Genomic DNA, 144179 nt, shown 5'->3' with positions numbered 1-144179 from the left:
GTCTTGCCTCTCACTCTCTTCCATTCTTACTTACTTTTAAGGGACTAAGCTAAGACTTCCACTTTCTGAGGCAGTCTTTCTGACCTTGGACCCTCAGATTTGATGAGGTGCTACTTTCTTGCAGGCCACTAACACGCTGCCTATAGCTTTCATTTGGCATGATTCTGACAGCCTGCTTTCTTGGCTGAGTCCTGTCTACGCCTGACAGTCTTCTGGAAGACTTCTTAAATCTTCTTGAAGGCAAGCCATGATTTGTTCACAATGGAATCCCCAGTGTCTAGAGCTGTACTGGCCAATATGGTAGCTACTAGCCATAGGTGGCTACTGAGTACTTGAAATGTGGCTACTTCAATTGAGATGTGCTAGAAGTATAAAATACACATTGGATGTAAAGACTCAGTAAAAAAAAAAAAAATAGAAGAGGAAAAATGTGAAATAATTTTATACTCTCATTCATAATTTTTTATATAGATTACTTGTTGGACTGATAAGAGTTAGGATATACTGGGCTAAATAAAATGTATTATTAATATTAATTTCACCTATCTCTTTGTATTCTTTTGAATGTGGCTGCTAGAATATTGAAAATCACATATGAGGCTTGCATTTGTGGCTTGCATCATGTCTGTATTGGACTTTGCTGGTCCACAGTGTATTGCCTGGTGCATCTGTTGGGTGAATGAGTTGGTAGAGGGATCTCTAGAAAAGCACAGAACCTCAGCTCATGTTGATCGAAATGCTGGCTTTGCTCCAAGTGTGACCCCACTCCCCTCTCATACTCAGTCAATGCTCTGAGCCGGGTGGTCTGGCTCTAAGTGACCTATGGGCCTGTGTCCTCCAAGGATGGAGCAAACTGGGGTGAGATACCCTGCCTTAACCTATGACTCCTGCAGGTACATTGTGGACCTTCTGCATATCTCTGGAATAAAATATTAACTTGACATCCTGAATTGGGAATAGGACAGATGCTCATTTTGAACAACTGTAATACCCTTTGATAGTATCAGAGGTGTTCATTCTCAGCAGCAGAGGGTGAGAACATTCTCTTACTGGAAATTTCTTGTTGTGTAATATCTTGATGCTGTAATGAAGTAGGATGTATTGGTTATTTTGGGAACTTTCCAAGGCTCTGCAACCTTGAAGAACAAAGAACCTTTTATTAAAGTGCAACTGTAGATTTTCTTTGGGTCTATATTCTGACTTTTCTCTCATCCTGTACTTTGTGAGCTGATTGTAAAACTAGGTTGGAAAGGTGAGTTTAGTAGACCATGCTTATCACAGTCAGGAGTCTTCAAACTTTGATTTTTTTGAGGATTTAGTGGTTGCTTGAAACAGCACTAGGTGTAACGAAACACAGTCTTTTGAGGTGCCAAAGCTCACACTGGGCACAGAAATTCTTGAGTCTGGCTGACATTTCAAAAGCCATATTCTTACAACACAACGGGTTTGGGTTTTTCCATTCACAGCCAGCATTTACATAGTGCTTTTGTAATTTTCAAAATATGCTTGCACACACATTATCTCTTTTGGTCTTTGTATTTATTTGGTACCCTTGTAAACAAATGTCTTTGGTAGTATTGTCTGTACTTTACTGTCTTCCATTTCTTTCTCCTTACTCTCTATAAACGTCCTCAATCATGCTTTCAGGCTCACCCCTCTCTTGAAACTGTTCTCCCAAAGGGTCACCCTCACCCACACGTTGCTAAATCCAGTCGTCAATCCTCAGTCTCATTTTACTTGACTCATCTGAGTCATTTGACATAGTTGATCGCTCTTTCCACCCTTGAAATTCTTTCTTTTTGGCTTCAAGATGTCACACTTGCCTGGGTTTCTTCTGACCTTGAGGGCAGCTCCTTCTCCATCTCCTGGACTGTTACCTTCACAGTTTCCTGACTTTTCACTTTGAAAACCTTCCAGATCTCAGATCTCTGATGTCTTCTCTTTTTAAAAAAATCTATAGTCACTCTATTGGTGATTCACCGGGTCTTATGGTTTTAAGTATCATCGCTATGCTAATAATTTCTAGATATGTATCATGGACCCGAGCCTCTTCTCTTAATTCCAGACTCATAGATCCAGTTACTTACACAACATCGCAACTTGAATGTCTAAGAAATATCTCCACCTTGACATTCCCAAACAACCTGGAACTTCCCCCTCTAAATGTGCTCCTTCCAGTTAACACCAACGTCATCCTTCCATTTGCTAAGGCCAGAGACCTGAGGGTTAGCCTTGACTCCTCTCTTTCTCTTACATCCCACAGCAAATATTCTCCTCTCTCACACCATTTCCACTGCTGCCATTCTGGTCTGACCCATGTTGTCTTTTGCCTGGATTCTCTTGGAAGCCTCCACAACTTTCTCAGCATAGTCTGTTGAGTGATCCTGTTAAAGTGTACATTAGACCATGTTGCTCCTCAACTCAAATGGCTCCCACTTACCCAGAGTAAAAGCCAACATCCTTCTAATGCTCTTGAGGTCCAGTGTGGTGTGACATTCCTTCTGACACCACCAATCCTCTTCCACTTGATTCTGTGCCAGCCACACAGCCTCTTGGCTGTGTCGTTCAATTCCAGGTGATATGCCTGCCCTGGGGTTTTGCATTTGCTTTTCCCTGGAATGCTCTTTCCTCAGATAACCTCATGTCTTTGTCTTTTACCCCCTTTACACCTTTACGTAAATGTCTTCATCCCACAAAGGCCTTCCCTGACCAGCCGATTTAAATATGCAACCCCTGCCCCAAACTTCTCCTATGTCCCTTTCTTACATTATTTTTCCCCAGAGTACTTAGTACCATCTGACATACTACATACTTCACTTATTTATATTGTTCATTGTCTGTTTGGTATGAAACTGTTAGATCCCTGAGGGTAGGGATTTTTATTTTTGTTACTATATCACTCAATGCCTAGAACAGTGCCTCACACATAGGACACGCCTGCTAAAGATTTGTAAATAAATGAGTCCTATTAAGTAAACATTATGATTATTCTTTCCTCCATTCTATGAATGAAGGAATTGGGATCTCAACACCAAACATTCACATGCAAAACAAAACAAACCTTAACTAAGAACAGGTAGAGCATCATCAATGTGCTTGACCCAGGGAATGGTCTGGTTCAAGATATGCATAGACTGCTTATATTTGGTAATAGTTGGTCTAGTCACTAAAGGATTGTAATGAAGCAACACACCTAAAAATTCAGTTAATGTTTTATAAATGTTACTTATTTAAAAAATAATCTTGAAGAAGCAGTTGGGTGGCTCAGTTGGTTGAGCATCTGTCTTTGGCTCAGGTCATGATCCCACAGTTCGTGGGTTCGAGCCCTGCATCAGGCTCTGTGCTGACAGCTCAGAGCCTGGAGCCTGTTTTGGATTCTGTGTCTCCCTCTCTCTCTCCACACTACCCCCCATGCTCTCTCTCTCTCTCTTTCTCAAAAATAAACATTAAAAATTTAAAAAAAATTTAAATAATCTTGAAAACTTTTCATTAAATATTAATTTTCCCAAAGACATCAAAGTCTCCATTATTCATTCTAAGTATAGTAGCAAGCTGTCCTGTAAGGAAAGTGGAAACTGAAATGTCATCATGTAGCAATTGAAATGCAAAACTCTTAAAAGCAAGATGAAATCAGGGAAGGCTTTGTCCCCCTCATCACAATATTGCTGGATCTCTTGGGTTCTAGCAGTCAGTTGCCAGTTTCTACTTGATAGGCACAGGTGATAGCTTGAGGCTAACTTTTCCAACTCGCTGCTGCCACATCCATGATTAGAAGATAGAGACTAGAAAAGGAGGTTTCAGGCATTGTCTTGGGACTTACCTCCTGTAGGAAGACTTAACCCCCACCCAGAACTGATTAGATACCCTTTTCCACAGTCGCAGTCAGCTTCATGGGCATCAGACATCACAGGGACAACCTGTGCTGTCCCATAGGGCCCCACACTTAGGAGGGCTTCACACTTGCCTTGATGCTTCACTATGACTTAAAATTCTTAACCATTTTGGAACAGGAGACCCACATTTTCATTTTTCCCTGTGCCCCTCATGGGCCAACTCCCTGATAAGTCAAAGCTGGGTTAGGTAGTTAAGTGAAGCCCAGGATGGACAAGCCAGCAGTCAACTTCAATTATGTTAAAACGATCATAGATGAGGTTGAGTTATTTGATAGTTCTGTGATCATATTTGCATAAATTTCCTGCACATGTTTGGCTATTGCTTCCTTTTATGATTCATTAAATTTTGTTCTATTTAAATAGCAGGTTCAAAATCGGTTGCATTGTGTTCTAATTGTTTTCCAAAACTCATAAATCTAAGTTTAGTCATATGGCATGTAATCTGTGGTAATACCTTTTAACATTATGCTGTTCTGATGAAATTGAGGAAACGCAATATCCAAATTGCCACATTCTTGTTGTGATCTTTTCTTTTCTTTTTTTTTTTTTTTTTTTTTTTTTTTGGTGAGAAAATTTTCTTTGCCTCAGAAAAGCTAGCTTTTCAAATGTGAAATCTTTGGAATAGTAATTGCCTATCCAAAAGGCCCATAAAAGCTAGCTAGGTCACACACATAAAGGAAAGAGCCCGGTGAATGGTATGGACCACGGCCAGCTGGGGAGTAGGTGTGTGGTTTAAAGGGGCAGCTGCTGTCTTATCTACCTGCTCACTGAGAGGGGAGTGGAGGCCTGCCATTACTGTGTCTTTCTTTGGCCCCCAAAGGAACTCTGAACAGAAATTTATGTGAAATACCTTAGTTTTTAATCTCTTGAGCTCAAATAAAACCCACTTGACTGCTGTCGGAGAGGTAATTCTTAAACATGAATACTTCCCTTTGTCCCAAATAGCTCAGAAATATCTTTCCTTTCTCTCACGTGATAAACTTTTTAAGATAAGGAAAAAAATTACATATAATTTCATTTTGAGGCTCTTTAGAGAGAAATTTTGTAACATTTAACACTCATGAAAAAATGTTAAATTTGAAATCCAATGACAGTAACCCACCTGGTTAGCTAACCTCCTGTCAGTGGAAACAGCCATTTGGTACAACTTCCGATGTTTCAGTAACCTCCAAAACTTCTCCATCACAATTAATAATGCTGTATGCTCCATCATAGCACCAAGCAATAGAAATATAATATAGGTCACATATGTAATTAGAATTTTTCTAGAAGCCACATTAAAAAATAAAAAGAGGTGAAATTAATTTTAACAAAATGTTTTATTGAACTCAGTATGTCTAAAATATTACCATTTCAACATGTGATCAATATAAAAATTACTAATGAGATATTTTATGTTCTTTTCTTTCATACTAAGTCATTGAAATCCAGTCTGTATTTTTTTACTTATAACACACCTCGGCTCAGACTAGGCACATTTCAATGGCTTGATAGACACATGTGGCCAGTGGCCAGCATATTGTACCGCTCAGGTTTGACATGTTCTGCTGTGCTTACGTGTCCAAAGTCATTCAGCTAGGAAGTTGGCAGATCCAATAGTTTTGCTCAGTATTTTGGACTCTTTGTCCTTCTCACTACATTGATTTGCCCCTAAGTACAGAATTCTTCACTTGGATTTGGCATTTGCAGGATTTGAGAAGATTCGGGGTTGGGCAAGTGATGGAAACAACAACAAAAAATAAAAGACATGACTAAATCTGAAAATGCTGTCGTGGTTGCAGTGGTCACGTACAGAATTTCCAGGCGACAAACGTTCTTGGATGCAGAAAGAGTTTGACTCTTTCTCACGGTGAGAGATGTATGAAGCTAGACACATACAACTAACTATATGCTAGTGGAGAAGCCTGACTTCATAACTCAGGTGATATGGATATGAGGCAAGCTTCTGTGAAGGGGGAGATGAGCAAGAGGAGAAAGTACCTTCACTTCTGGCTGGGAAAACCAACTCACCTGGCCTTTGAGGGCTAACAGGTGACTTACAATGGCCAATAGCAAACTCAGATGTTGCTATAAGGATGCAGTGAGGGGATGCCTCAATGGAGTGGTCAGGAGAAGGCAAGAGGAATTTAGGGAGCAGTCCATGGTCTTAGGTCTCTGGGCAGAGACTCTCTTGTGGGCTCCAGAGATAAGCCTGAGGCTGTCCACCCTGGTGGTAGTGGGTGTTTCCTGACTCCACACCAGCATCCCTGAGGGAAATACTCTGAGCGTACTTACGGCTCATTAGTCCAAACTTCCTCCATAAAAAGTGTAAAGCTTTTCTCCTTCCTAAAAAGTTAGTACACTATATGTTACCTTCCAACGTGTTTTTGTTGGTGGTGTTTTTCAGCATCTGCAGAGAACTTTGCACTGCTTGTGTTAGTTACGCATTTAAATTTTTATTTTTATTTTTTACTGTTTATTTATTTTGAGAGAAAGAATCCCAAGCAGGCTCTGCGCTTGTCAGCACAAAGCCAGACGCAGGGCTCCATCTCGTGAACTGTGACATCATGACCTGAGCCAAAACCAAGAGTCAGTGGCTCAGCCAACTGAGCCGCCCAGGAGCCCCAAGTTATGCTTTTTTTACTAGCTTGGTTCTGCATTTTGTCAATGTTGATGATTTTCCTGCAGACTGAATACATAAATTTTTGGTTGAAAATTTGGTAATTTGAATCTTCTAAACCATTATGGGATAGCCAAAGCTAGGTAGTTCCTGAGATAGGATATGCTTATGGAATTGGAATGTTGATTTGGGGCTTTGGGTGAGGCTGAGGAACAGCCTTAGGAATTCTGATCTGAGGAGGAGTCACCAGGATTGGCAATTTGAGATTGCAGAGGCATGGGCATAATCATAACCCTGGAGAGAATTCAGGTTGCCTGAGTTCTTTCACTCATGTAATTTCCCTTTTCCCTACTAGTAATTGAAAAAATTCATATTTTTCTCTAATGGTAATTTAAGAATCTCCTTCACAATTATTATTAAATCACCCCATTCATTCATTCATTTATTAAATACATTTTTCCAGTGAGCAAATATTGAACACCAAGTGCCAAGCACTGGCTAGGTTTTCAGGCTCAAAACCAACAAGGACTTCCTCTTCATCCTAAGAAGCTCCACCATCTGGTGAGATTTTCCCCATCACCACCTGGATTGGATCACCATAGGCTATCCAGTCATTCCTCAGTGTTGATGCAATTCCTTTTGTGTTCAATTTGTTGTTATTATTTCTAGAATATTCTTTGAAGTGGCTCTGCCTCCCCAGAAGGATTAGACATTGTCATTAGCAAAAATTATGCTGTTCTCTTACTTGCTAAGTCTTCTTAGGGCCTGATACTTTGCACAGAGTGGGGCCTAATACACATTATTAGCCTTCTCTCCAGGGTGCATGAGTGGTGTCAGTTGATTATTATTTTTACACATGATGATGGGCATTGCTAATAGAGATTTGAGGGTTGCTGGGGACAGAGTCAACAGACATGAGAGTGGTCACCCCCAACGCAATCTCTGTAGTTAGTTTGTAGACTAAACATGACTTTTCTTGTCTTTTCATAGACAGGTATCCTAAAGACACTCTCTTCTGGAAGAACCACAGTTATGTTTGGCATTGGTTTTTAATGGCAAGGGAATTAAATTAACGCTATGTTTATATGGACATCTTTCCTGTGTGTTGCAACTGTCCAAGAAGTACACCTTTGGGGGTTTCCCCGATGAAGTGCCTACAGTAACTTTACCTCAAGCTGTCAGTGAGGAATGCTGTGTTACTCAAGTGAATTTCAGCAACCTCTTACTCTAGAGAAACCCAGTGTCAGAACACATTTTTATAAATAATACACTGTTTGCTTTGTGGTGCTGATAATTTTCTCCTGTCTTGGAAGCTGTCATATAACCAGGAGGCTTATTGTTTCTTAGGACAAGGATATTTGCAGAGGGCCTGATCAAACTATTATTATTAATAATCTCGTTATTGAGGCATCGCCAGTTCTTTTGTGCCTTTGAGGCTACCAAATAGATTCAAGTTTTATTCTGAAAACTAGAGGCACACAGGAACAGAGCAGCTCATGAGCACCGTGTGGGGGGTGGGGGTGGGGGTTCTGTTCTGGCGGGGCACAATTGTGTTTGGGAGAACTGCTGCCTCATTCCTGCAAGAACACAACCCCTCTGGAAAGGGGTCTCCTAAAGCATTGGTCGTAGAAGCCCCTGAAGGTAGTCATGACTACGGACTACTATCGTTAATGAGTTTTGTTTTGTTTTCTGTCCCCTGACAAGGGCACTGACATGCTCCTTGGTAAAAGGGACAAGGAAAACTCATTACAGCCACAGACAGAAGCTGGCAAATGAGAAGAGATTTTGCCCTTTGCTTTGGTGGGAATCTGGAGGAAGAGGGGAAATGTGATGGAAGGGAGAGGCAAGCTCTCCTCCTTATATCCATATTCATAGCGTTCAGTCTCAGGATAATGCATTCAGTGTACCAATTTTCCATTCTCACAGATGCCCTGTGCTTCTCCTGTTTTGGTTTGGGCTCTAATAGCTAGAAACTTCAGCCAAAGAGGCCAAGGCTGAATTGCTTCCCATAGGGAACAGTGAACTTTGCGGCTCACAGCCTGCCCCAGGAGGCTCTGTCCAGGTGGCGCAAGCAGACTTCAATGGTAGGATTCCAGAGAAAATACGGGGCATCCAGTTCAATTTGAATGTTAAATAAACAACGTACAATTATTTTAGTATAAGTGTGTCTCAAATATTGCGTGGGACATACTTGAATTAAAAAATGATTCATTATCTGAAATTCACATGGGACTGGGTGTCCTATATCTTAGTTAAATCTGACAACTCTACACAGGGTAGAATATGAGACGTGGGGCTTCAAAATACTCCTCTTACCCTGGCCATGGATTACCTGTCCCTGACCTCAGTCTCCACCACAGATTAGATAATGTAGGCAGAAGTTGTGTCCAGAAAGCTTCTGGAAAAATGCTCCTGCACTTTCTGGGTCTCCACTAACTGCCTCTGATCACCACATCCACACATCTACATCTTATATGGGTATAAACTTGGCTTGTGACGTCCTCCTGTATGGCTCAAGTGGTGTATTTCAATGGGGAGGCAGCAATGACAGCCTGGCTGGCTGGATTCTAAAGCTGAGAAGACTGATCTAGGTGGAGCATCCACTCAACCCCCCAAGTCAAGGGGCAATGTGGGGCACTGAGCCAGGGATGCAGCCGCATGGGCCTTGGGTGCACCACAGAGAGAGAGAGAGAGACTTCTTTTCCCTTTTCCTCCCTATCCTCCTTCCCTTATTCATTCATTCATAGTTTTTTTTTTGCTTGTCCCCTCCCATGAGAATCTGAATAGTGTACCAAGGGTTTGAGGCTCTGTTTTTCACATTAACATCTGAGACCTTATGCAGCACATGAGGTAAAGGAACCCTTCAGATCAGGCTTTCCAAAGCATTCCTATGGTAGGGTGGGTGATGGAGTTTCCCTGCTGTGAACCCAACAATCTTACATATTGGGCCAGGCTTTAGGAAATTAAAAATAAAACCAAAAAGCATAAAATCTGACATTTGTATAGTGCTTCAAAGCTTATAAGCAACTTCTCATATAATATTTCATTTAATTCTAACAATTTAGGAATTGTTACAACACTAGAGGGGCTAAGTGATTTGCCTAAGGCCACTAACTAATGAGTGAGAAAGCTGGTTTTTAATATTCAGGCTAACACATTTTTACTCTACAGGGAGGAAGGCAGATTTTCCAAATGGAGCCTGAAGATGCATCCCTATTTCTCAGTTTCGTGACAAATATGCCTTGACGAGTTCACAAGACGGTCTGGAACAGTGGAGATCGGACAGAACCTTCTGGAGAGGGAAACTGTTCAACATGGACCTCCCTGACTGGATCTGGGGCAGCCTCCTGTTTGGATTCTTTCTCCTTCATCAAGCTCATAGTGGCAAGTGCTCAGCAATGCAGAACCCCTCATGAGTATCCATGGTGAAAACACTGCTGATATCTCGCTCTGGCTGAGGTTGTTGGAGAACATTGTCCAGAAGCAGACTCCAAGAGAGAGGTCAGAGACAACCTGGGCAGTAGCAGCTGAAGACGGAATCCCTCTAGGGAGACTCGCAGTCTCTAAACCAAGTTCCCTAACTTTCCTCTGAAAAGCATCATTCAGTAAGATGGGAGGTGGGGGCAGGGGTGGGGTAGGGGGGAACCACTAGGTGTGGCTTCTGGGCAAAGGGCTGAGGCTTGTTCACTCCTGGGACCTCCAAGTTCTGTTTCAGCCATAAAGATTACCTTGAACCTATCTGTTTCAAGGAAGTATCAAGTTGGAAACCAGATATTGGGCTTGAAAATGTACATTTGAGTTAATATTTGGCAGGAGATATCTAGATCTAAGGGCAGCTGGCAGAGTGGGACTCAGCGACAAGGTGTGAAGGTGACTCAGGTTCCTGGGTGTCCTGACCCTCCTGGGGTGGTCACATGCTCCCTGGCAGCTTCCTCTTTTCCTACAAACTGGACGTGGGGAAATCCCCACTGGGCACTATAAGAAGCCCCTGGGCTCTGTGTAGAAACCAGTGGCTCCAGCTAAGAGCACAAAATGAGGACAGGCCTCCTCTGCCCCCTGGCCCTTCTGTTCCTCCTTGGCCAGACCACAGGGAATTTGGAGCCCCTGGTCCCTGGCCCCAGTTCCAGCTCTTTCCTTGATTCTGTGTTCGTCTCCAACTTCATCTCTGGCCTCAGCTCCAATGACAGCTTCACTCCCAGCCCTGGCTCCGAGTCTCAGGTGAGAAGGCCCCACGGCCTGAGAGCTGTGTTAATTCCCTTCCTCTCACTTTTTGGGGACCTGAATATAATTTCATGGATGGCTAGACCTGAGCACTCTAAAAGATTTACGACTCCCTTTGTTAACTGTAGGCGCCCTGGAAATGAATTAAAACCTGGGTAAAATAATTAAATTGTTAGCAAGAGAGACGACATCTTGGTTCTTCTGCCGGGAGCTTTAGGGAAAGAACTGAAGGTTTAAAGAGGTTCTCAAACCTGGCTACGCTTGGAATTGGGGGTGGGCAGGGGTGGGAGGGGTACACCAAAAATAGAGATGTCCGGATCCTGTTCCAGATGAGAACTCTTAGGGAAGGGGCCCTGCCAGGAGTAGCTCCAGAAAAGTCGGTCTGGTTTGCTGCTCATTGGGAACCCTGAAGATGATGAAGAATCGCCCTGATGGAGTGAGAGCCTCTTTGCTCCAGCTGGAGCCCTGAGGATTTCTTTGAGCCTAGTTTGTAAAGGAGATGGATGGCCGAAGCAGGGGAGGTCTTTAGGAAAGTGCTCTTACACACAGATATGTCCCCAGAAGACTATTAACTGTCTTCCATTTTCCTTATAGGGAATCATAAGAGCCATTTCCGAAAACAACAACAGCAGTAGCAATAAACAGGCCAAACAAAATCAGCAACAACAACAAAACCAAAGCCTGTGCTAGGAAGGGACTGTCCCAGCTAGGCTATATCCCTAGACCGTACCCCGAGCCTAGTTCTTTGGGAGATGAGTCCTCTTCGTATCTCCTTCGAGGAGAGGGGAAGAGGCACCAAGGGATGAGACATTAGGGGGCAGGAAGCATTTCCTTCTTCCAACTCTGCCTGCGTCTGCTCTGGGCCTTTCTGTAGGAGCCCTGCTCTGGAAAACCCAGGCTTGCCTTGGGGTGGAGGAGTCTTAACTCCCCCAAAGCCTGCCCCTCTGCACTCCTATGATCTTTATTCACAGGTCAGGTCGCTGCTCACGTGATCATGTCTGAATGGGAGGGCCATTGGGATAAGGAGAGGAAAAGGCTTTTTTATTGTTTCCATTTTGACATCAGAACCGTGTAGATGAAAATTTGTTGATCAACAAATGGTTCGGATGAAGGCTCACATAGAAACTGCTGCAACAATGTTTGTTGAGCACCTGATAAATGCCAGGACTTGGTTAAGTACATAATATATATTATCTTATTTAACTCTCAGAGACAGGTAAAATTAATGGTCCCATTTTAGAGATGTGGAAACCGACGCTTAGAGAGGTGCCGTCGTTGGCTTAAAGTCACTAAGCCAGCAAATGATAGAACTCAAACTTAGTCTGCCTATCCTCTTCAGCATCTCAGTCTAGGCAGCTTTCTCTGTTTGAGGGGAGTATAGATGCAAGTTGCTAATTTTTAGGAGAAGCGTGGTTTGGGAATCGTGAATATGCGTGAACATTCTTTGCAGCCAGAAATCAGATGCATCATTTTATTCCACGATACTAAATAATTTCTGGGGACAATTAGAACTGGTTAACACTAATGTCCTCACCAATCAGAAAGCAGCATTTGGGTAAGATGAGCTAAAATGACAGAAAACAAAATATAGGTCAAGAAACGGAGAACTCCAGTATGCCTGTTGTTTGGCAAAAAGACAAATATTTAAAAGTAGATAAGGAATGGTAGTTAAATTGTGCTTAGAGGTTTTAATTTCCTTCCCAGTTCGCTTATCTCCCTCTGGTGAGTCAGTATCACTACCCCAACTTCGTTTTTTATGGCAGACAAGGTGTCACTTCTACTATAAACCCAATTTTCTAGGGCTGCCTGTCAGCTTGATGAGCTCTTTGGAAAGTGGTGGAAAACCCCTTTATAACTGTCATTGAGCAAGTTCCAAACGTATCATTTTCTGTACTTTGAAAATGTTGAGTACCATTATTTTATGCCTTGAATCTTTACAGGCACTTAGGCTTGGCTGCTAATTAGAGCCAATTGCAACCTTAAGTCACAAATGTGAGTCACACCTTCAGCTCTCGCGCTCAGAGCACTTCACATGCCTCAGATGTCCCCCTCCAAAGAAGGGGCTGCTTGCAGGGTCCTCATTTCACAGACAAGAAAAGGCTCCATGCTTTGTTCACACGGTAACTGGCAGAGTCGGAACCAGGAGTCATGTTCTTCTGTCATCAGGCTAAGGGGTTTGGGCTTGTTAGAAAAAAGGACACTAAGGTTCCCTAATGACAATGGGGCTGATTCACTGGGCGGGAATTGGGTCTTATTTGTCTCCCTGACACCACAGCCTGGCAAGTTGTAGACACCAATAAATGTGAATTGAACACACGCTGAGTGAGAACCCATCAGTGCGGGGTGTCTTGTAAGGTACAGAGGGTCCTATTTGTCCTCCACAGGGGGACTGCATACCCTCTCAGAGGCCAGGGGACAAGCACACGCCTGGGTCTCCCATTCCTCATGCTACACTCACACCGAGTTTAAGCAGTCACTGCAGATGGAGTGAGACCCATCACCATTAGCTTCATTGTCTTTGAATGTGAGGAGCAGAAATATCTCTAATGGGAGACACTGATCAAACTTATGGACCATTTTGATGTCAGCTGAGCACGCGGGGCTGATGATAAGCAGGACGGCAGCTAGGGAGTCCACAGTGCTGGGACAGAGATGTTCAATAGAAGACAGTGGAATGGCTGTCAGCAGGGCTCATAATTATTTGCCTGCCTTTCAGGTGAACTTCAGGACTAAAAGTTGTTAGCGAGTTGATTGTCTAGAGACTGCTTGATGATCTCCACTATTTTCTGATTTGACAGAGCTTTCCAGAGGAGTCTAAGCCTGGTTCAACCCTGTCCTGTGCAGCTAATTAACCTCCCCTTTTCAAAATGCAGTGCGAGACATTTTGGGGGGTAGACAGTTGTAATAATAAGCTATTTTTTTTTTTTCAAAAGTCCATGATACATTGGTCCTCCTGCAAAAGCCTTGGCGTGCTTTAGCCAGATGCTTTCTATCTTCAGTGGGAGTGATAAAGCAGGTTCCATTCTGGTGTAGCTCGTCCAGTCCTTCTTCATCCCTGGCAAAGACCCTTACCTTAATCCCCTCCCAGCCCCAATGTTTAGCATAAACCTGCTTGTCTCTCCTCTTTACTCCCCAATTCCTGCAGGTGTGGGATGTGATTGGCAAAGAAAATTGAGGCCAGTGTCAAGAATTTACCTGATATGCATATATATATATATATATGTATATATGTATATGTATGTATATATGTGTGTGTGTATATATATATATATATATATATATACATGTGCATGCGTGCGTGTGTGTTTGTGTGTGTGTTTGCTTATCTTAAAGAAGATTAGGTTAAATTGACAAGCAATTTAGTTGCAAAAGCCTGAATTAATTGGTCCAGAGGTCACTGACAGAACACATCTTGACTGTAGAAGCATCTAGGTCCGGCTTGTTCAGGGATCATGGAGGCTGGTAGATACTAAATGCACAGAGCACATCACCTCAGCTGCAGCCAGCTGACCTCCTAAACGTTGAGAGGTGTGGCCTGCGTCTCTTCAAATTCTGCAAACCAGTGCTCTCTCCTCGGTCATTTCGGAGAGACACTTCGGTCTAATGTTCCACAGGTGAGCTTTGGGCTAGCCATCAGATGAGATCATTGTCAAGCACAGCCAGTCCACTGCCAAGAGTTACTCTGGAAGGCAATAGTTGTAATAAAAAAAAAAAAATGTTAATTGTGCTGGGATCCCCTTGGGGAAGTTCGAGAGGGACAAAAGAAAAACAGGATCTTTCAAACCTGTCATTTTAAAATATGCAGCGGCACCAAAGTGTGAGCCTGAATATCTTAAAGAAACATCAAATATTTTAAAATGACTTTTCTGCAAGTGGTAAGTCGGAAAACTTAAACATTTTTTTTGCACAAAACCTTCAGACTCCTACATTGTTCAGTCTTTTAAACATGGCTGTTTTTTCCCCACTCTAAAGAATGTTAATTATGCAATTTTGCAGGTGGAGAGAGGATGTAAATTTGCATTGTATATTTTCCTCGTAACTCCTATGCGTAAGGTTTTTCTCTTTCCGTTGGAAGGCATTGGGTTGCGATTGGAGGTAAAGGTGAGGAAGAGAAAATGAGTACATGGAAGGAAAGGGAAAGTGACATTTACTGATCGCCTACGGCGTGCCAGGGACTTGGTTTACATTACTTGGTGACTCATGGGGACAACCCTGTGAAGTGGGTTATCTCTGTTTGGCAGATGAGGAAATTGAGACTCATAGAGGGTTCACGTCCAGAAAGTGGGAGAATTGGAATTCAGGATGCTCATCACCTCCTTCTTTCCCTCACCTTACTTAGGAATAGTAACAATTACCCTGAAACCTACTCAAGAAAGGAGAATCTTCCTTTAGGTGTAGGTGCCTGACCCTGGTTTAGCCTGACTGGTGGAGATGTGGCTACACACGGAGTGTAATCACTGCCTGAGAAACATGAGCTCTTAGCTCCTGTCTTTGATGCTATTCATTTACGTATTGGACTCTACTTGCTTGCCTCTGAGCCCTCTTTTGACAGGCCAATTTCTGGCACTCCAGTTACCCAAAAGCTCACTTCCCAGCTTCGTACTGATGTTGAACTTATTTTTATTTACAGTCGCTTTCCAATTTCACTGGCTTCGAGGATGACCACGGGACCTGCCACTGCTCCGTGACCCTCCCAGACACCACCTTTCCCGTGCAGAGAGTGGAACGCTTGGAATTCACAGCTCACGTTCTCTCCCAGAAGTTCGAGAAAGAACTTTCTAAAGTAAGTATTGCTTTTCCTTCTCTTGCAACAACTTCTTGATAAGAGCAACCCAACCAACAAAACAGAACACTTTTTATCCAGGACTTTATCTGCAGGCTTCTTCAGTTGTGCCAAAGCCAGCATGTTTGCATCCTATGGAGGAGTTAGCCTTTATTTCACGGCACACCTATGGAGTTCTTTATAGCGGGAAAAATGAGGGCACGCGGAAGAAAATGGGCTGGAGATTATGCACGCCACGGATAAACTCACTTCAATATTGTATGCGTGCAGTTGGAAAGAAGCCTTGAGCTCTCCCTGCAAAACGCAACCTTGCAATTTGCATTTGGTTTTGGTTTTGTTGTTTCTTCCTGTTGATCCTCCTCGTCTTCCCTCCAGCTTTGCCTTCTCTGTCCTCTCCTCTGTTCTCTCTTCCTTCACTTTCACTTTTTCTTCCTATTTCTGCCCATTCTCCCTTCCCTTGTCCACCCTTCTAATCTTTCTCTCCCTTTCCTTCCTGATTTGTGTTTCTGTTTTTTGTTTTGTCTTCTCTTACTTTTGGAAAGTCCTGCCTCCTTATCTTCCTCCTCCTTCCCCTCCCCACTCCTCCACTCTTGGAAGCTTCTCCTCTTCTCCTCCTTCCTTTCTCCCTCCCTTCCTTGCTCTTCCTCTTGTTTTTTCTTTCCAATTTACGCTCTTCCCTCCCTCCCACTCTCTGTCTCTCCCTCTGGCTCTGTCTCTGCCTCTCTGTCTCTGTCTCTCTTATTCTCTCCCTCGTGTGTTATTCTCTGTTGTCTCAGCAGGAGCATTACATTAAGCCTGTCCCACATTAGACCAAACCTGAAGAATTTGAATCAATTCTGGTAGGTCACACAGCCTTGGCAAAAACCCTGACTCCAACCCCCTGATTAGGGCTTTTTTTCTAGCCAGAGGAAGTTATCCCACCGGGTGTGCCTTTCTCTGAGCCGGTGGGGCAATGTGACCTGGCATTCCAGTTTTGACCCCTTCTTCGTTTTTTGGCCAAGTTAAAAATCAATTAGAAAGGCTCCCATTTTCTGCACAGGTGAAGTCCAAGCTAGGCTATAATCACATTATGCATTATTTAATACAACGCCATTAATTTACAAGGAGCTCTGGCTTTACTGCAGGATTCAAAATAAGTTTTCCTGAGAAATTTAAACTTAGCTGCCTCACCACCCAGCACAGTTATCCTTTAAGACAAAAATGATGATGAGGCTGAGACCCTGCTTTCTTCCCGAACTGGTAGATAAATATTCTACGTTTCAGTGGATGTCCAGGAAAATGTGTTTGACTACTCTAGGAACCTAGCTTCTTAAGAAATAAAATGTCCTTGAATTAATCAGCAGAAAAGGCACGGCACTAAATTATAAATTCCAACCATTAATATTCATAGCCTTATTCCAGCATAATCAAGTACAGATAAGAAGTTATGCATAAAAACATAACAAGTGGAGGAAAATCCTAAGTAAAGATCTTTTCAGTTAGAGTCATTTGCTTTGAAATAGTGGAAGCTACTGATTTGCATGTCTTCTTTGCTGGCAGGAGTGTGAAGGGCAGTTTGAAACCCCACACTGATCCAGGGGAGGTGTGCAGCTCGCCAGGGCTGAGAGTATGGGACGTTTAATTCCGATCCTGTGAGGGGGAAGATGGCATCTGCCTTGCTAATAGTTGGCAGGGAGGAAGGGAGGAGTAGGTGGGAAAACTTTTAGTTCCCCAAACGTCAGTAGCTGGTCCTAAAGAAATCTGTGATTGAGGCCTGAGACAGGTATTGACCTGCCGGCTGAGATTTGCATCAGAAATTCTGTGCGACATCGATAATAACAACAATAATAACAGCTTCCTTTTCTGTTTCAATAAATTTTATTTATTTATTTAGAGAGAGACAGCATGCAAGTGAGCGAGGGGGTTGGGAGAGAGAGAGAGAGAGAAGTGGGGCTCGAACTCACGAACTGTGAGATCATGACCTGAGCCAAAGTCAGAGGCTTAATGACTAAGCCACACAGGTACCCTTGTTTCTGCTTTTTAAAATGCTTTCAGTCCTGTTCTCCTCTCAAGCAGCTCTTTAAGGCCAATAGGCCAGCGCTCTTCCCATGTTAGGGAGGGAAACATGGGGGTCCATAAAGGTCAAGAGCCGTAAATGTGGAGGTCATTCCTCTCTTGGCCGAGTGAGCCAAGTCAGGAATTTGGGTCTCCGACATCATCCCAGTCCCTTTTCTCTCTGCCATGCTGTTATCAACCTCAAAGAAGAGATGTAGAAGGACAGTAATGCCTTCAATCCAAAGCTATCTCTTCTGCTGAGGGCTTTTGAATTTTCAGGTGAATTATTATAGCCGTCCCTAAGTTGCCTTGGAAATCACCATTCATCTGGAGGCCTGGAGGGAACGCCCGATTGGACAGGCCTGCAGAAGAGGGTTTTGACTGCCTTACGTTGATTCATTATCTGTCAGTACACAGGAAAGACAAGGAGCTGCCTCTGCATGAGCTGCTGAAAGCATTTTATACTTTTCTGTTGTTTATGGTATGTCTTCTTGTGACTATACTCAGGAGCGGACGACAAAAAGACAGCTCAGGGTTTTCTTTGTCCAGGGGGCTGTGGCGTTTGGGGCGAGTTATTTCATACGACACACGTTTGCCAATGGATCCTCATGCATGAGAAGGTCAAGGTAGTCTGGGAGACATTTAGGCAACTTATAAACAAAGAACATTGACGGAACAACGTGTCATGCACTGAAAGAGAATAAATTAAAAAGTGAGATTGAAGAAAAAACCCCTGAAAGCACTGTTTCTCTAATAATTGCTGTAACTTGTAGACATCCAGTAAGTGAAGCACTTAGTATGCATTTTCCCAAGTCTTTGCAGAAACCTGGTAAGCTTGCTACCATTACCCCCAGTTTATAGGAGCAACCAAGGCTTAGAGAAATTAAGTGATTTGCCTACTAAGTACTGAAGTCAGCTTTGAGTTTAGGTGGACCTGGCTCCAAAGGATTTCCCATGTCTTCATGGTCAATTCAAGCTCAACTCCTCTTGTTGTTAAAGACATATTAAAATAACAGTATGTTGCAAAGTACATTTATCTGTTTCTGATAATCTGGCCGTAATTATGATCAGAGGTTTTGAGGCAGGAACATGAGCCAGACTGATTCCTTAGCTTAATAGCCAGCTGTGCTGCATCCGTATCTATTATGGGACCATGTCTACCATGCAGAACAACAATGAACACCCCAAAACAACCCCCCCAGACAAATGTTGATTCTTAGAGCCCATCCGTGATATAATATATATATAAGAAACAAAATGGAAGCTCTGTTAGATTGGTGATTTGAAGGCAAGCATAGATGAGTCTTTTAAAGCTCAAACTGCTAGTGATGAGGAGCTCGTAATAAAGATGTTGGCACAGGGGGGTGTCCTCTTAGGGCTAGACCCTTATTATTTTATTTTTATTTTTATTAGAGAGAGAGAGAGCTGGGGAGAGGGGCAGAGGGGGAGAGAGAGAGAGAGAGAGAGAGAGAGAGAGAGAGAGAGAGAGAGAGAGAAAGGGAAAGAAAGAAGGAGAGAGAGAGAGAGAGAGAGAGAGAGAGAGAGAGAGAGAGAGAGAGAATCCCAAGCAGGCTCCATACTCAGTGTGGAGCCCAACATGGGGCTCAAACTCAGGAACCGATAGATCACGACCTGAGCCAAAATCAAGAATGGGACACTCAACCAACTGAGCGACTCGGGTGCCCTGTGGCTAGACCCGTATTCTTGCTCTACATCTCTGGTGCAAGTTGCACTGTGGCTTCTGACCTTGCACTTCTAGGGAGAGCTAGATGTTCTGGGAATTGCCCACATCAGCTCAGCACTAGAGATCTGTGCATGTAAAGAGTTTACATGAGCAATCTACTTAAGTCAGTAGAGTCCTCAAATTCCCTCCTGCCTTCTAATAACTCTATGGACGATTCTAGTTTTCCTGAACATCATCGAGCTTTCCTTTAAATGTCAGCTGAAAAGAACCTCGAGTTTTTTCCCGAAACAGATCTTTAGGGACTCTTCATTTTGTGGCTGAACGAGGGCAGGCATGCCACACATCCTCATAGGTAGCAAACTCCAGGTTATGCCTTGGTTTTCAGTGAGAATCTGGGAGAGCCACATTTTATTTAGCAGCGATGACAGTTGGATCACTCATTTTTGTAGAACAACAGCTGCGATGTGCCACCAACATGTTCCAGGAAAACAGAGGGTGTTTCATTTGTTCCAAGAGCCGGCAAGACCAAATGCCAACAAGAATATTCATTCTGCAAACTTCCATTTCTGCGATGGATTGGCACTTTATTATTATTGTTATTATTATTATTATTATTATTATTATTATTATTTTTACAGGCAAGTTTTTATGCTTGATTTTTGCAGAAATTAAAACCTGGCTACCTTATATTTGTGTTTATACTTTTGAGGGAGACTCGTTAGGTTTTCTGTTTTTTTCCAACTTCCTTAACCACCAAAATGTCACCAGCCTTGTCAGCCTCTGACGATGGCGCATCTGATGGCAGTGAGCATCAGTTGCCCGAGGAGATACACCAGCAGTGCCGAGGGCTGCATTTTCAACTTTCATTAAAATCCTCTTTGCCTGGAGCCCTAGCCCTTTAGGTCTGTGGCCTATGAGTCTGCTCTAATTTGCACAGTGGGGTTAAGTGGAAGGATGAAAATGACAGAAGTTAAGACTGCCTTTGGTATTGGGAGGATTACAGGCCAACATCTGGCTCTGAATTCATCCAGGCACCGTGGATCAGCTCCTTGACATTAGCACAGTTTGGGGAAAAGTATCACTTATGTTCGAATTTTTAGAAAGAGTGTAAAGCCAGCAACTTTTAATGAGCAGGTCCTTAAAAAGGCCATGGCATTTCTTTCAGAGATCAGATACAAAAAGAACCACCAAATGTGTTTATTGAAATACCCATTTGGAGCTTCCAATTATACACTAAACCACCAAGGGAATTTTTGGAAGTATTTTAACTTAATGATCAGACATTCAAATATATGCAACAAATGCGTAAAGGTCTGATTGCAATAATCAGTTCTTGGAATAAATGTGGGTGCACTTAATGAAATGTGCACTTTATAGTCACATACACACTCACATATTGTGTAGTAAAGTTGGGTTTTTATGGCACTCTGTAAAATGTAGAGGGGCTCAAAACTCAATGCATATGGCCACCAGAGAAGGAATTCTACTCAGTGCACTTCTCTCTCTTCTAGAAAATACTTAGATTTAGAGCGGTGTTTCTAAATGGAGGGAGGGTGGTGGTGATGGTGATTTTGCCCCCAGGGAACATTAGCAATGGCTGGGACATTTTTTGTTGTCACAGCTGAATGGTCTGTGGCTGTTATTGGTGTTTAGAGGCCAGGAATCCTGGTACACATCCTATAATACACAAGAAAGCTCCCCCCCCCCCCCAACAAGAAAGAATGATCTAGCCTAAAATATCAATAGTGCTGAGGTTGGGAAACCCTGGTTTAGATCCAGTATGTGCATTGAGGGGAGGAGGGAGGGCAAGGGAGTCTGGTTCAAACCAGTTTAGTTTGGAGACCTAATATCTTCAAACATTAAAATGGAAATTAAAATATACTTGTGAATGATGACTCTGAAGCAAAATTATTTTTAGTCTAGGCAAGCGCAAAATCCACCCCACCAATTGTAATAATGTTTTTTTTTTTTCGTTTGCATTTAGATAGATTAAAGAAAAACTAGTTAAATTTTTAGTACGTGTGCTGCGGAAGCGAGCACTAGTTAAATATATTTTTGATCCTTTTTTTTTTTAATGTTTATTTATTTCTGAGACAGAGAGAGACAGAGCATGAGTAGGGGAGGGGCAGAAAGAGAGGGAGACACAGAATCAGAAGCAGGCTCCAGGCTCTGAGCTGTCAGCACAAAGCCTGACACGGGGTTTGAACTCACAGACCGCGAGATCATGACCCAGGCTGAAGTCGGACGCTTAACTGACTGAGCCACTCAGGCGCCCCTCTTTTCTTTCTTTTCTTTTTTTTTTTTTTTTTTTTAAGTAGGCTTCACACCCAGCATGGAGCCCAGCACGGGGCTTGAACTCAGGACAGTGAGATCAAGACCCGAGCTGAACTCAAGAGTGAGACGTTTAATCAACTGAGCCACCCAGGCACCCTGATATTTTTGATCCATTTCTTTACCAAAAAAGAAAGAAAGAAAGAAAGAAAGAAAGAAAGAAAGAAAGAAAGAAAGAAAGAAAGAAAGAAAGAAAAAGATTGACAGCAAACAAATAGTCCCCAAGGGCTTGGTAGTGGAGGAAGACTGTATAGTATTACTTTGGAAATTGACTTAAGCTTTTTGATTCCCTTTCAGGTAAGGGAGTATGTCCAATTAATCAGTGTGTATGAAAAGAAGCTTTCAAACCTAACTGTCCGAGTAGAGATCATGGAAAAGGACACCATTTCTTATACTGAACTGGACTTTGAGCTGATCAAGATAGAAGTGAAGGAGATGGAGAAACTGATCATACAGCTGAAGGATAATTTTGTTGGAAGCACGACAATTGTTAACCAGCTGGAAGTGGAGGTAAATCATGAGCTCACTTCTGAGAGGCTTAATAATAAATTAAGAAGTGGGCAGGTGTTGGGACCAGGCTATGGATCTCTCTTCTGACTTTTAATTCTGCACTCTCTCATGACCACCTGGCATGTCCTGTGTTCTGCTTTTGGGGGGTGTCTGAATAGTGAGTGGAACACAATGGGAACGTGTTCATTGAGGAGCAAGTGTCATCCAGTGGGCCTGCCCCAGACCCAGGTGGCCTTTCAATGTCTCTAGAAAGGTGATGATATAAATCTGAACAACTCCATGGCCAAGTTAGATGGAGTGCCTTCTCTGTTCTGGATTTATCCTTGTGGGACTAGAAAGCCACAATTTACCGGATTTTGGAATTGCTAGGTCTGTTTCTCCTTTTGAATGATCATGTGATCCTTGATTCCTCTTGGAACACTTCTCCACATACTGGCAACCCTCTTTAAAGGAATTTCATACGATTATGTTTTAGTGAAGACTTTTAAGCTCTATGGATAAAGACCATCACATTAATGTTATGGTTGGGTAATTTATCTCAACGAGAATTTCATTCTCAACGAGAATCATGGACATGATGTGGGCTGTAATGGAGAAGTCTAGTTACATATCTCAGATAAGTTTTCTCTGGCCCTCGCCATTCGTTAGAAACTTAATTATAATACAACATGAGTAAACATGAGTTTATAGGGGAAGGTTATTAGAAATGAACTTTAATGGACCTTTGTGGATGCTTAGACTGAGACTGTGCTCTATTATTAAATCTGTTAAAATCTTTGCCATTTTCTTCTTGTCACACACATCTGCCTGAGTTCTGACAGGCGTTCACGCTAAACCATAAAATGTATTCTTCCAAATGAAACCATTCCGAAGAATCTCGGGTGTACTCTCTAGCAATGTTTCACTAAGTGACAAATTCAGCCCTGGAATGTTTATGAAAGAAATTGCACAATAATATAAAGTCACTCTGCATTTTTATTTCCTTAGATAAGGAATATGAGTCTCCTGGTAGAGCAGCTCGAGACGCTAGACAAAAACAACGTCCTTGCCATTCGCCGGGAAATCCTGGCGCTGAAGAACAGGCTGAAGGAATGTGAAGCCTCTAAAGGTGAAAATGTTACTGTCTCCCCACCGCCTCCTGCCCCTGGTAAGCCTGCCATGTTGTCACCACCTGAGCCAGCCCGGTTAAGGGCTGAGAGTGGGGCAGGGAAGGGATTTGGGATTGCAGAGTTGAAGCGGGGATGGGATTTTTGCAGGGCTGAGGGGGAGGGTAATGGACGGGGGGGGGGGGGGGGGGGTGGGCTCTGGTGAAAGCCTCTGGAATCTGCAAGGCGTCGGTGCTGTCCCGCGGATGGCAAGGGCTGATTGGCTCATGTATCTGATGAGCTGGGTTATGCCTTGACTCTTCCTTTTCTCTTGCTTTCTTTCCGTCCCTGCTTCCACACCTGTATTTTTCCTTTACGCTTTCCTGAAATGCACCTGCTGTTTCTTCGAGTGTCCGAGGATTCAGGGAGGATTTAACGGTCCACCTGTACAGTACTTGTGGGTCTGGCCTGCCATCCTGCCTAGAGTGTGAGTTCCTGGAGGGCAGGGATAGCCTCATACTCTCTAAATAATCTTTGGGGCTAGGTATAGCATAGAGGTGGGTGCTCCATAATACCTCCATGAATGGAGGTAGTGGAGTGTAGAGGTCAGGAGTATGGCTTTGGGACGCCAAAGACCTGAGCTTCCCAGCTATGTGGCCACAGCAAAAGATCCTTAATCTCCCCCTCCATAAAACGGGAGAATACTACTTACCTGTGAGCAGGTTAATGAAACAAGTCTTGGGAAGCACTGTACTCTATGATTGACACTTATATGCTGGAATTTGTTATTATTATTAATGATGATAATTGAAGTGAAAACCTGGCTGTGAACGAAAGCGGTCCTTGTGTGCTTCAGCACGTCACTCCAGGTGAACTAAAGCCCTCCTCTGTCGCCCTGTGCAGCCCTGTCACAGGGAAGCCCCCCCTGCGGGTCATAAGCATCTCAGCCTGAAAAGGGCCTGTACCTTCTCATCAAATCATACAGCTCTTGTTACTTTCATTAATTTCTGTTTCCACAGACTGTTTCCTCTTAGGCTGTGTGTTTCTGGATCCTTGTCAATGTAACTGGCTTCTTTAAGGCTTTAATTAGATACTGCCATAGTTATAAGCCTCTTGGTGGTGTTCAGGAGACTCTCTTCCCTCCCTCTGCTGTTGGCAACCTGTCATAGTATGACATACAGAGGAAGTTCAGGACAAAGGCCATGCCTTGTCCTCTGGAACACACTGAGGTTAAATTTAGTCTGGGATCAGCAGTGTCAATGTGCATTGAAAATGTGAGCTCTTTCTGCTGGGCCACGCAGGGCTCCTTGAGGACAGGGTCAAAGCAATGACAAGCCCTGATAACACGTGAACAAGGTTTTCTTTCTTTCTTTCTTCCTCCCTCCTTTCTCTCTTCCTCCCTCTATTCCTTCCTTCCTTCCTTCCTTCCTTCCTTCCTTCCTTCCTTCCTTCCTTCCTTCTTTGGAGTGAGGACATTTTAGAACTGGAAGGGACATTTAGGGCCATCTAGCTCAGGTCCATCATGTCTCAGAGGAGGGAACTTAGGTGGTGAGGGTGCTGCTTTTCCTGAGGCCACACGGGTGGTTAGTGGCAGGGCTGAGGCCGAAATGCAAGGCCCCTCACTCCCTGGGTATCTCAGGACCTAGAGCGTCCGTGGCAATAACCCAAGAATGGCAGTGGGAGAGAAAGTACACTTCTTAGTATATCTAAAGAGGAAAACAAGCGAGCCTGTTGGATTATTTTTGTTAGAAGTTTTTTTCGAGAACTTTCCCCTAGGTCCTCACACTTAGACTTTTGTGAGTCATCCCAGCCCAGCTGTGTTGTTTAAGCAAATTGGACCCAGATTTCCTCTCACTTTCCCACAACCTTGGCTGTACCTGGATCCCGGCCAAGCCACTTGGCCCTCCTCCAGCCTTGTTCATATTATATTTATGATGTTTATATTAAACTGACTTTTTGTCATGTTTTTAAATCAATTTCTTTTACTTGCTCTCTTTCTGTTTGGATTGGTTGATAATGCAGAATTGGAAACTCCCCAGGCACCACAAAGTTGTCAGCCTGTGGAGACTTTAATTAAAGTTACTCACAATTATGGGACTTTAAAATCTGGCCTGTCTGCTTTTTTCACTGCAGAGTTGCACAGAACAAAAGACTGCATGCAAGTCTCAGCTATAAAGGAATTCCATGCTCTCGGGGCTCCTCTCTCCCAGTTGCAGGTTGCTGTCTGTGGTCAGCTTGATCTTAGAACCAGTACATGTAGTGAGGGTTCAATAAAATGCACTTTGTATTTGGTTTATGCCGCAAATGGTATCCTTTTCTGCTTCATTTCATAGAACCTTCTAATCTAAAATAATTGCCCTTCTGCTCATTAACTTTTTTTCCTGAGAACAACTGACTCTCTCTCTCTCTCTCTCTCTCTCTCTCTCTCTCTCTCTGATCTCCCCCTGAATCTAGATGACTGGAGATAGGCAAAATGTATGTACACGCCCAGGGGTCGATTGCGGTTGTGCTTGGAGATGATGTCAGGTTCTGTGCTGACACACAGTAGGTGCTCAGTAAATGGCTGATGAAAGATAGTGACCTGCCAAAATCCCAAGCCTTAGGAAAAGCAGAGTGTTGGGGAGAATGTATCCAATAATTTAGTCTTCATCATTTTGTGATTATGATCAGGTTAACTGCCTAATTCCCACAGGTGAATTGTATTCTCCTCTTTGCTCAAAGTGCAGTTGTCTAGGTAGGAGATTGCATTGATAGATCCAAGATTAAGTTTCCCCTGCAGATAGTCATTGACTTAAGAAAAATGCTACTAAGCATGAGACTTTAAAAAAGCCAACTTAGGGAGTGCCTGGGTGGCTCATTCGGTTAAGCGTCTGACTCTTGATTTTAGCTCAGGTCATGATCACATGGTTTATGAGATAAAGCCCAGAATCAGGCTCTGTGCTGATAGTGCAGAGCCTGCTTAGGATTCTCTCTCTCTCTCTCTCTCTCTCTCTCTCTCTCTGTCCCTGCCCCACTCATGCTCTTTCTCTTTCTCTCTCTCAAAATAAATAAAAAGCATTTAAAAATTCTTTAAAAGATAAAAAAGCCAAGTTAGGGTGTGTTAAAGTCTTATCATGTGGCTTCCCGGGGTATTTTCAGAACACCATGACAAGATCTAATGAATTGCATGATGAGATTGCCAACCAAGGCGACACTTGTGTGGAGGGTTCCCTTGCTTTATGTTCTGCTGAGTGAATACCAGGCTTTTTGTAAAACATATGTAGCAGGGTAGAGTGCTAGTTGTTTTATTAATAAGGTAATCTGGGTTTGGGGGCTTTGATCAGTCTTTCATTCTTTTATTCCACGAACATAATTTGGTGCCACTGCATGGCTGGTCCTGTTCTGGGAGCTAGGGTTCCCAGGATGGATACAGGAACCTCCAGAAACCACTATGTAGGAAGGGAGACAGTCGTGTGAACTTTCAGCTATATATAACGTGATGTGATTATAATGCTGATAGTTACCATTTGTTGAGTTGCATGTACATACCTTCTCTCTCTTCTTAACAGTTCTACAGAGTAGGTATTATTATTATTATTTTTTAATACAAGGAAACTGAAGCTCAGAAGCTTACACAGCCAGTAAGTACCGGAGTCAGGATTTGAACTGGAATCTGTCTGCCAATAGCTTCACCTGTACCAGGCTGCCTTCCATAGATGCTCTGATAGAGAGGTGCACCTGTGATTCCCGCAGTAACAAGAACGTTTCAACCACTCACCAGCCTGATTAACACCGATGTATCTTTACTTCCTTGCCTGTAGAATAGCTAAAAGTGTACTTTTACTTTTAGTTCTGCGGTGTGTTCTTGTCCACTAGGAAGACGTGAAGCGATGCATTGGTCTTTCACATTCTTGGATTATGGTTGGGCAATGGGTGGTTGTGCCAGGGGTGGAAGCTTGGGACGGCCGAGAAGGCTAAGACCTTGAAATGAAGGAAGGGGCGGGGAAGGGATATGAGATGAGGTAAGGGGGGGTTGGGGGAAGCTTGGCACAGATTGGGGGGAGGAGAAGGCTAAGACCCTGAAATGAAGGAAGGGGCGGGGAAGGGATATGAGATGAGGTAAGGGGGGGTTGGGGGAAGCTTGGCACAGATTGGGGGGAGGAGGGGTGGAGGCTCCAGCTGGGCAAAAAGGAGCAGCGGACACTAGGATGGCTGTCAGTTTCAGTATTGTTTCCAGGCCAGCTTGCTGCCGGGAGTCGAGGAAGCCCGCCATAGCCTTTTCTCTGGCCTGTCACTGCTGTAGCCACATCTGTAGTATTGGCAACAGTGCCCAGTTCTCCTCCCTGTTTCTGCTTCCTTTGACCACAGCCAGGGCCCCCCAGATGGCCCAAAGGACATTGAGGATGAGAGAGAGGTAACAAAAAAGGGTAGGAGAGTGTTTAGGAATGGCTGGGAAGTGAGAAAAAGAGATGTAGGCTTCATACAGTTCTGGTATTTACACCAGGTACAATGTTTAATTTCCTGGTCGACTTGTAAAATGATAAGCCATTATCATTAGTAGTCGTAGTAGAAGTAGTAATTTTGAAGAGCAGTTTATTTGGATTCCTTTATATCTAAGGATTTCCACATCCAAGACAGAACAGTTTATTACCTTTAACCCCGTGATAATGCTTGAATAAGACTATACATCGTAAGTTTTCCTTACGTATCTTGTTACTGTTGGTTCGGGATCTTTTCTTTCCAGGAAAGCAAGATTCGATTAAGCAAACAATTCCTAAGTCTTCCAACCTGCAAGAAAAACGTGACTTTCTTACATTTCCTTAGAGTGAAATGTAGTTAAATAAGTAAGTTCTCGGGAAGGTATTTTAACTAGTAAATCTGGTTTGTAGCATATGGAAATTCAAACAGTTTTTGTTATCATTAAACTGAACACACCATTAACTTTATTTTAATAATTCATGCATTGTTTCATAAACAAAAGCAAACAAGCATTCATCTGAGAGATCACTTTTAGGAGAAGAAATAATAATTTATAATTTTATTTATTATTTCTTTGGTGGAGAACAGTCTCTTGGCTGAACACACGTTGCTTTTTTATTTATGAAATGGTGCATGCATTATTAAAATAAACCAGCGCCTGTGTTCTGCTTAATGATATGCAAAATTATTTGAGGTTGGGTACAGAATGGTCTCATTTCTCTACCTGTTGTATGGTTGGCTGGCTTTCCCACCAACTGCGGATTTATGAGAGCATTTAAGGAGCACGTATTTAATTCTGGGACCAAAAAGCCCCAGCAGATTGGAAGAATAAAAGCAGGGTTTCTAGTAATGGTTTCACCTCTGAGCAGTCCTTGAGTGAGGAGGGGGAGAAGGGGGGGGACATTTAGCAAGGAAAGGAATAGGTCTTTCCATGTCAGTCAGAGGCACAGACTTACAGGCAAAGCTTTGCTCTCCCTTAACCAACGTCCTACCCCCACCCCCGCCCCGATAAATCAGGTAATTCTTTGGAGCTCTGCTTTTGGCTGTAGCTCACTTCATGTGCTCTCCATGGCTCCCTGATTCCCTCTAAACATTCAAAGCCAGAGCAAGTGATTCAGGTTCTGTTCCTTCTTCCCTCACCTGCTCAGCTCCAGGCAGTAGGATGAGGGAAGATGACCTCAAATGTACTTGAAGTGGAATTTTCTTTGTCATCCAATAAACAATGTTACCCATTTTTAAAGAGATATTTACTAAGATCCCTCAAAATGTGTGTTCAACTCTGGATAGTTATTATAAAGACCCTGGAGGAGTTTTATGTTATTTTTGTAGCTCATAAATGATTTGGGTTGGCAGGCATTTCAGAGTGTGACATGTAGGGCCAGTTGTCCAGCCTGGGTTGTTCACTGCTGGTACAGGGAAGGTAGAGTCAGTGGACTGGTGAGCCTGGTCCCACTTGATTGTACACATTGTGATGACAGTGTCAGAGTGAGAAAGGTGAAGGACTTGCTGTCATTCTATGACTCAGTAGAATATGTGGTATAAACAGCAAGATCTACTTTACAACTGCAGCAAGGTGGTCACCAAGTGATCTATGTAATAGGCTTATGCTTTGGGCACACATCAGATCCTATTGCCCTAAAATCACTTCCATGGCTTCTCAAGGCGGAAATCCCACCATTAGAGGACTATCTTTTTGTATCTTTAAAATACCATATTTAAAACTTCGTCTTCTGAGATTGGCTTGGGGCAGCAATGGTACCTGGCATGCATATGCACTTGGGGTTCCAGGGAGGGGCAGAAAGGTGAAGGGCATGGACACTTGTCCAGGACAGTCTTCTCCTTCGTCACAGTTGTCCCTGATCCTGGCAAATAGCACCTTGTGGCTTTATGGAAAAAGGGTAGGATCTAGGATGACCTTGCTCTTTTTGATTTCTCTAGAAGAAAAATGAAATAAAAAAAAAAAGATTGCAAAATGCTTTCTGGTAGAAGAAAATCTGTCAAATCCACCAAGTCCTCCTTTCCTCTTTCTAGGCCCTCAAACCTTTTTAATATGGCTCTTGGCAGTTCTAGCATCCCCATCTCCGGAATGAAAGCCCATTAAATAGGAGGTGGTTTTCTCTAGAGCTGACAGGAGGCTTGCATTGAGACTGACACCAAAAGAAGGTCTTGATCCTTCTCCATCAGAACCACGGTCGTCGCCGAACCTTGACAAGAAAAGTATTTATGGGTTCCTTGGTTCTTAGGACATTAAACCATTTGTATCTCATCATTCATTTTTCTCTAAGAATGCCCTTGTATGTTCTTGTTTGTACAGGGAGCTGTGGCCATGGTGGTGTGGTGAATATCAGCAAGCCGACCATCGTTCAGCTCAACTGGAGAGGGTTTTCCTTTAAGTATGGTGCCTGGGGTCGGGATTACTCTCCCCAGCAACCAAATGGAGGGCTGTATTGGGTGGCACCTCTGAATACAGATGGGAGACATCTGGAATATTACAGGCTCTACAATACCCTGGATGATTTGCTATTGTATATAAATGCCCGAGAATATCGGATTACCTATGGCCAAGGCAGTGGTACAGCGGTTTATAACAACTACATGTATGTCAACATGTACACCAGCCGGAATATTGCCAAAATTAACCTGAATGACAGCAGGGTTGAAGTGACTCAAACTCTCCCTGATGCCGCCTATAATAACCGCTTTTCGTATGCTAATGTCGATTGGCAAGATATTGACTTGGCTGTGGATGAGAATGGGTTGTGGGTGATTTATGCAACCGAAGCCAGCACTGGTAACATGGTGATTAGCAAACTCAATGACACCACACTCACGGTGCTAGACACTTGGTATACGAGACAGTATAAACCATCGGTTTCTAACACCTTCATGGTGTGCGGGGTTCTGTATGCCACCCGCACTCTGAACACCAGAGAGGAAGAGATTTTCTACTACTATGACACAAACACAGGGAGAGAGGGCAGTCTAAACGTTGTAATGCCTAAGATGCGGGAGAGAGTTCAGAGCATTAACTACCACCCTTTTGACCAGAAACTTTTCGTCTATAATGATGGTTACCTTCTCAATTATGATCTGATCTTTAACAAGGAACCCAAGTAAGTTGTGGAAGGATGAGAGAGAAATAAAAGTTTCCTTGAAAAAAATGGTCTTTTTCACTTATTTAGCTATCCGCGGGGGGGATTTGGAAGTGAATTTGCTTAGTAGTGATACTTGGGAGCATAGTTCTATCGCACTGAAGACTTAGGATATTTGCCCTGATTTGGTAAGTTCTTTTGGAAGCCATCTGCCTCCAGAGAATGCATTTCCCTAGTGAAAATAAGGTCCTTGCAGGGTAGATGGGATTGTGGGGGTCTAGGGACGTTATAGGTTCAAGGAAGGTGTCAGTGAGACAGCTCCGGAAATCAAGGAACTTAAAGAGAACCCTATGGCTTTTGGGGATTCTTTGTAAGGATGGGTGTCAATGACCAGCTCTCCTCCATGTAGCCAGGTTAATTCATCCATGCCTGAAAGAAACCTGATCTCAATTAGGCAGATTAATACTTGAAACTCCTTGAGGGATCAAGTCTCCATCTTTGGTTTTTCTTACTAGCATCTGGACAGTGTTTTATATGTAGCAGATTAGTAAACGTAGCATGCTTGTATTATATCTGTGAGATGCTCAGAGTTTTCTAGAGAGAGGCTCTTTTATGCACTAAATTGTACACTGTAAATCAGTCCCAGATGGACCTGCAGGTGGGGGATTTGATTTTTCTTTTATCCCTTTTGTCCACCTCTAGAAGAGTCAGTAGAACCCTCCTACCTCATAACTCCATTCCAAAGGCATGCAGAAGACTAGAACCAGATTTACCAACCAGTTCCCTCCTCCCATTTCCTACCTCCTGCTTTTTATGAGAATTAACCAGTTTTTTTATGGAATGGGTAGAAGAAAAACAAAATTACACTTTTTGTCTCATCATGAAATTACACTTACATGACTCTAGGACCGTAAGAACAGATGGCAGTGATAAAATAATAGTGTATCTGGTTACATGACAAAGCCCTTGGAGCATATGTGACATTTGTATTAAGTCATATCAATTGTTTCATGCAAGGGTTGTCTTTGTTTAAGCCTAAAAGTTGTAAGAAAATAAATTTTTTTTGAGGAAGACATATTTTTAAAAAACCATTGAAAATATCTAGTAAATCAGTGCAGTTTGAAAACCTAGCAGGTGTATGTGCTTCTGTGCTTTTGGATGGCTTTCTCTTCCGGTCTTGGTCTGTTTCCCCTTGATGTTCATGAGTCCCAGTCTATAGGACTGGCTCTTTAAATGCTATAACCGTCCCCTTTTAATAAATGATTAAAGTGTGTTTTGATATAAATGTTGTCTTTTGGGTTTTTTTTTTTAACTCTTTTATTTTTATTATAAAAAGCCTCTTAATAGGATGGTCTCCACCTTGCTGTGAGGTACAGTGTGGCTACCTCCCAAACACCGATGCCCAGGAAATCATACACCTAACAGCAGATAACATCAAGACTTTTATTTTTTTTATTTATTTATTTTTATTTATTTATTTTTTTAAATTTTTTTTTTCAATGTTTTTTATTTATTTTTGGGACAGAGAGACACAGAGCATGAACGGGGGAGGGGCAGAGAGAGAGGGAGACACAGAATTGGAAACAGGCTCCAGGCTCCGAGCTGTCAGCACAGAGCCCGACGCGGGGCTCGAACTCACAGACGCGAGATCGTGACCTGGCTGAAGTCGGCCGCTTAACCGACTGCGCCACCCAGGCGCCCCACATCAAGACTTTTAGAAAGAGTCCAAAGTCAGGCTGGCTCTTTAGTTTTCATTTCCCTTTAAAATCCATTCTTTCTGGCAGCTTTTGTTGTAGGAGACTGCACTCTTTTCTTTGGGGATATGACCTTATGTACTTATTAATTTGCATGACTGATCTGATTATTTCCAACGTTAGACTATATTTGTGTGGCTTATGTTCCTTTTCCAACCGAGCTGTTAAAATGGGTCAGAAGCCTCCAGATCTTCCCTAAACAGAAGGTCTTGGCCAGAAAGCAAAGATACTAAGTGGCCATATTGGAGAGAGAAATACCTTTACCAAAGACAATGTATAGGGGGACAGGTGACCTAGAGCTGGAAGGGAAGACAGACCTGGCTAGTGTAGTTAGTCCTACTGAAATGTTCATTTTTAATACATGCCATACTTTTTTTTTTTTTTTTTTAGGCAGGTGGTAGCTATGATATTTAGTATTTTTAGCAGTGTTATTCTGTATTTTTCAGGCTGAGCATAGAGACAGGTATGGCCTTCAAAATGCAACAAGATGTGAAGATAAAGACCAGTATGTCATGTGAGATATAAGTTAAAAAACAGTGATGCTACCTTAATCTGGCCAGCGGGCAATTTTCCAGATGAATGTTCTACCACATTCATAGTATGATCTCTGAAGATCTGGAAAAGAAGGCAGGAAGCCAAAGTAACCCTAGCAGTCAGCTTCTTATTTAAATGGCTACAGAAGCATTTGCCTGACATTTCCCTTCAGAACCTTCTTCCACTGGATGTGGTGTATCAGGGGTGTATGCAGGGGCTGCCTGCTGGAAATTTCCCTACTGGGAAGGCTGAACAACTAATTGAAGGATTGAGATGCTGGAGTTTATTGCAATGCAGTTGCACAGTGGAAACTTTAGCTCAGGATTCATCAGCTAATGCCCTTTGGGGGGGGGGGTGGTGGTGGGAATTGGATGTATATATTTTAAATCAGCTTTATTGAGATGTAATTTACATGAGGTAAAATATATCAATTTTTTTAAGTTTATTTATTTATTTTGAGAGAGAGAGAGAGCAGAAGTCGGGGCAGAACAGAGAGAGAGGGGGAGAGAGAGAGAATCCCAAGCAGATTCCACACTGTCAGCACAGAGCCCGACATGGGGCTCAAACTCACGAACCATGAAATCATGACCTGAGCTGGAATCAAGAGTCAGACACTTAACCGACTGAGCCACCCAGGTGTCCCAAATCTGCCAACTTTAAGTGTGCAGTTAAATGCCAGTTGTATAAAGGCTACCACAATTAGGATGCATAACATTTCCATCACCTCCCAAAAGTGTTCTTGTGCCCTTTCGGAGTCAGACCCCACCCTCATCTCCTGGTGCCTGCCAACCACTGATCTCTTTTCTCTCTCTGGAATCATATAATATGTAGCCTTTTGAGTCTGGCTTCTTTAGGCTGAAAAAGAGAAGTTGTGGACTGAAATTACCCCCAGGGGTTAACAGCATTGCTCTCAAGGTTCCCTACATTTTTATTATCTGGGGGAGATCTCTGGTGACCTCCTTCCTTGTACCTGTTCCCCCCTGGCCTGGAATTGCCGTGGGAAGGACCTAGCTCTGGGTGTCGATCAAACCTACCTACCTGGCAGCATGCCCCAAACCTGAAACTTCCTTTGTCCCCAGCCTTAGTCAACATTTGGTCCCCAATCTCTACCCCTGAGCCGCAAGCATGTCTACCCAGATGAGTTCTGATCTTAATTAAAGATGCCCGTAGCTAAGAGCACAGGATTTGGAGTCAAACAAAACCAGATGTGACTTTTGGTTCTGCTGCTCACAAGTGGTATGGCTTTGGGACAGTGTCCTTAATTTTTTGGAGACTCAGTATCATTCTCTATATAATGGAATAAAACCACCTGCCTCAGGGTCCTGTTGGGTGAATTAAATGATATCAGGTATGGAAAGTGTTTAGTACAGTTTTCAGCGCATGCTCTACCCTCAACAAAGAGTTATTACCTTCGTTTCTCATTCTGAATTTTAGGTTCAGTGTGGTTATTGGGTTGACAAGATACGCAGCTCCTTGGGGTCAGAATTTACATCTTCTCCTCTACAAGACTTGTTGTGAGTAGGAACTCTTCAAGCAGGTGCCATTTTGTTGTGAAAGAGTTCCAAAGGCACCTTCTCTTCGTCCTCAACTCCGAGACTTCCCCTCAGAGCCGATGTTTATTGTGTTCTGACGTCAAAACACAGATTGGCACCAGCAGCAGGAGCGGAGGCCCCTTTCCCTTTCTTTTGAGCCCCTGAAAGCCTAAATGAAGGCTCGTTTTTATCAGGAGTGGGACCAAAATAGATGCATGCATTCTGCTACTTGCTTTGCTGTAGTCAACAAGGACATCATCTTCTGAGAACAGGGATTAGTATTTATTTTGAACTCTACTTTTAGTCCAGTTTATTTCTCTTTTAGGGTGTGTTTTCATTGCCAGCCTGAAGAACATCCTTTCCATCTCTTCTTGATTCGTGAGCCACTGAGAAGGAAATGGCAGTGGATGGGCCGACGGTGACTATAGGGCTGCCTTCATGACGACATAGGGAGGTTCTGGGCCTGAGCCCTTGGTCATCTCAAACAGATGTCACACCATGAGGGATGATTAGCCTCCTGTGCTCCAGAACGTTCTGAAACAACGAAAAGAGTGAATTGTGACACATCAGAAAATAAAAGGCAGGCACGTTTGTAAGGCACGCTCCCAGCCAGTGGGACAGACCAGCTGGCCTGGCTCATCGATGAGAGATGCTATTTGAGTTGTCAGTTCAGTTGCCAGGCCTCACATCTGTAGCTTGGGATGCGCCCACTTGTCTCTGAGATCTGCATCTGCTCCTGGAGTTCATTCAAAGGGAATGGCTCTTGGAATCAAGGTCCGCTGTGGAAAAGGATGGCCTTTTCTGTCCAGCAGGGAGGCTTCTCCTTGGGGGCCATCTCTGGGCCTGGAACCTGGAAGGATGGTTTCCCCGGGCCTTGGCCCCTCTGGGGAATATTAAAGAAAGACCCGTGGTGTGCTTGGGGGCTTCTATGTGGTTTGTCCGGAGCTCAGTGTTTGTGGCAGGCAGAGGAGGATAAGGATGGAATGATACCGTGGGCCAGGGTTTATATAACATCAAAGGAACTTCATTCCTGAGGCTTCACTCAGGAAATTTAAACTGACTCCAAATCTCTCTTTTTAGGCAGATTCTTGCAGCTCACGTGTTCTTTTTGGTTATGGCCTATAATGTTTTTATGTATTGTTAGTGGTTTATTTTGACTTTCTTTCACCTTGGTAGCTGATATCAGTACGTTCAGGGCAGAAGCAGAAACAGAAATGTCTTTTAACTGGGGTGCCGCTAACTGCCATATTAAACCTCATAGCCTTAGAGACTTAGTTCCATAGCCGGTGTTGTTTTCTCCCTTATTCAGTGACCACTACTTTCACCATTTTGTTCTTGGTCATTGTGTCTATAACATCTTCGTCATCTCTAACACCTCCTTCCCCCCGCCACCCCCAAAGACTGGTTGTGGTTTTATCCGGTGCCATGATGACGGCCAAGAGCTTCTCTTCCAAACAGTGATGCACGGACCCAGGCTCATTCTCTTCCATCCTGCAGCTCCCCCGCCTTCACACGTAGCTTTCAAGGTCACTGTGCTTGTCTGCATCCCACAAGCAGAGGGGAGAGAAGCACGGAAGCTTTGAAGTATTGGCCGTTTAGCTCAGATCTGAAAGTGGTGTCCAACTGTGATGGATTGGGATGGGTCCCAGTCCATTAACATAGGGTCACACCTAATTCTTAAGGAAGGCTTGGAGACACACAGGTTAGTTGGGTGCACAGGAGAAAAGAAAATGGGTTGGTGAACACTCAGCCAGTCTGCCTCACCACTCTAGGTATTGCCAGAAGGATTTAACATAGAGAAACAAGTGCTTACAAATCCCTGGAAAGGCTGGAGGCAGGAGAACTAGAGGCTGCCATTTAACATTCGGCTTTGAGGTCACACTTTTTGCCAACTGCTACTACGTCTGGTGTCATCCTTGTACCCTCCAAAGTGGTACCAGCCATCAGCACGCGGAGCCCCTTTGCTGCCAACCCTCACCTCTGCTGGTACCCACTTAACCACTGGCACACTTGCAAAGCCTTCCACCTTCCAAAGCTGCTGTAAGTGGATCTTGTTCACTGAACCTGCACGGACCCAGAAATGTAGCCATACCGGAGACTGGGAGATGTGGTTTCAATCTTCCTTTGCTGGGATACAGGGAAGATGATACAAGTTGGAATTGATACCAGAGCCAATAGACTGTGGCACAGCAACCTTATTCGGTGACCACTGCTTTTCACCATTCCTGCTGTTCCCATTTTGTCTCTGGTCACTGCTTTTTTTTTTTTTTTTAGCTTGTCCTTCATCTCCTGGTCATTCATCACTGTTTTGTTTTTAATGCTCACTCCCAGTAGTGGCTTTGCCTGATGCTGCCATAATGGGAGAGTTTCTCCTCTGACAGTGGTCAATCTGAATGAACTTTCAAAGGGAAGCTGGCTTTTGCAACTGTATAGTTCCTCTGTCAGACTCCATCAGAGATATTGGAATGGTACCGACTTCAAAGGTAAATCCATCCTAGGGATCCAGTAGTGTCCTAGGAGGGGCTCCTATTTCTATTGGTGGAACCATCTAGGAAGTTCTAGAACTTGGGGTGTACCCTGTTTCACATTCTCCCCTTGGATGATATTTCCCTCCACTGACTTAGAGGGTCCTTGACTTACAGGCTGACTTTTGGAGGTGATGCTTTACCCAGAACTCCTGAGGTGACAGTGCAGATAGGGACACCCCTCCCCCACCCCGAGGGCCTTTCACCAGGCTCTGATCTGCTCCTGAAGAGAATCATGGTAAGGACAGTAGCATGGTGTTGCTTTCCAATGAAAACATAGCTTGTCACTTTTCTCAGAGCCATCCTGGGCGGGGCTGCACCACAAGGAGTTCCACAGCCCCCCTGAGACCATCTGCTGCTTGCTGGAGTCCGGGTGGCAGATTTTCTAGAAGAATCTCAGAAGTCAATGAGTGAAGGCAGAACTGCCCTGGAGAGGAAGAATTCTGGCAGCATAAGCTCAGGGAATTCGTTTGGGAAAGAAAGTTTATAATAACAGTGTTCTAGTTACTGCTGAATAAAACATTCACAGAGCTTTTGTTCTCCCAGCAGAAAAATAGAATACCCTGGTGGCAATAGAATGGTTGTTCTGTTTAAATGTTGTTTTTAATAAAAATCAGATGGTAGCAGTCATTTGACCTCTACACTGCTCCCCTCCGGGTCTTGTACGGGGCCTCCTCTGGGAGCACACCGGACACCATGTCCTGGGGCCGTATGGAGGCGCTCTCCTCGAAGCAGATGGGGAAACAGCCATTTGAACGAATGGGGCATGAGCCCAGAGAAGGTACAACCAGCTGCAGAAAGACCAGTAAATATGGTTGTTACACATCTGGTAGGTAGTTCAGCAGCGACACAGCTAATGGTGCTGGTATTTAAACGGCCATTAGTAGACTTTGGCTTCTGCGTGCCCAATTAAGAAATACCCCGGAAGCTCTCTCTTGGTGCTGCTCTGCTGTCGCCGGGCCGCAGAGCTCCGGTTTGCATGGCCGTCTTCATTGCCTGCAGGGAGAGAAACTTCATTTTTGTCAACAGCACAGAGCAGATTCTGGAGTGGCCCCCGCCAAGGGTGGGGCATCTCAGTATCCTAGGGAAAGATAGGATTCGGTGGGCAGAGGGGGAGAGGCTAGGGCCTGAAGGTCCCTGGGTGGAGGAAAACACAAATTTTAAAACATTTCTCCTGGGCGCGGCTGATCTCCAGCAAACTCCCTTGGGCATAAAGTTCCTCTTAAGCGTGTGACATCACCTACTCCCCCTCAGGTTTGCCTCAGGAATTTGACAAAAGACCTAACTAAAAATAAGTAGGCCATACAACATGCGAGGCACAAAGAACAGTACGGCCAGAGACCACCCCTCATGCAGTGGAAACGAGTCAATCAAAATAGAATGTCTAGTGGGTCTCGGTGGTTCAGTCGGTTAAGCTTCCAACTCTTGGTTTCAGCTCAGGCCATGATCTCTCGGTTCGTGGGTTCGAGCCTCACAATAGGCTCTGCGCTGACAGCATGGAGCTTGCTTGGGATTCTCGATCACTCTCTCTGTCCCTCCCCCGCTTGGGCACACTCTCTCTCTCTCTCAAAATAAATAGATAAACCTAAAAAAGAAAAAAGAAAGGGATGACTAGACACGTAGAGTTACCTACCCAATAAGGGTAGAACCTGTGAAGAAACAAGGGAGAAGGAAAGGGGGCCCCCCAAACCCTATAAAACAAGTCCCTTGCCTGTAGTCCATGGGCATTCACTTTCAGATGCCCCCTCTCTGTAAAGAGAGCTTTCCTGCGATTCTTACTTTCTGATCTTATACTCTAATAAACTTTTGTCTGTTGGCGCCTATTATTCTGTGTCCACCTGTTCATTCTTCGAGCGACAATGAACCCTGGGTATTGAGGTAAAAAATCCTGCAACCCTTGGGGCTATACCTCCGAGAGGTGCTGCTTGGTCCCCTCCTACGTGGGTGAGGGTGCCAGCCTGGCACATGAGGCAAGCTCAGCAGCTTGGCCCTCATTAACCCTGAATCGACAACACTTAGAGCCAGTTAATCTTAAGGATTCAGTATTCGCCAGTGCCAGGTTATTCCCTTTAAATCTCTGAAAAGAGAGGAAGGGGGAGGGGGCGTTTTCTCTTCTGAAAAACCTCACCGCAGGGGGCAGCGTGAGCAGGCTTCCTTCTACCTTTTGTAGGATTCCCAGGTCCCAGGCTGCTTGGAGCCACTCCTGTCCCTCAGGGGTTCCTTCACAGTTGCAATGCAAATATCTCTGGCCTGGAGAATTTATTCAGAATGGTGCCTGCAAAGAGCTTAAAGGCTTTGAGGAAGGTGGGGCCCAGTGTAGGGACATCTCTGACTGTTGACAGTTTGAGAGGAAAGATAATGGCAGGAAAGGCCACTTTACCTACTCTGCTGGCCCCATCCCACCCCCCACAAACCCCATTTCTTTTCTTATTCTCATTTCATAGGTTTATTACTGAAAACCACCACCACCTCCTAATATGCTACGTGCTGCCCAGGAAAGAGCCAATGACACGGACCCTGTTTGCAGAGACTTATTCCACAGAAACATCTTGTCTTGCACAGGCCGGTCCAGTTTGTGCTGACGGTCCTGATGTAGTTATTAATAGCCGGGGGCAGGGTGGGGGGGCTTCACTCCCAGAAGGTTCCAGTTCGAACTGCCCACGATATAGGCAGGCACCCTGTCTGTAGATACATCATAGGAAGACGCCACTTGTTTTCTTTTGTTTAATCTCTTCATTTTCTCTCTTGTTTTGGGGAAGCAGCAAGGAGACCCAGGCTTCTGCTTTTACGCAGCAAGGTGGTGACAACCAGAAACATGAGTTGATTGGAGGAAAACCAAGACAAGCCTAAAAGAAGTCAAGCTGCACAACAGTGCAGACTGAAGTGCAGCACGGGGTCCCCGGTTCCTCCTCAGCCCTCTGATGCTCGCTGTGATGGCTGCTTTTCACCAAAGCCTCCGCTCCCTGGCAGCCGGAGAGAAGCTTCGGGAAGCTGGTGTGGTAGGCTGGTCTACGGATGGCCCAGTGGCCTGCGTGGAACCTTGTCGGGTATAGTATGCTGAAGAGGTGGCCGCGTGGTGGGAGCAGCATGTGACACACAGGGGACGTAGGTCACACTCACCTCTACTTCCAGCCCTGGCAGTGATGGCTGGTAACTTGGCCTGGCTGCCTTCACAGGGGAGGATTCTCGGAATCAGGAAAGATGGCCAAGCAGAGGTTTGGGCGGTTTGCTCCACTGGACTGATCTGTGTTCAGATCCTGCAGTGTTTGGAGATCTCTGTACAAACACACACACACATATGATCTCTTCCTCTCTGTCCCACCCCCACACCCCCCACCCACCCCCAGACACTGCCATCCATTGTGTTTTCTATATAACAAGCTCTCGCCATATGGATGGGAGGTGACCATGTGGCATAATGGAACAAGGGCTGGTTTGGGAACAATCAAACTCCAGTTCCAGTCCCCCCAGCTGTGGGATTTACTAGCTGTGTTAGCTTGGTCAAGTTTCTTAAACTTTCTGAGTCTCGGTCTCCTTAACTATGACATGCGGTACTTGTGAGGATTGAAAATAACTCAGATGAAATAACTCTGGCCCATGGCACCAGGTCTGGTCCACAGCATTGGTCAAGAAATGGGAATCACCAGGAGCTCCTCATCCTTACTCCAGCTCTAGCATTAAGAACCTTTCAGTTGAGCTGAGAGGCTTGTGGAAGAGGAAATGTACTCTCCCCTGGCTGAGCGTCCGCGCCCACGGGCAATCTTTTATTCATTGTCTGTTTTCATATTCGCCCGCCTCAATTCACCCATCTCCACGTACTCCATGGGGCCTGCATGTGCCTGGACCCTGGCTGGCTAGATGTTACTGGTTTACCAGGGGCCGCGTGGCTCGGAGAGAGGTTTCTGGTCTTTGAGGTTCCTGCAGGTGGATCCTGTTGAGATTTAACACAGGTGTTTGTCCCTCAGACACCGCTGAGGGCCCTCTCCTCTTTCTGTTTCTCGCTGTCCCTGAACAGTAATAGGGTAACATTTTCTGGTCCCCGGAAAACAGCCTGCTCTTGGCGTGTTTCTGTTGTGCATCATCTATGTTTGGCCTTGACCCTCCTGTGTTCTGCACTGTGAGCAGAATATCAAGTGGGCTGGAGAAGCGAGCCAGGCACTGCCAGCCCAGTGTGTGCTTTGTCAGGGGGAATATCGTGCTACGTGCACAGAAAATAACTTCCTTTTCTCATTTTATAAATTAGCTCAGCGATCCCTGAGATTATGAGCCTTTATTCCCATAGACAGTGCTTTAAAGGGGAAAAAGAAACAATAACAGTGGAATCAGAATACAGTTCTCTGGGCAGTTCCAATCAGGAAGCGTGGGTAGGAATACGGTCTAGAGATTCTTACAGCACCCAAAAGCTCTCCATCATCCCCGATCCCACTTTCTCTCCTAGCCTCACCCCTACTTCGGCTGCTTTATCACAAAAAACTCTGATGAAAGGCTTGTGATCTCAGCTGGGGCTGCCGGGCTGGGGAGAAGAAAAGGGGTCCTCTTTCTAGAGGAGAAAAGTCGTGCAAAATGCTGGATTCCTGTGTCTGGGAGGCGGCCGACCAGCCTTTTCAGATACAGGTTTGTCCTCTGTCATAGAATTTGTCATAGAAGCAGTGACAATTTTGTCATAGAAGCAGTGATAATCAGAGCGAGGAATGTATAAATCATCTGGACCTACCCCTACAGATGAGGAAACTGAGACCCAGAGAAGGTAAGTGACTGGGCTGAGGTCCTCACTCAGCTGACAAGGGGCTGGCCTGGAACCCCCATGAGCCTGATTGCACTTCTCAAAGCAGAAGGGTTCCCAGGGGAGAAAAAGGCATCTCTTTCCCATCTCATTTTATTCCAAAGTACAAAACCCATTCCTATTTTTTCTTAATCTACTTGTAAACACTAATGACTAGTTCTAGTGTTAAATACTTCACATAATTTACTTAATTAGCTAATTGCTAACAATGTGAAGTCATTTTCTTTGACCTTTTATAATCCCCGTTCCTCCCACAGAAAACAAGGTCCTATCATCAGTGTTTTGGTGACATTGGCATAAAAAGTGAATGGCTTGACATAAAAGCAGAGTCCAGTTCTGGAATGTCTGGCTTTCCTCCACTAAACACCCGGTATTCCCTTATAAAATAGAGTGTGTGTGTATGGGGGGGGGGGGGTGGGGGCAGCGGGAGGACATTTTTGAAATTAGGAGCATTACCCCCACCTGTATATTTACTGATCTTAGAGGCGAGTTAACGAAGTAAGTTTGAAAGATTGGGACCACAGAGACCTAACGTCGAGTCTCACCTCTACCCTGTCCTCGCTGGATCACTTTGAACAAAGAACCTGGCTCCAAGACTCTTTTTGACTATAATATGGATTTAATAATGGGGCCTATTTGATAGAGTCATTATGAGGATTAAGTGACTTGATATGTGTATAAAGTTTCTAAGACTGGATGTGGCATGCACTAAGACTTCAACCAATGTTCATTATTATTATTGTTAATAAATACTTACAGGAGTATTTGAAGGTTCAGAAAAGTAAGAAGAAGGAAGGCTGCCTCGATTCCCTCCCTCTGAGTTTGCTACTTTTCCACCATGGAATCATCATGGTATCACAACGTATGTATAATTTATCAGGCTGCTTTTTCCATTTAGCATTCTTTTGTGAACATCTTCTCTTATTCTTCAGACACATGACTTTTAATGTCTACAAAGTATTTCATAAACAGACATACCGTCATCTATTTAACTCTGTCCCTATTGTTGCCGTTCAGTTTGTTTTCCCCATTTTTTTTCTCCTTTGTAAATATTTTGGCATATAAATCTTTGTACTTTTGATCATTTTCTGAGGCTAGATTCCTAGAAGTAAAATTATTGGGTCAAAACATAAACATATGTCAGAATCTCAATTCAAACTGTGAGTTGCTTTGTAAGAAGAAGCAGTGCTTTACTTTGTGAAGCTCATTTGCCAAAGCCGTGCATGTCAACATTTCCCACTGGGCTGTCAGTGGGAAAGGGGTAGTCGAATACTTAATGTCTGCAGTCATTCGAAAATTAATTTCCTCTTCCTTTTCTTCCTGGGTTGCCTAGAGGACTGTTGGAAATGGCCCTGACTGGGGAGTCCTTCGGGATCTCCTCCTCAGGAAGCCTCATGTACTCTGGTTCGGAGACGCTCAAGCCCGAGCCAACCTTGCAAGCCCAGTTGACCTAATTCAGTCTTCTGACCAGTGGAATGGCATCCAGCATCATGTCCAGCTTTAAAATCTTTCAGAAAAGGTGAGCCCCTGGCTTCTTTGCTTAGTCTATTGTTGTGTGGGTAATACCCCTTATTTGTTAGAAAGTTACTGCTTAAGCTCATCCCCTAAATCCTTGACCAATTTGGTCCTGTTAAGCAGAAGTCTTCCGGAACGTGCGGTCTCCATAGCATGTGGGGTGGTGACCACATCACAGAAGTGCTTTGCCAGTACCTTTCTAGGTCCAGCACAGGGATGCCTGCTACATGGCTTAGATATTGCTAAGCTTCTCCTCATGCTTCTCTTCCTTGAATATAGAATTTTCACCTTTTCCGGATTCACCCTTTCTATCCTTGCAGACGCTCCCCTCCAATCCAGGGCTCCCATTCTTCCAGCCTCAGATGCTTCTTACTTCCCTAAATGGTCTCTCTGCTGCTAAAGTCTTCCTCCTCCAGTCTGTCCTATGTAGAGCCACCAGGTTCGTCTCGCTTAGACATAGTTCTAAGCCTGCCACTCTTCGCTGAGGACCAGATTAATCACGCTCTCAAGGCCATCCATTGTGTAGACTCCGTTTCCTGGTTATCCCATAACACTTTCCAGCCAAATCATACTACTCTCTGTTCCCGAATGGGCCCAATCCTTGTCAGATTCGTTATTTTCCTTTTGCTTAATTGCCCTCCCTTTTCCCATGTTGCTCTTGAAATTTCAGGGGCACCTGGGTGGCTCTGTCGGTTGAGCGACGGACTTTGGCTCAGGTCACGATCTCACAGCTCACGAGTTCGAGCCCCGCGTCGGGCTCTGTGCTGACAGCTCAGAGCCTGGAGCCTGCTTCTGCTTCTGTGTCTCCCTCTCTCTCTGCCCCTAACCTGCTCGCATTCTGTCTCTGTCTCTCTCAAAAATAAGTAAACATTAAAAAAAGAATTAAAAAGCAATAAAAAAGAAATTTCATCTACTCATCCCAAATATCCATATATGAAGCCTGTCTTAACGCCCTGTTGCCAGAATGAAAGCTCAGCCACCGTGAACACCTGTGCACATCACTTCCCTTTTCTCAATTTTCCCCATAATACAATATTTCCTAATCCTCCCTTTGTCCCAATCTTGGTAGCTAATAACGATTATCTACCTTTATTATCTATCTCTTGTTATCTAATCCTCCCTTTGTGCTAGCCTCTGTAGAGAATAAACTCCTGGAAGGCCGAACAGTGCTTGCCTCTTCGTTGCACCCCTTACATCCCCCCAGAGAGTGCCTTGTACATGGTGGACACTCAGGTTCTGAGACAGAAGTTCTCTGACACAGCCCCCCTCTCACACCGCCACAGAGTGGGAGCAGCACAGCTGCCTGGATTTATTGCTTTTCCCAGGAGAGGCAATTATAGTGCTTTATCTTCCCCTTTGGCTTTCAGCCAGTGGCTCTGCACCTAGTTTTTAATTTTCTTTTGTTTGAAGGGATGTTCTGTCTCCTCAGTCAAAACAAAATGATGATGGTAATAAGAGTTGCTGCTATTTATTGAAAGACTACTATGCGCTGGATGTTGTGCTTTACATACGGGATCTCATTCGTTAGTCTCCATAAAAACCTTACAAGTTAGAGATATGGTTATTCTGCTTTATGGATGAAAAAATTGAAGCTCGGAGAAGTTAAAAATCTTGCCCCCATGTCACTAAGGTAGATTAGAGTTTGAGTCAAGAGTTGAACCCAGATCTGTGGGCCCCAGTCCCTTCCATTGTGTCCCACTGGAAAAGGATGGCTTGAGGGTGGGTAGGCGTGAAGCTCTGGCTCAGTTTTCCTGGGATCTGAGAGCCTTGGGCTTTGTAGTTGGGGGAAATGCATACTCCCACTGCAGCTCAATTATGCTAGTTATGCTAAGCCCCTGGTGCCCCTTCATCCTGTCGCGTTGCCTACAGGAGGGCAGGGAGATGGCGTGAGGCCACTGCTTGGATCTGAGTGCCCTTGGTGCCCCCAAGGTCTTTGGCTCTACACATACTCTGTGCTTCTTCCAGAGACCTCCAGAGCTCCCAGGCCTATCACTGCACAAGGTACCCTGGACATTAAATTATTGGAAATCCGACAGTTTAACACAGTCTCCGGGTCATCTGTTTGCTGGGGAGAAGGCAGTTGAATATGGGTGTGATGTATGCCGAGACTGAGACAAATGTCTTCCTTTAGGCATCAAAACTAGGTAAGTCGAGATAGTTCAATGCTAATTTTTAAAGAACTCTGGAAAATAGCATTCTAGCACAGTGCTTGAAATACACTAGTTATTTAATAGACATTAATTTCCCTTATTCCATCTAACATGTTAGCCTGTCACACTGGTTACCTACACACACAGTGAGCGGTGTTATATAGGAGAGTGACCCGGGCTTAGGGATCCTGAGTTTATAACAAGCAGTAAGTATGCCTGCCTTTTCCTCTGGTGGGTGATGCTATCTCTACCTTTCCAGGCCATTTGCTATACAGATGTCCTTGAGAAGACATTCTGGAATAAAGGGAACTATAGCTTTGCTTGTAAGACATGTATGTAGAAATGCATGGGATCCATGAAGAATCATCTCCTAACACCCACCTCATGGATCTTTTTTATGAGGATTAAATGAACTGACATATCAGTCAGGATAGTTCAGGTTATGCTGCAGTAACAGATGACTTCCCAAGTTTCAGTGTCTTAAACCTCCAAAGACATTCTTCTTGCTAACGCCACTCGCTCTTGGGAGTAAGCTGGGCACTCTGTTCCAGATTATCCTCACTCTGGGTCCTAACCTGAAGGAGGCTTCATCATGTGGCACATCATCATGGGAGAGGGAAAGTGAGTGTGCAAAATAGCATGCTGACTCTTAAAACTTTATCCCAGAAAGAATGTGTATCTCTTCTGCTCACATGTCCATCCCCAAAGCAAGTCATGGGCCTAAACCTGACTTTGAGGGAGAAGGCAAACGTGCTCAGAAGAAGATCTAAGATACTTAATTCGTGGGCAGCATGAAATACTACTAAAGAAATGCAAAGTCCTTGCACAAAGTTTGGCACCGGAGAAATTGTGGCTTCTCTCTTCCTTTCCATTCCTGGAGACATGAGTTTGGGAAGGGTCAAAAGTGTGGGTCACTGGTCTGGAGGAAGCTCATAGTGATAAGGGATTCAGATTATTCTCTGACTGTCTGTGGCTGTGGTCAAGAAAATGTGCAGGATTTCCAGAGTAAAGTTATGTGCCCAAGCTTGCAAATCAGATTAATCAATACTAATTGCTAACATGCATTCAAGTTCACAAGTTTGTTGGTCAACACTAACAAAGAAGGAACAAGAATTTCTCCCAATCCCCAATTATTGCACAGAGATAATAACTAGATTGAGAGAGAGAAAAAAAAATGTTGATTTATTTTTATTCATGAAGCAACGCAATCACAGATTCAATAGCTGAAATACTTCCTGACCTGAACTGGTCCCCCCATCTGACTAGAAATCATTGAATGCCATAGAATGAAATAAACATTAAGGATCATCACAGCCTCCATGCTCTAGAGTTAAACAATGCCAGATGGGTATTAATTCATTTCTTCAAAAGATATTCATAAAGCTTCCCCTGCTCCAACCTGTCAGGTTCTGTCTTCAGCGTCTGAGTACAAGGTGCAAAACAAAACAGACATAGTTCCTGACTCCATGGAACTTAGAGTCTAGAGGGAAAAAAAGATTGTAATAAAAGGAACCCTTATTCAAGGCTTGCTTACTAGGGCCTGGGCACCGGGCTGTGCAATATGTTTGCATTTCATCAAAGACTCAACAGCCTGCGGTGGTTTATTATTCACAATAACCATGTGGAGGTAGTGGGAAGCATAGTTTTGACCCAGTGTAGTCAAAGCTCAGAAAAGTTATTCTACATATTCTGTGGGTACCAGAGTTTTTAGGACAGAATTCAGGTCTCAGTAGCTCAGCGTACAGATGTATCCACACCCAGACATCGTCACTAACCTGTATCACAAGAACCACCCTTGTTCATGGGCTGTGGATCCCCCTTCTCCAGACTGTGCCTTGTCCTCATTTACATCCTCCATCAATGAATGAGTTAGTCAGAGAACTCAGTGCGCATCGATTAGGTGCCAGGCAACGCGCACCTACAGTTATCTTCCTACAATTACCTGCAAGGGTAGGAATGACTACGATCACTTTGCAGCTGACTAAATGGAGGATCAGAACATGAGAAGACACTTGCCTGTTATTCCAGGGCTCGAAATTGGTACAGGCAGCCAGGATCCCACCCACCCTGTCTGAGCCAGAACTCTTCCCAGGGCCACGATGTTGTTCTTCCTCCCTGCCGGCAGGCCTGACCACTGGATGTTCCCAGACCTATAACCATGGCTCCCACCTGACATCCCTAAGTCCCCCTGCAATAATGCCAGGTTATGAAATCCAGGCAGCTCTAGCAGAAGCAGACTCATTCTGGGAACACCTTCCTCTCCTTACGGCAACAGTATAGCTTCCAGCTCTTACTCACCTATTCTAATGAACCCAGCAAACATTGGTTAAGCAGTGGCAGGCCCCGAGGCTAATGCGGTGAGCCCAGCGCAGCTCTGGTCTCCAAGGCCTTAAAATCGAGAGTGTGAGCGAAACTTAGAGCCACAGCAAGTAGAAGGCAAGTAGACTTAACACAGGGTTATAACAAATAAAGCGTAACAGGAGAACAAAGAGAGAAACTCCTACTAGGCAGTCTGGGAAGACTTTGGGGGGAGGTGTGATTTTCAGGGCCTCGAAGGATGGGTAAGACTCAAGTGCTAGAAGGCAGGCAGTGAGGGGGATGGAGGGAAAGGGTGAATGTGAAGGAGCCAAGTCCTGCAGGCACAGGAAGGTGCTATTTCTCCCAGAAACTGGTAAGCCCAGGGAGAAGTTGTTTTTCCAGAACACTCCAAGGCTGACCCATTTTCACAGAGGCCCCAGGGAGGAGCAGCTTGTGGAGTGGGGGTGGGGGCAAGTGCGATCAGAGGGGGGTGCTTCAGGGGTGAGCTGAGAAGAAAGAACACTCTGGACACTTCGAAAGTCTTATCCGAAAAGGAGCCATCTGGTCTGGTGCGGAGTACCAAGCAAACTTCTTTTTATTTTCTGCAGGCATCTGGGCTTTGTGGAAGGATCTGCGGTGGCTCCCTGGGCTGGTGAAGGGCCGAATCTCTGGCGCCTGAAGTCTGACTGGTCCCAGCCTCCACACCTCTGCACAGAGCGGTCCTCACAGTAAGCTGCTGAGCTGACAGCTGTCTCTTTCGGAGCCCTTTGGGTCTGCCGCCCCATGCTGTCCCCTTGAGAGAGAAGCATGGTAGGTTTTTTTTTTTTTTTTAAATCCTGGCCAGTTACATCTGGGAAAAACAATCCAAGTGTTAATCCATCTGGAGAGAGAATGAATCCATCTTTTCTGCTGCTGCCTGTATCTTTTCATTCTCATTTCTGGATCTTTAAATCACATTATGAAGTCAGAACGAACGCCCTGCAAACCTGTCTCCTACCCTTCAGGCAGCCTTTTAGACGTTTCTTTGTGCCCTGTCTCCTATGCTCCTGCCTCACAGAGCTCCTTTCATCTGGGTGTGATGCAGCCCGTGAAACAGAGAAACAAAGCCTAGCAAAACCCCCAAGAGGAAAGAGGCAATCATAACTTGCCTTCCTCCTGCCAGGGAGGGGGGGACAAAACAAGGGCGGTGCAGTGATTTGGTCACAGTTCCAGCTCCTCCTGCCACCCTAACACAAGGATTTGGCCACAACACCCTGCTCTCGTGTGCTTTCGTAGGAGGGGACTCACATGTTCAAGAAGGAACTTGGTACATTTCTTCCTAAACTGGATCCTCCTCCTGCATGCATTGTTGGGGGAAAAGCAACAACCAATCACCCCAGCTGGGAACTTTCAACTCTCCCAGGCTTTAGAGACGTACTGGGGGTCCTAATGCTCATGCCTAGGCTGCTTCTCTCCAGTTCTCTGCAACTCCTTTCGGCGCCCTGCTTGCCTGCATTACTACCACAGCTTGCTCTCCACAGTCCTGGTTCTGCTGCGTTTCCCTCCAAATCCACCCTCCAGGCTGCTGTCAGAATAATCTTTCTGAAATACACTTAGATAGGTCATGCCTCTGCTCAAAACACTTGTCCTAAGATTTCAACCCCTTACCCTGGCCTAGAGGCTCCACGTTCCATGCCCCAGCGTACCTGCCCAACCTCCTTTTCCACCTGTGCCCCTCCACACTCTCCATAACTGGCCACTTAGAACCACTTCCTGTTCCCTGCGCGTGATGCATCATGCCTTTGCTGGTGTTCCCGTGCACGACTCTGATCCTCTGGCGCGGGAGTTCCTGTCTGTTATCAAAGCCCAGCTTCAGGAGTGGCCTCCACCCTGAGTACCAGATGAAACTGGCAGTTCGCTCCTTCGCGTCATGTTGTATCTTTACTGGGTTTCCGTTAGGGCTCATGGTAGGATATCAGACATTGTTTACGTACTGCCTCGTCTCTGGCCCCAAATCACCTGTGTGTTCTTTCTCGGCTAGTGTGGTGTCCTTCATCTTGGCATTGCCAGGACCCAGTGGAGTGCCTTGCAAATAGTCGATAGAGTTTGCTGAATCAGGAGGGTGATCACGTCTGTTCACGGAAAAGGCAGAACTAATAGACAGGGAAACAGAGGCCAAAGACTGTTGAGAGGTTTTCCCAGTCTTGTGCTGTGAATTTAAGTAGCAGTGCAATGACTAAACCCAAGGCCTCTGGTTTCCAGATTATCACACCTCTGTAGTCCCTAGAACCAACGCATCGAGCAAGCCTGTAGGGGAGAGTTTGTATTCCTCTATGTGTCACAGATAACCTTCATTCATATATTCAACGTGTACTTGTGTGTTTAACAAGTCAGGAAGGTCCCCTTTCCCATGAGAATCTTGCTACTGGAAACAGAGAAAAATAGATAACAAAGTACATAAATCAGATATAAGGTGAGTGGACAGGAGTCAGAACAGGTGGAAGCTTGGAGGCCATCTTAGGGGGCCCGGATTCTATTCTAACAGCAGTCATTGGCTTCTAAAAGCCAGGAGTTTGACAGCTGTGGGACAGGAGTTGGGAACAGAGTGACACAGGGAGAGGAGTTACTGCACTGCCTTTGAAGGATGCAACAGTGACTTGGACCAGGGTGGCGGAAATGCAGGTGGAACAAGGTGGACTGATTTGGGATTTATTTCAGATGAAACCTGCCCACACTTGCAATGGGTTGGTTGTGGCTAAAGTCTTTGGTTTGGAAGAAGGGTTATTAGGCATTGTTCTCATTTACCCCCAACAAATCGATGACCACAGAGGCAGTGTTAGAATTCTTGGGTCATCAAAAGATTCCAGCATTTGGTAGACACCCGTTATTTCTATGAACGACCCCACAATATTTTATTATGTGAATGATGTCATCAGAGCCTCCTTTGGGAGTCAAAGTTTGTCTTCTACCTCTTAAGGCCATGGAAAATGGCAACAGGACCCTGGTTGGGGCCATTCTGGGTTTATGTGTGGCCCCTGGCTGTACCTTGCATGATTTGACGTGAGGGCCAGCATGGTATAGGAAGAGATTAAGATTTGAAGCTGTACAGTGCCTGTTTCAAGCTGTGTGACCTTGGGAAGGGTTTCCCACCTCTTGAAGCCTCAGTTGTCTCATCTATAAAATGAACTTCAAGAATACATGACACAGAGTTTGTGTGAAAATTTAATGACCGAAGTAAAGTACTTAGAGGGCATTCTTGCCTTTGATTCTCCCCAGAACCAATATGTGGGGAAAGAGGAAAGTTTGGGAAAAGGAGGGAGCACTCTTCACATTCCCTCCCAATAGCTTGGGCCCCGATGTAACTACGCCCCCAGAACAAGAACCTTCATATTCCTAGTAGGTATTCATCTGGGTTTAGGGAAGAAAACAGTATGGGGCACTGTAAGGTATCCTTCTTACCAGCTAGTAGTTTGCTCTTTTCTCTGTGCCCATTGAGGGTAACTGTAGCTTGAATAATGACAACATGATAAAGATGTCCATCTCCAGCCAATACCGTGGCATCTGGTGTTTTGCGTCTGGGCTTGCGGGGTAGGTGGAAAGTATAAGAGGAGACTCCTGTGAGGACCTTTCTCTTATTGACCTTCATATGAATGTGCGGTTTTGAGTTGGTGAGCAACGAGGGGCATCTCTGTGGGCTGGCGTGAGCTCCTCTGATGTATGTCGTTCCCGGAAGATCACTCACCTGGAGACGAGGTAGTCTTTGGACAGGAGCCAGAACTTAGAAGGGGGTCTTAGTCAGCCATGATAGGGAGTTTTCTGACTTTCTTGGGACTCTGCTTTCTTTGATAAGGACTCTGGGGGATCTAAAGCAGGGATGACAAGTTGGTGTAACTTTGGCTGATTGGTAGTTGATACCTAGAGACTGTGTCCAAGTCTGCGCTCAATGAGGAAGAGTGCTGTGGTTGATTGGGGATGTCTGCCCTGAGCAGCCTACGGGGACATGTAGCAGGTAGGTTGTGAATTGGCCATTCTTGGTATGGAGATTTGTGGGATCCCTCCAGGATGGCAGGGACTAAACGTGACCTTCACCACATGGAGGCAGAAGGGCAGCCAGGCAGGGAGACCTCCCCATTGAGGCCAAATACTAAAGATGGATAAACTCCATTGTGTAAGCCAGATGATCTGAGTGCTTATTATTTTTGTTGATTTATCTTTTTGAGCCCCTTGCTCTTAGTGTAATCTTCCAAAACTTTTGTTGGCCGGGCCTCTGCCTTGTCACAAGGGACTGGTGGAGGGCACGTGCCTGGGCTGGAGGACAAAGGAGAGGGACAAGCCCCTGAAAACAGTGGGGCTGGCCGTGGATGGCACCCGAAGACCCCAGGGAGATGGCCAACATCAGGGCCCAAGCCTCCCTCCTCACATGTGGATTTCCTCTCCATTGCTAGCTGCAGGCCAGTGGAATTCTAGTGTTCTATAGGCAGCATTCCATCTTTTTTTCACTTCACCTTTTCCAGAATTTTGCCAAGGACTATTGTCAAGATAGTTATTCAACCATTTCACTTCTTAATTCCATTAGGAAAAGAAGGGAAAACTACATAAGAGGGGAAAGAAACCAAGAAGACTGAAATTGAACATTTACCAAATATTTTTATGTATGTTTTTCTTTATTTTTTTTATGTATGTTTTTCTTTATTTTTTAAAAACTACCTTATTGAAGTATGACTGATACTTAAGAGGCTGTATGTATTTAATGTACACAGCTCCGTAATTTTGGGAATAAATATACATCTGTGAAACTATCACCACTTTCAGGCCATAAAAATCTCCCAAAGTTTCTTTCTGCCCCATCATCATCATCATCACTATCATCATCATTATTTGTGGTGAGAACACTTTTATCTCACAATTACCCTATGAAGTAAGTACTATTGTCACTATCTAATTAATGATGCAACTGAGGTTCAGAGAGGGCTGGGCCCAGTCCCCAAGTCTCAAACCTGGTCGAAAGCAGAGCCACACCCCGGGCCCCAGGCATGACAATCCCCAGTGTGCATGCTCCTTGGCTCTGTCATGCCACGGAGCGTGGTGGGGTTTGCAGTCCTGACGGGGAGCCACGGAAAGAGTGTGGGCTCCCCCAGGCCGAGGAAAGAGCCAGAAAGCTTCATCTCCCGTGGCAACCTGGCATCTGGGAGGACGGGAGAGGGCTGAGGGCTGGGAAGCTCTTGTGTCCTTTGAAATGGGGAAGGGAGCGTCTTCCCTGCCCAGAGGGGCCACTATGAACCCAGGTGACCGCAACCTTCGCCCCACTGCTGAGCCCAGAATACCTAGAGCCTGAACGATGTTGTATTCAAGGGGCCCTTCCAGGAACTGCTGTCTGGTGCTCTGTGCTAAAAATGCTTGTAAACACAGGATTTGCTTTACGGATTTCTTTTTTTATTCATAAAAATTCAAAGAACTGAATGGTGTGTTACCTATGTGACTTTCCCCAGTTTGAATGGAAATTGTGTAGCTAAATCAGGGAGCGAGATGTCCTTGAGTTCTGTGTGTGTGTGCGTGTGTGTGTGTGTGTGTGTGTGTGTCAGGGATAGAGGTAGACATGATTTGACTTGATGTCACCATGAAATATTTTTAGAGACCTTTAGAATTCTCTGTAATTACACTATCTATACTCGGGCCTAGTGTTATTGTTCAGGTGACAAAATACTGGCTGCTAATTACAATAAACAAAGGATTTCATTTCTCTAAAAAAAGGAGTCCATAGCTTCTCTTTGCTTAAAGCAGCCCGAAATACCTACTGGGATTTTCTTCTTCTTTATTTTTTTAATGGCTAAGACTGGCACACCAAGACAATTTTTATCATGATTACATTAGTACGGTTTGCAAACAAGGCAGCGTGTCTTCACACCTTCTGTCTGATGTGGTGGCAGAGATATTAGAGGGGTTTTGTGTAAAAAGTTTAAGCTGAAGCCTGGATTTTGTATGGCTTAATAGAGATGCTTACTCCAGAACTGTTCCCCTCTGGTATTGGTGTGCTGTGTGGACAGAAGTCTTGGGATTTTTCTATGCATTCACGAGAAAGGAATTGAGATTTGCAGCCTCCCTTTCCACAGATGACAGAGGAAGAGGAGGAAGAAAGGACAGGCCGCCTTGCCAGGGTGCGTGGGTTCGAGGGCTGCATTTTTTAGACATAAGGGAAGAGGCAGAGTGGTCAAGAACAAAACTCTGGCTCTGGTGGGATTTTATCTTATTTTTATTAAGTTTAAAAATTTTAATTCCAGTGTAGTTAATATACAATGTTATATTAGTTTCAGGTATACAATATAGTGATTCAGCAATTCTATACATTAGTCAGGGCTCATGGTAAGTGTGCTCTTAACCCCCTTCATCTGTGAAATCACCTGTCCCACCACCCACCTCTGCTCTGGTAACCATCAGTGTGTTCTCTGTAGTTAAGAGTCTGTTTCCTGGGTTCGTCTCTTTTTTTTTCCCCCCGTTGCTTATTTGCTTTGTTTCTTAAATTCCACATAGGAATGAAATTACATGGTATTTGTCTTTCTCTGACAGACTTATTTGGCTTAGTTAGCATCATGCTCTGTAGCTCTATCCATATTGTTGCAAATGGCAAGACTTTATTCTTTTTTATGGCTGAGTAATATCCCATTATATATATATGATATTTTTATAGATAACTATATATATTTATATTAGTAACTATTCACTTCTTTATCCACTCATTAGTCAATGGACACTTGGGCTCTTCCCATAATTTGGCTATTGAAAATAATATTCTGCAGTAAACATAGGGGTGCACGCATTCCTTTGAACTAGTGTTTTTGTATCTTTGGAGTAAACAGCCAGGAGTGCTATTCCTAGATTGTAGGGTTCTATTTTTAACTTTTTGAGGAAGCTCCACACTGTTTTCCAGAATGACTGCACCAGTTTGCATTCCCATACAGCGCATGAGTGTTTCTTTTTCTCCACTTCCTCACCAACACCTGTTATGTCCAGCGTTTTTGATTTTAGCCATTCTGAGAGGTGTGAGGTGATAGGTCATTGTAGTTTTGATTTGCATTTCTCTGATGGAATCTTAATTCCGCCATATGCCGTGTGACCGGTGGCAAGTTACCTTACCTCTCTGAGCCTCATATACAAAATGGAAAGAATAATAGTACCTCCCTTATAGCATCACTATGAGTGGATAGAAAGCACTTAACACAGCATTTATACAGGGAGTGTCCATATGTAGCTGGCTATTATTTTAAAGATGCGCTCAGTAAATGTGTGGTGAATGAATGAAGAATGTTTGTTCTGATCGCAGGATGCTTCAGGCAGCGTTTTCAATTTTAAGTTGCGCTATGAAGAAAGCCTAACGAAGTGCCAGCCTCCCCCAGGAACCTTGTAACTTGTTTGTCTCCAACAAAGACGGCTGCTAATCTTCCTGTTGAACTGTGGCCATCTGCACTCTGCAGAAAAGCAGCCCTGGACTCTTACTGGGGCTGGAGTGGGAGTGGAATTAGGACTGGGCTGACCTAGCATGGGCCAAGGGTGCTGCCAGGCGCTTCGGTAGCTACATATAGCTAATGCTTATTCAACTCTTGCCACGTGCCAGGCGCTGTTATAAGCACTTTATGCTTAGAGCAAATAATCCTACCAACAGGCGCTATTGTTAGTCCCATTTTGCAGAGGATAAACCTGGGAGACAAGAGACTGTTTCAAGAGACCATTAGGAAGTCTCTTGAAATCCCACAGTTTGTAAGTGACAGAACTGGGACCCAACATGGACATTCCGACTCCAGCATTCCCCCCACCGCTGTGCTCTGGGGCCTCCCTGGTGCCTGTAAATCTGAGGGTGCCCTGAATAAAATTTATGTTATGGGTTGGCAACAGGACGTTGGTTCCCTGATCTACAGATGGCCCGGTGAGAGATATACCCAGGGTAGATCACCCAACTGGTGCCTGAAGCTGACCTGGCTTAAATCTCCTACGTGTGTGCGTGCGTGTGTGTGTGTGTGTGTGTGCGCACATGTGTGCGTATGTGTGCATATACATCTGTTTGTGCGTCTTCTTAAGCATCACATGGGGCATAGACAGGCAAGTGAGAAATACACTTGTGAGGACCACAGGAGGACACTGTGTAACTGAATTAAGGAATTTTGAAGGCGAGGGAAGAAATGGATTTCCAAATACTTTGTGCTTGCTGCAGGGCTCTTAGAGATTCATCTTATTTCCATTTGCCCTTAAACATTTTTTTAAGCTTGCCTTTCTGGGCTGGAGATAAAGTCACCGTCTTCTCTAATTGTCCGCCTCCCCTAGGAACGCTCTTCCTGCTTGAGGCGAGGACATCTGACAGTCACCGAGATTTTCCTGGCAGACAGACTGCAGCATGTGCCCTGGTCTCCACGCTCCTGCCTTCCCTCTCCAGGGAGTACAGGGCTGTGTAAATCAGCCATGAGGAGGGCTTAGCAATTAAGGAACCTGACACCTAGGTGATTGCTCCATCCCCTGGGGTTTCCAAACCTTTTTGAACCATGAATCTCTATGTTCAGTGTAAATCCCAGACCCCCCTGTGTGTGTGAGGCGGCTGAAAGTGGAGCTGCCCTGGCAGATGCTGGGGGTCCCGGGAGCCTGCCTCGTCTCCCGCGATGACACCCTGGGGTAGAGAAAAGCAGTTTGAAAGCCCAGTGAGCAGCTCTCAGTTCCCTTCTATAACTCTGAAGACCAGCTTGTTTCTCTTCTGCCCTCCGTTCTTCTCATCTTCTGGGTGCCTGTGATCCACTGTGACAAACAGGTGTAGCTAGCATGCCGGAAGGATCAAAAGGCAGTGCTAAGGGGCCAGATTTAACACTCATTCTGCTCCAATCTTACTTAAAAAATGAGAGGTGATGGTGGCGAAAAGTGTTTGGAAAGCGGAACAGTTTAGAGGTTGGGAACACGGCTTGTGGAGTCAGACTGCCTGGGTTCAAAGCCCAGCTCTTCTACTTACTAGCTGTGTGAGTCGACACAAGTTTCTTAGCCTCTCTGTGCCTTAATTTTCTCATCTGTAAAATGAAGATTAAATAGTAACAAACTATCTCATTGGGTGGTTGTGAGACTTAACTGAATTAATATATATGATGTACCTAGAACAGTTCCTAGCATGCGGTAAGTGCTCAGTAAGTGTTACCCATTATTATTTAGATAATCATTCCTCTCTTCCCCAAAGTGAGTCCAGTATATCCTAAGGTATACATGACAGACTTTCTGACAAGTAAGATTTTTTTTTTTTTTTGAGGGGAGGAGGAGCAGAGAGCAGTATCAGAAGAAAGAGAAAAGAGTTTCATGGAGAGCAATAAAACCGTAGAAAGGGAAGCCCACAGTCTGTGGAAGACATGAGCACCTGACTACCACTATACCAGACCAGTCACTATGGGGTCTTGAGCAATTTAAGAAAGGGGATTATTGGGGCTCCTGGCTGGCTCAGTCAGTAGACCATGATACTCTGATCTTGGGGTCATGAATTCTGGCCCCACATTGGGAGTAGAGATTACTAAAAACAAAAACAAAAACAAAGAATGGGGCTATACCTTAGAAGAACCTACAGGAACAAAAAAGCTCATTGGAATTTTATATAACAGTTCTGTTTTATGAACCAGCACTGCCTCACCCAACCATTTTATGGTAAGCCATTTTCATTTCTTTCTTTTTCTTTTGGAGTTGGATTCTCTGTTACTACTATATGAGATGCCAAGATATTTTAAGCTACTTCAGGCCTGTAGCTCTGCTCCAGGTGCTGGGCCGGGAGACCATCACATATTCTGGCCAGAAGACTTCCTGAGGGATTGGAGGAGGCTGCAGGGCAGAAATGCCAGGTTTCTCTGGAAATCACTAGCCTGCTAAATATAGCGGTGATTATGCAGTTACTCCGTTGATTTTTTTCTAATCACAGTTTACTGGAGGCCTTAACCTTTAGAATTCTTAACAGCAGGAGGGCTGCAAAAACAGTTCTGGTGTCCTCTCAAAATAAACATCTTTGAAGAGTAATTAAGGCAACATATTGTTACCTTGGTCCCACAGAACCAAGTCTGGAGTACACGCGGGTCAGAAAATAAACAGACTTCGGGGTAGCTGAAGCAAAGAGAGGGGTAGGCCCAGGGATCTGGAGTCCAGGGCTGGGGGTATCACAGATTAAGGGAGTTGGGTTAAAGGATGCCATCCGTTAATTCTCCAATTTTTTAAAAGCTGAGAGCAACGAGAGTTAAGTTCAACATAAAATTAACACGAGTTAGTGTTAGCATCAAAGGAAATTTTGGAAATATATAATCATCCATTGGGTAATCGTAAAACATACAAATACAGGCCGTCGTAGGAATCAGTATGATTGAAGGAGTGATAATCTGCAAGGAAGGTCTGATTGTCTGAAGACCTATTTGCCCCTTGTTCCTCACAATTTTGACTAGACAGTACTTTGATTTTGAAGTCCAGTGACCAAATATTTAAATTTGGTGAGGCCACCTGGGGAGAGCTTACAGCTAGACATACAGTTTTTTGACACTGACTCTGGTGATTAATTTGGTCTTGACCTTGCAGAAGGAAAGGCCTGGGGTCAAGTTCATCTAAGTAGATGATAAACCCCCAGAGGAACAAAAGAATAGGATGGGTGTTGGGTATTTAGAGAGGGAAGGAATGATGGAGAAATGGAGTACCATCTCACACTCTCCAAATTCTGGGCTCACTGGGAAAGACCAGAGTCATTTGGAAGGAGCTCCAAGCTGGTCTGAGATTCCTCTGAAAACTCCCTGTTTGTCATTCTTATTTTTTAACTTAACAAATATTTGTTGAGATCCCAGGCACTGTTTTGAGTCCTGAAGGATGGCTAGCAGAGAAACAAAAATACATAGACACATTCCCTGACCTTAGTTTAAACCTAATGACTGGTATAGTTGATGTGTACACAAGTAACACAGGGCAGCTTCAGGGCAAGTGAGTTCATTTTGAAGTTATCCAGGCTATGTTTCCAAACTGAAGCACCGTGGATGGGTTTCCCTTCTAAATGCCACTATGGCCACGTGGTCCATGTCGGCATGTTTGCCTGTGTCTCAGGGGAGAGGACAGGGTGACAGACAGAGTGCTGTTAAGCCTCCTCTCCTTTTTATAATGTGTGGGAAATTCCACTTGGAATTCCACTTGGAGGACTTTAATACTGGTAATAATCTGTGGTCTTTTTGGTCATCGTGCCTGAAAAAATGAACTTGTCAGCATCTTTATTCTTATCCCTTTTGGGGAAGAGAGCTAGAGAAGCATAGAAGGGCAGTCAGACGCCCGACTGCCCATTTAGCCCCCGCTCAGCCCTCATTCCTGAGCAAAGGCAACGGCTCAGGTAATTAGAGTCAGAATCCTGATGGAGGTACTTTGTTCAAAGTTCAGTCACAGTCTGGGATGGAGAACTCTGCATGCTCACTTCCCTTGTTAATAGCTTTGCTGACCTTCTCCAAAGAAAAAGTCATTAGAATGTTGAGTTATGATCTGTTTCTTATAAAATTGTGCCAGTCCCCCATTTATAGCCCTGTATTTCAACCAATTCTAATTACTTCTTAGAATATACTTCTTCCAACCCTTGGAAAATATTTCAAACCCTGATCCAAGCAATCAAGCATACTTCTTGGTTTGCAAGCCGATTGGGACCCAATGCATGCAAGTCTCAATGAAAGGCCCCTCCCCCTTCCCAGAAGCCACACAATCCTTATCTCCAGGACTCTCCAGGGCTCCCAAGAGCCAGCGTCATTTGGTTTCCTAACTTTGGAAGGTGACCTTTCATGGAGGATGTTGGGTGTTAGGAAGCTAATAAGGAAGAGCAAAAATTTTCTGCATTTCCCCAGGGAGGGTCTTTCCTTCTCTGTCACAGCTGAGCATCATTGGAAGTCACTGGCCATTCCCTTCCTCCACCTCTGGAGAGTAGGCTGGTTCAGTTCAGAATCCATTGTGGGGTCCTGGGTAATAGAGTCCTTGCATTGCTTCTGCTTTATCTCTACAAAATTCCCACAAGGTTTAAAACAAACAAACAAACAAACAAACAAACAAAAAAACAAAAAAAAGAGTCCCTGTTGGCTTGTGAAGTCAAGAGCTCCTTGGTACAGCTCAAATTTGGCTGAGTTCAGTGGATGTTCTCCCTCACCTATCTTTTTAAATATATTAATCATTTCAGACAATTTAAGCAACTCAAAGATTTTCAGAAGTCTCTGTTCCTTTTATGCTTTGAATGGGAGTAGAATCACCAGCAGTGCTGAAGGAAACATTTTTATTGACTTTCTAAATCTCCCCACTGCTGAGAAGAATTAAAAAAAAAAAAAAAAAAAAAGAAAAGAAGCATTTCTCTTGTCTCTTTATTTCTAATCACTTTTTCCTTCTAACGGGACTGAAGCACCATGAGAAATGGCGCTCTTTTACGGCAAGGACTCATTTGCCCATAACGAACACTGAGTACAAAAGCAAATTAAAAAAAAAAAAAAAACCAACCCTATGCTTAGAGAGACCATTAGGAACGATTTGACATTTATTGAACAACAGATGGCGATTAAAAGCATAAAAGCTAGATTGCCTTGCTAGAAACAAAGGGTAGTTCTACTGAGGAAGTCTAACGTTTCAATTAAAATACCTCTCAATGTCAATTAAATCATATGAAGATAAGTCTGAAAATGGTTTCTAGCTGCACTATAATCAATAGTGCAGTTAAAATCCTCATCAAGAAGCACCCAAGTTTTTAGGTTGACAGTTTGCTAAAAGATTAGCCAAAGCTTCAGGAAACCATTTCCTTCAGTGTAGGGTTCAAAAGGTAAACATTTAACCAGGAGTGCTTCCTATGTATGAAACAGATTTATTTCAATGATGGGAAATAAGCCTCCCTGCCTTTGCTTTGTTTCAAATCTCAACCACTTTTCAGTATGGATTAGGCATTAGTGAGGGGTGGGGAAATAACCCCATTATTTCCACAGCAAGGATCTCGCTTTAATGATATCCATATCATTTGGGAAACAGCAAGTTGGAGTGGAGAGAGAAGTGGTTTGGTAATGAGACAGACCTTGGTTTGAAACATGGCTCAGTTATGTTGGATGAGTGTCTTTGGTGATCAGAATCTGTTTTTTTCATTTGTAAATTTCTCATTTTTCATTTGTAAAATGTCATCATAACATCACCTTTCTTGGATTGCCTGGTGCATTCTAGGGTTTCGGAGAATGAGGACCCCTATCTTTAGCTGTCTTTTGGAAGAACCTAATGATAGAGAATCCATTGTAGCAGATCTTACCAAAACTGAGTTCAGGGAGTCAGTGGTTTTGCTACACTATGCCAAAAAGTGTGCTAATGTTAGAGTAGGCAGTTAGTTGGGTTCTAACAGGATACCGGGAGGCCAGCAAGGACGAAGTCCTGGCCAGCTATCGGGAAGATCAGAGGCAGGTCCTGACAGCACTCCACAAGAAGCCAGATCTAACCAGACAGGCCCAAGATGGCAGATGCCATGACAGGAACCCCCTGGCCAAATTGAGAAGAAAAGGCTCAGGAATTCTGCTTTCTGTCCCAATAAATACAATAAATATTCTGCCCCTCAGAACTGTCAATAAAAGGTAGAAGCCCAAGCCCCAGGGCACACAGCTCTCTCTCTCTCTCTCTCTCTCTCTCTCTCTCTCTCTCTCTCTCTGTCTTGAGCTCAACCCTTCTCATATCTCAAAAGTGTACTTTTCGCTTTTAATAAACTTTCCTGCTTGTGTTCCTTGTCCTCTGTGCTATGTGTCTGTCCTTAAATTCATTCTTGTGACTAGACCAATCATCTTCCGTGACTCCTTCAGATCTGGCTGAGTCAAGGCCCCAGGACCTGAGGTCTCCCTAGTTCACCCAGCAGCAATATGGATTGAATCATTTCCCCCTAAAATTTATATCTTGAAATCTTAGCCTGCAGTACCCCAGAATGTGACTGTTTGGAGATGGGGTTGTTGCAGATGTAATCAGTGAAGTTAAGATGAGGTCATACTGTGTAGAAGGGTGAGCCCTCATCCAACGTGACTAGTGTCTTTACGGAAAAGGCAAATATAGAGACAGCCACCCACACTGGGAGGATGCCATGTGAGCGTGAAAGCAGAAGAATCTCTAAGCCCAGGAAGTGAAGACATTGCCAGCAGCCCACCAGAAGCTAGGAGAGACACTTGGAACAGATTCTCCCTCACAGCCTCCAGAAGGAAGCAAACCTGCTGAGATCTTGATCTCAGACTCCCAGCTTCCAAAACGGTGAGATGACAAATTTCTGTTGTTGAAGCCGCCAGTTTGTGGTTCTTGCTACCACCGCCCTAGCAAACCGATACACTGTGTCAAATACATTTGGTAAACATTGGTACAGCGCCCTGCTTTTCAGATTTCATAAAGCAGCTTACTAAAGAAAGTCGGGTCTCTGAGAAATCCTGCTACTAAGAATTGTCTCTACCTTTGCTAAATCCAGTGTTTCCCAAACACTTGGCCATGTAAGACTTTCCCTGGTGCATCAATACCTATTTACATACTTTTGGAACTACTTTGGGAAAGAAGGCTTTGGAATGCTTTGCCCTGAACCCCACCCTGCAATTTACATCAACCCATTCCTTCACCTCAGCCCCAGGGCTGTCACTCCAGCTCTTGCTCCCTTCCCAGCCACAACCAGTCACTTAACCACGTGCTCCGCACCACTCCAGAATGATGCCAGCCCCTTCCTCGTTGCTGCATCCCTGAGCAACTCTGCCGGATGCTCTCTCCCCTTTGCTCCGCCAGGTGTTGGGTGTGGCTTGAGGAAGTGATGGAACTGAGTTAAATGATGGATTTGGATCCTGGGCAGTAAAATGTAATACATTTCAAGCTGAGTTTCCACTGCCGCTCAGTAATCCTTGTATTCTTGTATTGCTTCTCCTGTGCTTGCATGCCTGCTTTTAAGCACTCACTCATTCATCACCTAGCGAGTGCCCCACCATGAGCCAGTGCCTATACCAGTCACTGGGCAGGTAGGCGAGTAGGGGAAGGCATTGATGAATCACTTCCTTCAAATGCTGCTGGTCTAGCAGAGGAGGTAAACTAACACTATCAGAGGAGAAGCATTCACAGAAGTACTGTCATATGCAGCAGAAAAAGGGAATACAGAACCGACCAACTGTTTGCCAGCCAAGGGTGGGAGAATATATTTCAGGCAGAAGTAATAGCAGATGTATTCAGAAAATTTCAAGTCCTGGTCAGATGTTAGGTTACTAGTTGGGGGAGAATACCATGCGAAGCTAGGAAGGAGACAGGGGTAAGAATGTTACTTGCTGAGGCATTTGCAGTTTATCTCGTAGGGAAGGGGAAGCCATTGATCTGTACATATGTAGTGATGGCATTATATGTGATTTGAATTTTCTTCTTTGTCCTTGTTAGTATTTTCAAGATTCTCTGCCTGCTTTAGTTTTTGTGCTCCATGCACGTGTTTTTACCAAAAGGATTTAAAACATTCATACATACACAGAGGGAATCCTGGATTTTCTCACCACTTTCTCCACCAACTTATATTCTCTTCTAATAAGTGTGGTTCATTCTTTCTGTCCCTCAGTTACCTTTCTATGTATTTGGTGTATATGTACATGCATACATGCATACATAAATGTATGCACATATGCCACATACGTGTTCATATACACATGCCTGTGACTCAGATTTGTTAGCTATAAAACAGATACAACCATGCTATGCCTCTGTTTAATGACTTAGGCTTTCACATTTGCAATATTTTCACATTGCAACTCTTTCCACACATGGGTTATTGCAATAAGTTTTTAATAAGTTTTTTAAATAAGCTTATGTATTTTGATAAATAGAGATTTTCCCACACTAGACTAATTTCTGAATTATGTTTTCCTTTTGGTGCTTTTAAGGTTTCCAGACTATACTACAGTATTTTTGCACGTGGTATGATATTAATAAGATGTAAGTTTCTTGTTAGTTTTTGATTCAAAAAGGCTAACAAAAGTCCCAATGCCATTTATTGAGTAATAATACTAGTATAATCAGAAATAAAATATTTTAAATGTATATATTAATTTGGTGCCATTTTACAGGTTGGATTGGAAGCGATTGAGAACAATTAGGAGATTTTTTATAGGAAGAAAATTCCCAGGTAAGGAAGTCTAATAGCTTAAGCCAAGGAACTGGCTTTGGCAGTAAATAGGTGACCCAGAGAAGAAGACATGAAATTGAGAGGTCATTAGGAAGAGAATAAATAAGGATTTGTAACTGACTGACTGAGGGAGAGGGAGGAATCCTGTGTGATTCTCAGGTTTCCAATCTTGGTGACGTTAAGCACTAAGAAATGTCCTGGACAGGAGAATAGACTGAACACAATAAAATATGCTTCGCCATCTCAGTTAATCAAAATCCCGGGTAAAATGTTTAAAAATTAAAAATGCACACTAAAAGCAAGCAGGTCCTCTAATGCTGAAAATGGAAAGGGAACTAAGAGCAGTGAGTCAGAAGCAAAGCCATCTTGCTTAGGGAGGCCTGGAGGCAACAGAGGCCGGAGTGGCTATGTTTTGAACAGCATCTTGGGATGGCGTTAAGTCCACAAACACTGGGTTGGGCTGGGGGCACCGGGGTCCCCTGGGTGAGACTGTGGGCTAGAAAAGTGCTTCATTTACTTGTAAGGGGGGAAATAATGGCTGCCCACTACATAGGGCTGCCACCTGAAACCAGCTGCTGCCTCAGGCTGGGGGTGGAAGCCATCTTACCAGGTCAACAACAGGATTGGGTCACATTCAAGCCCAGGCCCAGGTACACGCAACCAGGGTGGAACAAGAACCCTGAGACCATAAACTCACTTAAACACTGGTTTGGAGCTGGTCAAGCTCACTCTGCCTGAGCAGAAGACTATAAAATTAGCCAACTGGGAGGCTAAGAAATAGAAAAAATAGTGATAGACAGATGTAGACGGATGAGTTTCACATCTAGGCTCTTAGTAGTCCAAGCGCCGAATATCAAGCATAATGAGAAATCCTATAAGCCAATGGAGGAAAAAAATAAAAACGTAGACCATAATCTCACAATAATAAGGTGGGCAGCCCACCTCTTAGCAGTGATAGTTATCATAAGGCAACGGGATAAATTTTTAAAGTCCTAATGGCAAATGATTGGGGATTAGACGAGTACAAGTAAGAAATAGACATCTCAGGCCTACTAGGACTTAGAAAGGTTTCCACGAACAGTAACTTGAATAGATTACGCTCACTAAAAAGATTACTGAATGATATGCTTTAGTTTGAAGAAAAATATATTCAGAAGGAAGAAGTGGAATGCAAGTAGCAAAGGGAGCAAATAAATTGTGGTGGTAAATCTAAATGAGAATTGACATTAAAATCAATGAGAATAACGACAGCATTGTTCATCATATGCGCTGAAAACAAAATGATCTGAAATATCAAACAAACAAACAGAGCACAACAGCAGGGGAGTGATTCTGAAGGGAGTTCAATTCTACAAGGTTCTAGTTTAGTTTAGAAGGAAGACAGATATGTGTATGAACTTTAGCTTTTAATAGAAAAATTTAAATTTAACTATATATATAACTTTATATATCTTTTTTTTTAAGTTTTTTTTTTTTTTTTTTTTTTTTTTTTGAGAGAGAGAGAGAGTGAGAGCACGAGCAGGATAGGTGCAGAGAGAGAGGGAGAGAGAGAGAATCCCAAGCAGGCTCTGCACCATCAGTGTGGAGCCTGATGTGAGGCTTGAACCCACGAACTGTGAGACCATGACCTGAGCTGAAACCAAGAACTGGACGCTTAACCGACTGACCACCCAGGCGCCCCTATACCTTTATATATCTTATAAATATATCATATATATTAACTATACATACATATGAAAGATCTAGGCATAATTACTAAAGGCACAAACATAGACTATCATGCTAAGTGGGTAAAGGAAAATAAGGAAAATGAAGAAAAGGTAATTAATCCACAGAAAGTAGGACAAGAAAATGCATGAAGGAAAGTAAAAGCACAGCAAATAGAAAACGTCAGAGGCAGGGCGCCTGGGTGGCTCAGTCAGTTAAGCGGCCGACTTCAGCTCAGCTTGTGATCTCGCGGTCTGTGGGTTCGAGCCCCGCGTCGGGCTCTGTGCTGACAGCCCGGAGCCTGGAACCTGTTTCAGATTCTGCGTCTCCCTCTCTCTCTGCTCCTCCCCTATTCACGCTCTGTCTTTCTCTGTCTCAAAATAAATAAACGTTAAAAAAAGAAAACGTCAGGGGAATTTATAAACACATCGGTGGAATGGCAGAGAGGCCCCAGAAAATAACTTAGGTATGTGGAGCTTGGTTTTTTGAAGGGATATCAACACCAGTGGGGAAAGATACCTTACAAACTCCATAATGTTGAGACAGCTGACTTTCGGCAAGGAAGGCAAAGGAGAATTAGATTATGACTTCACACCATACACAAGCAAATTCCAGACAAAAATGTGGAAAATGAAACTCTAGGAAGTGAAAAGAAACTACTAAGAAAAACATGTTTAAAAAAAAAAAACATAGAAAATAATTGAAAAAAATGTGGACTAGAGATAAAGAATGAATTTTTTTTTTTTTAAAGATCAAAAAGCACATTCTATTATGGAACAGCTAGATAATTTTGACTCCACAAGGCAAAATGCTCAATAAATTAAAATTTAAAAACAACCTATGGACAGGAGAGGGTATTTTTTGTGCCCAAGGGAAAGGATCAGTGTCCACAATAAATAAAAAATCCCTATGAAGGAATAAGAAAAATACAAAGAAAATACAGGGAAAAAATGTCAAAGGATACGAAAAACAAGTCACAGCAGAGAAGTGAGTGACCAATAAACACAAGAATGTTGAAAAGCTTTCCATTTTACTAGTTATTTGGCAAAATGCAAATTAAAATAGGGAACAACATCTTTTACCCTCTGTATGCAAAAAGTAAAGTCTGACACTTTTACGTATTGGTGAGCATGTGGACAAAGATAGCCAATCAACCACTGAAAGAAAAATAGACCTAATGTTCAGGCTGGTATGTTACTATTTTCCCCTTTTGTTTGTTTTGCATTGCATCCCAATCCTGGCACAGGACAAAGGCTGTAGGCAGGGCACATGACATGATTTTTGAATGAGTGAATGAATCCCCCCAAATAAACTAGGTATCCTCTCTTTCTCTGTTTGTGGACTGAATGTATGTGTTCCCCCCACCGCCCCAATTCAGATGCTGAAACTCTATCCCTCAATGTAATGCTATTAGGAGGTGGGGCCTTTGGAAGGTAATTAGGATTTGATGAGGTCATGAGGGTGGGAGCCCCCCTGAAGGGGATTAGTGCCCTTATAAGAGGAGACACCAGTGAGCTTGCTTTTCCTCTCCACTCTCCCACTTTGTGAGCTTCCAGGAAGCAGTTGACAGTCTATGACTAAGGAGAGGCTCTCACCAGAACAGACCATGTCGGTACCATGATCTCAGACTGCCTGCCTCCAGAACAGAGAGAAAAGAAAGGTCTGTTGTTTATAAACCACCCAGTCTATGGTACTTTGTTATAGAAGACAGAACAGACTAAGACACCTTCCTTGACACCTTATTTCATTTTGTTTGTATCTTTTTATGGCGCTTACGTTATTTTGCTTCTGTTAGAGTCATTTGTTAGTGTGTGTACTTGTCTTATTTTATTCTCCATTTTCATCCTTCCAGTGGCAAAAATTTTGAAGGCTGGCACTATTTTATATGTGACTTTTCTATTACTCGCAGCCTACTACCTTGGATATAATGGGTGCTCAATAAATATTTGTTAGATTTAATTCAATAGAGGTAAAAATCATGTCATCTTCTCTAGAAAAATGTGCTGGCCATGAGAACCATTGTTTACCAGTGAATCTCCTAGAACTTTCATGTATCAATTTTAAAGGGCTTTGTAGCCTATGAACACTACATGAGGTGGGCTAAAATCATTTTTAGCCCACCTCACATTTTAAGCTTTTCCTTCTGAGAGGAAAAAAAAAATCGCTAGATTTATTCATTTATTCTAGGAAGATTGTACTTAGAGGAGGAAACGAGGGTTATGGCAGCAATCCAAGCATCCTGAAAATGTGTTGGAATTCCCCCCAAATTGGATTTACCTTTCTTCACACCACTGATGCTCTCTTGGCATTTGAGATCACTAAAGACAATAGGATCTCCAAGTGATTTGGGGTTTCCTGGAGAGCGAGTTTTGGTTTAATTAGGTCCCACTGTATGAACTGCAGTTTGATTCACACTGGTGGAGAGGAGAAGGCATTCTCTCTCCTTGTTTCTTCCCCACACCTCCTCCTCCATGTCTTTCTAAACCACATCTCCTTTCCACCTATCTTTCCTTCTCATTGCTTGTCACCCTTCGTAGGCTGTTCAGTTACAACTTAGTTCCTTCTTTCTGTTAAATCTCTGCCTCTAAAGCCCATACCTGTTGTAGCTTCTCCTTGTCCGCACCAAGTGATCTTTCTCAGGGATGAGGAAGGAGGGCATTTAGTTTGGTACAGACGCATTCTGTAAGCCACCCTAGAAAGAACTATTGCTATTCAACGAGTGTTCTCTGGTGGTTTAGGACACGGGGAAAATTTAGCAACCCAGGATGCCTGGGCATCACTGGGCAGAAATAATTGCTAATTAGTATCCTACTAGCTTGGGAGCATTAATTGGCTTTGGGGGATCTGCTTTCTAGACCCAAAGTGTATTTTGTTCATTTTAGCTTGCTATATAGGATGAGGGAGGAATAACAATTACTGGAATAGTTTCATTTCAGTAATTCAACCTAATGAAGACTTGTCATTTGAATGATTATTCAGTAGTTGGTCCTTGTTTTTTCTGCCAAGGTTTTAGAAAAACAAGCTCAGATATTTCTCAAGCCTGAGAAAACACAGCCTTTCCTTTAAAATAATTTAGAGAAATTTATTTTATTCACGGATACAGGAATGCTCACAAAAGAATTGTCATCCTATGTGATTACGTAAGTAGAGAGAAAAGGAAAGAAGATATCTTTTGAAACATATCATTTTCATTTCAGAACACATCAAGCAATAATATAAAATAAAGTGCCTCAAATTGATATCTTTAATTTTCTCCTAGAAAGAAAATTTGTCAGCTATTTTATGATTTATTGAGGCTAAAGCCATACGTGAGGACAAGTTTTTATGATTAATTAAATAAAATTACTTGAGCATAATACTCATGATGATATTATCTTTGAATTAAAACTCACTTGAATAAGATTGATGACATTTTCAATCAGCAGATTAATTAAACTCTTTTGTTAATTACACATAAGTCAATATGTTTGGATTATGTATCAATCAATATGCTGAAGCAACATCCACTTACTTTGCTCTAGAAAACGGCTTTGCTGATATTTTTTTAGCAGCTTATTTTAGAAGTTAGCGTTCTTTCATTTTCTTTATACCAGAGGTCTCAATATTTAGCAAATTTAGATGTGAAAATAATTGTCACAACATTTTTTTTTTTTTTTTTTTTTTTGCTTTTTTTTTTTTTGTCTTTGCGAAAGTCTTTTTTTGGGCTGACTGAAATGAGCTGTTTTTTTTTGTTTAACATTCTGGGTTTTTTTCTAATTTTATTATTATCTTTTTATTTGAGAGTGAGAGAGTGTGCGAGTGGGGGAGAAGGGGGAGAGAGAGAGTCTCAAGCAGGTTCTACACCCAGTGCGGAGCCCAAGGAGGGGCTCGATCCCACGACCCTGCGATCATGACCTGATCATGACCTAAGCCAAAATCAAGAGTCTGAAGCTCAACCTACTGAGCCACCCAGGCGCCTCTGTGTTTAACGTCCTGAAGAACTGTTAACCTGTTTCTGTACCTTACTCTACCTTTGACAATTTCCACCCCTCGCCCTCCTGCCCAGTCCCATTACTAGAGCTTTAATTACCGATGACTTCCTATTTGTCTTTGTAGGTAGAGGTGGGCGGGGCTGGCGGAGGGGGGGAGCGGGAGGGTGACTAGTGCTTTGTGACACCGAGACACAGAAAGGTAGTTTACTTACCATCTTACAGAGCTTAGGAACCAGTGATAAGCCAACACACCGGTAACTGTTTTGAGTGCCTCTATGAAGCGCAGAAAAACTAAATGCTGTGGTTGGACAATCAACCCAGAGCCTCTTCTCCTCCTACAAGTTTCCAAGCATTTATTTTCTGTATTTTTATTCACTGGGCCAGATTCTTCTCTCAGTCTGGCAAGAGTTTACATGCTACAAATAGCTACCCTTGAATGAGTGGGAGTTTTCTAGGCTCTCAGAGAAGCCAATTTGGGGCTGTTATTTAGCTCCCGTCAAAGCCTCGCTGAGACAACTGATATTTGAGAAATAGAGTTTATAGATGTACAGTTTCCTATGTGGGCTAAGCTATATCCTTGATCACCAGAAAGCTCTAAATGTGGTGCTCATTAGTTTACCCTTTCCCAGTGGAAGTTCTTTCATGAATCATGTTTTAGTGCTAGGTCTTTATCTTTTTTTTTTTTTTTTTTTTTAAAGCATTTAATACTGGAAACAGTGAAGTGAAGAATATTTCTGAAGCTTCTGTAAAAACTGCTTAAAGATACTGCCCATTATGTTGTTCAATGTTCCTTGCGCAAGAACTCATGTGATGAATTCCTTTGAAAATTTATTACCAGGAAAAAGTTTGTCTCTACTGAAGAAGTGAAAGTTTTGCTTTTTTTCAGACAACGAACGCCATATCCTTTATTGTTTCTCTTTGTGCATTGGCTGTCAGGAAGCTCAGAATTAAAGTAAATGCTGTGTCATTAGAAGAGAGAGTAAGAAATACCAAGCAGTTTCCAGGAGGAGCATAGGAGTGAATCTTTGTATTCCTGTTATCTGTTCACTTGCTGATGCAATGGACATTTACTAAAGGGCCACTGTGTTCCAGACACCATGCCAAAGGTTGGGGAGAAGACCACCGTCCTTACCTGAAACGGATTATGGTCTGGGAGGGGGACAAGATATATACACGAATGAATCTGCCAATGGGCTGCAGGAGGTAAATAAGGGAGCGGTTAGTTCTGCGAGGAGACAGGAAAGGTCCCCCAGATGAATTATGAAGAAAAAAAAATCGCTGGGTAGACATGGTCAGGGTAGGGCACAAAGCTCAAAAGGGAAAAGCAGCGAAGCAGCCACAGCAGTGTGTGAGGGGAGGGTTAAGAAATGACGGCAGAGACATGGGTAAAACCCAAATGTCAAAGCCTTCTGTGACTCACCTGGAAGTCTGTGCTTTGTCCTCAGGGGGAATGTAGATTTGTAAAAGTATTTTTTTTTTTCAGTTTATTTATTTGGAGAGGGGGTTGGGGGAGTGCACAAGCAGGTGAGGGGCAGAGAGAAGGAGACACGGAATCCCAAGCAGGCTCCTGGCATCTGCTCAGAGACGGATGAGGGGCTTGGAGCCGAGCTCAATCATCACCTGAGCCAAGATCAGGAATCTCTGGCTCAACCGACTGAGGCACCCAGGTGCTCCGATTTGTAAAAGTAGTTTAAGCCACGTGATCAGATTTGCATTTGAGACCGCCTTCTGGCAACCTAGCAGGAGATTTGGGAAGGGGGCCAGATGAGAAGCAGAGGGCCTGAGCCGATGGGGGGAGGCTGGTGGAATGCACAGGAGCTACAGGGGAGGAACCGGGCTGAGGCTGGGGCATGAGGAGAAGCAGCAGCGAGGACCACAAGCCAGGTTTCTGGCTCCGGAGACTAGGGATGAAGGTGAAAGGAAGGGAAACAGCTGCAACCGCTTGGGCTGGGATATTCCGCTCTGGTTGTCTGGAGCTGCGGGGCCTGGGAGGGCTATGAGGGCCGCTGCTGCTCCTGAGTCAGAGGTAAGGTTCTGCCCCGCAGGAGGGAAGTCCCACCTCTGAACCGTTGATGGAGCTCTGGGAGTTGTTTCCGCCCTGGAGACAGGCAGAGTCCTCGATCCAGCAGATCCCTCGAGGAGTGGAAAGTGTGAGGATAAGAAAGGGCGAGGCGGCGGGGGCGGGCAGAAATACTGGTGTCCTTCGTGGAGGCTTGGGAGGCTCGGGCAGACAGAAAGGGAGGCCCCGGGGGTGGGGGGGTGGGGGGCAATTGTGTAGGCCTAGGCACCCCGCCCTCCCGTGGTCAGTCTGGGAGGTTCATCCACTGGCACACTAGGAAATCCAAAGCTCAGCTCCTGCTCTTCCACCCTCCTCCCCACATCACCCCCTTCTCTACTCTCCCCTTGAAGCAGAAACCTACCCCTTTCCGAAGCCAGATCCTCAGTGTCACCCTTGAGGCCTTAAGCACCCCCCCCCCCAACACTTACAGGGAACGTTCAGTTTCTTATTAAGCCCTTCCTTTGTCTCCCGCCCACCCTCGCCCCAGTCACTGCCTTAGTTCAAGCTTCTGACACTTTAAAAAACAATTTTTTTTTTGCTTTTATTTATTTTTGAGAGACGGTGTGAGCAGGGGAGGGGCAGAGAGAGAGGGAGACACAGAATCAGAGAAGCAGGCTGCAGGTTCCGAGCTGTCAGCACAGAGCCCCAGGCGGGGCTCGAACCCCGGAACCGCGAGATCATGACCTGAGCCGAAGTCGGACACTCAACTGAGCCACCCGAGCACCCCCAAGCTTTTGACACTTTTGGCATGGGTTGTGGCAGTGGTTCCCAGTGGATCTTGCCTCCCTCTAGTCTAGCTCTCAAATTTGTTCTCGTCACTTCCATGCTAAAAATAATACAGTGGACTCCCATTTCCTGCCTGACCAAGTCCAAAGCCTTAGCTTGATATACAAGAGCTATTTAAACAGTGCAGTGTAAGCAGCCATCTTGCCGTCATTCTTTTGCATATGCACAGTGCAAAGTACAAAGAAGTCTCCGGAGCCCTTGGCCACATTCCTCCCGCTCAACCTTTCCTTAATCGGGGATGACAATGGACAGTCCACCCATCCAAGTTCAGGAGCAGAAAACGGCGCCATGTTTTGTGGAGTTGTGAAATCTACCGCTACCTTTCCATCTTTGGGAAATTTCCTGATACTGAACTGCAGTATATTTTCTCTTATCCCTACACTTTTGTACCTGCCATTTCTTTTGCCTGCAACGACTTTCCCTTCTTCATTTGGATAGATTTATTCAAGAAAGAATACAGAAGTAGTGAATTCTGTACAAGAAGGGATGTTTTGTCCAGGTGATAGTTAATCCAAAGGTTGTTTTCTTTCTCTACCTGGTCCCATCCAAGCCAGGATTTATAAAATCCTTCCCATGGCTATAGTGCAGTTCAAAGAGACAGAAAGAGAGATCAGAACAAAGAACAAAAAGTCACCTCTGGGTAACTATTAGAGGTAGCCACTGTTTGTAGAGAGTGCACTTTAGAGGAACCCAAATCTCCTCAGAAATAAGCTTGATGACTTAACAATAAATTTTGAACAATTGTGGACTGAGAAACTGAAAGTTCTCTGTTATTTGAAAGAAAGCCGTGATACAGTGAAGCGTCCTTTGCAGAGCACAGGGGTTTCAGATGTAGAATTTTTGTGAAGATGAAGAATTTGGTGCAAATAATGTAGCTCCAGGGCAGAGGAAAAAGAGCATGTGCCCTGAATCCAGAGAGACGTTTCTCTTAGCAATATTTGGCTAAAAGTTTTGCCGATTCTGAGGTGAGGGAGAACGAATAGTTTGCTGTGTGTTTTCATGCCTTTATAACTGTTTAATAATCCATATACAATCAACTTCAAAGTAAGCATTGATCTAGTCATTCTCAGCTGGGGAAGCAAATATTATAAACTTGAAACCCTTGGTTAAAATTAAGAGCAACTATCAGTCATCATGCTGTTTGATAAGCCCAGGAAGAAAAGAATCCTACATGTCAAATGCTTTGAATTTTGAAAGTGCTTCACGGATGAGATAAGGATATTTACATTCTGTGACCACAACTACAGAGCTAGCGAACAACGCAGGTAAGAGAACAGACTAGGAGGGGAAGGGCAGTATTGAAATTTAAGTTTATGCAGGCAGGCTTTGTCTGCTAATAAGTTTATGGGAAAGGAGCTGGAAGCTTCTGCCTCAGATTCAGTAACTATAAATTTCTCCCCGAGATGGTCATTTAATGTTAACTACAAAATTGCTGCTTAATATTCATGGAGTGCAACCTTCCCCACTGCTGCACGTGCAAAATATTCTATTATTTCCTTAATTCATATTTGTTTTGTAGGAAATGGAATTTGCTTACTTCATTTGTAAATAGATGCAAACAGCATTTTGTTAATCTATGTAAAAATTGTTCTTGCGTTAGTTGGAAAATCCTTTTATCTCTGGACTTTTTTTTTTTTTTTTTTTTTTTGTAGGTTGCAGGTTACATACCTCCTTTAGCTGGTTTGGAACCAAAGACAACATGAGGGTTGGTTCCTATAACGCACTAACTTTAACTTATTGAGCATTTCCTATGTGCCAGGTGCTGTATTGAGTGCAATGCCCATCACCCTGTAATCTGGCTGTATGAATCCGAGTTCAGTCAAGGAAAGAGAGCAGCCATGTGAGTGTCATGGGATGAGGGGCTCGTTCGGGGTCGAGCTGAGGCTGGCTCATGAGCTCCTGAGAGCACTTGTGCACCTTTCTTCCCAACTCCATGTTCAATGACTTCATATCGATGGCTTGAAAAGTGGGAGTATTTGGACCACAGATATCAGCAAAAGCTGCAAATTGGGTTCTCCCTGGAAAGCAGGTTTATTACATACCTGTGCAAGGTGGGGAAGTGAAAGCCTGGGAGAGGGAGCTGGAGGGTTGGCGGTGTCATTTACCGGTTGTCCTGAAGCACTGGCCCAGAGAGGCAGTTCAGAGCTTGCAGTGAGATCTGGGAAACTAAGCACGTCCAGTCGCTGAAGGTGGATTGCAAGGGGAGGATTACTTGGAGAGGACCGAGGGGAGCTACAGCCTCTGTGTGGCACCTGCCTCTGTGGTTTGCAGCCAAGCATCTGGGGTGGGCTTGTGGCTGTGTTGATGAGCAGAAGCCGCCGTCCGGGGGACAAGCTAGGTGTGGAGCAGAGGGAAGTCAGCACCGGCTGGGATCCTTACTGCTGTGTCACCGACACCATGTCTGACTGCAGGGAAAGGTCTCCTGCCCTTCCCCTCTCTCCTGCTTCACTTCCGTCTCCCAAATTTTGGGCAGGTTTCTCTTTTGGCCAATCCTAACCTTGAGCCCTCTGGGAAACAGTTGTCATCACGGTTCCCAGCTTAACCAAGTTGACATGGCACAATCCCACACGCTTCCCCAACGGGGCGGTGAGACGGATATCATGCTCTCCATTTTCCAGAAAAGAAAACCAAGATCCAGTGAGGTTATACAAACATGTCCCTAGGTCTGTTAGATTCCAAAGCCTATCTTCATTACCATAGTACCCTGGGAGTGTGTTTATTCTCATTTTGTCTCTTTTGGCTGTTTGTAAAATAATGGCCCAAATCAAAGAATCCCTTCCCAAAAGTGCCACACGTAAGCATTTGTCATGGGTGAACCCATTTGACAATTATCATAAGTGTTCTAGTGCCCAGGATGACCAAGTAAGATGAGCATTTACAAAAAAATGTATGTTAACAGGGCTTACTCCAGTCTATGTTATGGTGTGTCTGGGCCTTAATTCTGGGGATACAAGGATGCTGGGATGGTGAGATAGGATGTCTGCCATCAAGGAGCACACTGTCTAAGAAAAATAGAGCAGTAATTTTAGTTCCAGACCATTTTATGTACTTTTCCAGATTTACTCAGCCCCACCTGCCCTCTTGGCCTTAGATGGTTGCTCGGTGGACGGCCTGGCCAACACTGCCATAGTCTGAATGCTACCGCCACCACCTGGGCTCAGCATGGGTTTCATTTTGTCCACCGGAGTGGGGGCCTTCTGGCTTCTCGGCTCAGATCTGACCTGACCAAACACACAAGGCCTGTGACTTCCCTGGCACTTCTGGGCTCAGAGGTAGCCGTGCATCATTGGCTCTGGCCTGGGCTTCTCCAGCGGCTTCCCGGAGGGACCGGATGTCATAACTCAGAAGTGAGTGGGGAGGTGACACATTGGGGCGGGGGGGGGGGTGACCTTTGAGGAATGGTAGACAAGAGTTGGAGGATCCTGGCTGATATATCCTCCTTTCCTGTCCGCGTGGACTGTTCCAGGTATAGTGGTTCCACACAGCTGACTAGGAGGGGTGGAGAGTCATGTGATTGAATAGCTGACTATGTTTTCCAGGAAGATGTGGCCAGCTCAGTAATCCACCACTTTGTTTATGCCTGTCCTCCTTCCCTTCCTCTCTCCCCTTCTCCCTCATGGTCGCTTCCCTGGAATTGCACCTCTGCAAAACGTTGGCCTCTCATCTTTGCCTCAGACTCATCTCTAGGGAGCCTAGGCAAAGATAATTACCTAAAGGTAAACAAATGCTAAAAAAAAAATTATAATAATGGCATGTATAAAATACTATTGGAGAGGGTTGCTAAAAATATAAAATGTATACATATATAATATATATATATATATATGTATATATGCAAAGCCCAAACCTTTCATACCTAACTCATTAATTTCTGAAATTAATTCCTAGGTGTTCCACACGCCGTGACGTGACAATATATCGTGATCCTCAGGTAACGTGTTTGCATTCTAAAAGAGATCTCATTAAGTCAAAAGGATGAGTAGTATGTGTACTTCATACTGCATAGTGGGGTAGACGTGAAGGAGGAAGGAGACTCTCAAATCACAGCCCATCGGGCGCGGTCCACTTTCTCCCAACATGATAATCTTATGAGTAAGACTTGCCACAGTAGAGATGTGACTTTATGTTCTAACAGGTGTTAAAATTCCTTGAATTACCAATATTGGCAAGGAAACAACTACACATTGACTTCAATGGCGCTAATGGGTGCCTTCTTTAAGAAAGATACTTATTATTATTATTACAAGACTATTTAAAAAAACCCACTTCATCCAGAAGATCTGTAGTCCAATTGTATTAATCCCACTGCAAAGGCACAGGGAGATTCTGTTGAAATTAATAGAAAATGGCAAAATAATACTTTATGTTAATGATTAATATATTAGGAAAGTTTAAAAAGCATATTTCTAGACTCAGTCTCTGGAATGAGTCTATGAACATGCATATGCTCATATTTTTCAATGTGATTGTTTGGCAACTGCAGAATGGGTAAATTAGCTTCCTTTATTAAATGAGAAGAAGTCTCCCAAATTGACTTTGGGAACTAAATCCCAAACTGCAAATAATTGAAAATAAAGGTTAAAAATGAATACGCTGATACAGCAGTCTCCTAGAACAGAGCGCATCATCACTATACAATTATAACTGGGTTTTCCAAGTGGAAGATTAAAAGAGAAACTCAGTTTTGACATGCTAGCCAAAAGGATTTTTAGCAGAACCTTGTGGTAAAAATAAGGGCAAAGGTAAAATGGTGTGTTTACCCTAAAGCATCTGAAAATCTTCACAGTAATTAGAAAAAGGGATTTTTTTTTCCCTATCAAGTTTTCATCTTCTCTCTTCTTGCTTAGAGACAGAATCATCTCGATGGAAAATTAGCAGTCACAGAGCAGTGTTCAATTTCACTAAATTATGGCACAATTCTGGTGCTGTATGTTATGAGGAGCCTTTAATGCCATTGCTGGAGGACAATCAGAGATTTTTCCAGTTCTTGGTAGTTGAATTGCAAAGGAGAATATTAATAAGATAAAATCCTGGGATGGGAAAATCTTTCAACTCTGAAATTCTATGCCTGGAAGAATCGTAAGATAGCATTTTCTCATAAAGTACCTTTGCTTTGGAAGATCCACAATCCTGATTATTATTCAAACCTAATTTCAGCTCAGAAAACTTAAGTAAAAGACAATCTTCAAGTTCTGAGGATTATAAAAGATGACAGGAAGTATGTACTTTTGATCAAAAATGCACCAGGGGCAACCGCTGCCCACCAAAAGACAGCTCAGAGAGGCTGTCAGTCAGAATAACAGGGATGCAAGTCAGAGCAAATCACCGTGTCAGACTCCCGGGCAATGAAACCATTACTCCTTAAATGCTGGGCAGTTAGGAAATGTTGCTGTACCGTGAAAATGACATTATGACATTCTCGGTTTGTTATTTCTCTTTAGTTTTCATTTAACATTTATGTACTTGAAAAGGCAACCAAATTACACGTTGTCCTGATTAGGGTTTGAAACCTAGCGTAATGTTCATCTCATTTTTCAACAAATATTTATCGAGTGCCTGCTATTTACCAGGCCCTGTGCTAGGTCCTGGGGCTCACAAAATGATTGGATCTTGATTCCTATTGTGTAGTAGCTTACGGTCCAGTGGGATAGGAGAGTTGGAGGTATACTTGGAGATCATCTAATTTTATAGCTCAGAACCCTTGGGCCCCAAGAGAGTTAGGGACCTATTAAAGGCCACCTGGCTTGTTGGAAACAGAGGTGAGATGATTCATGGCCTCTGATTTCCACAACAGAGCTGTTTCGAATTCTTTTTTCATTTATTTACTCATTAAAACATATTCATCGAGTGTGTACTCTGGGCCATTTATGTTCTCCCCCTCCTGGAGGTTACAATTTTATCAGGGAAGGTGAATATCAAAATGGTGAAGAATGTACAAATTCCTTAAGCTATAACTTTAATGTATAAATAATGTCACTTAATATTCTAGTAAGTAAATTTACACAGTATTTCAATCATTCCCCGCTACTGATGGCAGAATATTTAACATGATCAGTCTCAGGTGAATCCTATTTTTTTTTTTTTCCATTCTTTCCTTCTCCTCATGGTTGATATTAAGTTGCCCTTAGAACTTACGGATTGTTGTGGGCCCCATCTGGTCCCAGATCGTCATTAACCAATGCGGGCAAGAGATGTCTGATTATCCCCATCCTTGATCCTCTTGATCAATCCTTTTGGCGTTTACTGAGATACCCATCAACACCTCTGGTCTACACTGCCTGGATTCCAGCAGTGAAGTTTCAGAAGACTCTGTCTTCTCTTCCGCAAAAATTTTTTAAAACATTGTTTTTAATATCCTCTTAGACTGGAAAATTCACTCCTATCTTGCCTTTTTCTGAATTTTTTGCCTAAGTCATAAGTATTATGCCTCTAAGTTCTTTAGGGCTTTTGTCTTTTGATAGTCAAATGCCAGGATATTTAGGTTCCAAATTTAATTCCTTTAAGCCATCATCATCATAGAAACGATTGTTGAAAAACTACTTTGAAACTCAAAAACTAATTGACCCCTTTCTCTTTTAGCATCCTAGTCTGAGGGCAGTGGTAAGAGTAGGGTAGTATGCTGGTTACTTATTGCTCAAAACAAAAATACTTGTTATGTCTCATGGTTTCTGTGGGTCAGGCATTCAGAGAGGGCGCAATGAGGACAAGTTATCTCTCTTCCTGTGTCTGGGGCCTCAGCTGAAAGTCATCAACATTGTGGGGCCGAGATCATCGTAAAGCTTATAAATGCAGTATCTGGAGGTTGCTGTTGGCTGGGGGCCTAGCTGGTGAGGTCAGCCGGAAGACCCTCACGTGGCCGCAGCATGTGCCATGGGCTTTATTAGAACATGGTGGCTGGGTTCCAGGGGCAAGAGGTGAGAGAGAGAGAGAGAGAGAGAGAGGCAGGCAGAAGCCATATTGCTCTTTATGGCAAGCCTCATCAGTCACAAGGCGTCCTTTCATTGGTTGAGGAAGTTACAAAGGTCCACCTGCATTCAAGGAGAAAGAACACTGATCCCACCTCTGGATGAGGAGGCTTGTCCATGCCACACTGTGAGCATATGGACATATATTGGTATGGCCATCTAGGGAAAACATAATCTGCCACAAAGGGGTTAGCAGAAAATACAGGGAATGAAAAACACTGGGTAACGCAGCACAATATTATTTTGTCCCATTTGGTCTGCAGCTGATGGCCATCAACCACGTGTTCAGATGTGGCCAAAAGGAAGGAAAGCGTGTATTGATGGAGAATCAAAGTGTGTGTGATTGGTTCTTTGAAAAAATGTCTCAGAATATTCGTGTCCAGCTATTTTTGTCCCACTAGGGAGTGCGGTTTCTAGCTATTTGTGTCCCACTGAGGAGCGAGCTTTGCCGTACCATTCGCAAACCAGTTGTGATTATCACTAAAGGCCCTCCTTCTGTGGGTTACCCTCTCACTACTTTCCCCAGGGACTGAGTGTGTTTATGTTGGATTTCCCCACTCCTATCACCAATTCCTGCCCGTTCCCCCTTCTTTCCTTTTCTATATAATAATCTAATGGTTCAGCCTTTTGCTGGGGGAATTAATTGGGTTATCATGTCCTTAACTAATAATAGCTTTTTTTTTTCCCCATGAATTTTAACAGCTGCCTAATTGAAGTATCCAAATGGAATAACTAATAATGAGAAACTTAGGCTTTTAAAGCCTGACTGCAGGGCTCAAGGATGAGACCAGGGCGGGCTGGGCAGAGCAGCTCAATAGCTCCTAATCATGCCATGCAGATGCCCATCTGTGTGGCCTGCACCCAGGGCTGACCTGCTTTCAGGAAGCTTAATTAGCAGGATGAGAAGAATTGCCTCCTTTCCATGCTTGGGTGAAGGCGTTGATCTAGCAGAATAGTAGAGCCTAGCTACTCTCCTCTTTATTAGTATATATATTTTAAATGAAATAATGTTATTATTTTACTCTGGTCATAAAATGAATTCTTGCCTACTTTCAAAAAGCTACACATTTCTGGAATTGCAGAGAAAAAAGAAAAACTGTGTGAAAACTTACCATCCGGATTTAAGTCTTATAACATTTTGGGAAATGTTCTTCCATATATTTCTGTATGTGTGGTTACCTAGAGCTATACTTATACATGACTTTGTTTACATATCATACTATACGTCCTGTTCTGTATCCTGTTTTGTTTTGTGTTCATTCAATAATAGTTATTTTTTCCATGTCAATTAATATAGATCCGCATCATCATTTTTATTGACTGCACAATATCCCTCTGTGAGACATACCATAAGTTATTTAACTAATTCTATTGAACAACACTTAACGCCTATTGCAATTTTTGGATATTATAATCAATGCTCTGAAGAACTTTCTTGTACATCCATTTTTATGTACTTGTTCAAAAATCTCTTTGGGATAGTTTCCTATGCAGGGAAATTACTAGGAGTTTTTTTGTGGTTTTTTTTGTGTTTTTTTTTTTTTTTTAAGAGACAGTAGGAAGCTGTGGGGGGGAAAGAAATCTGAGTGAGCAGCCTAGTTCCAGAGAATTTGTGAAAAAAATATACATAAAAGGCTCTATTGAGTTAGGAGACTGATTTAGACAGCTCAGAATGCAAATTAAAAAAAAAAAACCTTCAAGAAAATCTTGTAGCCTAGAGTGGAAGATAGACCCTTACACAAATTCCCAGGAGAGGCATGAACAAAGTACCATGGCAAAGATAAAAAAAAAAGGGGGGGGGAGGGAGGTATTAAATCTGAGCAAGAGAAGTGGGGGAAGAATTAGAAGAGAAAACAAGTAGGCTGGGCCTGTGGTTGGGAAGGAGTTGAAGACATGAATCCATTAGTTTACTCAGGCTGCCATAACAAATACCAGAGACCAAGTGCATTAAACAACAGAAATTTGTCATTTCATAGTTCTGGAGACTGGAAGTCCAAGATCAAGGTATTAGTAGGGTTGGTTCTTTCTGAGGGTCATGATGAAAAATTCTGTTCCAGGCCATCTCCTTGGCTTATAGATGACTGTTATCTCCCTATGCCTTCATATCTTCTTCCCTCTATTAAGAGTCTATCATGAAATTTCCGCTTCTTATGAGGACACCAGTCAAATGAAATTAGTGCCCATCTTAATGACCTCATTTTAACTTAATTACCTCTTTTAAAGACCCTGTCTCCAAATATAGTCACGTTCTGAGGGACTCGGGGTTAAGAGTTCAACCTCTGAATTTTGGGGGTGACATAATTCAGCCCATAATAGCAAAAGAATGGAGAAATGCTTGTATAAAAGCCCAGAGTCAGGCAAGGGTGCTGTGGTTGTGGGAGACTGAGGAAGCTGTAAGCTAGGTGGAGAAGGTCTGGGGGCTGGGATTGAAAAAAGAGAAGAGTGGTGGAAGGCATGTCTGTGCTGGGAGGCAGTCTTGTAAAAATCCCTGAGAAAGGTGGGCTTTATTCTGCAGTGGGTGGGGAATCATGGGTAATTCTAAGGAGTGACATGATCAGGTTTGTCCTTCATTTAGATGTTGCTGTCAGAATACCAGGTATTGGTATGTATGTGGAACATCTGGAACCCTCATGCACAGTTGGTGGGAATGTAAAATGGAACTATTTTTGGAAAATAGTTTCGTACATGTACCATATGAACCAGTATTCCTCTCCTAGGTATCTATCCAAAAGAAAGGGGAGCATGTCTAGACAATGATTTGTACATGGATGTTAATAACAGCTTTATTTGCAGTTGCCCCCAACTGGAAACAATTCAAATGTCTATCAACAGGTGAATGGCTGAAGAAATTGTGGTATATCCATTCAGTATAATACCACTAAGTAATATAAAAGAAAGAACCATTGATACAACAATGTGGATAAATATCAAAATAATTATGCTAAGTGAAAGCATCCAGCACTCCCTCCCCCCAAAAGACCCTCAAGTACGTACTGTGTGATTCCATTCATATAAGATTCTAGAAAATATAAACTAATCTGGGAATGAGGGTTGGGGCAGCTGGGGCAGGGGTGGGAAGGAGAGATTGCAAAGGTGCATGAAGGAACTTTTGGGAGTGATAGAATTGTTCGTTATCTTGATTGCAGTGATGGTTTCTTGGTTGTATACAGATGTCGAAAGTCATCAAATTATACAAGTACAGGCAACTTACTGTATGTCAATCATACCTCAATAAAAAACACCAAGCCAACACAAGGGAAACAAAACCAGAATCAACAAGAAAGGAAGTCTGTAGGGTGGATAAAAAAAAAAAGAAATTATAACATAACCTTGAGGAAGGGAGACCAGTTAGGAGATGACTATAGACTTTCGAGAGATTATAGGAATCTGAATGAGTCTGGGTAGGGGTGCCCGCTTGGCTTTGCTCTGCTTTTGTTCTGGGACATATGGTTTTAGGAACTGAAGTGCTGTGGGCTGCAGAAGGATGCTTTGAACTTGTGTGATAGTGGAGGACACCAGCCTTTCTTCATCTCAGTCTCCACTATAGGTTAGGCATAATTTTAGACATTTGTAGTAGTGGTGAATAAGACAAATATCTTCTGGGCTCTAAAGGCTACCATGCTAGTAGGAGACCAAAAAATACTATGTCAGGTTTACTGCTATGAAGAAAAAGCAGGGTAAGGGGCCAATTAATGGATGGGCATTGGGTATGAGAACCATTCCAGTGAGGTATTTAATAAAGGCCCCCCCCCAGAATGGTGAGTTCAGGTCTTCATGAAGCGGTGAAAGAGGTTAGTTGAGATCAGGGACAAGTATCCTAGGCTGGGAGACAGGCAAGCGCAAAGGTCTTGAGGTGGCAATGGAAGTGGCTTGTCAAGGAGAAGGCTGGAAAGAGTACAGAGCACAATAGCAGAAGCTTAAGTAGGTTCTTGAACTGCCGCCATTGTGTGCGCAAACCAGCTCGCTGGTAATTTATACTGGGCATTTCCTCTTACAACAATGTTCATGCTAGAATGTTGAAAAGTTTAAGTGCTGTTTGAAATACTATTTGGTTGGCTGTAGCTTGGATTCTGTTTCCTAGGCCCTCTCCGCCCTCTTTTCTTTTTGCAAGGTTGGGGTCGGTTATGGCATTTGTTTTAGTGGGATTTAATCTACATTTCATTAGGGTCGAAGATGTGAGAAAAGTCTTATGGAGGTGTCTTCATTTATCGTGTACCCTAATGCCCAATGCTGGGTCGAATCCCACAATTAAAACAAACCTGAGTATGACTGAGAATTGGATAATCACTAATGGTTGACAAATTAAGATCATTGACACATCCCTATAACATCTGCTTCAAAAAATATGGCATTAAAAGGGAGCAACAGACATTTTTTGGTCACCTCTTGTGAGGCGAGCATTTCTACCTGTCTTAATTCATTCTCTCAGCAATCCTCTTATTAACACCATTTTGCAGCTATAGAAACTAAATAACTTGTCCAAGGTCACACGGCTAGTAAATGCCAGAGTTAGGATTTCAAGTCACGTCTGCTGCCTCCTGCTTGGAACTCCTGTCGCTGTACCACGTCAGTGTTTAGTGCTATGCCTCAACGTACATAAAGCCATGCTGTCAGGGACTGAATAGAGAGGCAGTCCTTTTAAGAAAGCAAACAACTTCCTTGAGAAAGAAGCCTCAAGGCTTTATCTCTTGACTGTCAGACCTATCTGTCTGAATGTTCCGGAAGAGCCTGTGCCCGGCTCAGCCATTCCTCCCTTCCCAGAAGGATTCTCCAAAGGGACTGGGAGCAGAAGGAGGCTGAGGGAAGTGGCTGGGTCAGCTGGGTATGATTGAACACTGTGCCAGTATCGAAGACCTGATAGAAATCTGGGGCCTCTGGGCACTCGATTTTTAAAGTAATCCTGTCAGTTCCCTAATAATAGTAATAAATTAACCAAACAGTGGATTCAGTGGTATTTTATGTCCTAAGGGTATTGCTTTCACACTTCAACTTGATAGCTTGATTTATCAAGAGATAAATTACAGCTGGGAACGAATGGATTTACTGGTGTCAGAGAGACGACAAGTATATTCCGAAGATGTTACCAGTGACGGGCATATACCTGACAAGCATACTTGAAAATCCCCCAACAAAAAGCTTCTCTTCAAAGGCTGAATAACTTTAATCTTCACTTTAGATGTAGGTTATTGCAAGGACAGAAGGATTTTGATGGTATAATTAGCCCCTTCCCAAATCACTATGACCCAAAAGCACTAATTACGTTTATCTTTGGAGATGGGGTTACGTAGCCACCTCAAGCCTTTTCTCAAGCCCATCAGGATGATAAATAAATAAATGAATGTGGGGGTTATGCTACTCTAAATGAACGTCTAACTGCCGGCTCCCCCCATCCTCCACTGCCAATCGGCCGTTACCACGTGTCTGTCGTTCTCATGTCAGTGCACATGATGAAGATAGAGTTTTCTTGTTGGATTTGCTTACTGAGCAAGACAACCTCATCTTTGGATATAAGGGAAAGTGGAATTACTTCCAAGATGTTGCTCAAAAGAGGATCCAGAAAGCAGAACTGAGAAAGAAATCACAGGTACAGGGTAGGGATGACCTGAGCTCTCAAGGTTAGATGAGGACTCCTTGGAGATGTGAGAAGATGGCCCCCTCCACATGGAGGCAGACCCAGAAGTGCGAGCTGAGAGTGCGTCCTGCCTTGTAAATCGATAGATGCGTATGGGGCTCTCTCTAGAATGTAACTTTAAGAAAAAGCGTATTAGATCTCTAGAATGTAACTTTAAGAAAAAGCATATTAGAAGAATTCATGGTGACTCATGGTCTAATGAATGTGTTCTCAAAGCCTTTTTGAGTCTTTTATGAGAAGCATGAAAATGGGCTTATTTTGGGGGGCAGGAGTGGTGAGGAGAAGTAGTGGTAGGGTAGGATGTGCGCTCTTAGTGTTTAACAGTATCTTGAAAAATAACTCTAAGCATGGGGTATTTACCTCATAGACAAAACAAGTTAAGTGTGGGTTGAGCCTTGCACATTCAAAACATGTCTTTAAACATATTCCAAAGTCTGGGAACTGTACAATTAACAAACAAACATGTGATATTTTGCCCAAAAAATCAACACAAAAAAATTATTAGGAAAAGTAGATGTAGAAATAAGATTTAACTTCAGAAGTAAGCAAGCAGATAAGCACATTAATGAGTGGTCCACTCAAGAAGCAAATAGGATTTAAAATGTTCCCAGCTTTTGGGTGGTTTAAAGCTAGCCATAACTAGACAACTATGTACACAGATTAAAAGAAAATGGTGCAATGCTGTTTCTTGTTAAGTCCCTTTAAAGTTTTCCAATAGCCTGAAGCATTTGTCAAAATCCCAGGGAGGTGCAACAAAGCACTATTTTAAACCTCCAAATTCAGGGCACCTGAAGAAGTAAAGGTGCATGCCATTTTCCCTCTTGGGGATAAATAGCTTTGCCGTATATGAAATTGTGAAAACTGTTATAAACATACAACACTTTCTTATCACATAGTCTATGTGGATCTCTCTAGACCTGGATAAATTTTTTTTTATTGTAAAATATTTAAGCTGCTTCATATATCTTTTGAAGTTATTTTTTCTGGCCAAATTCTGAGTAGGTTTTTATAGGGGAAAAAAAAATCAAGTGCGAGTCAGAACTCCTGGACTCTGGGGAGACATGTGGTTTTCAGAATCAATCTCTAAGATGGAACCTCACCACCTTGGACATCTGACTTCCAGTTAAATCCTCCAATAAAACCCTAAGAGCCAGAGAAATCATCTTTAACATGCATTCTTCATACTGTCTTAGAGAGTGTGTGCCTATGGGCAAACGTGAGAGGCAGCACAGAACCGGACAGGGGCTTAAATCTTTCTTAAATCTTAAATCTCACCTGAGAGTCAGAGTCATGGACTTGGAGGTGAATTTTGATAGGTGTCCAAAGCAACTGTTGGCCTAGGTGCTCTTATGGTCACCCACACTTCTAGTGGACAAGGTGTGCCAGTGCTAATATTGGGAAGCAGGTCAACCTAAACCAACTGTATTCAAATTAAGATAGAGAACCCACATGTGGCCATCTGCCAGCCTCCTGTACTGCCATTTCTCAACTCCACACTCCGTCAGATGCAGGAAGGCAAGGCAAGAGTGTGAACCTCTCCATCTCTTCTGTTATCACCCTTCCTTTGAGGCCCAATTTAGCCCAAGGGGTAAGGAAAGGGAAACTACCGGTAATATTTATTTTGTCCTACCCAAAAACATACTGCCCCAGTTTTTCATCTTTTTTTTTTTTTGGACCTATGACACAACTATTTGTGTTTTGTTTTATTTTGTTTTAGAACAGCGGTTTCAATTTTTTTCTACCTTCAGTTTTTTGAAGCAAAAGTTGCTATGAGTCACAAGCTTGGTCTGCTTTATATTAACACTTAAATATATTGCATTAAAAAATTATACTGGAGGAATAAGTTGGAAGCAGTGGCACCATTTTTATGGGAGGCATAGCATATAGATAGAAAAACATGCACTTTGATGGTTTTTTACAAAGTACAAACTAAATATCCCACGAAAGCCCTACCCAGGTAAAGAAATAAAAAATTACCAGACCCCAGAAGATTCCCTGTGCTCATTTCACTTCCTATCCTGACAAGGCTGATCATTGTTTGTTTCATCATTCTGATTTCTATCATCACTATTTGGATTGGTCATTTTTTTTTTTTTTTTTTTTAAGAAAACGCTTCCTTAAATAAGTGGAATCATACAGTATATAGGCTTTTTTTGTCTGGCTTCTTTCATTCAACACTGAGGTTCCAAGAGTCCGTGTTGTTGGGAGCAATAGTTCATTCGTTTTCATTGCTCTAGCATTTCACTGGATGAACATACCACAGTTCATTTATCCTTTCTACTGTGGATGAACATTTGGGTTGTTCACAGTTTTTGCCTATTATGAATAATGTTGTTATGAGCATTCTTGTATATATCTTGTGGTGAACATAGGTACTATCTCGGTTGGTTATATACTTAGTGGAATTCATGGGCCAAAGAGTATGCATATGTTCAATATTAGCAGATACTAAACAGTCATCCAACATTTCCATTTAATAATGGCAGTTAACACTCTGGTCTGAGAGTTTTGATTGCTGTACATTCTCATCATGACTTGACATTGTATCTTTGACATTTTACCCATTCTGGTAGCTGGCAGAATGGTACCATTTCTGAGAATATACACTGTAAAATGTAGTAAGTTAGAAATAAAATAACATATATTTTCACGTTTCAGAGATTAAATAACGTCCTGAGAGAGACAAATAAGTGGATGGCCTCGCTGGGGGATACTGGCGACAGATCACTTCTGAATGAACAATGTTTTAAGGATAGCTGGTTAATTATTTGTTAAAAGAAGTGCAGAGTGTAGGATTCAAAATGTAGGATTGTAGAATTAGAAAAAAACCTTTTTTTTTTTTTTTACTGTATTTTGTGTTTCATGGGCATTTTGAAGAATTGTGATCAATACCCCAGTGTCGGCAATTTGACCACTGGTTAATCTACATCAGCACAAAAAAAGTGCAGCAAAAGGGAGTCTGTTCATATGCTAAATACTCTGAAGCATTTTTCCCTGAGGTAATCTAGATTCTGCTGTCATTTATTAATTCACCTTCCATTATTCCTACAAGCTCAGAGTTTTTGAAGGAAGTCTACATGTGTTTTTTTAAATTTATTTGTTGCATTAGAACTATTAACATTTGTCTTTCATCGCTCTAAAATCACACTAAACATATTCACAAACTACCTGGTTCTGTGGAACCAGGACCATGGAGCAAAATCTGACCCCAACCGTTCGTTAAGAAAGTTTGGGTGGCAGTAACTAATTAATTGGCCAAAGGTACATCAAACAAAGTGTTTATTTCCCTCACATAGTGAGAGAGAGAGACTTGCTGGTTTTTAAGTAAGACTTGTTTACCAGCTCGTTGTGTTTATTTATTGTTCCAGCCGCTCAGCAATATCTTTAAGCACCCAGCTTCCGGTCATTCTATCGTGTCACCCTTAATGCACCAACTCTCACACTCATGTTTGTTGCCTCATGGTGGCAAGATGGCTGCTATTCTTCAGGCATCACACCAATATGTAAGGAGGAAAAGAGGAAAAGAAAGGGTGGTTCCAGCCTTATATTTCTCATTTATCTGGAAAGGTAAAGAGCCCGCAGAAGACTTCTGCGTATACCTATGTATTAGTAATCTATTGCTGTGGAACAAATAACCTCCAAAACAGTGGCAAAACAGCAAAAACAACAACCACGAGACTACTGCAGGGGATAAATAAAGTGAAAACAAATGCCGATTAATTATTGTTTCACAGTTTCTGTGGATCAGGAATGCCATGGAGGCTTAGCTGGTGGGTCTGGCCCAGGGTCTCTCATGAAGTTCCAGTTAAGATGCTGGTAAGGGCTGCCATCGTGTGAAGGCATGACCAGGCTTGAGGATCCACTTCTGAGATGGTTCACTGCCAATATGGCAGTTGGCAGGACACCTCAGTTACCCACCACGTGGGTGTCTCCCATAGTCTCTGTGTTGTATCCTTTCAACATGGCAGGTGGCTTCCCCTAGAGCAAGCAATCCAAGAGAGAGCAAGGCAGAAATCACATTACTGTATAAACTAGCCTTGCAAGACTAACACTGTCCCTTCCACCCTTTGGGGAGAAGAGTACCAAAGAATTTGTGAGCATATTTTTAAGCCATCACTGCCTCGTTGGTCAAAACTGATTCATTTGTTTAGTCTAATTACAGCAGAGTCTGGGAAATAAATTTATCGTCAGATGCTATGGCCATTCTTCCCTTGAAAAAACAGGAGCCCTACTGGCAGGAAGAAAGGGGAAAGGAATATTGGGATTGCAACTAGCTCATGAATGTGTATGTAATGGAATTTTTGGAACTTGGTCAGATAATTCTAGAGTTAATCTGAAGGAAGGAATAATTTAGAATAGAAACAGTTTGAAAAATAATGACTTTTTAAGGGTGAGAAGGGAATGACCAGACCTTTAAGACTTCAAAATATGAGATGAACCAGTGATAGGCAAATGAATAGAAAACAATGTAGGGTACATAAATAGATGCTAATTTATGGGAAATTAATACTAAAAAGGATGAATTATTTCATAAATGGCACTAGAAAATATGTGTTTGAGAAAGTTTCATTTACATTCTTGCTATATACAACAGAGTAGATTCTAGATGAATTAGAAAGTAAAACATGAAAAATCAAACCACTTTAAGACACTAGAAGAAACTTTAGGTAAATATTTATCCTATCCCAGATGGGGAAAGGACTATCTAAGTATATAAGCAATGGACTAAATCGTAAAGGAAAAGATTGATTTTAATATTTAACATTACAATCTCTGCGTCAAAAACATCATAAAAATTTAAACGCAAACAAGGAAATTATGCATTATTGATATTTTGATGGGATATATTTATTAACAAGAAAAATACCTTAGCTTTGCTTGAGGTCTATGGCCCTTTTCTGTTGAGCAAATATTTCAGATTAAAAATAAAACAGTGGGAAAATATTAATATATAATGAGTTAATATAACTGATAATAAAACCTCTATCTTCTCAATAAAATGGGCAAAACCATAAACCTACAATTCACAGAACAGATAGACCAAATGTATAATAAACAGGAATAAATGGCATCTCATTAGTAATCATAATGACGCAAATTAAAACAAAAATAAAATTTAATGTATGTATCGGATCAACACTCAGGGCGGCCAGAATGTGGTGAAAAGGGATTGTCAAACTCTGCTCGTCGGTGCAAAGCAATTTTATAATCTTCATCAAGCCTTCAACATGTTTGTACTTTTTTATCTGATAATTTTACTTATAAGAATCCAGCCTAAGGAAATAACAGAAATGAATTTTAAAATGTACGTCTGATGTGGTCTCAATATCAATTATAGTAGAAACAAAAAGAAAATTCCCTAAATGTCCTACAATAGACTCATAGCTAAACAAATCATGGAATGTCCATATGATGGAATATTTGGTTGTTGTTAGAATATTTCAATGAATTTGAGTGACTCAGAAAACCGTTCATGAGATAATTTTAGTTATAAGAGCAACACACAGGACATAAAGTGTATATGACAGTATATAAATTATGGAATATGTATTATATAAGAATTTAAAAAGTTTGAAAGAAAATAGAACAAAATACTTGCAGTGTATCCTGAAAACTATTTTGGGGGAGGGCTTGTAAGATTATGAAAAATTTGTGTCTAATGTAGATTTATGAACTTCCGAAGTTTTCTATAGCGCATTGCTTTGTGATCAGAAAAAAGCCCTCAGTAGACTCTAAATGGACTATTTCAATCTTATTATCTAACCTATCTACTGATCTTAGGGAGTTGTAGTGTGTGTGTGTGTGTGTGTGTGTGTGTGTGTGTGAGAGAGAGAGAGAGAGAGGGAGAGAGACAGAAAAAGAGAAGGTGAGGGAGAAAGGGCAGAGGGAGGGAAGGGGGAAGGAGAGAGAGGGAGAGAGAGAATTTGGGTACTATAATTCTAGGGAACTTATGTATAAAAAAATACTCAAATTCATTTTTGTCAGGAAGTGGTAGATTAAAACCTACAATGGTGTGTTAACTCTTTCAGGTCACTAAGGGACCAATTAGTGCATTAAGCTAAGGGGTGCTAAATTGTATCCTACTAGCCTGGAGGAGACCAGGCATGTCTTGCGGCTCTAACTCATATCACCACTGGGAAGTGATTCAAATCTGGGAAGAAGCTGGTTCATTGAATATTAATTGAATGGGTGAATAAATGAAGGAAAAGCAAAGAAGCAGCTAACAAGCTAACATTTATTGATTATTTTCTATGTGCCAGGGGCTTCCTGCTCATTATTTCATTGAATTCTCACGGCAGCCATAGGAGGCCTATGTTATTATTGTCAGCACCATTTTGTAGGGGAGGACGCTGAGTTTATAACCACAGACACACAAATACTTTCTTGCCCGTCCTATCGGAAGGTGCTGGCATTGCTCTGAGTTAGTCACTTGCTTCCTGGGGTCGGGAGTACAAAATCTGTCTTGGCCCCCCAGAGCTTGGTTCAGGTTGACTGACCATGAAATACCACAGTTGAAGACATCATTCCTTTTAAGACTATGGCTTTTCTTTTTTATTTATTTTTTTATCAAAAAATTTTTTTTCAATGTGTATTTATTTTTGAGAAAGAGAGAGAGCATGAACGGGGAGGAGCAGAGAGAGAGAGGGAGACACAGAATCCAAAGCAGGCTCTAGGCTCCCAGCTGTCAGCACAGAGCCTGATGCGGGGCTCGAATCCACGAACTGTGAGAGCGTGACTGAGCCGAAGTTGGACCCTTAACCAGCTGAGCCACCCAGGTGCCCCGACGGTGGCCTGAGTATGACATAGGCAGTAGTATATGAGGGGAGGGTGAGGAGGGGAGAGGTCCGAGGAAGGGAAAACTCTTTGGGCTGTCTGTCATCGGCACTGAAATCGGGCTACATGTCAGATTACTCTCTGAGCACTATTTTTTTTTTTTAATTTTTTTTTCAACGTTTTTTATTTATTTTTGGGACAGAGAGAGACAGAGCATGAACGGGGGAGGGGCAGAGAGAGAGGGAGACACAGAATCGGAAACAGGCTCCAGGCTCCGAGCCATCAGCCCAGAGCCTGACGCGGGGCTCGAACTCACGGACCGCGAGATCGTGACCTGGCTGAAGTCGGACGCTTAACCGACTGCGCCACCCAGGCGCCCCTGAGCACTATTTTTAAGTAAAAAAAAGAAAGACGTAAAAAGAGGCAGAGGAGAGCAAAAGATTGCGGGGTACCTCAGGAGGACAAAGGGAGTACCCCACGACACAGGAGAAGGGATCTGGGGTTATTTCCTACTAATCATTGGTGTCACAAGTGTGCTTAGAAGCCGCTTCTCCTGTAGTCTCTTAAAGGTGAAAGGCAGGCATTTGCAAGAGTTGTGTGGGCTGCTAGTGCCGGCACAGGCTGTTTTTGTGCCTTGGAGCAAAGGAAATTGGTTCATAAAGAGGATGTATTCCTCACTCATTTCATTAGCAAGAAGCTGTAGCTCAGTAAGTTGGCTACTACAGGCTTGTAAATGGTTCTGGAAACCGACCCAAGCAAGCACCATACCGCAGTTGAATCCGTTTCTGCGGGGGAGCCTGGGCTAGGGGAAGAGTTAGTTGCTCTGAATATTTCATGTTTCTATTTAGAAGGATTTTTTTCCATCTGAGAGGAAGCACTCTCCTGCTCAGGTGGTGACACGCAGTTTTACATTTCAGACATTTAAAGTTGTGAGTGCAAAGTTCCACAGCCCTATAATTTCATCTTTAAAAGGGAGATTTCAAGAAAGGAGATGAAAGTTCGATAAGAAAGCTTTTTATTCTTTGTTTGCTTCCTGGTTGGGGCACTCTTATGTTTAGGCTTCCAAAGAATGAAGGGGGGTAAAGTGTTTCTTTCAATAAAGGAAATCCAAACTAGTGACATCTTTAAACAGATTTACGCCCAAATTATCCACTGTAAGTCCACAAGCCACATTATAAAAAATCACCCACATGGCCTTTTGTACTGTGATCCATTGTGTGATACCCAAACTCCTGGAGGAGGGAGAAAATGATTAGGCTTAAGCAAAGTGAAAAGATATTTTCTCAGCTGGAAGCTGTTAATACTTTAGCTGATAGAGACTTGGAGAATAACTCCTCTGTTGTGTGTTTAAAAAATAAATATACAAGTACCGGAATAATTCACAGGATGAGAAATCACAGGAGGGAGATAACAGCTGAGCATATCTGAGACTGATCGTTTTTCTGCTTATGGGGATGTTGCTCTTTTGCCCTAAGTCTTAGACTGTCAGTTCTTCTGGATGTTGTCTCCGGTCCTCTGGGCCTTGCTGTCTTTGAGTAAATACTGTATTGCCAACTCAGCCAAGGGGCTTACATTTTCATAGCAGACAGGTAATTATTGGAAACATAGGCAGAGGATTTAGGATTCTAAACCTCCTTCACACTTAAAGAAATCAAATATATGTATTTTTCTTATTGTAAAGCAATATATGTTCATGATTAAAAAAAACCTGGAGAAATGCAGGAAAGCAAAAAGAAGAATGTGTATAATAATCCTACTAATGAGAGATAATCACAGTTAGTAATGGAGTATCTCTCTCTCATTTTCAATCCAATAGAAGTTTGTGTGTGTATATATATATATATATATATATACACACACATATATATACATATATATATGTTTTATTTATTTATTTTTTTTAAATTTTTTTTTTCAACGTTTTTTATTTTTATTTTTGGGACAGAGAGAGACAGAGCATGAACGGGGGAGGGGCAGAGAGAGAGAGGGAGACACAGAATCGGAAACAGGCTCCAGGCTCCGAGCCATCAGCCCAGAGCCTGACGCGGGGCTCGAACTCGCGGACCGGACCGTGAGATCGTGACCTGGCTGAAGTCGGATGCTTAACCGACGGCGCCACCCAGGCGCCCCCATATATATATGTTTTAATGTTTTTAAATGTTTATTTATTTTTGAGAGAGAGAGAGAGTGTGAGCAGAGGAGGGGCAGAGAGGGAGGGAGAATTAGAATCTAAAGCAGGCTCCAGGCTCTGAGCTGGCAGCCCAGAGCCCCATTATAGAGGTATATTTTACAAAAAATTTTCCTCACGTAAGACATACAGTTTTTTTTATCTTCTTGGTCTCCCCTTCCATCCCTTTCCCTGAGTAATAGCTAAAAGTCTACACTTTGAAATCAGAACCAACAATAGATAGAATTCTGAGTTTGCTACTTACATCTGGGTGACGGAAGTCTCAATTTCCTCCTGTAGTAAATGAAGATGATGATACCCAGTTTGCGGGGTGGTGTGAGGAACATGTGACACATATTAAATGTTCAGTAAATAGGAGCTATTACAATTTTTCTTTCTTTCTCCCCTTTTGGACTTCTGCCATATTGGTGTCTTACTCTGTCTTTTGCAGGGCTCAGCTTCCCCCACTCCCTGCCATACTAGTTTTATTTACAACTGTTCCCAAAGCTTTCTTTGGGTTTTGGCATCCTGTTTCCCAAGCCACAGCCTTCTTGAGGCTGAAGGGCGGCAATTTTACCCAGTTAGTTGTGCCACTAGTGGTATCCATTCAGCCTTGAGACAGGACATTGACTTTCACAACCATTAATGAAAATTCACTCCCTTACATTTCTCGTGTCACTTGGTAAGTGTGATGTACTTTTCTTGATGGTTCTACCTCCCAGGAATGGACACTTATAACCTTTAGATATCCTCAGAGTAACCTTGGCCATATAATGTTTATCCTAATTTTCTGCTTCCTCTGTCTACTGACAAATGTCTTCAGTGTTTGACTAGAAGGGAAACAGTAGCCACATCTGTTACACGTGCAATCCCATTTGTTCTTCCTCTTCTTCCCCTTCCTCTGGCCATTCCCAAGTGTCCTTGATATGTTTCTTTCTATCAGCCAGACTGTTCATGTCACAAGGTCTTTGGATTTCTGCGCATAAACTTCAATCTGTTCTGCTACCTTGACCATTATTAGTATATATGATTACAGTTATTTATAAATCTTGCTAAAAGCTAAATTGTATAGATTCTTGAGTTGCTCCCCATAACATTACTAGAATTCTATGCCATCCAAAAGTATATATTTCTTTAAATTTTTCCTTGACAGGTGAAGGCGTACAGTTTTCCATCAGGATATGATTGCCAGGATCAAAAACATTTCTATTCCTGAAATTATTATTAAAAAAAAAAAAGGTTAAAAAAAAGCAGCACTGAAAATGTTTAGTCTGAGTGCTGATTACACTTTATTTTATAAAGTATAAAGGTATAAAGATTGGAGATGTTTTGGAAAAGTCAGAACAACCCGGCAGTAGAATGTTTTAATTCCCAAGTCACAGTATACACCACCATTTCTTTAAATAAGATAAAGAATTCAGCCAATAATAATCAGGTCTTACTTGTCTGAGAGACGGACCTAAGGATTTAGAGAAGGAGGTCTCTGTCTCTGTGGTAACAACCTTTCAGGAGAGGACAGTATGGGCAGGAGCAGGGAAGCAGCATAAGAAGGTTGAGCCCCCATTAAGAACCAGCGCTGCTCTGGGATGTACTTCTCTTATTTTAGGCTGGAATCTTGACTTTCCCTGGGACAAGAAAGATGGAGGTGTCTGTCTAGAAACTGGTAAATTGTGGACTGAGGGCTACCATACACAGGCACGTCTACCACCCAATATGTTCACATTCAGGGAATGCTGTTTCCTTGGGTTCAGCAGTGGGCAACCTGTGAAGAATGGGCAGTCAGTTGTACTTCTTTTTCTCTTTCTTTGCTTGCTGTGCCCAGTAAGTAGAGCTACTTCCTTGTCCAAGGGTCCATCCACCAATGGAATGCTCCGTTTGGTGAATGGGCCTGGGAAGATCAAGAAAAATTTTTTTATGATGGAAAATTTTGGACGTCTGCAACATTAGAGAGAATAGTAAATTGACACTGTGAACCACGACACAACTTTGGCATTTTTCAGCAGTTTTCCAATTTTGTTTCCTCTTTTGCCCTACCACTTACCTTCCATGCCTTTCTTGAACTACAGCATTCTAAAGCAAATCTCAGAGAAGAAATTCTACAAATGCTTCAGTAGATATCTCTAAAAGATAAGGATAGGAAAAATAACATCATCACAGTACCATTCATACCTAACAAAATTAGTAGTAATTCTTTAATGTCATCTAACGTCTATTCCATGTTTAAATCTTCCTGATGGTCTAAGAAGTCCATTGGTTCAAATCAGAATCTAATCAAGGCCTACACATAGCATTTAATTGTTAGTTCTCATAAAACTCTTTAATTACCACGGTTCTCCCTTCCTTATACCCTGTTTTCATGCCATTTAGTTTTTGAAGAAACTGGATCAGTATTTTCTTTGGAATCAGGGAAGAATTTGGATGAGCTATTTCTTCAGGTCTTAAGATTTAGGGAGCTAACATAGAGGTCATGTGGAACAATATAGCAGGGTGTCTGTAGACACAGTAATGTCATCCATCATGGTGGGACGGTGGTGATGACGGAGTGACTGATGGGACACGTGGGAGTGGCTCCAGGTACAAGATATGGAAGGTTGAGAACCACTCTGATGCAGAGAAGCTTAAATGGCAGTCTAGCAGAACAGCTGCCTTGCCAATGACCTCATTGATCATACCTATGTTCTTTTAAGAACCTTATCCTGGACCCAGAGGCCATAGGATCTGTGAACTTGGACTTCATGTGTTTTTATCAGTACAGACGGTACTCTCCCCCAACCGCTTTGACCAGCTGGATTCTGTTGCTAATGCGTCACTTCTTCCATCTGTAGATGGCCTTAGTGATTCTAGTCAGTACAATGAAAATAGTTATTCACATGCCTACTGTGCGCCCTGCAGAAGAGCAGGGGTGTAGAATGCCATTTGTAAGGTGTCCTTTCAATCTCAAATTCAAACATGCTCACTTTTTGGTTTGTAAAAGCTGCTTAGTTGATTCTTTGGGCTTTGAAACCACATGGTACTGATGGGAACTGAAAAAGAAAAACGAATTCTTTCCTGACGTGACCTCTGGGTTAATCTCAGCCATTCTGCTATCCTTGGGGCTCTAACTAGGTAGGAATGTGGAGACATGACAGCAGAGCCCTGGATTCCTTCATGGTCCACACCCATGTGGGCTAATCATTATGTCTTGCACATTCTTTATGATTTCCCGGAATAGCATGCTGCTTTCTCTTTTGGAGATGCGCTCCTTCTCCACCTGCATTGAAACCTCCCTAAGGTTCAGTTAAGACAACAACCCCATGAGGTCTTTCTTGAGCTCTCCAGCCAGGTATTTGTTCCTCATCTCTTTTAAAGTGCTAGCATTCAGTGGCTCTGCTGTAACTAGAACTGGTGCAGACACCAGAACACCCCTTCGTCCTCTTTCTTCTAATCTCCTCTCAAGACTGTAGCCACGTGTCTGACCAAAGAAAAAGGGACGCATCTCCAACAAAGAAGCAAAACCAATCGGTGGTGGTAAATACTTGGAAAGTCCTTCTTTTTTTTTTTTTTTTTTTTAAGTTATTATCGCCTGTGCCTTTTTAGTGAGTGGAAACTTCAGTCCTGCTCCGTGAACAGTTTTGTTTGTCTCAGTGTTTTTTGCGTTCTGGGGAATCACGCTAAATGTAGAGGGTACACAGAATAACAGTAGCTAACATTTGGATAATGCTTATGAGAGAGCAGGTTCTGTTCTAAGCACCTTATAGTTTTTATTGGCTTAATCCTCGGAACAATGCTATGAGGCTGACACTATTCCTGCCTCCATTTTATTTTCAGAGAAACAGAGGCCTTATGAGGTTGAGTAAGTCATCAAGGTTACACAAGCTTTGGAAGTGACAGAGCTGGGGTATGGACCAAGGCAATGTGGCTCAAAGGAAAATAAGACCCAGTCCTTTGGTCCTCAGGTGTTTACAGTCTGAGGGTTCTAACAAAGGGGGTGAATGTGATTCTCTCCCAGTCTTAGGATCTCAGACACATCCCACAGAACTGGAGGTAACCAACAACAGGGTGGACTCTTAGATAAGGCCACAGCTGAGACCGGTGTTGAGAGTGGCTGTCCTGCCATGCACCCGGAAGGCAGGCAGTTGTAGGCAGGGGCTGAACTGAGCTCCCTGTTAAACCGTAAAGCCTCCTGCAGAGGGCGTTATCTTCAGAAGTGACTGGGAGCATCAGCTATATATGGAGGCTGGTCTTTCTCTGAGGAATTCACCTTTTATTCTCGTTCATTACCATCAGTGAATCTAATTGCGGGATGCCATTTTGTGTGGTGTGGACTGACTGGCTATTAACGACTATTCTGAGGAGACCTTACTATTTTACCATTTGAATATTTCTTTAGAATTTCCTCACAAAACAACAGATTATATGGCAGCAATGAAACCCTGCTGAACTGAAACCACGTGGAATCGTAGCCAAATGTTGGGATGGCATAGCGGTCCCCACAGAATTTCTCTGGGGGTTTGGGAATGTTCAGAGTAACCCTCTATCTTAAATACTGTGTTTTTTAGCCAAATGGGTTTTCTGAGAAAGAAGAGGTTTTAAGGGCTTCTCTGGAGATAAATGAGCATATAATCATCTGCTCTAGAGGGAAATGGTTCCAAATCTTGGCATAAATCTAAGAAGTTGTTGCCTTAGAAACAACTAATGTTGTGTAACTCTCTTCCCTGGACAACCATTTAGGGTCTCTATAATTTGCTCGCTTCTACCCACGGTTTTTAAACCTTTAACCCCAGGTGAGAAATCTTAATCTCCTTCTCCAGTGCAGATGATAACAAACAACATTTCTCTCTTCCCCAGACATTAAACATTTGGTGGGGACCTATCTCCTTCTTCTTGAGGGGGATTCTGTTAAGGTGGTGGAGAAAAATCCACGGTGATAGGGCCATTGGGAGTTTGATGACATCTGATCTGGGTTGCTCAGGACTGAGAAATTTCCTGGGTTGCAGGATTTTCACTGTTAAAACCAGAACGGCTGTTCACCATAGTAGTGGCATGGGCAGTACTCTAAGGGAGGATGCCCGGCTCTTTGGCCTCTAGGCTCTGGACAGCTCCAAGTTCCTCCCCTAGCATCATCAGTGGAGGGCCGTTCAGAGCATGGTCTCTACTGAATTGTCTGGTGATTGCTCTTTCAAAGATTCTCTCACAGCAGTTATATTAGAGAAACTGCTGGAAATATTACACACAGCCAGATTCAGTTCAGCTCATTCAATTTTACTCAATTTATCAAGCCTACATGGAGTTTCTATAAATACTATACTAGAGGCAGGGGATACAAAGATGAACAAGGCTCAGCTCTGCTCCCTAGGGACTCTGTCTAATGGGAGAGATGAAGGTGTAAGCAAAGAGACACATTTCAGTGTGATGGGTGCTGTGCCAGAAGTGGCAGGCAAGACATGGGGAGGGGCATTGTTAGAGTAGTTCACTATGTGCGGAGGTCAAGAAAGCCTTCCCAGAGGAGGTAATACTTCAATGGAGAGTTGGAGGATGAGTAGGCATTTACCAGCCAGACAGTAGGAAAGAGCACTTCAGGCAGAAGCAAGAACACAGAGCAAAAGCACAGAGAAAAGAAATGATCTGTTGAGTAGAAACTTCATGGTACATTTAGGGAACAGCAGGTCTGGCTGGAACACAGTGTTTGAAATAGAAGGAATGGTAGAAGAGGAGCCTGGAGGCAAGGAGCAAGACATAGACCATGAATGGCATTGTAGGCAGTTATAGTAATCACATGCCCATCTCCTTTCCCACTTCGCTGTTTTTGTTTTTGTTTTTGTTTTTTTCCAGATGATCCATTCTCCCCCACATAGCCATTGGCTTCTTTGAGCTAATCACAATGATCTCATTTCTCTTGGCAGTGGCTTGTTTAACATTTGAACTGAGACAAAAGTCTGGCCTAAGAGATGTGAGATGTGTGTTGAGAGCTCTGTAGGAAGAGAAGCCTTCTTCTCCTGCCGGAAGTTGTCATGTCTGCATGTTTGGCAGCCATCTTGTGAGCCTGAGGATAGCTGGCTTGAAGACCAGCTGACCTGCTGAGGAGTTAGGTCAGAAAGATGGGAAGTGCCTAGGGCCTTGGAGTCACTTTCCCTTAGGACATTTTGTTATATGGGATACATTTTACTTATTGTTCTATCCATTTTGAATTGAGATTTCTGTTACTGGTGGCTGAAAGCCTTTAGTGACGTGGTAAAACACACTAAAAAGTTGAAGCTTTTGGCAACAGGAGAAATGATGTAATATTATGAGTTTTGTTTTAGGATATTGACTCCTATCTGCCAGTAGCCATAATCCCTGCCTTTAAATCCTAGATACAGAAACACATTCATTCATCTAGTATTTTTTGAAACTTATGCAAAGTACAATTCTACATGCTGTAGATACAATGTCAAATGAGATATGCTATGTACTCTTGGGGGCATTTGCAACCCCTTAGTGGAGACTGGCAATTGAATCAACTTCATGGTGTAATGTGGCCAAGTGCTGTGGTAAAGTTACACCCAGGATATTGTAGTGGTGCTGTAGGGCTCCTAAATCAGTCTGATAAATCATAGAGTGCTTATCAAGGAGGTGATGCTTGTGCAGAACCGGCTGAAGACCCCTGAAGCAGTAACTAGCCATCCAGAGAGCTGCATGTAGGCCCAGATGTATCCACATCTCTGTCCTTCTGTTTCTGCTGTGGTCCCTCTGACTTCAACCCATTTCTGGGTGCCAGAGACCTAGTCTTATATTTGCCATGACTCATCTCTTCTAGGTTTAGTCTCTTGCTTCTGTCTCTTGAATTGGCCGGTTCATCTATTCTAACTTACCTTTTTGTTGATTATATGTTTCCAACTTCCAGAGTCTTTCTGTGTATGTGTTCATATATTCTTGACTTCACAGATTTTGGTTTTTGCCTGCTGTTTCTGAACATTTTCTTGCTGAAGAGGCACCTGGCTCATGTTGAACCTGTCTGACTTTTTCCTACCCTTAACCCTCAAATGGTCTCCATATGTGGCCGAGATATTAGCTGCCAGGACATATGAATTCAATGTACTTATAATAATGACTGTGAGCCTCACCATGTTGTCATTTTGAGACTGATATAAAAGGTCATATTGGTTTAGAAAACTTTTGGGTAAAAATTAGGTAGAAAATAATTTTCCTTTTCCTTTTGGCATCGTTTTTATTTTGGTGAAGGTGGGTCTGAAGACTTTTCAAATGAGAAACTATATGCACAGCAGTATAACTTTTTTATTTGCCACAATTATTTGTCTTATGAATGATGTTGCTTTCGTGTGGGAAGAGTATTAACAACTCCTTTAACATTATGTGAAAGGCCTTTCTCCAGAGGGTGAAAACCAAAGATGGTTCTCTGGCTTATGTAACCTTCCTAAGAATTGATTAAGTGCATCAGCCCCAGAGGGGTAGGGTATTTGGAAAGGTAGAATGGTTTTCCTAATGGTTTCTTGTAGGTTCAAAACAGCTTAGTGTTTACTTTCTAAGGTCACTGAGGTTGAAATTCAGTAGGTAGAAAGCGTTTAAGTAAAGAGCAGAGATAATATTACTTTTTAAAAATTAGAGATGCCACATATTTTCTTTCAGATATTGGATATATTTTCAAGAACTCCATTGAACTTAGAAAAACAATATAGCTCAGTATAAAGAAATCGAGCAACAGAAAAAGATACAAAGAGGAAAAAAAAAAAGTCACTCCAAATCCCACTACACAGAAATAACCATTGCTAACATCACTGCAAACATTATCCTAAGCATCTCCTTCGGACGAGATTGCTCCTATTCAGAATGCATGGTTTAAGGTCTTCTATTATTTCCATTTCCTGATCGCATTAATGACAGGAAAGGTTTCTTTTCCCTAACATTTTTATTATTAGTTTTGGTTACCCATGGGTTTTGCATGGATAGTGGCATTAAATGACCCTTACTGTGCCATCTTTCTTCCAACTGGAAAAAATTCATATGAAGGAGGCTTAAGTGTGAGATGAAAATGTGTGGCTTCAGAGCTTTGAGTTACTGATCTCCATGGCTTATACTACTCAGTTCCCTCCCAGGACTCCCATTTTGGGGAGCCATTTATTCATCATCAGATATTATTGATACTCATAATTCATAATTGCATGGCACCACACAAATCCGAGTAAGAGACATAAAAATATGACACACTTTATTGCTTTCTAAGACATAATTCAGCGACAAAGGGAAGTCATTCATTCATTCATTTTACTAATCATTTATGGAGCACCGGACATCTGGCACTGGGTCAGATGCTAGAGACAGAAAGACAATAGATAAAGATGTAGTCTCTGTCCCCAAAGGAGTTCATATTCCAGTAGGGAAAATAAACACATTGACAAATAGTAATCACATCATATGACATGTGCCTCGGATATGTAAGTAAACAACAATAACAAGAGATCGTATCTGTCAAGTAGTTTATGAGAAATACAGTTAGTCCTTGAGCATGACTTAGGAAGGAAAGAGTGATCCCATCTTGAGGTCTTCAGGGAGCAGAAGTATTTGAGCTGGTCCTTAATGGATTTGCAGTCTTTTAAATTGGCAGGGATGGGTGAAGATAGTGTTCACAGAGGAGGCAAGGCCACAAGCAAACCAGAGCACAGAGTTGGGCAAGAGGGTTGAGAAACGGGGCAATTTAAGTCATGCAGCCACTGGAGCTGAGTGTTCCTTTCTGGCAGTTGGAAGGATATGGCTTGCAACGTAAGTTAGGGTGAGGTGGGTGACGCAGAGTTCTGTGTCTTATTCTTTGTACAGTGGGAGGTGACTCCAGGTTGCAGTGAGGGAATGACGTGATCAAAGCAAGGTTTTGGTGAATTAATCCCCAAGCAGGAGGGATTAAAAGAAGAGAAATGCAAAGGGACTAAAATTTATGCAACACCTGTTACCTGCAAAGCCCTGTGAACTTACTGCTCTTTGATTCTCAGGAATATATCCACAAGGAGGCACTTTTATTTCCATTTTAAGTCTATAGAAGTTGAGGGTCAAATGGCTTATGAAATTTGACCAAGGTTCCAAATCTAGAATGTGAAAGAGTCTGGTTTAGTTTCCCTGCCTGTCTGCCTTCAAAACATGGAACATGGTTTGACGTCCTTCCTCTGCGCCATGACCATGGACTGGCATCATGGAGCTCATAATAGTTACTCTGTTTGTATTGAATGTGCTAAGACACAAAGTTATAAAAATGCATCGTTTGTTCAGGGTACAATATCCACTCAGCCTTCTCAAGTTGGAGAGAGTTTGATAGACTACCAGAAGGGTCTAGGCCTTGCTTTAACCCTAAATTGCTCTATTAGACCCTGAACAAGAGCAGCTGGAACAAAGACTCTCACAATGAATATTTCAAACTTTGATGTTTTATTTCTTTCTATCCAAATAGAGTCTCAAACCCTTCAGGGAAGGGAGAAAGAGAGGGCAAGTCATGATGGGGGTAATGGGAAGTTTCCTGCTCCAACTTGCTCGGAACATTTTAGCCACCTACTTTACCCAGATGCCCCATGCTGGCAGGTACCAGTAGAGAAAGAAAAGAGTGATTTTGGAGTGGTGTGGCCCAGCAGGCCTTCTCTTTGCCCTACCTGCAGGTGTGCCCTGTGGGTGTGTGTTCACATACACGTGCTGTAGTGATGGAGTGGTTAAAATCAGCCAAAAGATTTCTCATCTCTCTCCCCTGGATTCTGTTTCTCTAGTGCCATGTAAACTTTCCTAACCTTTTTTTTTTTTAAGTAGAAAAATAGTCTGGAGATATGAATATTCATTTAAATGACTTAGAAATACTTTCAAACAGGTTCAGAGGAAAAGAAAGACTAGTGTTAAGGAAAAGAAAGAAAGCATTAAAAAGCTAGCTCAAAAGCCTTGTGAGTGGATTTTGGAAAGAGACTTTTGATAGGATTTCTGATAAATTTTACATACATAGAGAGGAGGGAAGGAAGAACTCTCAAAGGTGTTCAGGCTGGTAAATTGTGGCATTGGTCACAAATCCTAGAGCAGTGCCACGACTTCCCTGGTTCCTCTTGGGCACATCCCCATTTCACCCCTTCAGAGGCCCCCCAGTCAACCAGAGACTGACCCAAGTCAACAGCGTCCTCAGGAAGTTTTCCCTGTTTCTTTGCGTTTCATCTTAGTGCAAAAGAAAAAGCCACAGCAATAAGGTTCATGAGGTGGCATGAAAGTCTTCCTTTTTCTAGCCGCTTCTTCAGTACCTGGGCTTGGCAGCATCTAGCTTTGCTATGGAAGAACAGTCATTGAGATCATTGCATCAAATATCGTTAGTGATTAAGACTCAATGTGGATGACAGATGGCGGCTCCTAGCTTCTACAGTAGGAGACAGCAGTGCAACAAAGCCCGAAAACAGCTGTAGGGGTAATGGTTGGTGCAGACAGCAGCAGGATGTTGAGCTTGGTTTTGAATGCCATACTGTGGGGGTGACGGGAACAAATTTGAGCACGTTCAGAGGAGAGCAATGAAGACCAGGCAGCATCTGGAAATCTAGGGACACTGAGAATGCTTCCTCCAGAAAAAAAAGAGCCTGCAGTGGCACATGACTTTGGAATTAGACTGGTTGTATACTGCTCCAGGCAGGCAAAGACAGATGGGTGCCAGAAGTGCATTTTATGAAAGAAATAACTTTTCTAACAATGATAAAATGGGCTGCTGTGAGAGGTCATGAGCTCCCTAAGATCAGAAATGTTCAAGTGTATGCGTTTGGTGACCTTCCAAATCAAGGGTTCTGTGGTTTGATGGTTTCCGAGGGTCTCACAAACGACCTGTTTACACAAGTGCATGCACAACTGTCAGCTTGTTGATGCGTCTTTCCTTGCCTTGCAGTCTCTTTTCTACCCAATCCATGCTGGCTTCTGTCCCAACCACCCCATGGGGACTGCTTCTGTCAAGTTACCAGTACCTCTCAGTCATCAAAACCCATTGTCTCTGTCCCTATCTTCTTTCAATTTGGGGGAGCATTTTGCACAATGTCAACTCCTACATTCTGGAAACAGATCCTTCTCTTGGCTTTCATGACCTCATCCTCACCCAGCGGCTTCTTCCTATATCACTGATTTCCATCTCAGTTTCTTGTGAGTTTTTCCGCCTCTGCTCAACTTCTAAATGTTGGAATGCTCCAGAACTCCTCTTAGGATTTCCTTCTCCTCTCTATATTAACTCTTTGTGGAGGTTTAAGAACATGGGTATACATTCCTTGACTTTCTTCTGATGCAGAGGTGGAGTCTATGTCTCCTCCTCTAGAATCTGGATAGAACTAGTAACTCATTTGTTATGTAGCAGAAGAGATGATTCCTGACACCAGAGGCTAGATCAGAAAAGGCCAGGAAGCTTCTACCTGATTCTCTTGGGACATTGGTCTTTGGAATCCTGAGCTTCCGGGACTGAGGGGGGTCACACTGTGGGAAAGCCTAAGCATCTGGAGAGCCCACATGTAGTACTCTAGCCAAAAGCCCAGGTAGGGATCCGGACATTGGGCAACAGAGACAAGCCTTCTCTGTGGTGCTGTGTCCAAACTCTTGACCCACAGAACCTGAGAATGGAATAAAATGGTTCCTTTATGCTACTAAGTTTGGATGGCTTGTTATACAGCAGGGTAACTAAAACACTTCCTGAAAGCCTTCATTTTATAGCATGACTTGAAAAATCAACTATAAATGACTTCAAAATCCACTTTCCAGCCCTGATCTCTTCCCAGAACTCCAGACTCTTTAATCTAATTATTTACGTGTCTATCTGATCTCTCCACTTAGTTTTCAGTAAGCATTATCTCAAACTCCATATGACTGAGACATAAAGCTTGACATTAACCCTGACCTTTCTTTTTCTTCCACTTTTGCCTACACCTAGTTTTTCAAGCAAAAACTCCTTTAGTCTTGCTTCCCCATTTTGCCCTCAAGATGACATCTTATACAATAGCAAGTCTCCACAGTGTCCCTGGGATCTGTCCCTTTCCCTCCATCTCATCTACCTCTGTCCTAATCCAAGTTAACATTTTCTCACCTACTGCAGTATCTGCTTGACCATTTTCCTGTGTCCATTCTTATCCTCTTAAAATCCATTTTTAGCATGAAGTCTGTATTAGTTAGCTATTACTGTGTAATAAATTACCCCCCAAACTTAGTGGCTTAAGACAACAACATTTAATACCTCACAGTTTCTATGGGTTAGGATCTGGGCAGTGTAGCTGGGCCCTCTGGCAATTGGTCTCGGGCTCAATTGGGAAGCATCTGCCTCCTAGTGCCCTCATGTGGTCGTGACAAAAATCCACTTCCTGGGAGCTGTAAGACTAAGGGCTGCACTTCCTCTAGGACTGTTGGCCAGAGGCATCCCTGATTTCCTTGCCACATGGCAGCTGGCTTTATCAGGGAAAGGGAGAGGGCAAGAGAGAGAGAGAGAAAGAGAGAGAGAGAGAGACCTAGCTAGTCACAGGCTTTTGAAACCTAACCATGGAAGTGACATCCCATCACTTTTAGCATGTTCTGTTAGATAGGAGCAGCAAGTCAGTAAGTCCAGCCCACATTCAAGGGAAGGGGATTTACTCAGGGCACGAAAACCAGGAGCTGGGGTTGTTGGGAGCCATGTCAGAATCTGACTGCCTGCTACATTGCCCCAGTGTGATCTTTTAAAATCATCAATCGCATCATGGTACGCCCCTCCTTAAAAACCTCCGGTGGCAGATATATGCCATCATACGTTTGTCTAAACTCACAGAATGTGCGGTACCAAGAGCAAAGCCTAACATAAACAGTGGACTTTGGGTGGTTATGATGTGTCAGTACAGGTTCATCACTTGTAACAATGCACCGCTCTGGTGGGGAGGTTGATAATGGGGCCAGGGCATGTGAGAAATATCTGTATATGCTTCTTAATTATTCTATCAACCAAAACTGCTCTAAAAATTAAATATATTTAAAAAGCTATCCCCTATTGCACTTCGGAATGAATTCCCAATTTCCTATTGCTTTACAGAGCCCTACATGTCCAGCCTTCACCTCCTTTTCTCACTTCTTATTTCACTACGCTTTCTTTCACCCATTTCACTCCAGCTGCCCCATCTTTCTTTCTGTTCCTTGAATTCTCCAAGTATGCTCCTTCCTTGGGCCTTTGCAGTAGGTGTTCTTCCCTTTGGACCACCTTCCCCGTGGTGTGTATTGGGATGGCTGGTTCTTTTCATGCAGATCTCAGCTTCCTTGTTACCTCCTCAGAGAGGCCTCCCTGACCACTCAGGGACTCTCTCCTCTCTTGCACGTCCCCCTTTTTGCTTCTCTGCACTGCTCTTCACTATTGCTTATTCTTGTGTGTGTGTATGTTGACTTATTTGTCTGTCTCTCTCCCCCCTTCCCTCCTGCAAATGGAATGGGGGCCCCATGAGAGCAGGGACTGTTTCTGTCTCAGCTTCCATTGCTTTCTCCATCCTCAGATCTGCATCTGGATCCTGGCTGGCTCCTGGGCTGGGCAGCCTCTCTGGGAGCATTTGATCCTGCCGGCTGTGTCCACGGGCACCATCTATCGTCCCCTCATATGGGTGGCCCAAGTAACATCTCCGCTCTATTTAGCTGTTATATTTTATACTTAGCTCTTATATTAGATTTTCTATTTATATTTATTATCTTTGCGGGGATTCAACTTTGAATAAATTCCTTGTCAGAAGTCCAGATACCACATGGAAATTGCTTCAGCAGTTCAACCAATGAACAGATTGGATTTAATATATTGACCAGTTCCAGCTTTGGTTCATTCACTCTACATGTTCAACAATATCAATCTCTGTTAAGAGGATTACCAGAGATTTTCTAATATACAGTTTCCATGACTAAGTTTGTCAGAATAGCTAATAGTTATAGAATATGTCTATGGTGGCAGATACTGTGTCAACTGCTTTATAGGTTTCAACTCATTTAATCAATCAACATTCCCATTCTACAGATGGGGAAAATGAGGCACAGAGAGGCTAAGTAAGTTGCCCAGGGTCACACAGGTAATAAGTGGCGAAGTTGGAATTTAACCTCACAGTCTGACTTTAGAGTCCTTGTTCTTAACTAGTGCATATTCTCGCCCACTCACGGTAGGCAAACTTCTGCAAAAGCCCTCCATCATGACTTAGCACAGGTATAGACCGGTTCCCAGACCCGTGCAATCCCCACTAGGTATTTTTTTCAAAACTGTGCAGAGCTTCGAGTCTCTTGATTTGTTTACTGTCTTCATTGACTGTATTTCTACCATTTTAGGGACTCTGTTTCAACTATCTGGGAGAGAGAGAGAGAGAGAAATGTCAAAACACAAGCAGAGACATCCAAGTGCCCGTTGAAGCTCTTGGTGCCACCCAGGGCACAGACTGTCTCTTGATATCCCTCAGATCCACCCTGGCCCGTAGTCGCGGGAGGGCTTTCAGAAATTTGTCTGGTGTTTTGGCAGGAAGAGAACAGCTGTTAGCTTGGTTATCACCTGAAAAATACTCCCTTGCTCTAAAGATGTTATGGGCTCAGTGATGCTCCCTGTGTGCCACCACTGAGCACTCTCCTTTGCTGTCACAGCGCAGGGTTTCCTGTGGAATTGCCTCATTCTTTGTGCATGTGGAGCTATAGCAACCCCCGTGCGGGCCCCCTACCCGACCTTGCTTCCTTGCAAATTTCTCTCTGCACACATTTGGAAATTTAGCTAGTAATTTTCCAGCAAAGCGATTCCTCCTGCCCTGATGATAACGACCAAATGGCGGACAACAGGGACAGCCCCTGTGGCCAAGTACAGAGATGGAATAAACAGCACCCAGCTTCTTATTCCTTCCCTTCTGAGAAGGAATAGTGATGTCTTGCAAGTCAGGAGGAAGACAAGTGTCCAAATAAAAATGATTTATTGAACACTATTGAGGGTCCCTCTGGTAGGACTGTCACTGGTGGGGTTTCCGCAGGGAGCCAGCTGCAGGCTGTGCGTGCAGAGGGCCTGAGCGCGGGCTCCATTTTCTCTGGTACACGCCGTCTCTGGGTGGGAAGAATGCTATTTTTTTTGTTTAAGCTGAACACTCACCTGAACAAATAGCAGATGTTGATGAATATTAATTTGTGCTTAGATTAATGCTTCAAAGTGTCAATTTAATTTCTGTTTTACTCTTCAGCCCCTGATTGTAATGAGCTACTTCAGGATGTGGGGAGCGTACACCTGGGTGGGGGCGGGGCTGGAGGTCTCCTGGGAGCCTGGCCAGGTCCTCGGGCTTTTATCTCTCTGCAGTGGGACAATTCCAGAGGGGTCCGGGTGGCCCTTAGTAGTCACCCAGCGGCTCACTGGCCCAGTGGAGAGCTGGCAACTCCTCAAGGACACACACACACACACACACACACACACACACACACACACACCCCAGACAGCCATTTGACTTTGAGGAGAGGCGGGGTTGCTGAGTGCCTGCCCAAGCTGGGCTCTGGGCTGAGTGGACAGGCTGCTGGGTGATGCCATCATGAAGTCCTTTGATGCTACCCCAGGCCATCTCTGTCACTGGATTTGCAGGTTCCTGAGAAATTTCATTCTAATCGATATCCTTATAGGTCCACATGGGGAGGGGAAGAGGTCCTGCTTTGGGAGTCAGGCATATCAGGGTATAAATCCCAGCCCTGAATTTCATCAGCTTAGGCCCATTTCTTAATCTGTCTGGGCCTGTTTCACTGCTTGTGAAACGGAGCCGTCGAGAGACGAAACAAGGTGCCTGTGTCCATGCTTAGCAAGGGCCTGGCACCAACTTCCCTTCCCCCCCTTCCCTCCAGAGGGGTAAACCCATTCCCAAATACCATACAAATTGAACTTCTTACTGAGTTTTCAAAATTCTGTCTGTTATAAATGTTTCTCTGTGTTGCCTGATTTCCTAATTCTCCCTGTGCCTCATTAGTAACTTGGTAAGTAAGCATGACAAAGGTTTCTATTTTGAGTTTTCTGCCAGAATAATGTGAATGCTACGATTTTTACAAAGGACACAAATGGCACCGTATTCTACATTCGTCTTGTTTGTCGTTCATCTATGTTGCTGTTTCTTTGTCAGTTGGACAAATAGAATGGCTTCTTCCCTCGTAGGAAATCACCTTCTGTGGCCCCAGCCTCTGGCCTGCCTGGGACTTGCCTTCACCACTTCACCTTCTCCCTCCAACCTTGCCGGCTGTCATCCCACAGACACACAGGTTGATGGCATATTGTCTCTTGAACTGCAGTCAAGAGAATCCTGGGTAGTGACGATGTACAGAATTGCAAGGCCAAGTTGTCCTGCTGTTGAAACTGTTGATGGCAGGTTTGGGCACACAGTGTGGGTGCCTACCTCCCTCTTGATATTTTTCTGCACTTAGATGTTATATTAGTTTCCTAAGGCTGCCTTAACAAAATACCAAGACTGGGTGGCTTAAAATAACAAATCGGTTATTTCATTGTTCTGAAGCTAGCAGTGCAAAACCAAGAAGTTGGCAAGGCCATACTCCTTCTGAAGTGTGGTGGGGCGGGGCGGGGGGGGGGGGAAAGAAACCACTCTGGCCTCATCTAGCCTCTGGTGGGGGCCATCCATCCTTGGTGTTTCTTGGCTTGTGGCAGCATAACCATGATCTCTGCCTCTGTCTTCACATGGCATTCTCCTGTGTCTTCCCATCATCCTGTCTCTGTGCATGTCCAATTTTCCTGCCTCCAAATGTGGACACGGTCCTCTGTCTGTGTCCAAATTTCCCCTTTTTATAAGGACACGAGTCAGATTGGATGGGGTTCCACCTTAACAACCTCATCTGGAATTGGCTAAATCTATAAAGACCCTATTTCTACATAAGGTCACATTCTGAGGTCCTGGGCTCAGGACTTCAGCATATCTTTTTTTTTCTTTTGCAGGAGGGCGGGGGGAGAAACACAATTCAACCATAACATACATAAATTACTTCTTTTCTTTTTTCTTCCTTGGGGAGCTGGTCAACCCTTCAGGTTTTACCTCTGTTTCAACCCCAATCAGCAAAACTCTTCACAATCTGGCCATTATTCATTTGTCCAATTGCTAAAAAAGTCTCTATTAGGCACTTACAGTATGCTTGGTCTGGAACTTCTGTATCATCTCATTGAATTTTCAAACATCCTAAAAAGGTATCATTGTTCCCATTTTACAAAGGAGAAAACAAACATGCAAATATATTCAGACACTTGCCTGTGTCCTCACAGTCCCTGTCAGAGCTTAGTGTGTGAGCTGAGGGCTTCTGACTTCCAGTCTATTAGGTCAGAACCGTATTGATGCGGCAGCCATCTTTACTTTTCTATTCAACTGTATGTCTCTACCCTTGACCGCAAGAAATCCTGCCTGCCCTTAATCTCGTCTCTTCCTCAACACTCTCTGGTCACTCTCTGTCTTTGTCTGGCTATTTTGGTGACATTGGTCCCTGCCTCCCAATCAGACCTGCGACACTGGCTCCTACTGGCTACTTCTCCCTTGCCCTTGTGTTCTATTCCCTTCCAAGGACTTTTCGCTTCCCTGCCTTTCTCCCTTCTGTCTCACTTGCTTTGTTCTCTTGATTCTTTAAACATGCCACTCTCCCCTGACTCCTGGAGTCATTCATCTACGTGAATTTAGCGGCAGTCTCTAGCCTTCACATTTATATATTACAGACAGCAATGTACTTCTTACCATTTGACCTTTTTTTTTTTTTTTAAAGCAACACTCATAGCTTCTGATGTATTTTAAACAGCCTTAAGACACCACTTTATACTGGCACACAGCCCAGTTCCTTACCTCTGCCGCTTCTTCCAAACATGACATTGGTCCCCTGGGGGATATTAGCTGTTCTTTCCCAAGCACTGAGAGGTGGCCTCTTGCTAATATTATTGTTCAGTGCTTTTTTTTTAACACAACATAAAGCGTCTAGGTGTCTGACTGCAGCCACCTGAGCTCATTTTAAAGATCACCTGGCAGGTAGGTCTGCCTGTTAGAATAGCTACCCAAAACTACCTTAGGAAGAGGAGAGGCTCGCATTTTTAAAAAAACCTCCAGAAAAGGAGATGTAGTTACTCCCTTGATAACATTAAAAAAAAAACAAAAAAACTCCCAACCTCAGAGCTCCTTATTTTCTTCTGTCCGTATTGTACATGCTCGTGTCCTGAGTGATCTTGTCTTCCTTATAACTTTTTAGGTACTATTTATATGCAAAAATGTCAAATCTAATTCTCTCAGTGCCATCCCCAAACTCTGTATTTTTAGCTCTCTGCTACCCACCTGGATGTCCTACGGGCACCTCGCACGTAACTGTCCTCCACCCTGGTTACATGTCCCCTTCCACTTCTCGTCTGTATTCGATGAGGCTGGTGTCCACCCCCCATATCCCAAGCTCATTACTATCATTCCCAATTCTGTGTCCAATCATTTAGAAAAACCCTGCCATCCCAGCTCACACATATCTATATACCTGTCTGTTGATCTTTGTTCTCAACATGGCTCATCAAACTTGAGCCCCATTGGCTGCTCTTTCTCTCCAACCCAAAGAGGCTTCTCTGGAGAAAGTAAACTTGACCACATGGTTGTCTTGGTTTTGATATTGCCCCTGGCTTCCTAATGCCAAGGGCAAATAGCTAAACTCCCTAGGTTGTTATTTGAGGCGCTCACAAATCTGACCGTGACTGACTTCTTATTCCTCAAATTCGGTCCCTCCAACGTCTCCCCACCCCAAGCATACCAATATTCTGCCAGATGGGGCTTCTCATACCCTTTCATGGCTTTGTGCTTCTGCATGTGATGCCTCCTCTCTTGGGGATAGCCTTTCTCCCCTTCTCTAACTGACAAATGACTTCTCACCTTAGGCTGACAGGAATCCCCCCAGGTAGAATTACTGGCTCTTTCTACTTGCTTCATGGCATTTTGTTCATAGGTATGTGGTCCTACTCTAAGCTTTATAATTATTTCTGTGTTCCCATCTGCCTCCTCTACTGGGCCCTAAACTCGCCGGCACCTAGTACAGTGCCAGGCATTCCATGAGAAAACACGAATGTTTTTGAATGATTGAAAGCATCACAGTCTCTAATTCAACTCCACATCTCTTTATCCCTTTCCCTTCATTCTTCTTTTCTTTTTTTTTTCCTCCATAGAGAAGGATCTGATTATCATAACCCAAAACCCACATTGAGTAAGCTATGAACACATATATGAATAAACAAAGAAATGTGCTGGAGTCAGAAGAAGAAGAAGAAGAAGAAGAAGAAGAAGAAGAAGAAGAAGAAGAAGAAGAAGAAAAAGAAAAAGAGAAGGATCTGATTATCATAACCCAAAACCCACATTGAGTACGCTATGAACAAATATATAAATAAACAAAGAAATGTGCTGGAGTCAAAAGAAGAAGAAGAAGAAGAAGAAGAAGAAGAAGAAGAAGAAGAAGAAGAAGAAGAAGGAGGAGGAGGAGGAGGAGGAGGAGGAGGAGGAGGAGGAGGAGGAGGAGAAGGAGGAGGAGAAGGAGGAGGAGAAGGAGGAGGAGAAGGAGGAGGAGAAGGAGGAGGAGGAGAAGGAGGAGGAGAAGGAGGAGAAGAAGGAGGAGAAGAAGAAGAAGGAGGGGGATGGGAGGGGGAGGAGGAGAAGAAGGTGGCCATAGGATAAAGTCAAGGGTAGGGTGAGTACATCATCTCTGCCTGCCTGGCTCAGTGCAGGTGCTAGAGGCTGACTGCAGGACTTCCTGGGTTCCCCGGCAGCCCCCAACAAAGAGCACAAGGTTGGTTTATTTGATTATTGGTATCCATATATTAACATATGGCTCTGGGGGAGAACAGGAACTCTAAGTCTTAAGACCCAAGAGAAAAAATCTCAGAAAGGCACCACATAACTGGACAACACCACCACCCTCTCTGTTTGATAACAGCCAGCACATGGCAGGATAATTCCTGGCTGAGCTATGGGAGGGAAGTGTAATATTTGCCCAGTGTCCACATTAATGAGTTTTAATTAGAAAAGGTAAGCATATTTCCTCTTAGTCTGTGTCTGATGAACAGGAACAAGGAAAAGAGTTGAGAGGGGAGGGTCCCATCCTCTGACTAAAGTCCTGACAGCTCCACTCACTAACTCGCTCGCTCATTCGTTGTTTCATTCATCGGGCAATATTCTTAATTGAATGCCTATTTCATATCAGGCTTTATGGAGGGTTTTCCCTCCACCTCCTACTGTGCAGTCTATCCCATCCTGAGTTTGGCTGGGAGGTATGCTACCATCTATCAGCTCTTTCAATCAGAGGCCAGAGGATGCATCTGCCTAAATTGCTTCATACAGGATTCAGCACTGGAGCTGGAGGTTTTTCCGTGGCAGCTAATGGTTGTCATAGGGAGGAACAAAAAAAGGGCTGTTGGACATGCTTCTTTTTAAGCGTCCAGGGAACATTTTCTGGCTCGGGAAAGACTGCTTTCACAGAGCAATTTTAGCCATTATCAACTGAGAATAAAACCTACTTTACGAAATTAAATTAGCCAGTCTTCCCTCCCAGATTCATTTTTCCTCCTTTAGCGTGGTGAAACCCATCTCTATTTAGCAGGCCAAGTAACCTCTCCTACCTCGTCGTTCAAATCATTTAGTAAAATAAAAAGGCTTTAAAAAAGGAGGTTGCAAATATAAACACGAGTGCAATTAAGATCTCAACTCCATTACATTAATATAACTACTTCGCATGGAGTTCATTATGATGCACATCAGGGTTTTAATGTTTTCTCCCGTTTAGTGCCATCCTTAGTTAGAAGGAAACATCGTGCTATAGAAAACAATTGTCTCTTGGGCTGGAAAATGGTTTGCAGAGGATTCCTTTGTGATTAATTAAGCTCACACACGATAAAGTAGAAAGAACCAAATAGTTGTTCTTCAAATTGACAGCATATTTGGTGAACAAAAAAGATTTATAACACTAAATTTAAATTTTCCTGATGTAATAATATATTATGGAAATTACTCATCTTTTTTTCTCTCCCTTTTTGCTGGAAACATGGTGAACCCTTAGGTTTTTTTTTCTCCCTGTGCACATAGGGACACAATAAGAATGAGGGGACGAGAAGAAAAGGAGACCCAATGAGCAAGCACAGACATGATAATATGGATATATGCCTTTATTTTCCCCTCCTTACCCTCAAATTATTTCCCACAAACATTTTACCCCACAATTCTTTGGAGTCCGCCCTGAATGCATGCTGCCCTCTCCCTGGATAACTTCGCTCCTTCCTGGATATCATTCTCCAAATCGAAAAGCAGCTAGCTCCCTTTTCCTTTCAGTTCATCTGCTGGCCCAACCCCGTGCTCTGCTCCACTCAGCGGGTCCTTGAGGAAACAACCACTGTCAGCCCTTAGCATCTGAGCCACGCCTCATCAGTGGCATTAGAAACCTGCAACTAACAAGTCTGCAAAGAGAATGACGAGCTCTGCTTTGAAAAATGTTTCCGCTCAGTCTCTCCTTTATTTCATCTCCGCTCTGTGTTTTCTTTCCCCTCCTTGTGTCTGCCTCTCTCTGTGTGTCTGTCCCTCTTCAGTTTGCTCCGTCCATTTCCTTTCCCCGACCCTCCCCTCTTCCTGGCCTCCTCCTCTGCCGGGCTTTCTCTCTGCCTGCCCCCGCTCTTAAATTCTGAGTCTCCAGGTTGCAATCAAAATCCTTGACGCCAAATTAGGAGTGATGGCTCATGTCTCTGGAGAGCATCTTCTATTAACTGGCAAGACTCAGGAACTGCTATTAATGAATAAAGGCAGCTCCCCAGGGTCGGCCTGGGGTACTCAGGCAGCACACTCGAATACTTTCTGCTGTTGAGAAACTCAGTGGGGCCTCCAGCAGTGATTTCTTGTCTGCCGGAATGACGCTTCCAAGGTTGCAGCAGGATCGGCGTGATACTTAAAAAGTCACCTCTTGGCGCTGTCCTTTGTGCTGTTGTGGTGGTGAGCCCCAGGGCCAACCCGGCTAGATAGTCAGATGGGCCCATGATGATGGGGACATGAGGTAGACTTTCCTCCATCTTTAGGAGGGAACAAAGGAATAATCCCTCTTAAACACCTTGTACATCTGGGGAGAAAGCTGACTTATCACAGGAGATGGGCAGCTTTCAGATAAAGAGCCGAATGGGCTGAGACACCCATAATCATCCTCATTTGCTCAAGATGTGCAGGATTGAGAAGCAGAATTACCAAATTATTCTGCAAATCCAAAGAGATGAAACCCAATAGAAGCGTTATTGATTGGGCAAGCTTGTCATTTCCTTGCTGAGCTTGTGATGAATGTCTGGAACAAATGTGTGACAAACATCCATGGACCACCTGCTGCCCCCTGGCTTCTGACTCTTTCTCCCTCTGCAGCCTCCCAGAACTTGTTTTCCAGACCTTTCAAGACAGTTTCCATAATGGAGTTTTAAAAATATATACAAAATCAAACCTAAGGCCAGGCTTCAGTCTTCTTTGTCTATGAGGAATAGAGAAAAGGAGTTAAAAAGACTTTTAAAGTCGAACTACTAGCCTTATTCCTTTGCATTTCATTGTTTTTCAGTCCTCAATGCCATTTGTAAAATTAGAAAAACAGGAGCCTCAGGTCAGTTCACATAAATATATATATTTGTTATCTATTATGTACCAGGTACTAATGAAAAGCTGGGGTCGTGGGGTGAGGAGAGCATTTTTCTTGCCCTCCAAAAGTTGACAGTCTTCATGGACACAGATTTTTTTTTTTTTTAAATAAATGTCACGTCTCTTCCCAGGTAATTATAAGGATCCCAGTCTCACCTTCCCCCTGATATAGGGACTTTCCGAGTAGGGCTGGCCAACACATATTACAATCCTTTCTCAGCTGGAATTGTTCAGTTTCTTTCTACTTCTTCTGGGGTCTCCTTGGTAGAGCGGTAGCATCTCTGTACTCACATAAGACCGCGTATATTTTTACCTTCGAGCTGTGAGCAGGGGATGTTTGTTGAATGAATGAGAGCCTGGATTATTGTTCAATTATTTTGATCGATAGACCTTTCACTTTGGGCTGTGTGAGCTCTTCCAGGGAGGCAGAGCCTTGTGTCTGTCATCCTTGTGTCTTCAAACTGTATGTGCTCTCAAAAACTCTTTTGAACTATATTCAGTGTCATGATTTTGTTGTTGTTGTTGTTGTTAGAAGGGAACGTTTTTCTTCTCGCCTCATTCCAGACACGCTTGGGGTAGGGTTGTCGTAAGGTCATGTAAAGTGTGGATCTCGGCCAATCTGAGTAGCTTAGAAATGGGGTGGTTTGGAACATGCATCTGTGACCAGACATGGCAGCGTGTTCCTGGCCAGGGGCTTCTGCTCTGAAGCGTCTCTGCAGAGGCTAATACTGAGCAACTGAGTACAGTAAAACCATGGTTTGCAAGAATCATTCATTCCGGAAACACACTTGTAATCCAAAGCACTTGTATCTCAAAGCGAACTTTCCGATAGGAAATAATGGGAACGCAGATGATTTGTTCCACAACCCAAAAATAGTCATATATGATTATGAACAGTCAAATGATTACAGTTCTGTCATATAGTACAAAATAATAAAGAAAATACAAGATAGAAAGAAAAATAAACAAATTCACCTGAACTTATCTTTGAAAACCTTTGTGGCTGGTGTGAGGGAGACAAGAAAGAGGAGGGTTATTGTGTAGGACGACTTTCACTATCACTAATGGAATAACTGCTATCTCTTGACTCAATGGAATCTTTCTTTTCTTGCAACTTTAACAAGGAACCTATCCAATGACACTTGTTTTTGCTTCCTTTTGAGGATTTCACGGAAATGTGACATTGCATTGACAATCACCCACAATCCCACAGTGAGAGAGAGAGAGAGAGAGAGAGAGAGAGAGAGGAACCATTGGCTCAGTCGTGATCACATGATGTTTAGCATCATGTACTACTCGTATTGCAAGACATCACTCATTTATCATTTTAAAATTTATTAGAGACGTGGGACGCCTGATTGACTCCGTCTGTTGACTGTCTGACTTCGGCTCAGGTCATGATCTTGCAGCTTGTGTGTTCGAGCCCCGCATCGGGCTTTGCGCTGACAGTTCAGAGCTTGGGGCCTACTTTGGGATTCTGTGTCTCCCTCTCTCTCTGCCCCTCCCCAACTTGGGCTCTGTCTCTCTGTCAAAAATAAAGAAAACATGAAAAAAAATTATTAGAAATGTTTGCCCATCTTGCGGGACACCCGCAGGACAAAGTACTCGCAATTCGAGGTTTTCCTGTGTGTTTTTTTCCTTCTCCTGCCAGCTGTGAAGTGAGTGTGTTGGCAGCCTTCTGGCCTCCCCTGAAACTTCAGAGCACGGCCCTGTCCTAGTTGCAGAGATCCTATATTGGTCCTCTGTAGCTGCTTGTTCCTTGGCTCTGTGGAGTTTCTTCAGGGCTCTCCTCTCTTCCTCCTGCTCTGAAGCTCCCTACACATAAATCTCTGGTGGTTCTCCTCTCTTAGGCACTTAGTCTCACTCTTCTCTTCCTGCCTGGCTTAGACATGGTAGCTGGATTTTGGAATATTGGCTTTTTGAGTGACTTGAAAATTCTTAGGGTACTAGTGCCATGAACAGCCCCTAAATTTTAATTCTTGATCGTGACCCAGGGTCATCTCCCCCTACCCTCATCCCCAGTCCTTGGGATACAATAGCCTACACCTCTTGGCTTCGTGCTGTATCCATGGAGAAAGCGGCAATTGCCCCAGGATAAGCTGCTTTTCATACTGGTTCCAGCTGCCCGAGTTATGGGGGGAAGATGGCAGATGAATCTAAGGTCCGCATCTTTCTGTCTCTTCTGCAGGCTCTAGGTACGTGAGGGAAAGAGGTTTGTGGGTTCCATCTGCATCTGCCTGTTGAAGAGCCAGAAAGTTCACATGTTGGCTCTTGAGAGGAGCTGGGGAATGTCATAAAGAACCTTCCTGGGATAAGGAACTAGTGAGAATGCCAGCCTTATTTAAAGAAGCATTCCAGAATGGGACAAATCTAAGGAGGTGCCTCTGACACTGGACTTTCAAAGTTAAACCCTCCACCCCCAGGTGTTTAACTCAAGAGGACAATCTCAAGGTCAGAGGCAGCAAAAACAAAAGGCTCTGTCGGGTTGGCAACGCAATGCTTTATTTTTCATTTTTCAGGTCATTGCTTGGACTTAGGGAGGCCATCCTTGGCTATCTGAAGGCTGGGCTATGTGTCCTTCCTACGCGTTCCCCTAGCACCCTGCGCCATCCTTTCTGCCAGCACCTGGCACGCAGCCTGACCCAGGTGTGCGAGGCCACAGGGGCACTGAGTACAGAGGCCCCCACTACCAACCAGGTGCTCAGTAAGGACTCGCTGAGTGAGCACAGTGGGCAGCCCTTTTACAGCCTGGGTAGCCCATTCTAGAAAAAAACCCTGCCACCTCCAAATGTCTCCAGGTAACTTGTATCCAGGATGTGATTCGTAAGGGTTGACTTGAGGATTTAATTTTTTTTCCTCCCGAATTCTCAGGCAAACTCTGTGAATGAGCATGTACCTTTTCTTCATGGATTTATGAAGACTGCCTTTTCCAAGCCCCTGGCAAGCCTTCAGTGAGTGGCCATTCCTTTCCCATTACATGCAAACAGCCCTGGAAGAAGCGGCATTTTATAAGCATCCAACTGGAATTAGACCATTAATCTGGGGAAATCTGTGGTGAAGGTGGTTGTATCAGCATAGGGTATGGAGGGAATTAAATAAGTAGATATTTGAAAAGCACATAGTAAGCACTATATAAATGCATGTTAAAGCAATAAAACATGACTGCTGCCATTATTATCATCAGACACTAAGACATCACGCAGGCCAGAACGTTATTTCCTAAACTATGGAAGTTCTGATATTTAAAAAAAAAACAAAATGATATACTTTACATTTTGGAAGCCCCCAAAATAAAACATGGAAGTACTCTTGGCTCGAGGTTTATTCTATTTAACACCTTTCAATAGGGCAACATCTGGATGTTATCACGGCTTGGCAAGATGAGATGCCAAAATTACAAATTCTGAAAATGCTGTGCATCAGGCACTCTTGTCTTTGCCTGTAATTGCCTAAAAGATATAAAAGAGCCTGATTGTAATAACCTCCCTACTGTAACTATTCTTTGTGTCTATTCTGCAAGGGAAGAGAGCAGGAAGTGGTATCACTCTAAGGGTACGAGCGAGGAGAGAGGGGTGCTAATTCTTAAATATGTGTGCCCTGCATCTCAAGTAAGTGCTGAACAACAGTGTGAAAGGATTACCGGTAATCTCATATATATACCCCTTAACCTATTAACTGGAATAATTGTTGCACGAAGATAAGAAGCCCCTAAGTATTCTAGGCTACGTGGCCTGAGGTCCGAAAGCATTTATTATTTATTTCCTAAAGTCCTGTTCCCCAGTGATAGGGATGGAAATTTGGCGGCCTGGGTCTCCCCTGGTCAAGCAAGGGAAATGGTCGTTTCATTTTTAATCTGGGTCCTCTGCCCTGACAGATGAATCTGAAGGGTGCTGTTAACGATGTGATGAATTGGGCTCCTGGTGATGTCTGTGGGAGAGGGGGAGAGATACGGCAGCCCAGGACTATGGTTTTTTTTTTTTTGTTTGTTTGTTTGTTTTTTTGCCAGGCGGCCGGAGGCCTTTTGAAGTGAAACAGAACCAGCCATTTCTGAGAAGACTTAAACAAGGAGAAAAGTTTGTCTGCAACATGCCTTGAATTCTTTCAGTGGACTGCTATCTGTCGTTTCAGAGAGCGTGCTGAAGGCCGTTGGGGATGGAGGCGGAATGATGGGGGAAACGGAGGACCGCTGTGGCTGGGTTGCTTTCGTCCGTGGGTACCCTGGAGCTTGGTGGGCAGTGAATGGGTGCCTCTGGCTTGTGTTCCAGCAGCTCCCGTGGGAGGTGAGCTGTGACAAACACGGGAAGGAGGGTACGTCTGCGTCCCCCCTGGTATCATGTGGTCCAACGCCATGCCCACCAAACACAAAAGCAAGCAGCCGTGGAATCTTGACTGGGTTCGTGTGATCTGTGGAGACGGTCAAACTGTGTGATTATAGTTCCCAATTAGACTTTTGTTTTGGACCCAAGGATAATCTAGATTTCCTGTTATACACGATGAGGAGTCCATGCAGATTTGTAGCAGGGGTTGATATGATTTGATTTATATTTAGAACAGAAGTAGTGAGCCAGTTAGGATTCGGCCAGGAGACCAAAGGCTCATAGCAATTTGAACAGGGAAAATTTAATACCGCATACAAATTATTAGCTAGTTAAAGGGTATTACCTCCTAAGACGTGTAAAGAGAGCTATCAAGAGTACAGGAATAAGATGTAGGGAGCAGTCATTTCTTACAGGGCCAAGGGAGCATGCATGCTAGGAACAGACTTGGAGGAGGCATCCCTCCCCACTGCCAAGGCTGGGATTCGTCTAGTGTGGACCAGGGAAAGGCAGAGAAGTTCACGGAGGTGATGCAGGCTGGGCTGGCGAGCAGAAGCCACCTGCGGGAGTGGGGACGGAACTCGTGGGAGGGTTTGCTTCGCAGACCTCCAGCGCATCACTGGCGAAGGAGTAGCCCGTAGGGAAGGAAGCTACGTGCAATGCTTGGTAGGAAGAAAAACTCTGGAACCAGGAAGGCAAGACTCTTGTCTTGCAGTCTCCCTCCAGCGCCCTCTACTGACAAGGCTGACACCGTGCCTCCTCGCAAAAGAGAAACCTTTACTTGGGTTCAGCTCCAGTATCTCCAAGAAGGGCAGGGAAGGGTGTATTTGGAGCTTAGAGACAATAAATCTGCAGGTGTACAGGTACTGAAGTAAAGGTGGACTTGAAGAGAGGAGAGTCTGGAGGCTGTAGTTAGGCGGGGTGGGGGAAAGGAAGATGAAATGGACAGACTGACGCTCTGCCCTTGATCCTGAGACAGAGCTTGAGACAGTGTGGATGGCAGGGAGGAAGATTGGACTGGTACGGAGGGGGCTGAATAGGTAGGACTCTGTGGCTGATGAGATGCAGTTCGTGACAGGGAAGGCTCGCGGGTGTGCCCAGTCTTGGTGGCCTTCATAGCTGGAAAGAAGAACAGGCTTGGGCTTAGGGGAAGAGAATAAATTCTGTTTTGGACATGACTGTTTATGGCACCTCTAGAATATCTTGACAAGATTCAGAATACCCTGGGAAAAGCACAGCGGATTGAAATGTGTACTGGGGGTATGGGTTTCGACTATTGCTACACAACTCCCGCGCAAAGAGAAGGAATCACAGATTTCCACCTTAAGAAGAATTCAATAAAACTCTCTTTCAGAAATCAACTTTCCTCAAACCCAGAGAAGTCTTACAAAATTTCAGTTAGAGCTTGGAGCTCTTTTACTTTTTCTTCAAAACATCCTGGAGCTTTAATTTAGACTAAGGGTGAGAATTAAAGTTGTGTGTGTGTGTGTTTCTGTGTGTGTGTTTATTTCTGTGTTTTTGTTGTTGTTTTACACAGAAAGAATTGGTTTTGTATGTATGTCATTTCCAAATGAGGGAGGTCTCTGTATTAAGCAGTCTAGGAGATGTTAATATTTTACCATTGTAACAATTTAGTGCAGGTCAAAAGTTGGTTAGACACACTTGCATAAACGCAAAGGAAGGAGGTGAAGTTAATGGGTTGGGAAGACAAATGTATATAATTCAACCCCCGCCCCCAGAATTCATTTCTGGTGCCACACATCATGGCTTTTAGTTGTATTCTGCATCTAGTTGTTTCCCACGCCTGAGTCCTGCTTCCTTTTCTGTGCTGAGTTTCCAGAGGGCAGGAAAGATACCACATGCTATTTATTCTTCACAGTTCAACAATAGGTTCTCAATAAAGACTTCATTTTTATTGTTCAGTGCACGTTTATTAAGTATCACTCTGAGCCAGCACATGGCCCAGGTGATCCTGGGAACGGACATGAAAAATACACAGTCCTGGGGCGCCTGGGTGGCGCCGTCGGTTAAGCGTCCGACTTCAGCCAGGTCACGATCTCGCGGTCCGTGAGTTCGAGCCCCGCGTCGGGCTCCGGGCCGACGGCTCGGAGCCTGGAGCCTGTTTCCGCTTCTGTGCCTCCCTCTCTCTCTGCCCCTCCCCCGTTCATGCTCTGTCTCTCTCTGTCCCAAAAATAAATAAAAAACGTTGAAAAAAAAATTAAAAAAAAAAATACACAGTCCGTTTGATTGAGGGACTCACGATTTAAATGGCAAGAAATAGAAAGAGCCCTCTTGATGAAATCTGAATAGGTGTTGAAAGTGATAATCCTTTTTCTAGGCAGACCCTTCACTCTGGAGTGGGTCTTTGGACTAACAAGGCAGGAAGTTCCATCTTTTCTTTGCAGCAAAGTTTGGGAGCTGACTGGGTATCAGATGCCATGCGGGCTGATCAGACCTCCAGTAGTGTTTGTGTGCAGAAATCAATTGAGCGTTCACATATTACATGGGATTATACTGGAGGGAACATCAGAACAGTGTAAAGCTCTATAAGCTTGACAAGAACGTTGGGAAAATTAACAAGTTAATATTTCAAAAACTGCTTTGAACATAGAAAGAGTACCAACATAAGTGCCAATTATTAGTATTAGTCCCACGACCTTTTTCCTTCTCCTTTTACTGTTAGATCTATCGTCAAACTTCTTGACTTCAAGGGAAATTATTTTTCTTTAGATGAGCATTTTTTAATCAAGTCAAATATTAATATGTGCATTGGTGAAAATACCATTTCTTCCATTAGTCTTTTTATCCTCCCTAGAGGGCAAGGATTCTGTCATTTGTGTATTTTGTGAGGCGTCTAGTAATGCGAGGTACCTTTTGTCACTGTGTCAGTAAGTTGGCCGTGGCTGACATACCTGTAGGAGAGGCAAAATGTATGTTTAGAGTCCTACAAACAGTGAGTGTGAACTAGTGAGAATGAAAAAAAAAAAAAAAAAAAAAAAGAAAAGAAAAACCAGCCAGAGCTTAGGTAACTAAAGAGATTTGCATTTTAAAGTGGTCACCAGGGGAGACTGTAGTCTACTCTACCAGAGATGCTGACATTACTCCAAATATTTTGGTTCTCCTCATTTGGAATTGCTTTCAGACGCACTTTTACAAACCGGATGAAGAGCCGGTGTCATTACTTGATGTTGCCTTTTATATACGAGAGAACCTGAGACACCAAGAGTGGGAAACATGTTGAAAAGGACCTCTCCAGGGTCACTTGGCTGGCTCAGTTGTTAAGCATCCGACTCTTGGGTTTCTCTCTCTCCCTCTTTCTCTCTGCCCCTCCCTTGCTCTCTCTTTCAAAATAAATAAATAAATATTTTAAAAACCAAACCAAACCAAAGGGACCCCTCTGTATTGCTGTGTGGAAGGCCCAGATAGTTAATGAGTTAGAAACTCACTGGAATAATCAGAAGCAAACCGTTCTAATGCTATACACACCCATATAGCTTGAGAAAATTTCAAACACAAACATGAAAAGGTTTTAGGGCATTTAAAAATTTAGACTTTTTGTGAAACTTGATTGCTCGGGGAAAAAAAAATCAAAACTATGCTTAAAAGACATTCACTGAAGATGGAAAGAATGACAACACACACACACACACACACACACACACACACACACACACATTTCTATCTTTTCTTCCACCCCAGGCAATGATAGCCAGAAATTTTTGGTTACTTTCCACCTTTTTCTCATCAACCTGATTTGTTGCCAGTAGAGAGGAGGAAAGAGAAACAGATAATGGGCCTCTGGGACATGGACTTGGCTGAATAGTCTCAGGCTTTTATTCCTTTCCCTGTCTCGTGCATCTATTTAAGGCTTATATTGGTTCTCTGAGGCTTCTGTAACAAAGCACCGCAGACTGAGTGGCTTAAACGGCAGAAATATATCATCTCACAGTTCTGGAAGCTGGAAGTCTGAGATCAAGCTGTCAGCTGGGTTGCTTCCTATTGAAGGCTGTGAAGAAGAATCTGACCCGTGCCTTTCTCCCATCTTCTGGAGGTTTTCTGGTGACCTTTGGCTTTCCTTGTGTGGCAGACATGTCACCCTGACCGCCACCATAGTGTTCACTTAGCACTCTTGCATACATGCCTGTCTGCATGTTTCCCCTCATATAGAATCCAACATGTTGGGTTCGAGTGCATGCTAATAACATTATTTTAACTTGATTACCTCTGGCAGACCCTATTTCTAAACAAAATTGCGTTCTGGGGTTAGGACTTTTTTTTTTTAATTTTTTTTTAAATGTTTATTTACTTTTGAGACAGAGAGAGACAAAGCATGAACAGGGCAGGGGCAGAGAGAGAGGGAGACACAGAATCGGAAGCAGGCTCCAGGCTCTGAGCCATCAGCCCAGAGCCCGACGCGGGGCTCGAACTCACGGACCGCAAGATCGTGACCTGAGCCGAAGTCGGATGCTCAACCGACTGAGCCACCCAGGCACCCCTGGGGTTAGGACTTTAACATGTACATTTTGAAAGAGGGCACAATTCAACCCATACTGGGTTATCTAGAAGGTGGGGTGCACAGAGAAATGAGAATGTGGGAGCACAGCAGGCCTAATGGCTTGATCTTTTGCTCTACGACACATATGGCCATAAAATCATTCTTCATACTTTCATAAGTTGCATACCCATAAGGATCTAGGCTAGGAGTCTTCACGTCTATCTCAGGTAGATTTCCATGGCACTGTGCCTGCACCTGTCTTATGACAATTTTCTGCCCTGTACCACAGTTCCTTATGTACACACTTTATCTCTCCTATGAAATGATAAACTCCTTGAAACCAGTATCTAATTCACATTTGTTTTATATTCCTTGACTTAGAACAGTGCTTTGTACATAAGAGATACCCAATAAACTGTCATTGAATCTATAAATGACCATCTAGCCTTTCTAGTTCCAGAGTTCTTAAAGTGGACGTACTCATGGTCAAGTGCTGCCTCAGTCAGGGTAGGTCTGGTTGTGCTGCGGGAGCAAACAGCTCCTGACTCTGTGTTTTAACACGATAAAGTGTATTTCTTGCTCATGGAAAATCTCCTGCAGTTCCAGGTGGTTCTCCAAGGTGGTCACGTTCAATGTGGGAGCAAAGCTTCCCTTGCAACTCCACAGAAAGCTTCACCATTTCTGTGGCAGGGGAAGAGGTCAGGGAGAAGCCAGCAGTAGATCTTAAATCCTTCAACTGGAAAGTGACGCACATCACTCTGCTCCCAGCCTGTCGGCCTGAACTGCTTTCATGCCCCTTTGTCCAATGGCAGGGGGACTAAGAAACATTATCTGTCATGTGTCAGGAAGGGGAGGAGGATGAGAAATGCTGAACACTGGTAATTATACCTCACCCACTCTCCCTCCTCCAAAATGTATCTTAAATTAGCATTATGTTTTATAGAGTACTTTTTGAGCCCTTACTCTGTTCCAGGGAGTGTTTGAAATGCTGGCAGTCTAACAGAAGAAGACAGACTGAAGGTTACATTCCAGTGTGGGGCAAGGATAACAAAGGAATGACCAAATAAACGAGATATTTTCATACAGTGATCGGTGCTATAAAGAAAATGGAACAGGAGAAGGTGATGGAAAATAACTTCCCTAAGATCATAGCACCAGTATGTTCTAGGAATCTTTGTCTTCTAATGGAGAGTGAGTGCTTATTTTCTCATATGATTCAAAATTTTATATAGTTCATCTTAGACTATATTATAGTAACAATTGAATAGAACCTTCAAATTGTTGGAATTTGGAAGCCTCTAACACACTCAAGTATTAAAGTTAATATTGAAAAGATTAATAGAGTATTCCAAAAGTACAAGCCCAGTATATAGGTGCTTATCAAGCCTTTTCTTGCAACACATTTGCTAATGTCCCATTGACCAAAACTTGTCCCATGGTCAAACCCAGAGTCAGTCTGGAAGGCGACTCTACAAGAGCATGATTTGCAGGCAGCTGACAAATTACTTGTCTGTCACCGACAACTCTCTGGACTCTTAATAATTTTCATCCCTCCTGTACATTCTTCCTATACAGTCTCTCTCTGGGACTCCTAAAGTCTCATTCCATTACAGCATCATGGCTCAGGTTTGAAGCCTAGAACCTCATCATCTAGATCGGGTCCAGGGAGAATAAGAACTCTGAGGTGTGGCTGCTTTCAATCTAAATATCTCTAAAATCTAGAGATAAGTCATCTTTCCCTCTTCTGCCCATCATCACCATGATGAAGAAAAGACAGAAAAACTGCAATAAAAACACCCATTCAAAAAAAGGGGAGATGGGAGAAATATAACAGTCAATAGTCTTGAGCAAATCTGAAATCCAGGTGGGTACATGTGGCCAGTCTCTTGGGTAGGGCCTAGTTCTGATGTCTGAGTGTGGTTCTCGATGGCCCATGAGTGTAGCCGAGCCACTTTTCAGTCTTCATCCTGCTTAAGGAAGGTTGAGACCTCAGGGGGCGTCTTTTCATTTTGAAATTCCAATTTCATTTTGGAGTGTTTGTGTCTCTTCGAGTACAATCTGGCAATGTTAAATGTAGTATAATTCTCTTAAAGCCTTTGTAAGTTGCTTATAAATCTTATTATGGGTTCACTTTATTAGACACTAGCTTTATCATACCCATAAAGTTCTTCAAGATGGACCCCTCTCTCATATTTTGCCTGCAAGTCAAACTGCTATGGGACAATGCCCTTAATATTTTTAGGAGGCCTTTTTATCCCCCCCTCCTCATTGAGAGTCTATAAGTTCTGAGGATTATTAGAAGCCTTTTTGTCTAGCTTAGAGTGTATGAGGCAGTGCTCTAAATCTTTGCATTTTCATTAACAACATTATTGATTTGATCTTTACTTTGAGACCCGATTTTACCAGTAGTACCTTGGATGTGATACTTTTCTTGAGGCACTTCCTCACTTTGAGAATAGTTTTCCAAACACACTGGGGCTGGGAATTCATTTGACTCTTGAACCCCAAAGTCCTTTATATTTTCTCTAAATTATGATGAAAACTGAACAACTTATTCTTTAGTACATCTTACTCCTCCTATAACGTAGGCAACTAAAAGATGCCAGGTGCTACTTTCAACATTCTGCATGGAGCCTTAGTTGGATCCACAAGTTAATTAGGTATCCTTTTTGTTTTCCATGTTACTGTAGGTGACAGTTTTGCTAATTAATCTGCTCATACATGACTTAGGTTTTCTTTTCTCCGGCTTCCAAAAGCCATTTTCTCACTGCCCTTCTAACTATCACTAAGCTCCATCTTGAGGTTTGCCAGGGCTCTGCCCACTACACAATTCCAGATGCCACATGTTTTTTTGGGGTTTTTTTTGGTAGCAGCTCAGCACTTCTGGGTACTCGCATCTAATTTTCAAGTTACCTCAAGCGACTGTTTTACTAATTGTTCTGCCCGCACATAATTCAGGTCCCCTTTTTCTCCAGCTTCCAATAGCTATTGCCTCACTGCCCTTCCATTCTCTATTAACACAGAAACACAAACAAAAATCTGTTCCAAGTTATTTCCTTAGGGCAATAAGTACACATTTAATTTGATCCCCTATATCTTCTGAAGCTACTGTTACAGGGCTGAATAGCCATAATTGCAGTTACTAAAGTTTCTCTACTGCCAAAGATTCAGTTTTCTTAGACTTAGAAAAATTTGTAATCGACAATTTTCTCCTTCCCTCCCTCCCTCCCTCCTTTCCTTCCTTCCTCCCTTCCTCCCTCCCTCCCTCCCTCCCTCCCTTCCTTCCTTCCTTCCTTCCTTCCTTCCTTCCTTCCTTCCTTCCTTCCTTCCTTCCTTCCTTCCTTCCTTCCTTAACATTTACTAAATACTTCCTATGAACCAGGCACATAGTACATAGTATTCAGCATTAGGGTAGGGAAATAAATAAAACAAAGTGTGTGCTTGCATAAAGCTTATATTCTAGTGAGGAATATAAAATTCTCAGTTGGCCTAAAATTCAAATGAACCCAAAATCCTATTCTGGTTATTGGATAACCCAGGTGAAAATTTCACAGTGAAAAAGTTTGTCTTTGATTTACTCCACTGTGGGTGGACTCCGCTCCACCTTTAGAAATCCTGACCCTGGAGTTCAGTGAAGTTTTCCTAGGAAGTCTCTGCTCTGTGTGGTTTCCCCCAGAAAGGGCCTCAGAATCCATCCATAGTTTCCCTGCCTTTCTTTGCACTAATACCTCTGTGATTCCCTGAGGGCCTTTCTTCACACTCCAGTTCCCCAAAGTCATTTTCAGGAATGTGATCTTGAGTAATCATTGTGTTCCCTGATAAATGGTAACATTTAGATGGAGTTTTCTGGAGATGTCATGCCCCAATCCAAAGAATATCTAAAATTATGCCCCGGGCTTGTGATGGAGACATGTAGGGATAAGTTGGATTTTCAGGCTTCCTTAAGTTGCTATGGCAACTCCACATGGCTTTTGTACCTCCTGAGATTCTCCATGTGAGTCAGGCCATGTGCGAGAGAAGGCATGCCTTCAAGTGTGGGTAGAGCCAGTGGCTGTGCAATTACATTTATCCAAAAAAACAATTTTTTTTTTTTTTTTTTTTGTCAAACCAGAGAGGTTGGTAATGTGGGCCTGGCTTCATACCTTTACTTTGGAAAACACCTTGGCCCCTCAAGTTGCTGAAAGAACTGATCAATCCAGGGGTAAAATCTACCCCTCATGGCCACCAGAACTTTGACTATAAGTGCGAATATCTTTGCTTTTCGTTTTACTTGAAATAAATATATGTTAATTTATTTCTTCTGAATATTTAACATCTGAGAAAGATTTCCAACTCCACCCTCCTTTTTTTCCCTTGTGCAATTTTCTTTAGTGATTGATTATGTCATAGTCTGTAACAGCTGGCCTGGGCATCAGAAGGGATGATAAGGCAGTGAACATGACCTGCTCACAAGATTTTTGGTTCCTCACCCAGATTGGGATCTTATTGATGGGGATAAAATAGTGGGATCTGAACCCAACAAAGGCAATTTGTCTAGGGAAGTTGGTCCAGAGCTTGGCTCCCAGTAAGGAGATAGAGGACCGAAATTGCTGGAGTCCTGCCCTACCTCTTGATATCTCTGGGACCTGTCAGGTTTGGAAAACTTTCCATTTCTATAAACATTGAGATTTCACAAGTGAAGAGGAAATGGGAAAGACTCACTTAACCTTTTCAAATGATAGTCTCTTAATGTATAAAATGCAGATAATAACGTCGGCTTAGCTTTCCCAAATGCAAGTTATAACTACAGTTTTGGCAATCCCGAGAATGGATGTGTTCAAAAATTCCTGGAAGAGTTTCTGCAAACCCAAATTAAAGCTATGTTCCTGCAGGGAGGGGCAAGTCTAGCTGACTTTCTGACTCCACTTGAGCTGCTGTTGGTAGTCAAGTAAAGTCACTTTTCTGTGCTTCTTGGAGAGCAAGTTGGGATCCAGAGACAAAGAGGGACATTCTTTTGTATTTTTGTTGCCACCTGGAAGAATTTTCTTTTTCTTTTCTTTCTTCCTTTTCTTCCCTTTTTTTTTTTTTTTTTTGTAGGTGTAAAAATAGAATCTAAAAGTGTTCCCTTTATCTGGGGGTAGTTAGGTGTGAAACAGCCTAAAGCCATCATCTAAACAGTTATGACAAAGCTACTTCTCTTTTCAGGGAGGGAAGGTATAATCCTATTATCTTTGTGTGGTTATCAGTGCCACTTGAATTTCCAATTAGTGCAGCTAATCACCATGGGCTCCTCTGGTACTTAGCTGGCAAACAGCTAAGTCTAATTAATACTTTGGAGTGGTGGGTAAATGGCATTTATTTTGCACCCCTAGACACATTTTCTAAGTAAAATTCTGATGTGAGTCTTGTTTCATTGGAAATGAACAATTTATAAAAAGAAACGAGAAGGAATTCCGTGGGAAGCTAACAAAATAAGATCCTTAGGAGATCTTGTCAAACCTGAGAATTCAGTGTCCTGGAGAAAAACGGAGGCTATTTGATGGCCAGTCAGAGGCACATTTCACACCCATTTATTGTTAAAAAATTAATAAATCTATAAGATAGGAGAGGCCTTACTCAACCTCAGACTTGTAAAGAGACTCATTACCATTGGACTCATTGATGATGATTCTTTGCTTAGAAACAGAATAAAGTATTAATAACCCAGGCCTCTGGGCTTTTAATTCAAATGGCTTAGAGCCAGTGGTCTCTGGCATGTCCATTATAATTATCTGGGTGAGCTCCAGTCGAAATAACAACTTCTCTGTGGCCAGTGGGCATTTTAATGGGAATTAGAACTTGGCAACCTCTAATCCTTTGTGCAGAAAATCTCTATTAGCACCTGCCCTCCAGATTCACAGTCCCACCAACTCCTGTCCCGCTGAGGTCCCAGAGTTGATTGGGATGTGGGTCAGCTTCTCATGGGGAAGCCAGGCTTGACCATGTGCCCAAGGTCCCTTGATCAATGTGGTATCCTTGTGTCTTAGAAGAAGAGGCAGACATGCTCACGGCTGAGTCAAACCCAGTGTGACTACTGATAAAGCTATTCTGTTGATTCTTATCCCCTCAATGCTGGAAGAAAAACACCGCAATATTAGTATTAACCCAGAGAGTGGAGGGTCTGATTTTTTTTTGAGGCTGTCACCCTCCGTAGACCTGGTGGATTCCTATGCTCTTGTCCGGGAGTAACTTGTTTATAATTAAACAATTCCTTTGTACTCACTTGGAAAAAAGCCCTTCTTTGCAGAGACTATCAGAGTTTCTAAACCAGAAAAAGCTATAGAGAAGAATAATAAGCCTCAAAGAATCGCAAATTTCGTTGGTTTTGAGCTCCAGGCTTTGGCTGGGCACTGGTCTGGGAAAAGGGGACACTTATTTTTTAAGACAAGAGCTCTGTGTTTAATTTTTGGGAATACGAAAGAGCTGAATGTTTGCTTGAGAAGGGATTTGAAGCCTTTTGTAGGCTTTTTGAGTTTTTCAGATAAAGGCAATCCACATCGCCGTTCTTAGGCAAAATAGTTCCGCAAGTAGCTCTCGTAGGAAAAAAGAGCCGCTCCCCAACGTGTAAGCATTATTCTGTATAATTATGGATATGTTCCTTTCCAAAAAAAATTTTTTTTCTAGAAGCTGCTATTTCAAAGGCTTTCAATTCTGCGTGTCATTATCAAATAATCTTTTTTGTACTCGGGTGTTTATTATTGGATTGCAACAAGGATAAAGCTCTAGGGGTTTTTGTCTCCTTTGGTATGCTAATTAGCCAGTTTCCTTTTGATCTTTTTCTCACTGAAAAGAGTGAAAAGCTATCTCGGTAGGAAATCGTAGTGCTGTGCATTCACCCCCTCATCTCCATAATCTGAGGATCAGAGGAAGACAACAATTTCACTGCTGAATGAGAGCTTCCAGAAGCTTTAGTTAGGGCTCACTGCTGCCAGATAATTCCGCTGGCACTCAGGGGTGGGCGCAGAGGAGGAAGACAGAGGAGGAAAAAGGCACAAATATTTCACGTGGTCAAGTGAGCTCAGTCTATTTTATTTCTTCTCCAAGCATTTAATCCATGCAAATCCATGTCATTTCACCCAATGTTTAGCTTTTAGATTTCTTTTTCCTATTGATATGTTTTTAGGGACAACGACTGAATACTCAGTTTAAGGGAAATGGTTGGAGTAGCAGGAGAAAGTACACAGCTGATAAAATCTGCTAGACTACGAAGCCATCTTTTAAAAGACACAGTAAACTCACATATGCAGAGTAAACTCACTGGGGAAAATGCTGCCGGCTCTTCTGGGTTGGATGTACGTATTTGTGTGTTACATGATGTTTGGGAATGATGGGAACACGAAGTCCCATATTAGATTTTTAGTTTGGTCACTGACTGGTCTACTGTAGCTGTGAATATTTACCCCTTTCATTAAGATCTAAGAATTTAGGACAAAGTCTGGGAAGCCGAATGGGAAATTTCATCATCAGTATCATCACCTAACATCTATCGAGAATGCACATAGGACAGCACTGCATTATCAGGACAAAGTAAGTTGAGACCTAAGTATCTAGTCACAGGGACTGTGCCCAGCTCAGGCAGACAGACAGACAGGCATGCGCGCGCACACACACACACACACACACACACACACTAGATTGAATCATATGAACTCAATGTTTTTGCAAGTAAAAAGCATTTCCATATGTTCAGCCTAATATAGTTTATTGTTTGAGAGGTATGATTATAAGATGTGAGCATTATTTGAAAATAGAACAAAAAAGTTCATACATCCAAAAGGAGTATTGACTCCTTTAAAATCATCCTAAAAGAAGTCTGATTCCAAAAATGCAGCCAGGGCTCAGGGCATTTTTAGAATAGTCCTAAACCTAAGGGTTTTCATTTCCTCGATGTTTGGAAAGCAATCTTTACCCTTTGGAAATGGCTTTGAAATTTTGGAAATAAAGGAGGGTCATTCAAAATCACCTCGTGTGAGTAAAATAATTTATACTGAATAAGGCTATTTTGAATTTTCTTTTAAATAAGCAACATTTGAGTATAAATAATGCAACAATTTTCTTGGATGCCATACGAGCCACCAGAGCCATATAATTTTCCATATAGAGGGTACCTTAGAGATTGGCTAGTCCAGCATTCCTTAAACTTTATTGAACCTAAAAATCCTCAGGGGGAATTATGAATAATGCAGTTTTGAGCACCTTGCTGTAGAGTCTGATTTATTAGATTTAAGAAGAGACTTGGAAATCTACATTTTAAATAACCTTGTCAGATAGTTTCAAGGCAGGAACCATGTCACCATGCTTGAAATTCCCACACTTGTCTGTAAAGACACTGAAAGTTACTCTGCTACACAGAAGCTGGCCCAGAAACAAACCTCCAGTCTCCAGACTCCCAGGAGGGCCTCAAGAAGGGATACTTGGGGTCTGAATCATAGTTCGGTACTTATAGACTGAGTGGTGTTCAATCACTTTTTAAAACCTTTCTGTTAAGCCAGTTGCCTCATTTAAAACACGGAGGTAATACTGATTGATTCCAAGCTCAGTGTCGTGTCTATGTAAATTGCTTACTATGGTGCCTGGCGGATAGTAATTGCTCAATAAACATTAGCTACTCTATTTTTATCCCCAAGTCTCCACCATGGCTCTTTGTATTTCTTTTTTTGTACTTGCTCCTTTTCATGGGCCTTTTTAAATAGGCATTTCTGCTTGGCATTCCCTCCCTATGGCTTTGATCACACCTTGGTTCCTGGTACTGCCATTAGACCACAGAGTTGTTTTTGAGAGGTAGCAATCGGTTATAAAAGCCCTCTGGAATCCTCCCTGAGAGGAACAGCTGGGTCTTTGCACATGTTGCCTTTATGCCCAATTAACCCTTAACTACAGCCCTACTGGCTTGTGACTGTTGAGGGAAAAAAAAACAAAAACAAAAACAAAACAACGACCAAAACCAAACCAATAAATAAAAAAAATCCTCAACTGTGAAACCAAAGTGTGCAGAGATTGAAGGTAGCGGCACAGAAATGCCTTCTTCATGCCAGATGGGTGGAGGGCAAGGAAGAGGCTGTTGGGGAAGGGCAGCCAGAACAGCTGGTGGCATGGGCACTTGCCCACGGGCTCTTCAGACTTGGCTCAGAAGCCGGAGGCACTGACGATGGTGCCGGAGGGAGAAAGACAGCATGAGGCATCCGTACAAGGTGCCAGGGAAGTACTTGTATCTTTCCCCCGTCTGTTCCTGTCACCCCTACACCCTCCCATTTGCTCACAAATAAATAGGCCATGGGTGACCAAATGCTGCCTGAGCCACCTGATGCTGCTAATTACTATGACCGTTTAGAGCCAATTATCGCCACAAAAGCAAAACATCTTCGTGTAGCATTCCAAATGGATACTGTTTCGTCCGGGGCAGAGACGAATTGAACACTGTGGCTTAGTTTAAAAGGGCTCTACTTTGGCAGTTTTCAAAGACCCATTTGAGTCCTTTTGTTTGCTTTTAATTTGTAGCTTTGCAGATGCTACAATGACTATAAGTGCAAGAAGCATGATTGGGGTGGGACAATTCTGTATAGGTAGATTTTTATGTATCTTTCTGTGTAAAAATTATATATAAGATAATTTATTAAAAATATAAAAACTATATAAATAAACACACACACACACACACACACATATATAGAGAGAAAGAGTTATCATGTACATGTACTATGTAGGACCCCTCCCTGTAACAGAATCATACATGTATTTATTAATACTTTCGCTGGGACTCTAACTCTAGGATTTCATTTATTTAGTACAAACAGCTGGATAAAAACCTTTAGGGTAATTCCCTTATCTTTAGTGTAAGTGAAATGATGCTTACTTAAGACAAATGAAATATAAATCTGAAATAATTATCTGAATTTCTGGTCAAAACATTTCAGCTGAGAGAAAATGTAGGCTTCGGGTTGTGAATAATACATATTTTCTGCTGCTCTGATTAGTGTCTTTGGACAATTGCTCAGCTCTTCCTTCTGTTTATAGTTACAAGCTGAGTCGCTGCTTTCCAATGTCACTATGGAAAGGGACAAGAATAATTTATATGAAAAGTATGTGCATGATTTTAGTCTCTTTAAATGAAGGAAACTTCCATACAGAAGCCAAGCACTTGGAGAAAACGGATGCGGAGAAATGCATAGCTGAGCTGTGGAACCCCCTGGGAAAGGCTCAGTCTTTGTGAAAATGCTTCTGATTTCCCCCTTGGTTTCTCCAGAGAAGAGGACCATAGTATGTCGTGGCAGACATCCACATGTTAGCTAAAGTTAGTGTTAACTGGGGAGCTTACCACCCCCATCTGGTCATCCATCCCTTCACTATGTGCTAACCGTGGGCACTCATTGGTAAGCAGGACCCACAGGCATCTGTCCCCGTGCGTTTTTGAGTACAGCTAAGATGAACTGAGTGGGAAAAACAGAAGGGGTTTACTTACTAACGGGAGTTAGAGAAGCAACATGAAATCATTTTTATCGGCCGTAATTTTGTGCTGTTTTTATCGGCCGTAATTTTGTGATGTTAACTTACTCTTCTGAGATTTAAAAATATCAAGATTATTTCTGATACCGTCAAGACCTGCCAACTATCTAGAAGACATTTGTACGGATGTGGTGGTCTGTGCTAATGATAAACAAGACTTAAATTTCTGGGATGTGGATTGTTGCTGGGAGCCTCTATAAAGTCCAACTGGTAACTGAACTGAAACTGAAAAGGCATCCTCCTTTGGGTAACGGCTGTCCTTGAAAATAATCTATTCACCGGGCTACTTCCCCTGTTTGATTGGGAGTGTGTGTGTGTGTGTGTGTGTGTGTGTGTGTGTGAGGGGGAGAGGGGGAGGAAGGATGAGTGTGTGGGTGAACATGTGTGCGAATGTGTTTGCACACAGGGGTATGATTGTGCGTGTGTATGAGTGTGTGTGTCTGCATGTGCAAATGTGTGCATTCATTATCTAAGTCTCTCCATTCCCTGCAGAGAATTGTGAGAGTCTTTTGGAGAAAGTTATTTATTTAAATAATACAGCAGTGGAGTAATTCTAGTAAGTCCGTACATACCTAGGTATACTTTTACAAGGAAGCATATTGAAAAGAAGTAGACCTTTTTCCAATAAGCTTTGGGCTCCTAGCATACCACGAGGCGACATTTGGACAGTGTCCATGGTGATCTGTGCAGCGGCCCATGTGGCACTCATTTTAAATTGGTCCTGTTAAGTATAGCATTAAGTGTCTGCTCATCAACAGGACTGAGCAATTTCTGAGTGGGACTAGAGCTTTCCAATCCTTACCCATGTGATCTGTAACGCTGGTGTGGGTGTATGACATTTCTGCCCAAGACATAATTAGGTAGCATGTAGGGATATTTCAGGGTAAATATTTTTGTTTTAATTTTTTTTCTGATAAAAAAAAAAGGTGCCCATTTGCTAACATTCCCTTGGAAAATGAACCAAAAGTGATAGATAATTCTTTTCTGTTAGCTTCTCTCATAAAAGTTCTTCTCTGCATGACCTTGAGACTGCTTACTCCTAGAGTTTGTCATATCCAAGGCTGATTTCCTAACCTAGTGTGTTCTCGCATGCTTCCCTAATCTCAGGCTTGGTCTTCATGACATTGGGTGAGAGAAGATTCTTTCAGAATCTGGGGGCTGGATTTTTTTTTAAATGTTAGCCTCCTAAACTTATTCAGCATGTATTTACTAAGCAGTTTTTTGCATCACTTATCATGACAAGTCTTGGGGAGAAAATGATGAATAATCCAGGCCTTCAAGGTGCTCTCAAAGCGGAAGGGGAGACATTCTCTTAAGAAGGAAGTGATTACATGAGATGGGAAGACAAAGGAGAGAAAAGAATTCTTTTTGTGGGGTTAGGAGGGGCTGACAAAAGAAATGCTGTATGAGCAGAGGCTTGAATGATGGGTATGAATCTATCATGTGGTAGGCTCCAGTGGGGGTAAGTGGGAAACATTCTAGGCAAAGGTATGAATTTATAAAAATAAACCTGACTGTTGAATTTCTATCTTCAGAGTAAGTCATCACAATCAGACACCTATCTCATTTTTCTCCTTCCTCACTGTTGATTCCAGTCTTGCTTCCAGAATCTTCTGAATCAAGCGCTTTGCTCAGTAAACATACAGGACAAACCTAACAAAGAGTAACTCTATCCTGTGGTGTTTATTATGTTGCTTTCTTTGTCTGAGACAAAGCAATTACTTGGTTTGGAATTTTTTTTTTCTTTTTAGTTAGAGACGGAAACAATATTTTGCATTCTCCAGAGCTACGTCTGCCTCTAGGCAATCACCCTGGAAAAGGAACAAACCTTACCTTCCCGTAGAAAAGACAAATAGTTTGGGCAACCCATAGTTCTAGCCAGGGTTTATTTTAGGCTATGTATTACTTCAAGAGGCTCACATGAAGTAAAAACTAGTTTGAAATTGGTCTCCCTCTGTGTTTTTATTTCATTTAATGTTTTTGAATTGTGAGGCTTTGTGACGCTCAAGTGCCCTTTAGGTAGTTCAAGATGGACAAACCAGTAACACCGGACCCAAACCCAAACCAGGAAGTAAAAAAAGCATCAATCGAATATTGCAATAAACTTAGACCCTTTGTGCATAGGAATGGATGACAAAAGTTCTCTACATGTAAACATAAAGTGAAGATTTATTGGAGTGAGGGTAAGAAAGGCATCAACAAGGGCCAGAGCAAATATTCTTCTGAAAACATCAATGACATTCTGCTCCATTTCACACTAGGTAGGACTGTAAATCTGCAAAGGTCAAAACACAGCCTCCCTTCAGGCTCATAGGAAATGTTTAAAGATGTCAGTTTGCACCAATCTTAGTTGCAATGTCACACAGCAAACAAGGCTAAATTGTGATTTAATTCTTGCACTTGTGTTCTTGCTTTCTGTCCTGATTTCTGTACAGCAAAGGATTCCGTTTACCACCCCTGAGATGATCTATTCTTGTACTAACACCTGTTTTGTCCTTTGCTTTGCATAAATGATAGTCTCCCTTTGTCTAGGAGATAATTTTTATATGGTATAAGGAGAGAATTCTATCGTCTGCCTCTGGAAGCTTACATCCTCCCTGCACACCCCACCCCCCTCCATTTTCTCTCATTCCACACCACGCAGTGTAATACAAGCATGGCGAGTGTAATGGGGAGACCCTGGGCTGATTAATATTATTTACTGTGATACTTCTTCTGGTCAATTTCTGCAGACATGAGAGGCATCATACCTTACCTGGGAAGAGGCAGTTGGAGTCTCTGGTTTCCATTATCTTCCATATATATGATTGCTGCTTTGCTAGTGTTAGAAGATTCTGTGATTGGATTGACAACTGATTAGTTCCACAAATATTTATGAAACGAATGTGCAAGACCTTGTGTTAGGTAGGTATTGCAGGAGAGTTGGTGGGGTGGGGGAAGAGCATCATGGGCAAAGATAAACAAGAACTAGTTCTTTGTTCTAAAGACCCTAAAACTTTGAGGGGGGAAAGTTGATGTGTGAACAAGAAGGAATGAAATGAGTTTTATAGCAGGAGCATAAGCACTGGGCTCTGGCAAACCTGGGGAAGGCGAAAGCTTTAGAAAAGCCAATTTCTCTTGAGCTGTAAAAATCCTTACAAACTGGAACTCATTACTTCCAGCTTGATATATTCTCTGGAGCTGTGATATGAATAGATCCAACTCCATTTCACATGTATATTTCGAAATTGCCTCTGGTTTTGGATTTTTGTGGCAATGTGTTTTATAGACTGAACTGATTCCAAAGGCAGGTAGTACATAGTTAAACAGCTATAAAATTCAAAGTATTTAGTTCCAGAAACCCAACTTTTTCAAGTCTCCTTTGTCTGGGCAGCTTTATCTTATATGCTGTCTTGAACATCAATACTTTTGGTCGTGGTTCAGGAAGTTTTGATCATCAATTCACTTCCCTTCTTCCTACACACGATGTTTTCTTAGTCATGAATGAGCTTCAGGGAATCTATGTCTCAGTGTTAAGTGTACGCAAAAATTTCTTTAAGGACATTTTTCTTGGAAGAGAGTCCATTGTTTTAATCAGATTCTCAAAAAGATGCATAAGCCAGGCAGTGTAAAACTACTATATGTTCTCTCTTCATGATTTTGCCTACTGTCGAGATTTCAATGCCAACTAAATGCTGATGACTCTAAAATCTGTATTTCTATATTAAATACCCCTGAGTTTTATTCTTATATGTCCAAATGTTTACAACTTATCTTTGCTTCTTTGGGACAATAGCCCAAGCCCACCAATTCCAAGATGAAATTCACGATCTTTCATTGTATATCATGCCTACATATTTTCCATCTTCATTGATGTCACCAACGTGCGCTCAGTCACCCAGGATAAAAAACTGAGAATCATTTGGGTAATTTTTCCTTGTTCTTTATGATAACTCAAATGGCACTTGCTTCTAAAAGCCTAAAAGCCCCTCTTGACCACCCAAGACAGGCTGGTTGCTCTCTTTTGGGGTCCCACAGCACCCTCAGCGCTCAGCCATATATTAATGATCTGTTTATTTTTCTGGTTCCCTCACTAGTCTGCAAGTTCTTGAGGGAAGCAACCATTTCTTACTGGGTTTTGTGATTCAGCACCGAGGCCAGAGTCAAGCCCTCAGTAAATGCTCAGGGATCAATTAAAAGGAGTAATTAGGACTCTTTAAAGAATATACGTTATACCTGGTGTCCGGAAATTCAGACATAGTGACAGTGGCTTGAAATATTCTGTTTTCATGGCTTGTGAAAGTGCAGAGGAAAGAAAGCTCTGTCTAATGTGGTCTGCTAAAATGAAATTATTGTAAAAGTCAGATCTTAATGCTGATTCTATGTCACTCAGTAGGAGGGAGATGCCAACTGTGTAGTAATAGCCTGTTTTCTATATGTTCTTTCTAAACTTGACAATCCTCCTCTCCAGAGAAAAAATTCTATTAAGTTAAACATTTAGGTTTTAAAAATAATGTTTTAGAATCAAGTAATTAATAATTCATAGCATCTTGTGGGAAATTGTGTTAGATACAAGTACAACATTTCTGAGGCTTCCTGAATTCTGATAGAAGCGTAAAAGGACAAGCGTACCAAGACGTTGCCCACCACATTTAAGACAGAAATGCTTTCAAAAAATGGACTAATTGAGGGGTGCCTGCGTGGCTCAGTCGGTTGGGTGTCCCGACTTCAGCTTAGGTCATGATCTTGTGGTTTATGGGTTCGAGCCTGGTGTCCGGCTCTATGCTGACAGCTTGCAGCCTGGAGCCTGCTTCGGATTCTGTGTCTCCCTCTCTCTCTCTCTGCCTCTCCCCCTCTCATGCTCTGTCTCTCTGTCTGTGTCTCTCTGTATCTCAGAAAGCAATAAACATGAAAAAAATGGACTAATTGAAAAGAAATGAGAAAATGCCCCATAGTCCTTCACCTACCAAACATCTTTTTAGGCATTGTAGTTGTGTTCTGCACTTTTCAAATGAATCAGAATTTTGTTTCCCTTCCCCTCCTCATGGGTTAAGGGAAAGAGAATGCCTCCCTCTACACTATGCCATGTAAGAGGGCCTTAGCAGAAAGTGTGGTGTTTGCCAGAAAGAGAGCCTGACATCTCATCCTAAATGACTGTTGGCTGAGCTGTAGAAAGAAACCCATCCATCCCTGTGTCACCATGGGAACACAGCTGTGTGCACTAGGGAGAGGTTAACCTGTGTCCTCTGGAGTCTGGAGCCAGAGACTGGGCCCTGACTGTGGCCTGGAAAATCCTAAAGGAAAGAGGTTATGTGGAGATGCTCCTGAAAATTAGACCAATGGAAGAAGGATACAGGAGGAGTGTCCTATATACCGAGATTTTGGAAAGATGAGATGCAAACTTTCTGATGGGTTATTTGGACACTTGGTGAAATAGCAAGAAGTAGCAAGTTCAGGGGAATCTTGAAAGGACTCTGCCTAAGAGTTCTGCTTATCAGGACAAAGTGTTCCAAATAAAGAGGCTAAATATGGTATACCACTGGGGCAGCAGCGATTGGTCTAGGAATGGTGTTGGAGGTAGTGTGTGTGTGTGTGTGTGTGTGTGTGTGCGCGTGTATGTTCTAAGTGGGTTCTTTCCCCCTAATTCCATCCTCCCCTTCAAATACCCCAATTGTTGAGGGGCCAGAAAAAATGTTAGCAATGGGTCAGGCAGGGGAACAGGAAAGACCTAGATAAACACTGAAAAGTTAAAAAAAAATGCATTACAGAAATGATTAGGATATCTATTGTACTCCATGCCATTGATGCCCTCCTAAGTCTCCTTTCCACCAAACACATCACTTGGACAGCTGTTGTGAATGCTGGCTGCTAATAGCACACAGCTGCTCTGTGCTGCTGAGACTTGCCCTTGGCCAAACAGGAGCCACCTCACCCTGGAAGCGATGAATCTCCTCTTAGCTAAACCTAAGACAACTAGCATTTTATGGGAATGGTCATGTTTCTGCTCCTGCTAGGATCAGATGTTAAAAATGTTGAAAGTGGGGTGCCTGGGTGGCTCGGTCGGTTGAGGTCTGATTTCAGCTCATGTCATGATCTTACGGTTCATGGGTTCGAGTCTTGCTGCTGTCAGCACAGAGCCCATTACAGATCCTCTGTCTCCTTTCTCTCTGCCCCTCCCCTGCTCATGCTCTCTCTCTCTCAAAAATGAATACACATTTATTTAAAAAAAGAAGTATTTTGGGGGGGAGCTGAGAGGAGATCTCTCTTTCTGGTGATAGTGAACTGAAAAATCTAGACAAAATGTATCTTGTAAAAGTCTGCTGGAAGCATTGAAGAGCTACCAGAGCAACTACAGCTTGAGAGGCCAAGGTCTTAGAGAGAAGAGTACAGAGAGGTAAATTCGAGGTAAAGGGAAAAGTGTCTAAAGTGTCTAAAGAAGCAGCAGAGAGGTTGAGAAACTGAGCAGACATTGATGGCTGAAAGGTAGAGAAGCCAAACATAACTTTGGGTTGTTTCATGGGCTAGGGGACAGAAACTGGAATTCAGGGCCAGCTCAAGGAGGAAGACCTTGGCAAACCTTCCAGGGTTGTATTTAGGCCTCTGGACAGCCTATACCCTAGGAATGAGCATGGACCAGAAATAGATCAGTCCCACAAAACAGATCATTCTCTGATCAGATTAAGGTGACATTCCTATATTCTGTCAGAAGCAAAAGTAAATGCAGTCTCAAACAAGGTGACATTATCTATGGTCTCAAACTTTATTTCTTCAAATTTTGATATCTAGAATTCAATAAACAATCACTGGCAATTCCAGGAGATAAGCATAGGTTTCTGAAAATCAGGAGAAAAAGCACAACAGAAACAGACTTGGAAGAGATCCAGATACTAAAGTTATCTGACAGAAACTTTACAAACATGATGAAAATAAAGGGTAAGATGGAGAATTTTAACAGATAATAACTTTTAAATATAAATAATGGAAAGTTTAAAAGTGAAAAATGACAACTGAAATTCGATAACTCAATAGATATGTTTAATGGCAGATAAAAAATGCTTAAGAGAAAATTAGTGAATTGGAAGATAAACCAGAAAATACTCTCAGCATAAGAGAAATATGGGACCTAGTTAAATAGATCAAACATATTTTGAACATGGTTTTCATTGAGGGGTACATTTAGAACCCCTCAGTGAAAAAAGAAAGAGATTGGAACAGAAGCCACATTTGAAGGGATGGTGGCCAAGAATTCTTCAAAAATAGTGAAAGATACCAAGGGAACATTACAAATGGCTGGTAGGATAATATAAAGAATGTCATACTAAGCATATCATGGTAAAACCACTGCAAACAAAAGAAGAGAGGGTATTAAAAGCAGACGGAAACCAAAATAAGTCATACGACTTCCCCAAAGAAACAATGGAGGTTAGCTAGCAACGACATTGTTCAAAGTTTTGAAAGATTGCTTTGAATTATTTACTCAAAATTGTCAAAACATAAGCTAACCTAGAATTATATCCCTGTAAAAATGCCCTTTGAAAAGAAATCAAAAGGCATAATTTTATACTCACCCACTGCCCCCTAAAAAGTGAGATAATTTTGTCACTAGCTGACCTGTGTTATAGTAAATACTGGAGTGAGTTCCTCTGAAAGATGATTCCAGACAGGAGCATGGAGAGACAAGGAAGAATGAAAAGCAATGTGAGGGGTAAATATATGGGTAGATCTACATGAATATTGAAAGAATTAAATAATAATAATGTTGTTTTGTGGGGTTTAAATATCTGTGGGGTAGACACATGACAAAAATAGAACAAAAGGCTGGAAAATGGATAAACAGAACTATATTGTTCTAAGTTCCTTGTGTTATGTCATAGTCAAAGTCAAGGAGGCAGTTTTAATCCAGGGTAACCCTTAAAGGAATAGTAAAAGTATGATCAACCAGATAGTAAAAGGGGGAATGGAATAATAAAAATGTTTTATTAAAACAAAATAATGCAAGAAATGAGAGCAAAGGAGCATGGAACAAATTGGAGAAAAAAAAATGTACAGCAAGATAGTAGAGTTAGACCCATATATATCACTAAGTGCATTAAATGAAAGGCTAAATACTTCAATTAAAAGACAAATACTGTCAAATTGGATTTAAAAACTTTATGCTGCCAATAGTAAACAGCTTAAAAATAAAGGTGCAGAAAGGTAGACAGTAAAAGATGACAAAGATGTTCCTTACTAACATTAACCAGAAGAAAGCTGTTTTGCTAAATGAATAACACTCCAAGTATTCATTTGCTAAATGAATAATGCCATTAGGCATTAAGGC

General features: G+C 43.0%; 1 protein-coding gene and 2 long non-coding RNA genes across 3 annotated transcripts; all 3 read left to right on the top strand.

Annotated features, from left to right (window-relative positions):
- Nucleotides 1–10490: 10490 nt before the first annotated feature.
- On the top strand, nucleotides 10491–31975 carry OLFM4 (olfactomedin 4). The gene is made up of 5 exons (XM_058683724.1): nucleotides 10491–10710; nucleotides 15344–15496; nucleotides 21843–22055; nucleotides 23043–23202; nucleotides 29913–31975. The coding sequence occupies exons 1-5, from the start codon at nucleotides 10525–10527 to the stop codon at nucleotides 30713–30715; spliced, it is 1515 nt and encodes a 504-aa protein (XP_058539707.1). The 5' UTR covers nucleotides 10491–10524; the 3' UTR covers nucleotides 30716–31975.
- Nucleotides 31976–39463: 7488 nt separating this feature from the next.
- Nucleotides 39464–113372, top strand: LOC131484920 (uncharacterized). The gene is made up of 9 exons (XR_009248502.1): nucleotides 39464–39627; nucleotides 39798–42188; nucleotides 42578–42680; nucleotides 43152–43337; nucleotides 45299–45477; nucleotides 48390–48591; nucleotides 74178–74258; nucleotides 76307–76349; nucleotides 113071–113372. It is a non-coding gene; the product is annotated as an uncharacterized LOC131484920 (long non-coding RNA).
- A 5272-nt stretch (nucleotides 113373–118644) lies between these two features.
- Nucleotides 118645–122354, top strand: LOC131497752 (uncharacterized). Its single transcript, XR_009255136.1, has 2 exons — nucleotides 118645–119499; nucleotides 120677–122354. It is a non-coding gene; the product is annotated as an uncharacterized LOC131497752 (long non-coding RNA).
- The last annotated feature ends 21825 nt before the right edge of the window (nucleotides 122355–144179 follow it).

This window comes from Neofelis nebulosa, chromosome 1 (genome assembly GCF_028018385.1).
Source record: "Neofelis nebulosa isolate mNeoNeb1 chromosome 1, mNeoNeb1.pri, whole genome shotgun sequence".
NCBI classification, from domain to species: domain Eukaryota; kingdom Metazoa; phylum Chordata; class Mammalia; order Carnivora; family Felidae; genus Neofelis; species Neofelis nebulosa.
This window is presented reverse-complemented; position numbering and strand designations above follow the sequence as displayed.

Coding starts and splice junctions, on each gene's coding strand:
- OLFM4 (XM_058683724.1), top strand. CDS start 10,525: ATGAGGACAGGCCTCCTCTGCCCCCTGGCCCTTCTGTTCCTCCTTGGC. Junction 15,497..21,842: donor TCGAGAAAGAACTTTCTAAA/GTAAGTATTGCT, acceptor ATTCCCTTTCAG/GTAAGGGAGTATGTCCAATT. Junction 22,056..23,042: donor TTAACCAGCTGGAAGTGGAG/GTAAATCATGAG, acceptor TTATTTCCTTAG/ATAAGGAATATGAGTCTCCT.